The sequence below is a fragment of the Parasteatoda tepidariorum genome, chromosome 4, assembly GCF_982258835.1.
Source record: "Parasteatoda tepidariorum strain Cologne lab strain chromosome 4, Ptep-v5.0, whole genome shotgun sequence".
Classification (NCBI taxonomy): Eukaryota; Metazoa; Arthropoda; class Arachnida; order Araneae; family Theridiidae; genus Parasteatoda; species Parasteatoda tepidariorum.
The window spans coordinates 11,267,586-11,411,764 of record NC_141758.1 but is presented as its reverse complement, the minus strand read 5'-3'; the positions used below and the strand labels follow the sequence as shown (position 1 = coordinate 11,411,764).

Below are 144,179 nucleotides of genomic sequence, written 5' to 3'. Positions count from 1 at the left end.
TGTTGAAATTATAATTTAAATTGATTGTGCAATTATTCAACTAAGAATAAGAGTTAAAAATACCAAGTAAACTTCCATTTAAAAAATGTATCAAAAAAAAGTTTTTTTTTTTTTTTTTTTAATTTTTTTTTCAACTTTCAATGACCTTTGCTTTATGTTTAATTTTACTAGCAATGAGATCTTTTTAAAAACTTGTGAGTCATGATACCATAAGCACTAATAATTTTAGGGTCATAGTTATAAAGAGTTGAGTTTGGTTTATTGGCCTTAAGTTCAAATGGAATATGTTGTTCCAAAACTTTCAAACATAATTGGAGAATATACATATACATGTTTCTAAATCTACCAACCAATTATTCAGAAAAGCGATTTTGTAACTTTTTATTTAATTAGCATAAGGTACGTCTCTCGAGCCATTAAGGTTGCATCCTGAATACAATTAGTTTTGCCATTTTACAAACAAATAAAAAGTTGTATCATTAAAACATGTTTTATTGATTAAAGTTAAATAAATCACTTTTTTTTCGTTATATAGAAAGTAATCATACCTAAAAAAGAAAAAAAAAGTCTTTGTCTTAAGAAAACAAAGTATATTTGGAAAAAACTGTTTTTTTTTTTCTTTCTAAAATTACTAATTTAACTTAATTTTATTTTCACGAAAGGCTAAATTTCAGAAGGGGAAAGGCATATTATTCATTGCCCTTCAATTAAATTTCAGAGGAAAATAAAATTATAGCTTTAAAGTTTTTTTTTTCAAAAAAAAAAAAAGGCTTTTTAAAGATTTACCAATTTAATGTGGCTTCATTCTCATGAATGTCTAAATTTCATAAGGGGCAAAGCATACTATTAGCTCCCTCAAAAATTGAAAAAAGTTCTTTTTTTTCTGAAATTATTTACTTAACTTAAATTTATTTTCACGAATTCGCCCCTTCAACTTAAATTTACAGTAAAATAAAAATTTTGATTTCGAAAATAATTTTAAAGTAGAAAAAGAAATGTTTCTTTTTTTCTAAAGTTATTGATTTAACATGACCTCATTCTCACGAATTCTAAATTTCAAAAAGGGCTAAGCACACTATTCGCTACCTCAATTAAATTTCAGAAGAAAATAATGATTTAAAAAAAAAAAAGTTTCTCTTTTTTTTCTGAAATTACCACCTTAACTTTCTTTTCACGAATGGTAAATTCAGAAGGAGCGAAGCACATTATTCGCCCCCTCAATTTAAATTCACGGTAAAATAGAATTTTTGATTTTGAAAATAACTTTAAAGTAGAGAAACAAATGTTTTTTTTTTTTTTTAAAGTTATCAATTTAACTTGGCATTATTTTCACGAATGGCTAAATTTCTGAAGAGACAAAGCACATCGTTCACTCTTCTATTAAATTTCCGAGGTAAAAAGGTTTTTTACTTCGAAAATCTCTTCAAAGTTGAAAAAAAAAGTTTTTTTTCCCTCCAAGTTTACTAATTTAAACTGACTTAATTTTTGTGAATGTCTAAACTTCAGAAAGGGGCGAAACGCATTATATTTGCCCTTTTATTAAATAATAGAGGAAAATTAAGTTTTCCTTATCAGTAGCTGGCACGCTACTGATAAGGGTCTAGCACGTTGATTAATTCGGAGTCTCAAACGAAACTTAAATTTCTTAATTATAAGCAGAGGTTGAAAATTAACATACGGATGAAGATTTCAATATGGGATAGTACCTATACCAACTAACATTATAATGTATTGAAAGTTTACCACACGCTACTAACATCTGGTTATAATATAAAGAGTTTACTCTCGTTTTATTTTCATTTTGACTATTTAAAGGTCCAGGATCTCCACACGCAACATACTAGACGATTCAGTCAGAGTATACAAACAAGAATGTAGGTTGATGAGATTCCCCTCATTTAACATTTAACCTATTGGTAAAAGGAAGAAAGAACTCTTGGTTTATGAAGGTACCCACATTATGACTGCTGGTTCTTAGAGAATGAACACACAGGTCTGTTAAATCATAATGGTTCTTAAATACAACAGGCGTTCTGGTTCATGGACACATGTCTGTTATCGAAGGTACCCAAAATCAGCCTCTTGGCTCAGAAGGGCACCAAACCATTCACATTTTAAACGATTTACACACCTCCGACCACCATCGAGAGAGAACAAGAACTCGATTGATGAGCACTTCGTTGGAGAATATATTTTAGCAACCAAGTTCTCATTCGGCAGCAATCAGAGGTGTGAGAATCTAAAGCAGTTAAAACGACCCTTCATTCTTTTTCATACGTGTATACTTCAATGACACATCGTAAAGACACGGCCTTTTCAGTAGAACTCTTAAGTCAAGCATAACTGGCTACGCTCTGTTGGCGAATGGGTTGCGACTATGACTAACCTGCGTAGGAACCGAGGGTTCGCGGTATCGGCCCGAGTGAAATTGTTCTAGAGTAAAATGCTCGACTTCGCGTGCAGGTGACCGCTAAGCAAGGAGTCATTCTCTTGCAGAGGGCCAAAATTGTTATGACCTTTCTTCAATCATCCTCAGGATTGTTTTCCAGACCGTCACCAGTAGTCCATTGTGTAGCTGTAAAGCGAGATAAATACCTACCTATCTCAAACAACAAAAATTAACGAAAAGTAGTGAAGAATAGTTTAAAGAAAATAAAGCTTGAAGAAGTAAAAAAATTAATCATAAAAGAAAATGATTAAGGAAATAATTGATATTAAAAACAATAAAAGAAAAAACTTTACTGTGTTTTCTTTTTCCGGCAAATCAACTTTTTAATATAAAATTTAAAAAAATTAGTTTTTAGTCCCTTCAAATAATATAAATGGGCAGAAATGATCATCCTACTGTGTTCCGTAATGATAGATGAGTAAGGAATAAGCAGGGAATTTTCAAAACAACTTTCAAGCAATACGCATGTGCATAACTGGGTTCCATAGTTAGAATGCAGTCTCTAGAAACTTGTCTCCTAAACTGGCTCTTACATCCATCAGTGCGCGTATATTTAACTCTTGGACATTAAGGATAAAACCATTGATGCTTGGCTTTACTTTATTTTACTTATTTCCTCCTCCACTAACTTCAAAAGCCTGCGGAGAAGGGTTTATATATTGGGTACATATAGATGATATCATAATACAACATCAAGAAATAATTTTAATCTAAATTACTTTTTTAACAAAAATAAGTGGTAGTTAAATTTTTTTACTTATATTTCGAGTATTTTGTTGATAGTAGTGCCCCATCAGCTAGAATTCGAGAGCAAATTAAGAGCAGTAGTTAAATTAAATGCCTTCAATACTTGACAAGACAGTCTACTATCTGACTCAAATCTTTATTATGATTGACGAACAACTTACGTCGATAGTAATCCTCCATCAAAGGGAGCGTTATAGTTTTTAAAATCAACCAGTAAAATCATCAAGATATGTAAGCATATGTCGAAGGTTACAGTCAGCGGTTATAACATTAGTGTCTTGTGGTATCCGTTGTATCTCTGGGGCTGTTATAAATATAAATACTTCATTTGTCTGAATATGTAAATATATAATTGATTATCTATTTTTACCCTGCGCAGATTAATCGGCAACAGCCTTTGGCCTAATACCGAGTAACAAGATCAACTATCGACGTAGGCATTTTGTTATAGTATGATTCAATATAACTACTAATTAGCTCTCATTTCAATTCTTAGCAAGCGGAGAACATTCATTGTAATAGAAGTGTTTAATATATTCTGTTAACAAGCTCGGAGTGTGTTTGATTACTATTCCCATAAGTTTCACCGTAGAAAGTAACGCCTACTTGGCAAAAATGGGAAGGGCGGGGCATAATACAGCTTGCAATTTCATACACCCTGCAATAGATTCAGGATTATTTATGCAAAAATTTATACAATTGCTGAAATGCCAATTGCTCCGAAAAATTCAAAATAATTTAAAAAGCGGTAAATAGCTACAAGCTAAAATTTGCAAATAATTGACTAATTTTGTTACCTGTTTAAGTGGTTTTGCATGACTTAACTATACTTAGATAGACTGAGGTTTTATACGGAGCACCTGTCCGCGAAGCGGACACTCCACTCCTTCATCATGATGTAGTACGAGTAGGCGCCTGTAGTACTGACGTTAGCAAGAGATACTAGAGAAGTAGCAGAAGCTTTGGGCGACGCAGGTTTATATTCTGTGTCTAGCTTAATAAATGTGAGATTGTAGATCAAGGTTGATTGAGAACTGTTAAGAGTGGGATAAGTTAGGTAAAATACTAGGGGTGGATACCCTCAAGTCGGCGATCACATGAAGGTCCTTTCACCTCTCTGGGAGTATCCATGGAGTAATAATGGGGGGGGGGGATTATTTATTTATAATGCTTTGAGAGGATGCATATATTCGCTGATATATTCGCTGATAGTATCTGATTTCAGATAATTTCTGATAGCATATTTGGTAGATAGTATGGAGAGCCTGTGATACGTCTCAGTAACCTGTTTTGAGTTGTTTCAAGCTTTTTTAGTTTAGTTTGGTTTATGCATTCCCAGGCGGGCATGCATAAGTTAATATAGGCCTTATACACATTGTGAAAAGCGTTTTTTTTTTAGATTTAGGGGTAGTGGAGAACTTGAGTTTACTTTTGGTCTCAGGCAACTATATGCAGCATGAGCCTTATTGGTAACTTTCTTAACTTGCAGATTCCTATTTAGTTTGTTGTTGAAAGTGAGGCTTTAGTCTGCCTGGTTAACTATAGGGATGATTTTAGCAAAGAGAATAACATTATTATTGACGTTTCTCTTATTCTTTTTCTTTTTCCTACTGATCAGCATTAGTTTCGATTTCTCTACGTTAACCAGGATTTCATTGTCCTCGCACCATTCCTCTATAGTTGGCATAAGGTTGTTCATATTTATTACAGCTTGGTTAGCATATGGCTATGCCCGTGTCATCGGCATAGTATGCAATCATTTGGTTGATTTGATTATTGCAGGTGGGAAAATCATTTGTGTAGATTAAATATAGGATCGGGCCTAAAATACTGCCTTGCGGTTCACCCGCAAGAATATTCTTTTTTGTAGAAAGTTGATTGTTCAGTCTTATTTGAAAAGTCCTAATGCTGAGGTAGGAGTCAATAATTTTAATGATATTGTAGGGTAGATTTTGGTTGATAAGTTTGTTTATTAGAGCTTTATGCCGGACGTAGTCAAACGCTTTTGCCACGTCTACCATAAGCAGGGCTGTGGATTCTTTTTTGAAGATGCCTTCGCTGATAAAATCAATTAAGCGGATCAGCTGCTTTGTGGTAGATAGTTTCTTCCTGAAACCATATTGTTCTTTCGGAAGAAAGGTTAGTAGTGGCTCAAGTCTGGTAAGAATAATTCTTTCTAGAATTTTTCCCAGAGTGAGAAGCAGGCTAATGGGACGAAAATTTTCAGGATGTCTTGAATCTTTGCCTGGTTTCGGAAACAAAATGATGATAGCATTTTTCCAATTTGTGGGGAAATAATTCAAATTGAGGCAAGCGTTGAAGATGCTAATGATATCATTGAGCTTATTTAGTGGTAGTTGTTTAATCTTTCGATTATTAATGTTTTCTTCTCCTGCAGATTTTCTGTTATTTAGTTTTTTAATAATATTGTTTAGTTCATCTTGATTCACATTATCAATAGGATTGTGGCTGTTATTGCTGATAAAGTAATTATCATATATTAAGTTGATCTGCTCATCAGCTTTCCTATTACTGGGGAACGTATTTAAGGAGAATTGTTTCTCTATAGTATCAGCAAATATTTTGATTTTATTATCGTCACTATAAATGTTTCTCTATAGTATCAGCAAATATTTTGATTTTATTATCGTCACTATAAATGTTTCTATTATTAAAAATAATAGGTTTACTTATAACTTTGGAGGTTTTAAGTGACTTGGACATTTACCAGATAGTCTGATCCTTAATGCTTAGGTTCGCACGCAATTTTATCATGCCAGCTATTGTTTCGGTGGTTAACACAAAGCTCTTTAATATCTTTTATAAGTTTATTGAGTTCTCTTTTATCAGCAGGATTTCTATACTTTTGCCATTGTTTCCTTACATAGTTTTTATAGTGAATCTTATCTTTAATGTCTCTTGGTAGCTTTTGATAATTATCAACATCTTTTATAGTAGTAGTAGCATCTTTTAGAGCATTTTGGATTTCTTTTGTTAGTTGATTGATATTATTTTCTGCGTCTAACTCATTATTTGGTAGGGGGAATTCGCTCTGTTTAGTAAGTATATTGTGGAAGAGGTTCCAGTTTACTCTCTTTGCATTAGTGGAGTTTTCCATTTGGTGCGTGCCTAGGACAGCAATGACCGGTATATGGTCACTGGATAATTCAGTAACCGTGTAGCAGCTAAGGTTTATTTGATTGTTTATGATGAAAATATCAAGTAGATCTGGCTGGTGGTGGATGTTGTACGGGAAGTAGGTCGGCTCAGTGGGGGCAACAACAGTGAGGTCTTGTTTCTTAATAATGCTGTGAAGGCTTTTGCCATTTTTGTTATTGACTCTGGCCCCCCAGATAGTATTTTTGGCATTAAGGTCACCGCCAAGTATACAGTTCATGTTATTTGGGAGTATGGAATTAATTTCATCGTCTGTAATGATGTTGCCTGGTTTATTATATAATGAAGTAAACTTGATGAAGTCTTTATTATTTTGATATAGCAAGATTGAGGTTTCTTCATATCCATCTTTTGTAGTATTGCTAAATAAGGTAGTCTTTAGGCTTCTTTTAACGAAGATAGCAGTGCCGCCACCACGGCAAACTCTTCTATCAGTCTTATATGTATTGTAATTAACAATATTAAAATTATTTGCAGCATTTGCGTGGGTCTCTGTAATGAGAGCTATGTCTATATCGTGCTCATGTATAAAGTTAATAAATTCCGAAAATTTTGTAGTAAGATTTGCAGCATTCCAAAGCATTATTTGTATTGGTTTCCATCTATTTTTTGAACTATCCATTATGGGCTAATTGTTTTTCCTCACTTAATTTTTCTACAGCTTCACTAAGGGCCGGTAGTCTGTTTGCGGCTTTGGCAATGGCCACAAGACCGCATAAGTCATTGAAAACTTTTTTAGCTTCGTTAACTATATCTCTTAATTCCTCTGTTTCTGAGTTTTTTAACAGCTTCAGCATAGGACTTATTATGAAATATCCTTCCTGTATTTTTGGGCTCTTGTCTTTTGGCTGTGGGAAATTTAGACCAGTATAACAAAGTGGCGAATTATATAAGCCTTTAAATTATTTAGAAATAGTGGTGGATTTAAACCTAATAAATTGAATTTATTATACCAAGAATCACAGTTAATAAACTACAACACGAAAATATTTATTTGCGGTCCGGAGCAAGTTGGCAACTCTGCAATTGGTAGCGAATTAAACAGTTACAATTGTAGAATAAGGAATTACTCCTACTCTTTACATGTGTCATCATGATAAAGCAACAAAGTTACATTTTTATATGATACATAGACTTTTTCATACATTGGAAAAATTTCTTAAATTGTAGTGGTATTATAACCGTTGTTGAACAACCGACTCAACTTTTTAAGTTTACGACTGCAATTGTTCAACTCCGTAGTCTTGTAATTTCAAACTGAATCCAAAAGTCAAGAGAACTCCTTGATCAAGTATTGCGAGACACATGCCCTCGCGGGTGACTTTGGATGGAACTACCCCTCATTACATGGAAAGAAAAACCACAAAAACCGCCCACAGTTAGCATAACAGTAAGGGGATTCGAATCAACCACTGAGACTATTTTACGCCAGCACTGTGGTCGGTGCAAGCCTGATGCCGAATTATTATCGAACAGCTAGTTCACATCATTGGAAGGCGAAAGCTATATCCCTTAAGCCATCGCGGCCTAATGAAGTAGTATTGTTAGTAATCTCAAAACGGTTATTAAGCGTAGATACATTTTTAAAATTAATTTACTAATTAATAAAGTTAATAAGTTAGTAGATGACATTTAAAGCTTATTTATCATAAAGTGTTGAGTAATTAGGTAGTCCGAAACTGAGTGACCTTGAAAGTGTGAGCCAAGTTAGGCATCGGAGGTGTCCTCTGATATTTAACGCATGTATTTTTTTAATTTATGATCTAATTTGTATCTCTCAAGGTATCTGAACTTTTCAGACACCCTGTATATAAACCAAAAAAAATAAAAAATTATTTCAATCGTTTTATTGCAACTATTAGTTCAAAAAGTAATATAGTTACAGCATTAAAACAAAACAAATAAATGAACACTTTTGACAAAACTTATCTTTTTACACATAAGAAGTTAAATCAAAATAATCATTTCAGAATATCACCTTAAAGAACAAGTCTACTACATTGTCAACACTTAATTATTTACAATTCAATAAAACTTCTAAAAAATTTATGATCACAGTCTTTGAAATATATTTACAAAAGCAAGACAATTATCTGCACTTTATTTACAGAGTTAAATTTAATTTAATTTATGTACAAGCAAGGAGTGTCGAACAAACTAATATATCATATTAAATGGTACAAACAAAAGAGTTTCCTAAATCTAATATAAAACAAATAAACATAAAGACAGATATATTTATTTTTTGTCTTACCGAAAATAAGTTTTAAAAAAATTTTTTTTAAGGTAAACCATCAGTTCCCCTTTGGTGTTCCAAGAGTTAGTACTTTATTTTATAACCAGTGATGAACTTTGAAAGTTTTTATTCTATTTCAATCATACATACACTTCAAAATTTATTTAATTTTTTGGTTGTCCTTATGAAATTACATTAAGTGAAATGTTGGTGGGAAAAAAAAGACATTTTTTAAAGGAAAATATGATATTTTTAATAACAATGTATTAATAAATAATGGAAAATAAACAAGCATTTATACGAAATTCCATCAGTGTTTCATATGGAGCTATACAAAATCAAAATAAATAAATTCTTTAATAAATACATTAGTTTCCGCAATAATCATTCCCAACAACAGTTTCTTAGAGTTTTCATTACGAGGAAAAACACAATTTGATTAATTTTTTTTTATTTATATATACCAGAAACAAAAGACATAAATCCTAGTTTAAGGTTATTAATTATAAAACGATAAAATATCTTCTCTCTTCAAAATTAAACATTTTAGGTATAGTCTTTTTAGATTATAACATTCACGATAACCAATTATTATAAAGTTTGAGTTCTGCCGGAAAAAAAAAAAGTCAATAATATAGTGTTTCAAAGTCAAAAAGAACAGGCAACTGCTAAGTCTAAATATGAATAAATAATTACTCTTTTTGCATTTAATCAAAAAATATCAACAATATTTCAAATTATTTCGAAATTAAATATATTTTTTTATTACCAAGCATTTTAATAGTGCAGTATACTAAATATTACACAAAGGATTTAAAATATCGTTTTGTCAGTAACTATTTTAAAGTACCCTTAATATAATAACTAAAATTTTAATTGAAAGTCATTCTATTTTGCTCTTTTTTTATGAATATTGATAAAGAACCTATAAAGTATGGGTCGTTAAGCTTTCAAAAACATGAATTCATGACATTAAACTTTTAAAAACAAGAGAAATAATATAAAAAAGGGCATTCGGCTTCAATGACCAAGAAACGCGAGGAAAACAATTATTAATAAAGTATGGGTTAAAATTCTTTTGAAAACATGAATTGAAGCTTTTAAAAACATGAGAAATAATCTCGGTATATCTTTAACTCTTGCAAGTCAAAGAGTACGTGGTTAAGCTCTTCCATCCATCAGTGCCCGGATATTTAACTCTGGGATATCAAGGTTATAACCATTGATGTTTATAATGGAGTTTATAATGATGATATTATATTATTATACCACATCACCATTGCTGCTTGGCTTTATTCGCTTTTACCTCCTCCACTGGCTCTTTCATAAGTCTGCGAAGAAGGATTAATAATATATTACAAAATCCATGCCTTGAGTAACAGAAATAATTTTAATATTGATTATTTTTTTTTAAAAAAAATTAATGGTAGTCAAAATGTTTTTTCTATTAATTCAAGTATTTTATTGGAAGTAGTGCCGCATCAGCTAGAATTGAAGAGTAAATTGAGAAAAGTAGTTAAATGGAATACCTTCAATACTTGGCTAGACAGTCTACTATCTACTCAAAGCTTTATTATGATTGACGAACAACTTACGTCGATAGTAATCCTCAGTCAAAGAGAGCAATATATTTTTTAAATTTCGAAAAATCAACAATGTGGTTGTTCAATAGCGGTCTACAGTTAGCGGTTCTAACATTAGTGTCTTGTTTTACTAGAGACTACGTCAATAGTTTATGAGACATTCGTTAGTGGCTTGTTTTAGTCGATCATGTGATTCAAACTTTATTTTCTTACCTCGTAACGCAGGGATTCCCAGACTAGGTTCTGCAGAAGTCTTCCAAATGTTCCGTGAAATTATTTTGCTTTTGAAAATTGTAATCTAAATTTTAATAAGTTTTAAGTTTCACTTTGTTTTAATTCAATTTCGCTACAAAAATATAAAATTAGAAATCAAAGCTAGGGAAACAAAAATGACAGCTAGAAAAAAAAACTAATCATTTTTCCCCCTCAAAATTTACATATGAAGTTTGTGATGCAAGGACATCTATTGCAGTTTTTTATTTAATTTATATTTACATTATTTTAATATTGTCCATTTTAAACAAACCATAGCGGCTTATTTTTATTATTTTATTTATCTGTTGTTGTTTCGAATGCCATTTACCGATATCAGCAAGCCTGCTCTTTGAAACCAAGCAATTTTAATACAGAGGGTGCACTTCTTGTTTTTCCGTGGTGCTATCTATGGCCAAGAACACTTCAGCCACACATACCTCATAACCCGTTTACTATGTGTCCGCATTCATACATTCATTCATCTACAGATCGTAGTTTTGACTGTACAAGAAAACAGTCAATCTCCAATTCAGAACTCTCAGAGATATTGATTTGTTAGGGGAATATGAAGAGCTTCATGACCCGACAGATTCAACATGCACCCGTCACCATTTACTACACGGGGAGTCTCGGATCCCCGGGATTGAATACACGACCTCTTGAACATGGATCTAACGCCTTTCCAACCAGGCTATCCAGACTGGTTGGAAAAGCCTTTATTTATCAATACTTCATTTAAGCCTTCTAGAAAGGTGAACCGGTTTCGAATCCCAGAGATAGCTGGTCCATACGAATTCCGCACCTCTCTTGCACCGATCACAGTGATAACGTAACACATCCTCAGGGGTAGACGGATCATGGGTTAGGGTACCCTAGCCGACAGACTAACCGTGGGAGGTATTCGTCACCATGCAACGCAAATGCTGGTCAGTTCCACCAAAAAATCCTCCACTAAGGCATATTTCTCCCAATATTGGGTGCAGGAGTTCCATTGTCTTCTGGATAGAGTTCAAAATGACAAGCCTACGGAAGTGAACATTAGCAATCGTAAACCCAAAAATTGTGTCTGTTGTTGAAAGACTGTTTAAATGTAAATACTTCATTTGTCTAAATAAGTAAATGTACAAATAATTATCGATTTTAACCATGAGCAGATGAATCGGCAACAGCCTTTGGCCTAATACCGAGTAACAAGATCAAATATCCACGTGGGCATTTTGTTAAAGTTGGATTCAATATAACTACTAACAATCTGTCATTTCAATGCTTCGTAAACGGGGAACATTCATTGCAATTTAAGTGTTTAATATTCAATTTACAAGCCTTGAGTGTGTTTAATTTCTATCCCAATAAGTTTCAGCGTAGAAAGTATCGCATACTTTATATTTAGAATAGCCAACATGGGAAGAGCGGGGCTTAATACAACCTAAAACTTTTATGCTTTTATGCAAAAACTAACAAGGCGTAAATTACGGTGTGTGATACATAAATCACTTGAATGTGAATTCTGTTGCGTGATTAGCCAATTATTTCACGTGAATTGTGATCATTATGTGACAAAAGACAATTTGTGATTTGAAAAGCGCTTAATTTAGAACAACTATGAGTAATTCATAAATTATTTTTCCAATGCCATCCCCAATGTGTGATATGTAAACTACTAATGAGAATTGTGATGCATGATTCTGAAATTATTTAAATACGTATAACGTTATATGATTCAGATGTGACTTTAAAAAATGATGTGTGATTGATAAATCACTTGAATGTGAATCATCATGTGTGATTTATAAAACGCCTTAAAACGAATTCTGGTGAGTAATTTGCAAATCACTTTAAAGCAATATTAGATATGTCATGCCATAATTGCTTTCATTTGAGTCGCAGTTCGTAGAACATTTTATATAAATTCCGATCCGTAAACCAGGAATCACTTTGATGTGAATCATGATGTGTATACATAATCCAAGAAATTTGGAGAACTAACTTTCATTTATTAGCAGTAAAAACTTAATGTAAAAACCTGTTCATGAATGATAAAAATATATATATATATATAATTAATGAACCTTCAAAGAACAAATAGGATAACAATATTAACCTGTGGTAATAATGAAGTAAACGCATTGAACATATTTCTAAATCGATGAAACACTCTATATAATTCGAAAACTATGACTACTAAAACCAAAATTTGCTAAAAATTTCAGCTTTCTAAACATGTATGAGATGAACAATAAACGGGAGTGAAAAATCTGGAGAGAAACATTTTGCATCTTCATTAACCTCTTTTCACTTCAAGCATTGAAAATTGCATACATCAGAATTTTTGCTTCAACTTATTTATTATTTTATTACTGCTTTTTAATAAGAAAGATTAGTGATATCTTAATTCCGAAAAAATCAAGTACTTTTCAAGTACCCTATGGCAGAATTCAAGGACTCTTCAGAGCTCTGATTTTTTTAAACAAAACTCAAGGACTTTCAAGTACCTTGGGAAACCTGTTAATATTTTTCGTATTTAATTGTTAAAAATATTTTTTTTAAATTTCCATGTCGCTTTCTTTTAGAACTATGCAGTTTTCAGTTCCATTTAGTTTCCTAACTTAAAATATTTTAATACGCTTGAAAATTAAGGCAGAAACTAATGTACTTCCTTCTCCTAGGGCTCTCCACACGCTAAGGGGGAAAGCATGCGAAGTGTTGCCCTAGGTAGTGAGTTCTACTCTACGTCACCTGCAACACATTTTGATCGCTAATATGGAACTACAATCATCATAGTTCTATAAGAAAGCATCGTGAAAATGTAAAAAAAAAATATTTTTGACAGTTAAATACAAAAAATATTACGAAAGGGAAAATTTCCTAGTACATTCCAACAGCTGAGTAGAGGGAGGTTAAGAAATGGAGCCGGTCTTCTCCCCAGATGGCGTATTCAAGCATTGCGCTCGTGAATTGAAAAAAAATTACCTTTGTGGAGGACTTTTTGATGGAATTTCCCCGAATTTGCTTCACATGGAGATTAAAACTACCCACAATTATCTTGATGATTATAGGACTCTAACCCATGACCCGCCTACCACTGACGATACACTGACGTTGACACTGTGGTGGATGCGAGTCAGGTGTGGAATTCGTATCAAGTATTTGAACCCTTGTCACCTCAAAGGGGAGGCGAATGCCCTATTTCCTGTGCCACCATGGTTCAAGTGGACATAGTGAAAAAAAAATGTCTCGTTACGAATTAGTGTTTGCAGTTTACGATACACTGACGTTGACACTGTGGTGGATGCGAGTCAGGTGTGGAATTCGTATCAAGTATTTGAACCCTTGTCACCTCAAAGGGGAGGCGAATGCCCTATTTCCTGTGCCACCATGGTTCAAGTGGACATAGTGAAAAAAAATGTCTCGTTACGAATTAGTGTTAGCAGTTTACGATACACTGACGTTGACACTGTGGTGGATGCGAGTCAGGTGTGGAATTCGTATCAAGTATTTGAACCCTTGTCACCTCAAAGGGGAGGCGAATGCCCTATTTCCTGTGCCACCATGGTTCAAGTGGACATAGTGAAACAAAAATGTCTCGTTACGAATTAGTGTTAGCAGTTTACGATACACTGACGTTGACACTGTGGTGGATGCGAGTCAGGTGTGGAATTCGTATCAAGTATTTGAACCCTTGTCACCTCAAAGGGGAGGCGAATGCCCTATTTCCTGTGCCACCATGGTTCAAGTGGACATAGTGAAACAAAAATGTGTCGTTACGAATTAGTGTTAGCAGTTTACGATACACTGACGTTGACACTGTGGTGGATGCGAGTCAGGTGTGGAATTCGTATCAAGTATTTGAACCCTTGTCACCTCAAAGGGGAGGCGAATGCCCTATTTCCTGTGCCACCATGGTTCAAGTGGACGTAGTGGGAAAAACTGTCTCGTTACGAATTAGTGTTAGCAGTTTACGATACACTGACGTTGACACTGTGGTGGATGCGAGTCAGGTGTGGAATTCGTATCAAGTATTTGAACCCTTGTCACCTCAAAGGGGAGGCGAATGCCCTATTTCCTGTGCCACCATGGTTCAAGTGGACGTAGTGGGAAAAAAATGTCTCGTTACGAATTAGTGTTAGCAGTTTACGATACACTGACGTTGACACTGTGGTGGATGCGAGTCAGGTGTGGAATTCGTATCAAGTATTTGAACCCTTGTCACCTCAAAGGGGAGGCGAATGCCCTATTTCCTGTGCCACCATGGTTCAAGTGGACGTAGTGGGAAAAAAATGTCTCGTTACGAATTAGTGTTAGCAGTTTACGATACACTGACGTTGACACTGTGGTGGATGCGAGTCAGGTGTGGAATTCGTATCAAGTATTTGAACCCTTGTCACCTCAAAGGGGAGGCGAATGCCCTATTTCCTGTGCCACCATGGTTCAAGTGGACGTAGTGGGAAAAAAATGTCTCGTTACGAATTAGTGTTAGCAGTTTACTTATGATGCAAACATAAACATTCAAACCGAAACAGCTAAGCTCACGTTGCGTATCATGAAGCCTCTTACCTCTTTGAACGTCAGAAACGTCTATGACAAATGTTAGTTTTTGAAAGAAAAGGAGATGCAATACCTTTACATTTCCTTTTGCAAGAAGGTAAGATATTGCATGTTGAAGTTACTGCATTGTACCAATTTATACAATACAATATCTTCAAGAAAGGAAGTAGCATGTTATCAAAATAAAAATTACTCTTTTTGAAGTGCATTTCTGAAAATAAAGAAGGAATTTTTTTTTCTAAGGAAGAAGATAACTTAGATCATGGTCACTCATATAGTCCTCTAGAAAAATATGGGGTTAAAATTGTAAAAAGGAAATTATGTACGAATTTTTTCGCTTTTTTGCATTCAAACCAGAAATAAATAAAATAACCTTATTCGGGAAGGTACTCACTTTAACTGCAAAAAAAATCATACCTGCCAACTTTCACTCGTTCCGAGAATGGATTTTCAGAGTGGTTGCAAAAGAATAAACGAAAATCAATCTGACTCAAGTATATATTTATATTTTGATCCCGTTGAAATTCACCTGCGCAAAGATTATTATGCTTTTATATATTTATTGTAATTATTTATATGTAGTGGTGGTCAAGCTCATTTATAATTATCATTAGAATTCAAAAAGTTATCTGGAATAACCTGAGTATTGCTACCACTTTAAATATGAAAATAAAATCTGTCGGGAAATCCGGAAGAGTTGGCATGGCAGGTGCGAGATGTTTTCCTCAAGCAAAGCACAGTAGACTTCATTTTTGTTGATTACTCTCAACTCTTTTTCAAGTCACCACAGCTTTTCCGCACCATGGCAATGTGCCATTTTTCTCCCCACTTCAACTTTAGCATTATGCTTATCACCACAAGGTTTCACCTCAACGATCTTTACTTCATGATGAAGGGGTAAAGGGCCATCTTGGCCTCAGGGACCCCGACCAACCAACAAGACCAGACCAGACCAGGCATGGCAGGTATGAAAAATGCATTTTACTAAAATTGTTTTTCCTAACACATTGCTGACCGGTCACAAGTCAACTCGTGTTTTCGTGGCCAAGTGTTTTAAAATAGTCTCGTAGTGACTATTTTAAACAGTAGGTTTAATTTTACTTACTTTTCAAGTTTTACTATTTAATTCAAAGTGTGGCAAAAATACCAATTAATTGAAAGTGTGGTGGCCCACACTTTCAAGGTTCACCCTAGTTTTGCAGTGGAGGTGTCCTTTGATATTTAACACATTTATTTTTAAATTTCTAATCTAATTTGAATCTCTCAAGGTATCTGACCTTTTCAGACACCCTGTATATAAACCACGAAAGAAAATGCGACTAATTTTAATCATTTCTGACTCATTTATATATACCAGAAACAAAACCTAATTTAAGGTTATTAATGATAAAACGATAAAATATTTTCATTCTTCTAAATTAAACATTTTAAGTATAGTCTTTTATAGGTTATAACAATTACAATAACCATTTTCTCTAAAGTTTGGGTTTTGCCGGGGAAAAAAAAGTGAATTATATAAAGTTTCAAAGTAGAAAAGAACAGGCAACTGCTAAGTTAAACAACGTATAAATAATTACTCTTTTTGCATTTAATCAAAAAATGTCAACACTATTTCAAATTATTTCGAAAATAAATATCTTTTTTATTACTAAGTCTTTCAATAGTGCAGTAATCTAAATATTACACAAAGGGTAGAAAATATCGTTTTGTCAGTAACTATTTTAAAGTACCCTTAATAAAATAACTAAAATTTCAATTGAAAGTCATTCTATTTTTCTCTTTATTTATGAATATTGATAAACAACAATATTGTTTGAAACAGAAAGTTTTTGAAATAAAATTTTTGTTGGACAAAAAGTAACGCCTACTTTCGATCCGATGTCTTTAATGGCGAGCTGTTAAATAATTGTCTTATGCTGTTTGTTCATATTTTTATGAAAAATTGCACTAGAAATATACTAAGTTTAATTTTCCTTAACTTCAAAAAAAATTTATAATGTGTAGGTCGTTAAGCTTTTAAAACATAAAATGATGGCATTAAACTTTTAAAAACATGAGAAGTAATATGAAAAGGGCATTCGGCTTCGATGACCAAGCAACGAGAGGAAATCAGACTAGCAAAATTAATAAAGTATGGGTTAAAATACTTTTGAAAACATAAATTTATGACTTGAAACTTTTAAAAACATGAGAAATAATCTAACAGGGAAGGGACGTTTAACGCTCCGGGCAACTCTGACCAAGCAACGAGCGAAATCGTTAAATCTCTTTACATTTAACTCATGGAAATCTTAGGGTATGTGATGCTTGGCTTTATTTACTTTTACTTCCTCCTCCACTGGCTATTTAATCAGTCTGCGGGGAAGGATTTATTATGTATCTACTATGCCGTATTAGTGCCGTCTTAGAGCTATGAAGTAATTTTAATGTCAATTACTTTTTTCTAAAAAAATTATTGGTAGTCAGAATGTTTTCTAATAATTCACGTATTTCATTGATAGTAATGACGCATCAACTAGAGTTCGAGAATAAATTGAGAAAAGTGGTTAAATTAAATACCTTCAATACTTAACAAGACAGTCTACTATCTACTGGAAGGTTTATTATGATTAACGAACAACTTACGCCGATAGTAATCCTCAGTCAAAGGGAGCGTTATACTCTTTGAATTTCGCAAAATCAACAAGATATATAAGAAGCCCATGTCGATGGCTGTTCTAGTGCTCTACCGTTAGAGGTTCCAACATTACTGTCTTGTTAATGGTTCCAACATTACTGTGTCACTAGTTTATGAGACATTCGTTAGTGTCTTGTTCTAGTCGATCGTGTGATTCAAACTTTATTTTCTTACCTCGTAAAGCAGGGATTAAAACTGGGTTTTGCAGAAATCTTCCAAAAGTTCCGTGAAATTATTTACAGTTTGAAAATTGTAACCTAAATTTTAATAAATATCAAGTTTTACTTTGTTTTAATGCATTTTCGCTACAAAAATAAGAATCAAAGCTAGGGAAACAAAGGTGATATCTCGAGAAAAAAAAATTCAACATTTCATTTTCAACGAACCATATTTTTATCATTTTATTTATCTGTTGTTGATTCGAATGCTATTTGCCGATACCAGCAAGTCTGCTTGGTAAAACCTAACAATTTTAAGACAGAGGGTGCGTTTCTTGTTTTTCCGTGGCGCTAACTATGGCCAAGAACAGTCACACATACCTCATAACCCGTTTACTATATGTCCGCATTCATACATCTACAGATTGTAATTTTGACTGTTCAAGAGAACGATCATTCTACAATGCTGAGACATTGATTTGTTAAGGGAATTTATGGCCCCGACAGATTTAACATGCACCATTTACTACATGGGGAATCTTCGGAGGAGGACTCTTTGATGGAATTTCCCCGAATTTGCGTCACATGGAGGTTAAATCTACCCACAATTATCTTGATGGTAAGGGGACTCTAACCCATGATCCGCCTACCACTGACGATAATTTACGTTGGCACTGTGGTGGATGCGAGTCGGGTGCGGAATTCGTATCTGGTATTTGAACCCTTGTCACCTCATTGGGGAGGCGAGTGCCCTATTTCCTGAGCCACCATGGTTCAAGTGAACATAGTGAAGAAAAAAGTCTCGTTACGATTTAGTGATAGCAGTTTACTTATGATGCAAACATAAACATTCAAACGGAAACAGCTAAGCTCACGCTGCGTATCACGAAGCCTCTTCATTTTTTGAACGGCAGAAACGTCTAAGACAGAAATGTTAGTTTTTGCAAAGAAGAGGAAATGCAACACCTTTGCATTTTCCTTTGCAAATGCAATAACTTCAAGAAGGTGAGATATTACATGTTGAAGGTATTGTATCTTATAAATCTTAAGATATTGCATTGAACACCAATTTATACAATACAATACCTTTAAGAAGGGAAGTTATTGCATGTTGAAGATACTGCATTGTACCAATTTATACAATGCAACATCTTCAAGAAGGGAAGATATTGCATCTTGAAGGTATTGCAACCAATTTATACAATGCAATATCTTCAAGATGAGAAGTAGCATGTGTAAATAAATCAATAAATAAAATACTCTTTTTGAAGTTTATTTCTTAAAATAGAGAAGGAATTTTTCTTTTGTTAGGGAAGAAGATAACTTTGATTTGTTTTGCCCTAATAGCTGGAGACTAATCATTTTTGACCAGTTATAAACATACAAGTTATGTTTCTTGAATATCAGCATTTTGAAAATGGCTTGAAAATGGGTCTTAATAGCAAATTTCTTGTAAAATGCCTTACTCGTTATATCAAACTTATACTGCAGCCTAATTTAGAATGAATATAAAAGAAGAAATAAATATCAAATACTTAAAATGAAAAGGAGTCTCTAATATTTAAATTTTTTTTTTGTCTATTACCAAATGTGATCTTCTGCCCACATCCACAAAGACTGGAGGGACCTTGAAAGTTTGGACCAAGTTTGGGAGCGGACGTGTCCTTTGATATCATTGAAAATATTTAACACGCGTATCTTTTAATTTCTGATCTAATTTGTAACTGTCAAGGTATCTGACCTTTTCAGACACCCTGTATATAAACTACAAATAAAAAACTAATTTCAATTGTTTTATTGCAACTATTAGTTCAAAAAGTCATATAGTTACAGCATTAAAACAAAACAAATAAGTGAACACTTTTGTCAAGAGTCTTTTTACACATAAAAAGTTAAATCAAAATAATTATTTCAGAATATCACATTGAAAAACAAGTCTACTGCATAGTCAACACTTAATTATTTACAATTCATTAAAACATCTAAAATTTATGATCACAGTCTTTGAAATATATTTACAAAAGCAAGACAATTATCTACACTTTATTTACACAGCTAAATTTAATTTAATTTATGTGCAAGTAAGGAATGTTGAACAAAATAATATTTCATATACAAAAGGGTACAAACAAAAGAGTTTCCTAAACCTAATATAAAATAAATAATCTTAAAGACAGATATATATTTTTTTGTTTTACAGAAAATAAGTTAAAAAAATTATTTTTAAGGTAAACCAGCAGTTCCCCATTGGTGGTTCAAGAGTTAGTACTTTATAACCAGTGATGAATTTTAAAAGTTTTTATTATACAGTGCAAAACCCATTATCCGGAAAACAGTAAACCGGAAAACCAAAAAACCGGAACGAAATTCGATAAATTTTCCCGCCATTTTCTTTAAAAAATCTTTTTTTCCTCATAAGATTTTAGGATTTTTCTTTCTTTTTTAAAAGATGTTTACCTTATCATTTTGGAAATAATCATTAGTATATTACTTCATCGTTTTTTCCTCTTTTTAAGATTATTTCCAAACATTTTTTTTTTAGTTGGGTTTAACAATAAAAAAACGGCTTTTCGTAGCGATTCAGAATACCGGAAAAATCAGTTATCCGGAATAGCGATGGTCCCGATCATTCCGGATAATCGGTTCCCTACTGTATTTCAATCTGACATATACTTCATAATTTATTTAATTTTTTGGTTGTCATTATGAAATTACATTAAGAGAAATGTCAATAGAAAAAAAAGAAATTTTTTAAAGATAAATATGACATTTCTAATAACAATATATTGAATAAATAATGAAAGAAAAAAAAAGAACAAGCATTTATACGAAATTCCATCAGTATTTCATATGGCGCTTTGCAAATCAAAATAAATAAATTCTTTAATAAATACATTAGTTTCCGTGATAACCATTCCCAATAACAGTTTCTTTGATTTTTAATTTCGATGCAAAACATAATTCGGCTAATTTTAATAATTTTTTCTTATTTGTATATATACCAGAAACAAAAGACATAAAGCCTAATTTAAGGTTATTAATAATAAAACGATAAAATATTTTCATTCTTCTAAATTAAACATTTTAAGTATAGTCTTTTATAGGTTATAAGAATTACAATAACCATTTTCTCTAAAGTTTGGGTTTTGCCGGGAAAAAAAAAGTGAATTATATAAAGTTTCAAAGTAGAAAAGAACAGGCAACTGCTAAGTTAAACAATGTATAAATAATTACTCTTTTTGCATTTAATCAAAAAATGTCAGCAATATTTCAAATTATTTCGAAAATAAATATCTTTTTTATTACTAAGTCTTTCAGTAGTGCAGTATACTAAATATTACAGAAAGGATTGAAAATATCGTTTTGTCAGTAACTATTTTAAAGTACCCTTAATATAATAACTAAAATTTCAATTGAAAATCATTCTATTTTGCTCTTTATCTATTTTGCTTTTAGAATATTGATAAACAACAATATTGTTTGAAACAGAAAGCTTGTTAAATAAAATAAATTTAAAAATTATTACACTTAATTTTATTATTATTACTTAATTTTATTTATTTATTATTATAATTATTATTTTTTGTATTTATTTACCCATGAAATTACTCGCGAATTTTGATCCATTTTTTTCCTTGCGACTAACATGGTATCTTAATAACTATGTAACCCATAATTCAAATTCAGCATGGAGAAATTGAAATTGTTTACTTTCAGTTATTGTTTGACATAAAGTAACGCCTACTTTCTATCCGATGCTTTTAATGCATGGCGAGCAGTTAAATAATTGTCTTATGCTGTTTGTTCATATTTTTATGCAAAATTGCGCTAGAAATATACCTAGTTTAATTTTCCTTAACTTGAAAAAAATTTATAATGTATAGGTTGTTTAGCTTTTAAAACATAAATTGATGGCATTAAACTTTTAAAAACACGAGAAGTAATATGAAAAGGGCATTCGGCTTCGATGACCCAGCAACGAAAGGAAAACAGACCAGCAAAATTAATAAAGTATGGGTTAAAATACTTTTGAAAACATAAATTTATGACTCGAAACTTTTAAAAAAATGAGAAATAATCTAAAAGGGACGTTAACGCTCCGGGCATCGATGACCAAGCAACGAGCGAAATCGTTAAATATCTATACATCTTGGAAATCATAGAGTATGTGAATAACCATTGATGCTTGACTTTTTAATGAGTCTGCGGGGAAGGATTAATATAATCATCAATTCTCCACATATGATTCATCAGCAAATTGGCTCACAGAAATAATTTTAATCTGAATTACTTTTTTTTTAAAAAATTATTGGTAGTCAGAATGTTCTTTTAATAATTCACGTATTTCATTGATAGTAATGCCGCATCAACTAGAATTCGAGAATAAATTGAGAAATGTAGTTAAATTAAATACCTTCAATACTTAACAAGACAGACTACTATCTACTGAAAGGTTTATTATGATTAACGAACGGATTATGCCAATTTGGATGATGTTTCATCTCTTGTCTTTCGAGTGAGTCGTACCTATTTCATTCTCTTACAATTATGTCAGTTTCTACTAAAGTTGATTTGTTTTAAGAGTTTGTGTATGTTGCAAGTTAAGTTTTAAAGGCTGCGCGGCCTAGGTACCCAATTTGTTTTAAATAAAGAAAGAAGAATGATTAACGAACAACTTACGCCGATAGTAATCCTCAGTCAAAGGGATCGTTATATTTTTTAAATTTCGCAAAATCAACAAGATATATAAGAAGCCAATGTCGATGGTTGTTTCAGTGCTCTACAGTCAGCGGTTCCAACATTACTGTCTTGTTTTACGATACACTGTGTCACTAGTTTATGAGACATTCGTTAGAGTCTTGTTTTAGTCGATCGTGTGATTCAAACTTTATTTTCTTAGCTCGTAACGCAGGGATTCCAAAACTGGGTTTTACAGAAATCTTCCAAAAGTTCCGTGAAATTATTTAGATTTTGAAAATTGTAACCTAAATTTTAATAAATATCAAGTTTTACTTTGTTTTGATGCATTTTCGCTGCAAAAATAGGAATCGAGAACAAGGTGACAACGGTGATATCTCGAACGGAACAACGGTGATATCTCGAATGAAAAAATTAAACATTTCATTTTCAACGAACCATAGCGGCTTAGTTTTATCATTTTATTTATCTGTTGTTGTTTCGAATGCCGTTTGCCGATACCAGCAAGCCAGCTTGGTAAAACCAAACAATTTTAAAACAGTGGTGCTATCTATGGCCAAGAACAGATTTAACATGCACCATGGTGCTATCTATGTGTCCGCATTCATTCATCTGCAGATCGTAATTTTGTCTGTTTAAGAGAACGATCATTCTACAATGCAGAGATATTGATTTGTTAAGGGAATATGGAGAAATTTATGGCCCGACAGATTTAACATGCACCATTTAGTACATGGGGAATCTTCGGAGGAGGATGGAATTAACCCGAATTTGCGTCACATGGTGATACCCGAAATTATCTTGATGGTAAGAGGACTCTAACCCATGATCCGCCTACCACTGACGATAATTTACGTTGACACTGTGGTGGATGCGAGTCGGGTGTGGAATTCGTATCTGATATTTGAACCCTTGTCACTTTATTGGGGAAGCGAGTGCCCTATTTCCTGAGCCACCATGGTTCAAGCGAACATAGTGTAAAAAAGTTACTTTACGAATTAGTGATCGTAGTTTACTTTTGATGCAAACATGAACATTCAAACCGAAACAGCTAAGCTCACGTTGCGTATCACAAAGCGTCTTCACTTTTTGAATGGCAGAAATGTCTAAGACAGAAATGTTAGTCTTGCAAAGAAAAAGGAAATGCAATATCTTAACATTTCCTTTTGCAAATGCAATACCTTCAAGAAGGTAAGATATTGCATGTTGAAGGTATTGTATCTTGGAGATATTGCATTGTACCAATTTATACAATGCAATATTTACACATTATGGTAAGAAGTAGCATGTGGTGAAAAAAAAATTCTGAAAATAGTGAAGGAATTTTTCTTTTGTTAGGGAATGAAATAACTTAGATCATGGTCACTCATATAGACCTTTAGAAAAATATGGAGTTAAAGTTGGAAGAAGGAAATCATTTACTAACTTTTTCGCTTTTTTGTATTTAAAACTGAAATAAATAAAATAACCTTATTCGGGAAGGCACTTACTTTAACTGCAAAAAAATTTATTTCCCTAAAATTGTTTTTGTCCCATTAGCAGGAGGTTAATCATTTTTGACCAGTTATAGCATGCAAGTTTTGTTTCTTAATATCGGCAATTTGAAAGTGACTTGGAAATGGGTCATAATAGCAAATTTCTCGTAAAATGCCATACTCGTTATATCAAACTTATACTGCAGCCTAATTTATAAGAAATTTTACTGGAGAAATAAATATCAAATACCTAAAATGAAAAAGGCGTCTCTAATATTTAAATTTTTTTTTGTCTAATACCAAATTTCATCTTCCGCCCACATCCACCAAGACTGGAGTGACCTTGAAAGTGTGAGCAGAGTTTGGGAGTGAAGGTGTCCCTTGATATCCTTTGATATTTAACACATTTATTTTCAATTTTCTAATTAATTTGTATCTCTCAAGGTATCTGACCTTTTCAGACACCCTGTATATAAACCACACACACACAAAAAAAACTCATTTCAACTGTTTTATTGCAACTATTAGTTCAAAAAGTAATATAGTTACAGCATTAAAACAAAACAAATAAATGAACACTTTTGACAAAAGTCTTTTTACACATTAGAAATTGAATAAAAATAATTATTTCAGAATATCACCTTGAAAAACAAGTCTACTACATAGTCAACACTTAATTATTTACAATTCTATAAAACTTCTAAAATTTATGATCACAGTCTTTGAAATATATTTACAAAAGCAAGACAATTATCTACACTTTATTTACACAGCTACATTTAATTTAATTTATGTACAATCAAGGAATGTTGAACAAGCTAATATTTCATATAAAATGGTCCAAACAAAAGAGTTTCCTAAACCAAATATAAAATGATCATAAAGACAGATGATTTTTCTTTAACAGAAAATATGTTAATAATATGTTAATAATGTATAAGGTAAACCATCAGTTCCCAATTGGTGTTCCAAGAGTTAGTACTTCTTTATAACCAGTTATGAATTTTAAAACTTTGGATTATATTTCAATAAAACATATACTTCATAATTTATTTAATCTTATGGTTGTTTTTATGAAATTACATTAAGTAAAATGTCGCTAAAAAAAAAGATATTTTTTAAAGGAAAATAAATAAATTCTTTAATAAATACATAAGTTTCCGCAATAACCATTTTTGGGTTCCGTCAATAAATCGTCAATTATATAGGGTTCCATAGCCAAAAAGAATGGGGAACCGCTAAGATAAACAATGTAAAAATAATTATTCTTTTTGCATTTAATCAAAAAATGTTAACAATATTTCAAAAATTAATATCTTTTTAGTATTACTAAGTCTTTTAATAGTACAGTATACTAAATATTACATAAAGGATTTAAAATATCGTTCTGTCAGTAACTATTTTAAAGTACCTTTAATATAATAACTAAAATTTTAATTGAAAGTCATTTAATTTTGCACTTTATCCATTAATATTGATAAACAGCAACAGAAAGTTTTTGAAATAAAAAAAAAGATAAAAATTATTGTTCACATTAAATTTCAATAAAAATATAATTTATGAAATATTAGTGTTTTAAAAATTCATTAATAATTTATAAAATAATAAATAAGTCTACAGCTGCATTGAAAACACAATCAATACGGATGGAACAATACGAATATCACAAAAAGTTTCAGAATGATGCACAATTCCTAAATACAACGTAATACAAAGTTTTATAGAAAAAGTTATTACTAAATAATAAAAAAAAATTATGTTGACAGTTCCTTCAAGTAATTAAAGAATTAAAAAAAACAACAACAATGCAATTTACATTTTTATACAACAGAAGAGCTACAAAATTTTGAAAAATGGTTCTCAGAAATGCTTTGAATTTAATAATACACATAATATTGATATATATAATATTAAGAAATGAAATGAAGAAGTAATATTGATAAACAACATATACACAGGGATGTGATTGACAAAAACACAAAAAAGAGGAAGTTTATAACTGTAGCATTAAACGCGCAAAAGAAAAAATGATATGAATTCAATAGCCAATCTGATAATGATTACATTATTATCTATTCAAATAAATATAAATAAATGGTAATTATGTTCTTAAATAAAATCTTGATTAAAATAATTTTTTTTTAATAATTTAGAAAACTTTGAGTAATTATGCATAAGCACGATTTTATGTATCACATCATTTTAAAAAACATTTCTTTAATGGTCAAAGGACCTTTACGGACTTTCTTATCAGTTCTTTGTTTTTCCGATGGTCTTTTATTAACATGACTGATCTGTAGACAGCGTTTTGCAGACTTTTGATCATCAGTGTTGATAGGACAAGAAAGTTCATTTCTCACACAATTTTTAGAGGCCTTAGATTAAGAATCGCGATGTTGGATTTTAAAATCGCGTGAAAAAGAATCGCAATGCCGGATTTTAAAATCGCGTGAATAAGGTGATATCGGATTTTAAAATCGCGTGAATAAGGTGATATCGGATTTTAAAATCGCGTGAATAAGGCGATATCGGATTTTAAAATCGCGATGTTGGATTTTAATATTGCGTGAATAAGAATCGCGATGTTCGATTTTAAAATAGGGTGAATAAGAATCGCGATGTTGGATTTTAAAATCGCTTGAATAAGAATCACGATGTTGGATTTTAAAATCGCTTGAATAAGAATCGCGATGTTTGATTTTAAAATCGCGTGAAAAAGAATCGCGATGCCGGATTTTAAAATTGAGTGAATAAGGCGATATCGGATTTTAAAATCGCGATGTTCGATTTTAAAATAGGGTGAATAAGAATCGCGATGTTGGATTTTAAGAGTGCGTGAATAAGAATCGCGATGTTCGATTTTAAAATAGGGTGAATAAGAATCGCGAAGTTGGATTTTAAAATCGCTTGAATAAGAATCGCGATGTTTGATTTTAAAATCGCTTGAATAAGAATCGCGATGTTTGGTTTTAAAATCGCGTGAATAAGAATCACGATATTGAATTTTAAAATCACGTGAATAAGAATCACGATATTGGATTTTAAAAGCACGAAAATACAAATCGCGGTATTGAATTTTTAAATCGCGTAAATAAGAATCACGATGCATAATTTTTAGAGTCCGTGAATACTTACCGCAACGAGTAATGTCTAAAATTCGAATATCGATGTTTGATACTACAACCGCGTGATAACGAATCGCAATATTGAAATTTAAAAATATATATGAATACGAATCGCGACATCGGATTTTAAACTAGCGGGAATATGAATCGCGATATTGGGTTTTAAAAACGTTTAAATACAAATCGCGATATTGGGTTTTAAAAACGCTTAAATACAAATCGCGATATTGAATTTTTAAATTGCGTGAATGGGAATTAATTTTCAACAAAAGAAGAAAAAAATTTTCACCAAAATATCATTTACTGCATAAAAATTTTTTCCGCGCGGAAATTTTTGAAAAAAGAGCGGAAGATTTGGAAAAATCTGAAAAAAGCGGAAATCAGCGGATCCGCGGAAGAATCACATCCCTGATATACAGTATATTCTCGATATCTCGAAAACCTTTCTATGCCAAATAAATGATTTCCCCCTTGGCATTATATATCCACTCATGTCAGCCTGAATTTCTATGTTGGAGTATTCTTCTCAGAACCTTGCCATGCAGAATTTTTTTCAAAATAGAAAATGATTTTTCTTTCGGAAATTTCACAATGAAAGTTTATTGTAAATCAATTATTTTCTATTTAATACATAATTGTTTTCTTTTTACTTTTAAAAGTGAAACTATCATTATTGTATTTAGACATCTATCATTACTTACATATTTAATAATAGTTATTCTTATGTTTTATGACTCTACTTTTTAAAACATATTTAGTTCTGAAGTTGTTATCTCCAAAATTTGCTATCTTGAAATTTTAAGCATCCCTTCAACTTTGAGATATCGAGAGTATACCGTATTATAGGGATGGCCAAATGACTGAAGCCGTTTCTTTAAACATTTTAGAAAAAATTTCCTATACATTCAAAGAAGTATATATCTGAATAGAATAAATATTTTGAATTAACCATATTGCATAACATTTTTTGATGATTATTTATACCAAACAATATTTTTATAATCATGTTTTTACTACCTTTCATTCAATGATATTCAAACTGGATTAATGTAATTGAAATTTTAGGTGTAAAAATTTAACAAAATAAAAATTTAATTTCATATTGTAACATAGGTTATTTATAATCTTAGATTATATTACTGCATTACCATATAAGGATTCATAAATAGATATGGTAAGAATAAGTTTTAAAAAACCTGAGTTAAATATATGTACCATAAGCAATAAATAAAACAAACAACTTAATTTTTGATCTAAAAATAGGATTTTTATGTCTTGAACTTAATGGTGGTACGAGAGCCTAACCTTATTATTAATTAGTTTGTGCAGATGACACTTGAAAATTACAAAATGAGACACAAAAATGTACTTTCGACAAATAAAAGTATATCTTTTTCCCCGATTCTAATTCTTGACCCTTAAAATATGGGAGGTAATGGTAACCTGGAAAAGATGGTTCCAATACTTGAGGTAGGTGAGCACTCGAAAGTTTAAGCTCATGATGTTAATTTTGAGCCACAATGACTCAGTGGTTAAGACACTGAGCTGTCATTGCAAAGTACTGGAATCCAATCCTCAATAGTGGCTTGAAGCCCACACAACTTCAGATTAGTAAGAACCAGATTGTCAGTTGAATAAAGGTGGCCTGCGTATATTATTGACCATGTTGTTATACACATAATCATGGCGCTGGTAGCGAAATTGTGGAGTCTTAGCTTGCTTGAGCCTTCTAGTCTTTAACAGGCTATTGCGAGAATGCTAAACATTGTATTTTTAGCCATAGAGAAGATACTCAAAAAAATCTTAAAAAATAACTCAACTAGAGAGAACTCAAAAAAAAAAAAAATTACTGTAATATCTTATTCATGCTAAGATAATTTTATAAAAAATATTATTTTATAATTAATTATATTTTATTATTAAATTTACAAATTGTCAAAAATATTTTGAATTGTAAGGTATGCGCATTTTTACGCCAACTCTATCCATCTAATTCTAAAATGTAATGAAGGGAATCGGAGGACTAATTCTTTAAAAATTAAAATGTAAAAATATGACGAAATTCACGAAATGTTTAATTAGCACTAAGGGGTCTAAAGTTATGATCAAAATACTGCCGTGCAATTGAAAAAGCAACACAAGTTCTTCACGACTCACTCTGAGAAAAATGGCTTAACAACTATTTCTCTTCCATTGCTAATGCTATGAACGCTAAAATAGAAATTCAAAAAACTACTAAAGCAAAATTTATTTTTGAAAAAAAAAATTTGCAGTATGTAGCTAATTTTACAATAATGCCAAATATATAAAAATCTCAATTTTGAATTTTTTGTCCCTTACGTGGATTTTTCAATTGCACGACAGTATACCGCCTTAACTATTGGTACAATAATTTTGCTATATTTCAACCACTCCTTATTTTAAGGGTAAAAAATATCGAAATCCTTGGGAGAAAAAGTACGTTTATCCAGAAAAAGTCTAATTTAATAAGTTAAATTATCATTTGCACAAACTATTTAGCATGTTTTAGTCATGACCTTTGAACCATAAAGACTGAGCAACATTACTATGTGATAATCCGATCACTGAATCATAAGTTATTAGGGTACTATAAATATTTTTATTTAGTGCATTGTACATAAAACATGTGCAATACAAATTAAAGACTTATTGAATGTATAAATATAACTTATTACATACTTCTCGAAAAAGGATTTCAAGAAAATTTTACATTTATAGATCACCACATTAAAAGTATTTGCATGAAGAAATGTAGCCACCCCTTGTACAACTGTAAATATGTAAATGTATTTTTACAAATAAGAACAAAAGATGAGTTTTTGATTGAAAATAAACTTTGCAAGCACCAGGAGTTACTGTGTGAAGTTAAATGCAATAAATATCAAGTTCATTCTAAAAAAATCAATGAATACTTTCACATCCACTGTCTTGCATTCTATCTTTAAGTTGGTTTAAATCTTCGACGAGATTTAAAGTCAAGTTGCACAGCCTGTCAATAGTTTCTGTGGAGCCAAGATCATCTAGCTGGGAAGTGTCTGGGCCACTGTTTAAAATAAAAAGAACAAAAAGAAATTATAATTTTACTTGAGTTATAAAAGAATATCAGCTTAATAAAAGTATACTTGAATTACAAAAGTTTACCAGCAAGAAAAACATATGCAGAGGTGATTGTGACGCTAAGTGAAAAACCTTGAAAGTTGCCAACTCGAACACGCAATTGAACAGTGTGCAAAAACTCATTAACAAGATACCCAATTTAATTACTATTAATATTTTATATAATTTTTTAAACTAAGATTTATAACTAAATTATCTACTGATTAAGAATGTCACACTTTTATAGTGACTAATTTAGGAAAAAATTTAGTTCTTACAAGAATCGTGATATTGGATTTAAAAAATTGCATGAATTTGAATCATTACATGGGATTTAAGAACGCCAAAATACATATTGCAATATTCGATTTCTGAATCACGTAAATACGAATAGCAACATTGGATTTTAAACTTGCGTGAATATTAATCGCGATATTGGTTCCCCAAACTTGTATAAACAAATTGAGGTATTGGATTTTTAAATAACGTGAATACGAATCGCGATGTAAAATTTTTAAATCGCGTGAATACGATTCACAGTGAGTAACTTTTAAATCAGGTAAATACGAAAATCAATGTTTGATATTAAAATCGCGAGAATAGGAATCGCGATATTATCAGATTCCAGCCTAATTTTAAATATTAAAAATGATAAAAATTTGACAAACCCAAAAAAAAAAAATAAATAAAATTGCAGAAATGCGCGTATGGAAACGTCTCATTAACGCGATTTAGCAAAGGTTTCAAAATTTGAATTTTCATATTTTCTTTAAAATTCTGTGATTTTCCCAGTCTTTTATCCAAAAATCCCTGAATTTCTCAGGTTTTTTCCAGTAAAAAAAATTTCATGATAATGCCAAAAAAAATTTCATGATAGTGATATACAAGGTTTTCTAGCTGGATGGCCACCATGTTCTTAGAGCATTTTGCTAGTGGAATAATGTTTTCTTCAGAAATTAGCGTGGAATTTTCCGAAATTAAATTAGTGAGCTGTGGCGACTTAGGGGGTAGAGTGTTCCCCTCCCAATGAGTTGACCCCAGTACAAATCACAACAGTGGTTAATTGATTCGAACTCTTCTCCTACCTTGCACCAACCACTGTGCTGACGTTAAATATCCTCAGTGGTAGACAGATCACGGGTTTGAATCTCTGTGATATCAGGCAAACTAGGGGAGGTCCATTTAACGCAAATGCGGGTTACTTCCATCAAAAAGGCTATTTTGTCTCATTGCTTGGTCCAGAAGATCCTCAGTCTTCTGGGTTAAGTTCAAAAACACACAGCTACAGAGTTAAATATTTGTACTGGTACACTCAGATTTGGGTGAACTGTTTTATGCCGGTTATATAATGAAATCAAATAACAATAAATATAATTTTTAAAGAATTGAGGGGATGTTTCAGATTTTAAAGTGGGTTTTTCAAAGATATTCACCTGAATCCAAGAGTGCTGTCATCATTGTAATTATTTTTGGGTGCAGATGATGAATTTGAGATTTGTTCCTTTAACCTCATCAGGGCACGCTTCATTTCCTGGTTTTGTGGTGCATACCTCAACGCTTCCAGGATATCCGATAAGGCATTTTCATTGAATCTGAAACAATTAGCAATTAAATGAGTCTGCAAATTTTAAAAAAGAATGCTCCTAAAAAACTAATGAAACCGTAACTGAGATACCACTTAAATTAAGCAGGCAATACATATGCTTACCAGGTTATAAATATGCTAAATTAAAATTAATCCGTAACAAAATTAATGTCATCTATGGATTAGCACGATCATTACAATAATGGAAAAGTTGCTGTTCCCTATTTTAATGACCAATACAAATACTAATGTAGAAAAGTGGTCACAACTTAAGACGTGTTGGTCAACCAGGCATTATATTCAAAGCATAATGAATTATCTCATTTGCATAATGTTTTTATTTCCTGTATTCTGAGATAATGAGTGATTTAAAATAAAAGGTAGGTGACCCATTAGTGAAAAAATTTAAAAACGACCCATTTGAAAAATAAAAAAAATTGTCATCCACTGCTACAGACTGTATGAATACACCTTTACCTATTCAAGGAATGTTATACAGCGTAAGCTTGATATAATAAAATTACTAAATAAAAACAGATGTTATAATGTAAGATAGCTAAAAGCGACTATATAAAATTAGGGAATATATTTACGTATTTCATGTAAATACTGCACTTATTTCGACCACTATTCGACAAAAATATACTACAACTGAAATAGAATTTTGAAACTGATTAGCACACAGTTCCTTTGTCAATAAAGTTGAAGTAATATTTTGTATAGTAAATTAAAGGATAAAAATACATTACAATTTTTCAAATGATATCTTTTAATATTGCACGTAAACTTAAGTCAGTCAATGAGCCGTTTCCAAGATCTTAAAATTTTGTTTTACAATAACCTTGTCATGAAATTATAACATTTTGTTCTTTAGCCTTTAGAATTACATCAGGATTTTTCATTATTGTAAACAAGGTGCTTTTCGGGATCTTGAATAATTCAGGTATTTGAGATTTTGATGTTACTCTAAAATTTTACATTTCCTCTTTAAGCATATAGCTTTACAGTGGCTAGGAGGAACCACTTTCATAAAATAAAATAAACATCAAATAAAAATAAATTCAAGAAGAAAAAGCAAATAATACCACATGCTTTAATTCCAAAATAAAACACCTCTTACAACACTTCAAAGAAATAGAGAATACTATTTTCTGACGAGGAAAATATGATTGGTGAATATATTAAACACTTTGGAATGAAATTTTTAGAGGTTATGACTATTAATAAACTCAAATTTTTAAATGATGGTGTAATACATACTTCAAATTATCAATAATAGTAAGTAATTGATATTTCACAATTCTTTTGATTACATTCTTTTGATCACAATTATTTCACAATTCTTTTGAATGAAAGGTCCTGTCCTTCTTTCTTTGTTCAGATGCTTCATGTTTATGGAGTGGTAACATCAAAAAATATAGTGGTTTTAATAGTTTTCTTGAGACTTTTGGTATGGATTGACTCATTATCAATGGGAAAATGTTAATTTTGAAAGCACAACAATGTCTAACCTCGGTTTCGGAGTGATTTTCAGGAAATTAAATGAAAAAAAAGAGAGAGAAAATTATGTTGCTATAATGTTCAGTTTGGCCTTCTAATGGAAGTAAAAATAACATTGCATCCATGTAACGGCAAACAGGAATTCAGGTAGCAGTCATTATAATTTAAAGGTCGTGTTAATGGTGGGGGGGGGGGTCGCAATAAAGAGCGGAGACTGTATTATTTTTGTGGTCTTGATTATAAACGTAACTAAAATAAAAATATTTACAATGATTCACTAAAAAATAAACAGACAAAAAAAATTTAACATGGGTACCGAAATATTTTCTTCACTCATCTTCAATTTTTTTTTTCAAAAAAGAGCATTTCAATACTTTTTTAATAGGAAATTTGCAGCAAGAATTAGAAAAAAAACTTACCCAAGTGCTTCATGTGCTCTTCCTCTTGCATAGTATCCTTCAAATGATTGGGGTTTCAAAGAAATGGCTTGTTCAGCTGCTTCAACAGCAAGTTTAGGTTCCTTCAAATAAAAATAAAAAATTATGGTGCATCAATCTAAAGCTTTTTATAGATTAACACAATGAATATAAAAACAATAAAATAAGTAGAAATAAAAAAGGTTTACATTTTTTCAAAAATAAATTTACAAGAATACTATTAAAAACTTTTCATTTTAATCAAAAATCAGATGTACTCAGACTTAAATGGTTCAAAATAAACATATCACTTTAGGAAAAAAAATTTCATTAAGTAAATTATTTAAATCCTAATATCTAAGTAGTGACAAGTTTTCCTGTACGAAAAATGCTCTAAAGTGGATTTGATTAAACATTATCTCAAAACTCATAAAATCACTTGAAACTAATATTTTTCCCATTTAGTTTTTATCACATAATACAAAAAAAATCACCTATCAACAGCAGTAAGAAATTTATTGCAACTTTAAAAGATTTCGTTTTATTTTAGAGCAGTTGTTGAACAGCCAACACAATTTTTTAGGTTTACAACTACTAATGTTCAACATCAAAGCCTTGTAATTTTGGTCCTAATTTAGAAGACAAAAGAACTTCTGGATCAAGTATTGGGAGAAATTTCTTTTTGTGCAGGACTTTCTAATGGAACTAACTCGTGTTATATGGAGAGGAAAACCACAAAAACATCTAATGGTCAGCCTGACGGAAAGGAGAATCTAACCCATAATCTGTCTACTACTGAAGATATTTTATGTCAGCACTGCGGTCGGTGCGAGCTGGATGCAGAATTCTTATTGACCAGCCATCGCTAGGATTCGAACCTGGTTCACCTCATTGGAAGGATAACGCTCTATCCCCTGAGTCATCACTGCATAACTTTAAAAGATAAAAAAAATTTCACAGAGTAAAAAAAAAAAGGCTTTGGATGCTCTGAAGGAAGATTGTGTATTTCGCTTATCTACCAACTACCTAAAAAATGAGTCCTTACAGAATGAAACACAAAAGTGATGAAATTAAACAGTAAGACTTATAACAAATTATTTGTCGATTTGAAGCAAATTATACAGACAAATACCTTTACATATCTTAAAGTAATCATTAGTACTACTCATGGTTGTATTGACGACAATGATAGGAGCCGGATAAAAAAAACACTTTCAGAACGCTTTTCCAGGTATGTAAATCACAACGTTTGAACATAAAATTAAAAATACAAATATTCAATGAACAATAAAATCTGTTTTATTATATGGCAGAGAAACTTTAAAAGCTAAGAAAGCAGCAGGAAAGCAAAATAGATGCCTTTCAAACAAGATATTTAAATAAATATTGAAAATTTACTGACCGAACAAAATAAGTAACATGGATACCGTAAATACAGTACCAAGCCAATAACAACAGATGTAAAAAAGAAGAGGATGGAGAAATGAATCAGCATCAAATTGAGAAAACATGCCAAAGAGAACAATGGTATCGTATTAACCAGGTCACCATATGGAAAGAGGAAGAGAAATAGGCCCGAGAACAACATAGGCGAAGTATGACTACCAATGTGGGAAACCAATTTAATTGGCAGTGTTGGAATGCTGCCAGAGAGATCGCACTGACTGTGGCCTCATGAGCTTTACTGGCGTTAAGAGTTACAAGGTAATCATTTATAATGATCTGTTCAATCAAAATAGAAACTATGTGGAGAACAATAATTTAAAAACATTCAAATTGAAAAAAAAAAATTTACAAATTGAGACAAAAATAAGACTATAGCCTACTTTAAATTTTCAAATTAGTATTTAAAAAAGAAATTACATCATGTATACAGACAATATGTAAGAGGCAAACTAAACTTACGTCCATTTTTCTCCTACAACGTGACAAGCCTAAAAGAAGTTGATACTTTATTTTGACAAATCTAGGATCTCTTTCTACCTCACTTTCCATCTGGAACTTCTTCAGGGCGTACTGATACCTGTGGGTGGCATCTTTCAAACGTCCCCTCTGCAAAACAAATGTTACAAAAATTTTTTTATTTAAGGGGCAAAAATCCTTGATTTTTTCCATATTTTTATCGAATATCCCTGATTTTTGAATTTGGTTACATAAATTTTATTATTAATTTTTTAGTTAAGAGTTATTTCAATACATAAAATATATTACAAAATACTTATCGGAATTGTAAATAAAGAATCTTTTAAAAAGAAAAAAAAAAAAGAAAAGAAAGATTTTTGGTAAAAATATTGAAATTTGGTGTAAATCAAATCAACAGAGTCTCAGTGTACTGAAGTGCACAAACAATAACTCTTTTCAGAGATAGATGCACCTTTAGATGATATTTTAGCTTAATACTGATTATAAAATACTACGGAAGAAAATTAATTTAATGCACTTCCAAGGATTTAATTTTATTTCCAAAAGAGAAATAATTTTAATAACGATTTATTATTTTTAAATATAAGTAGATATTAGATTAAGTAGATATTGTTATACTAGCAAACATAGGCAAAAAGTTCCAAAACCTCATAGAAATTCACTAATAAACTGTTTGTAGAAATATTGGAACAAAAAATTATATAGAATATTAGAACAAAAAATTAAATAAAAGGGAAACTCTTTATCTTCCCACGACTCTTATAAGTTTAAGACAAACAAATTGTTTCAACTAGTTTCTTTCATTTAAGTTGACTTACTTTGCACAAGACAGTGGCATCCTCAAGAAGCTTAGAGAAAAGCAAAGCAAGAATTTCTGGATTTCCTTCAGCCATTGTCCATGTTTTGGAGCCTAAAAGTACAAAACACATATTTTGAGATTATAAAGTAGATAAACACTAAATAGCCCACATAGAAAATTAACATTTAAAAGAAGTAAAATAACACTAGCAAAAAAAAGGGAGTTTCTAGTGAACACTAGCGAAACAAAGAAATAATAATAATTAGCAATTTAGTTTTCTTTATCTAGCAGGGAGTGATTAGGACACAAAGTGAAAATAAAATTTCATATACAAAATATCAATACCATTATATGTTTCATATTTAACATTACTTTTTGGACTAGCATTTATTATTAAATTACGCAGTAATGCAGAATATTACATCTTTATAGTAACTAATTTAAGAAAAGCTTACTCCTTAGAAAAATCCTGCGAATATGAATCTCAATATTGGATTTTAAAAACCCAAAAAACCAATCAAGGTGCATGACTTTCAGATTGCGTGAATATGAATCGTAATGGCAGGTTAATTCATATATAAATGCAAAAAATCTATGTCTGATATCACAAAAGCGCAAAAACTAATTGCAATATTGGATTTTAACAATGTATGAATAGGAATCACAATATTGGAATTTTAAATCACGTGGATAGGGATTGCAATATACAATTTTTAAATCTCGTAAATACGAATAGCAACGCACAACTTTTAAATCAGGTAAATACGAAAATTGATGTTTGATATTAAAATCGCTTGAATGAGAATTGCAATGCCAGCAGATTCTGGTACAGTTTCAAACATTCGAAATGGTCAAAATCTGCCAAACAAAAATAATCTAATTAGAGGAAGAATGTAAGTAAACGTATCGTTTAAGGGCTTCACCAAAAGCTTCAAAATTTTGCCAGATTATAAGTTTTTGATTGACGAAATTCTGGAATATTCACCTAAAAACCACATGACCTGCTCTTGGTTTTTAAACAAAGAAGAATGAGTTGAAAACCTGGAATTCCGGTGTTCACAAGAAATAAATCACTCCTGATCTAGCTCTAAATACTAATTATCAATCTTATTAAAATTAATAATATTTCAAACTAGCACAACACTATTTTTAACATTATTATACCATTAGCAACATTATTGATGATAACGGGGAATCACAATCGAAGGTCAAATTAAATTTTGAATAAAGTTATATACATTTAGTTTAGTAAAAGTTTACTTGTTTCAAAATATCAACAGCTTAACAAATCACAAGTAAAGGGCTCAACAATACAGAAATAAGCACATTTATTATTTATCAGCAATATAGAAATGAAATTCTACAAAGGTGGCATTTTTACGTCAAACTGTTCTTTAGTATTGTTTCCAATAAATTACCCTTTAGATTTCCCACAAAATAACAGGCTAGTTACACAGGGAGATTACTTACATAGAACACTCTTTTGAACAACATTACAATTTGGATAATCAATATATTGTCCCAAGCCCCTCTTTTTATGAGGCAACTTTATTTCAAAAAATAAAGCAGTCCAAGATGCTATATGTTCAATAAATAAAATAATTTAAGAAAACAAACTTATCAAGATGAAGTTTTAATAGAAAAAAATCAGCACTTACCAAGTTTTGCCCCTTTATGTAAGAATCTGACAACCGCGGCAGCATTTTTACAACCAACTGCTCTGTCAAGTGGTTTCATTCCAGTTGAATCAACATTTTCCATAGATGCACCTGAATCCAACAATAATTGAACCTAAAAAATGAGAGAGAAAAATGAAGTCAAATTAAATTCATGGCAATAAATATTTAAAAATCTTACATTACTTTGCAACAAGGGCAAATACACTTCAGCTGTTGTGGTTTGGCTATTTATAAAATTTTAAAGAGCCCAATAATCTAACAGAAATGGTCTACCAAATCCAGAAACATAAATTTCTTTGCATATCTGATATTAATTTATTGCCGTGTTATTTTTAATAACTTTAGCACACAACATTGAAGTACTAGCAATATAACGATAAGCCACATTTTACATTAAATTGCACAAAGCTTTTTTAATGAAGAAAACTACGATCTCATATGTAGACAGTAAAATATGATGGTATCGCATCGCCATCCAGTAAAAATTCTCAAAGCTTATGAAGCACACATCAGATACCTATATCAAGGAACATTTTGATGTTAAAATACTACTTTTGTAAAAATTTGGCTTATCACTATCTTGGAACAAGAGCTTCAATTGAAGTATAGTTTGTATTTGAAATATCGAGGAGAGAATACATACTATTTCAGGATCTCCGTTATAAGCAGCAAAATCCAGTGGTGTTCGGCCACTTCTATCAGCAAGGTTCACTGCAAATCCATGTCTTAGTAAACACTGAACAGCTTGATAGTGACCTTTAAGGCAAGCCCAACTCAGTGCAGTCATACCATCACGATCAGTGACTTCAGAAGCTGCGCCTGCAACAATTTAAATTTTCAGTATTAATGATTTTAAGATAAAAAGTTTGCACTTATTTTCAGAAAAAATATTATGAGCTAAAATTTTAGTTTGAATAAAAAGTTTAGTCAAATATTAGTTCCACAATGTATAAAAACACTAAAAGAAAATGCACTAGAACTACAATTTTTGCTCTGAATCAAACTAAATTTTCTTTCTAAAATGTGAGGTTATCAGAAAAACAAGTCTGATTAAGTGGCTGAATATAAGTTTTATTGGGTAAGGAACATATGGCTCTTTACAAAATAAAATTATCACCATTGTAAATTAACACTAGGATTAATAAATTAAAAGTCAATTAGAAATGAAAAAAATGGAAATATTATTTATATTGATAAAAAAAATTATGTCACTTATTTAATAATCAATGAAAAAATACAAGATAATGTTAAAAAAGTAAAAAATAGGAGGCAAAATTATTATTTTTTTTAATAGTAAACAATGCCAGGCTGTAAAATTACAAAAAAGTATTGATACTCTTCATAGCACTTGTTTGATCAATACTTTTTTTATAGTATTTTTTATAGGCAAGGATATAAAATTGTTAAAAGGTATTGATACTTTTCATAGTACTTGTTAGAAATTTAATGACTTTTTTACTTTTATAACGGTTTTCATTGCTTTAAATATTTTTTCACAAAGCAATGCGTTAAAATAATAATGAGATCAATTTAAACAAATAACTTCATTTAAGAGAGTTTCAAACAAAATAATAATTGCTACTTATTATTTTAAAACAAGTTTCCAGTACAGTTTCAAAGAAAATTAAAATGTTGCTAAAATGATTTTTTTAATACCTGCAACATTACTGAGAGCAGTTTAAAATAAAATGTAGCAAAAATATTTTCCCCTTTTTATTACGTTACTGAGGTCAGTTTTTAAAATACAAAATTTTAGCAAAAAAAATTTTTTTTTCTCTATATCATATCAACCTATCACATGATAGCAGCCTTAAAGAAAACTAAAATTCAGCTAAGATAATTTTTATTCCCTCTTACATTATTTAGGTGAGTTAAAAAAATGCAGCCAAAACTTACAGTAGATTATTTATAGCTAAGAAATCACAAATGCGGCCAAAACTTTTACAAGAAATTATTTATAGCTAAAAAATTAAACAATTAGAAACCTTTAGATAACAACAGCTCAAGAACTGGGTGTCCACCAATGGCAGCCATCATTAATGGAGTTCTACCCAATGAATCAGTCTCTTCAATGGATGCTCCATGCATCATGAGTTTTTCGGCCACTTCCCAGTGTCCCTCAGAAGCAGCACATAACAGGGGAGTGTCCTTCTGTTGATTTGTAGAGGAAACTGAGGCCCCGCGCCTCAATAGGACACTACACACTTGCAAATGACCTGAAGAGCTTGCGGCAGTCAGTGCAGAGTGGCCAGTCAGTGCATCCAGGCCACTGATATTTACTTCCGGCATGTCCAAAAGAAACTCACAAACCTAAAGAATATTAAATTTATATTATTCATTAAACTGCTACATGGATTAAAAATTATATACCAAAACAATTTTAAAAATTAATATCCGACTTCATTGTTTGTTGAACAACAAGTCCTCATAAAGGTTTAAAAAGTGCCAATGCACTTTTAGATTGCACCTTTAGAGTACGATTTTTCTACAGTAATTTTAAATCACGGATAATTATACGAAAGTCCTATTTATTTCCTATTACTTCACAATTGCGTGATGTAGCAATGGACAGCATTGCACTTTACCCTTCCAACTTCTCAGATAAGCAGGTATCCATCAATTTCAAGCTAGAAGGGCTTCAAGTTGTCATTGAAGACGGAACTCCAGACTTTCCCAGTGGCAGTTCTGTGCCTTAACCACTGAGCTATTGTGGTTATGCAAGAACTATTGCTTGATTTAATTCTTGAATTAATATTAATTATTAATGCAATTAACTTACTAAAAACTTTGGATAAAGAAGACTGCACACAACTCTTACCCCTTTTTTACCCCTTAAGATTCTAAGGTACTGAAGACTACTCCGACCTTTCCAAGTGACAGCTCAGTACCTTAAGCATTGAGCAATTGTGGTTCTCTTATAATTATTGCTCGAATTAATTTGTAATTAATATTAATTATTTTAATGCAATTAATTTACCAAAAATTTCATCTCATAAATTTTAGAGGATGAAGAGGTAGACACTTTAATAACTATGACATTTTAAAAGCATAATGGATTAAAAAAAATGGTATGAACTACTCATTTGAATAGCCATAGTTACAATATTTAAATGTATTTATTCCTCAAGGACTTAGAAAACATTCTTAAAGTAAAAATTTGATTTGTATAGGTGGAAAACAAGCCCTTAATCATTGCTAATCTCCAAAATGCTATCAGAATTATTAACAGATCTGTACACAATCAGGTTATCATTCATAACAAAATTAATAACTTTATCTCGAGAACTTACATTTGCATGACCATTGAGTGCTGAAGTAACTAGACATGATTGAGCAGCCTCCGAAAAACTTGGTGCGGTTTTATCATCCAATGGCCAATCACTTTGAAATAAATGCATAATGATATCTAGGTGTCCTTTAGTAGCTGCATAAATAACAGGGCATTTTCCATCATGATCAACTTGATTAATCTAAAAATAGTAATAACAATAAATTCAAAAAATATTGATATAAATTATTTCCAAGCCTTATCTTTAAACTTAAGCCAAAATGCTATGCTATCCTATTTACATGAATTAAATATTCTGAGAATAATAAAAAATAGAAAAACGATGGAGAATTTGCACAGCTCGTTGAAAGATAATTCTATAGGAATATTTTTTTTTAAATTTTATGTCTACAAAATAAAAACATGTGCACATCATTTCTTCACTGCAATACCACAAGAATTATTTTCCACAATTTTTATTATGCATGAAGCAAAAGTAAATGTTGGGTCATTTATTCTTTCATTAAATAAAACATCAAATGAGATAAAAGTATACATAGTTACATAAATACGGATTTCTTAAAAGTATCATTAAAAATTATATTACGATAATAAATTTCAAATTTAACTAAAAAATATTCTAAAAAATTAATATAAAGTATAAAACTAAATAAAAAGAGATAAAATAATTTTAAGTTTAATTGAAAAGCTTTTTCAGGGTTCTATAAAAATAAATAAATGAAAAACTTTTAAGTGCCAGAATACAAACTAAATTTTAAATATGCATAACTATTTACAATACAGTCTGGTATCTATGCATTGCATCTGAATTGCCGATTCAAAACAATCAGAATTTTTAAAATATCATCAATCATGCATTGTTTTTCGTGTAGAACAAAATTATTTAAATTCCTCTCCATTCCTTGAACAGTTTTGAATTTAGCAAGCAAGAAAAATTAAGAAAAATAAATAAAATATGACCAAGATAATTTTTAGATGTACAAATATGTAGTTTAAACGCTTCTTCAAACAATAAATATGATAAAAATTTTAGTCTCAGACATTCCTGTTTCAATACACCGGATTGGAAAGGACTAGATCTTAATAAATGTAAACAATAAAAAAACTCAAAAATTCTTTCACATATTGCTGCAGCAGAGGTTTCACAGATAAAAAATTAAAATGCAAAATAATGTCTAAATATGCACATTATATATAATAAGAAAAAGGAAATTTTATTTACTTGGAAATTTTGAACAAATACATACCTTTGCACCATTTGCAGTGAGAAGCCTAACAATATCAATAAATCCTTTACCAGAAGCTAAAGCTAGTGCACCAAGTCCTTTGTTTGAAGTAGCATTTACGTTTGCCCCAAATTCCACCAACTGGGATACCATTTCCAAAAATCCTTGTTCTGCAGCAACAGCAACTATTGGCATGTTGTAAAGCAACTGGATTCTATAGTTAGGATCAGCACCGGCTAATAACAATAATCGACTCACCTGCAATAAATACATTTATTTTTAAATGTGACTTCTTTGAAATATCAATGAGAGGGAAAAATCCAAAGTCATGCAGACTAAGCTCTTCAGTAATTTTTTTCAGCATTTGAAAGTTTAAATTCACAGTTTTTGATTGGACAACCGTTATTATTGATAAAAGTAAAACATTTGCAACTAATTTTATTGCATGGTTTGCGACAGTTGTGATGATGAATGAGGATTAAGTATTTATTTTAAATTCAACTTTTCTGGTTTTTAATTTCAAGGGACTCAGCCTATAACTTTAAAATATTGAAAATTCAATGAACTTAAGGTCGTTTAAATAGTATACGGTTGCCTATTTTTTCGATTTTGGATGACAAATATCTTTGCTTTTATGTAATTAATGTTTAAAGAATTTCTTAATGTCATCCAAATAATGTTTCCTCAATTTAAACTGTTATAGAACAAAATTTTAAAAAATCTAAAAAAAAAACCGTGTACTTTTAAATTATTTTCTCAAACTCATGAATGGCGCTATTATATTACTTTAAGGTTTTGAGGAAAAACTAATAGAAGTTCTAAAAATTATCAAGTGCCATTTCTCTTAATTTAATAAAGCGACTGTTTTATTTTCTACCTTTTTGAAAGGTAGAAATGTGCTGTCTAATAATATTATGTCATCGAAAGTTTGTTAAGTATTAATAGAAGCAAAAAAATATAAATTAAAAAGTTAATCTAAAATCCAAGATGGCGAAAGTAGAGGACTCTTAAGCGAAAATATAAATTTTAAAAATTAAAGTGCTATTTATTCTCATCTAATCGAATAACTCCTTTTTTCTCAAGATTTTATAAAAGGTATTGTGCCGTCGAATCATACTATGTCATCAAAAGTTTGTAAAGTACAAAAAAGTATAAAATTCTCATGTAGGTCAAAGCATTTGTATCAGAAAGAATATTTTGTGCTTACTTTAACATTTGGGCTGTATAAATTTCTAATGGATCCCAAGCCAGACTGTATGCAACTACTGGAAAGCTGTAGCCAGTACGCTTGAAGGTCTCTCGGCAAGCACGTATGCAGAATGTCTTGAGGAGAGTTTTTGTAGATGTGAGCTTTCAACACATGATGACCTAGCTCTAAACAATCATCAGCTGTTTTTGCTGTCGTTGCACGGCTGATTCGAAAAGCAATAGCCGCATGTCCCCCACTGAAATAAAACAAAAAACTTTCATTTCAAATCCTTAGAGTATATTTCCTTTATCAAATTTATTTTATAATTTTAAATAAGTTTTTATTTTCAAAGATAAAATCTTCTTGGACTAAGTGTCACTAAATTCTGAAAACAAATCGAATTTGTATAAGAAATTCTAATATTGTTGCCATGTATTTAAAATTTAGCACTCACTGCTCTAAATTATTGTTTACAATGAATTTTATTATTTTTGCTGAGTACTTAATACGTCAAAATAGCATACTTAAAAACATTGCAATTCAGTAGGAGAAACTGTTCATGGCAAATTCTTTTTCACCTTACTAAAGTAATTTAAAATATGGAAAGAAGTAAATTCTGGCAAGCACTTAAAGATTTAAAATTAAAGAATGTAAATAAATTATGGCAAAATAACTCAGAATTAAACAAGGAAATTATTCTGCCATAATTTGTTTGCATTACTTAAGCATTTAAAAATTCATAGTTTAACTCTAGGTTTATCTGAACTCACTTTGCTCCATAAAATACAGAATTTGCTATTAAAAGTGTCTCCCCTAATATAAGGTTCTCTAAAGGCAATAAGCTGTCATTGTTTAGGTCCACGGTTTAATGTTTGCTCATTCAGCTTTAGACTAGTGGATACCAATTTATCCTAAAAAAAGGCAGCCTGTGAACATTGTCAACCACATTGCCAAAGTCATGCAGATAGTCTCAAAATTGTTGACTTTTAATCCCACAACCATTTCAGCTTATAGCAGACTATTACTGGAGCACTTTAATTTTAAAATTATAAGCTTCGACAGTATAAAAAGCTAACTCTACATGGATACAATTACTACTTGGTATGATTTACTAAGGTTTAATTAGAATTTAAGATTGCTTATAGGAAAGGAATACTAAATATACTAAAAATCCTTCTTTTCAAAAATTTTCTTTAGATGGAACATTTTTATAATTTGAATATAATAAGACTTTGATTACATATTTTGAGCGAATGTTCATCCCTAGCAATATAATTAATAGGAAATTAACATTTAAGGTCATCACAATATTTAATTTGCCGAAAGTAATGCAATTTAACTGATTGATACAATTTGCAATTTAAATGATTATTGATAAAATAGAAGATATTTGTTCATTAAAACATACCACACACAGCACCATAATTTTATTATCAGGCATTAAGCAATTATTTTATGCAAATGAATATTCATCCCAAGCAATATACTTGATAGAAATTTTGTTCATCATAATATGCTATTTACTGATTCATTGATACATAATGCAATCTAACTGATAAATTCTGCAATTTAACTGACTACTGATAAAATGGGGAAAAAATTCTAACTGATACATACCGGACATCACACAGGAACTTGTTGCTTTCGTTCTCTTCCCTCCTGAGTAGCCATTCCCTCATGGATGGATGTACAAACATGATTGTACTGTCCTGTCTTTTCACTATGAATTGATTGGATATGAGTATATCCATGCAGCCCATGAAAGAGTCCCAAGATATACCCTCACTCACGCACTTAGCATTTAAAGTATAAAAAAGCTCTTGAAGAGTTAAAGGATAAAGAGAGGCAAGACAAATTTGAAGAATGGGAATAACCTACAGAAGAAATGAAAGATGTAAGACATTATAATATTTACGACAAATAAAACAATTGTGTGGAAAATCATAAAATCAATAAGGTAGAAACAAATTCACTAATGGCCTTTACCAAAAATAATTTAGCTAAGAAACATATGGAATTTTTTAAGAGCCTGACATCATCAAAAGAAATAAAATTAAAAGAATAAAATAGGAAACTCATATTTTCAGAAATTTATTCTGAAAATATGAGTTTCCTATTTCATTCTTTTAATTTTACTTTTTAATAAAGAAAATTGTAATAAAGAAAAGAATCTAAAGAAGGAAAAAATCTAATAAAGAAAATTGTGTGTTAAAACCTATTAATAGTCAAAAAAGAGGAAAGCCAGAACAATGGTGATTTGACTCTGTGAAATTAAATTTCAAAGTAATCTGGACAAAACACTGACAGTCCATGAACAAAAATAAGTTATTCAATCTTCAACAATAGGCCCACAATGGGCTGTTGTGCCAAAAATGATGACGAAACGAATTTAAGGGGCATAATTGATGCTTTATATTGTTTGTTATTTTACAGCTAATAATAACAGAATCAACAATTTTTAAATCATGTTATAATTGCTCACACTAAATATCTTTAACCACAAATTACATAATCCTTTCATTTAAATAGATCCTATCTTTTAGAGTTTCTTAAAGGAATAAATATGATGACTTCAGAAAAAATTTCTAGATTTCAAAATTAAGTGCAGAAAAAAAAATTTATGCCAAAAGAGGACCTTGGAAAGCCATCAAAACATTAATATATTTATTCTTATTTAATAATAAGTTATTCTTTATTGAAAAAATATCTATGGAGTAGAGTCAAGCTTAGTTTACTTATTCAAACATCTCAGCTACAACAGTTCCCTGCGTAGATATTAGTTTGTTAAAATCACCATCAGCAATTCATTTCAGGTATGATAAGGAAAGGAAGAAAACGCATTTGAGGAACTGTGGTGTTAATATTAAAGAGTTTTTTTAAAATAATATCTTTGCCACAGACTAAATTACTGCGAGAATCTCTTGTATTGCCACAGTTTTTCATACCTTTCAAAAATTTAATTCTGATATTTTAACTTCCAGTTACTTTAATTTGGACACATTGTTTTTGTAAATTTAAAGTAATTGAAGATTAAAAATCAATAGGAAAGCTGTCTAGCAAAGCTATCTCAAAAAGATATTTTTAAAAAAAAGCCCAACAAAGACAGCGTAATTTGGTTAAAAATCACATTTGTTAGGGAAAATTGAGATTCCATTAAACTCAAACATCCTTGATGTTGTCTGTTTTATTCTTGAAAACAGACAGCATAGATGCAACATAAATTCAAAAATGTAACTAAACAAATTTTTTTTCCAAAAACATGTGTAAAATCACACATTTAAAATAATCTACCGAGAATTTAACATAATAAAGGAAAAAAATTTTTTTTTGTTATTATGTACCTTTTCATATGATTTAATTGTAGTAAATTTCAGATTAAAACTTAACATGTAGACTTCACTAAGGCAGACAGGAAGGACACGATAGCTGCTACTCTTGACCACAAGGTGACCCCTTTCAATCAGATCTAATGTCAAACGTATATACAGCATACAACCTTTACTGAGATTGGACAGGTGAGCAGCAAACCTAGATTAAAAAGATTGAAATATTTTATCAATGAAATTAAAGTTCAATTTTAAAAGATGTTTTAACTTTTGGATATAAAATTAATAGAGAGAAAAAAAATTTTACTTCTACTTTAACAATCTCAATGATAAGACAGGACTTTTTTTTCAGGCATATAAAAAAATTTTTTACCAATTACTTTAAGAAAAATAATAAAAATAAGCCAGCTTTTTAAAAATGTTTCCAATAATTAAGAAGTAGAGCATTTTTTTATTAAATATACAGTGAATGTAAAATACACCAAAATTAGAAATTCCACTGCTTTTTTTTAGATGTCTTTAATTAACTTTAAATTTTTAATTAGCACTCTGAATGTTAGTTCTAGCTTTTTTAAAACATGAAAGCTTGTAGTTAACTGGAGCCAAAATATCAATTTTTCTCAGGTTATTTAATAGAAAGAAGAGCATGGCAAGGAAATTTCATTACGATTTCCTACCCAAAAAGCGCTTCGAGTGTTAAAACTAAGAGGAAAGAAAAGTATGGAAATGATACGTGCAAATATGAAAGTAATTGAATTAAATAAATTAATTTTAAATATTTAAATTCATAATCATAAAAAAAAGGTTATAAGTAGATTTTTTTAATAGCTTGGGATAGTGAAAGATATTAGCATACTTTGAGTTAGCTATTCCTTCTACTTTGCTATTGTTTATGGTGATATTGGCACGAATCAAAGGACTGGTGTTAATTCTATGCATCACATAATTGCATAGATCTTTCTGGATATTTTCATTGGTCGGAACTTTATCCAGTGAGATGCAGTGAGTAGGTAATCGTTTGATGAGATCACTAAAACTAGTGCGTATAGTGACAACAACCTAAAAGAAAAAAAAAAATCTTTAAATTATTCAATTTATCACAATATACAAAATAATTAGAAAATAATTAGTTTCACAGTGACTTTTTAATATAATATTTTAAAAAATATAAAATGTTAACAATCTAGATAGAAAAACGTGATTCACACAAAAGTTAAATTTTTCTTAGCTTTTGCTAAGATTAGTAGAGTCAGTGATTTCGTTTACAGGGAAAGCACGTGCACACTTTTTTGAATAAAATTGTTAATATATATATATAACCACATCTTTACGATCAATCCACACCAGGACTCTTTGTTTTTAATACGTAGGACCCAGGTATTTGGAAACCATAGTTTCTGAAAATTAGAACTAAAGAAGGCTTTTACTTATTTTTTTATTTGTTATTACACACAAAATATTTAAAATATTATGTGTAATTTCTTTTCTGCAAAAGATAACTTTTGTTCGCCGTGTACCATTTATTAGTGCTAAATTCTATTTTCATTTAGGTTTGATATTTTACAACTAGAACATGAATTCAAAATAGCAATTCTTAGTGCAATAAGTTCCCATTGTATACATATTACAGGTATGCATTATTAGTTATAGATTCATGATCTACACACCTTTAGCCATGAAGGAATGACCTCAAAATGGTGGGTTAGAAATGAGGCAATAGTATCACCATAATCAGGTCTATGGTATTCTGCTTCATTCAGACCATCCACAATCAATAGACACGTTGCATTGGGAATCCTATTTCGAGATCTCAAACTAGACAATGGTTCGATGATGCCATGAATGAATGCAGAACTTGGGTCACTTATGCAGGAAGACAAGCTTAAAATTTCTTGAAGCCTGCAAAAATAGATAAAATTACAACATACAGAGAAGATAAATAAAATGTTGTGCAGTATGTTTTATCTTTAAATTGACTGTAACAGTAGCCAGATTTTTCAATAAAAAATAAAGAACTTTTTAAGCACTCAAAAAATATTTTCAATCGCTTTCTTAAAAAAAAATATATGAATAGGATATGTGCAGTAATAAAAATGATTTCTTTTGTTTGTTTGAAATTCCTAATTTATAAACATAAAATCAACAAAATGCAAAAACATTTTCAAAGACTTTACATAATCATGACAAAATAACTAATTTCGGATAAACATTGAAGAGAAAATTGTGAAAATCATGCTTTTTTTCTTAATTTATGACGGCAATCGACACGGCAAAGAGAAAACCTCATTTTGAAAAATAGAAAATTAAGCACTTTCTACAAACCCCCAATAAAAAAAGCACCTTTAAAGGGCTTTTAGAAAAAGTAAATCAAAAATAAGCACCTTCAAGCACTTTTTAAAAAAGCTATGCACCTTGTGCAATATTGAGTGAGAAACTTTACATGCAAAATTCTGTTTCATCACCATATGTACTTTCAAATTTGAAGTTTAAAGAAAAGTAAGTTCAAGCAACGCTAGACAGAATCATGCAGTTTCAGATGCTGCAAAATGTTTTCAAAGTTTCAAAATTACAAATAAATTGCAGTCTGATAATTTATTTACTTTTTGATACTTTTTTTAAAAAAAATTAGCATTTTAAAGGTCATAGTTTACTGAAATTACTTTCTCAATACTTGCCATGAAGGGTATTCTCTTAAGTATTCTTTAACATAAAAGAATATACATATAGATGTACAAGGTGATTTTTAAATGGAAAATTTTTTTAAATAATAGTAGCTATTTTCGATTTTAAGTTCCAAATTTTTGTTTAAAAAAGCAGACTAATAATGCAGCATTTGTGTAGAATATTAATTTCTAAAAAGTATCAAAAATAATTTTATTCTGAATGAATAAAGTTTTTTCCTGTTAAATTGTTTTAGGGAGAATTTATTGTATACAAGACTTTCCCCATCAAATTCTAACAGTAAAATTATACAGCTTCTACATACATGTAACAACATTTGTGGACAATTTAATTCCTTACGTTAATAAATAAATTAAATAACTGTCTAATAATCAAAGGGTAAAAAATTTAACCTTTTTACCCTTTTAATTATTAACCCATTTAATTTATTTACATCATATCTACTTTATAACAGGGTTGGTAATAAAATTTGTAGGCAATTTTATTATTCTTTTAAATTAGTAGGAAATTAAATTACCCATTTTATAATTAGATGAATAATGAAAGCTTGAAGGCAATTTAATTATTGCTAAAAATTAAGAGATAATTTAATTATAAAAACCTTACAATTAGAAAATAATTAAATTTTTAAAGCAAATATTTCCTAACTGGCAGAGTTAAAGTTGTTCATCATTCCATACATTATTTATATGTAACAAAAATTACACAATTACAAATAATAACTCCTTTCATTTAAAAAGATACACTTTTTAGAATTTTAAATCTGTGATGTCCGCACCTTATATCTCTAGCCACAAGGTCTCTATAAGCAGTTAACTGAGGTGCCTTGCAGAGTTGTGCAGCTATGCTATGTACGAATTCAGGCACCATACATGTGATGTTGTTGTCAGCCTGACAAAGATGATAAGCAACTAGTCGATTGCCCAAGGAACGTGCACCGCTGTGATGTAAGGTTGATATTGACTGGTAAAGACCAGAGTCACTGCTGCTTGAATTGGACATGTTGTAATCACTGCCATCCAAAGACTGGATATCTGTGAGATACAAATTAAATTACAACACATAAAGTGCATTAAGAACATTCATTTTGATTTCATTTACACAAAAACAGGGAATAAATAACATATTTTAAAGCAATGGGCACCAGTAAAATTTTTTTGTAGAAGTTTTTGCATCCATTTGCTAAAATTTAAAAATTGACAATGTAAAAAATGAGCAAAGCCAGATTTCTCCTTGCATACTTTTTGGAATTAATAATTAATTATTTGATAATTATTGATAATCTTGCATCTGATTTATTTTAATTTCATCACTAATTAAAGTGAAAAACTCAAGCCCATTGGCAGTAACACTAATAGCCATATTTGAAAAAATTTATTCTATCTCGATTGGTTAACATTTGTAAAATCTATTTTGATAAATTTAACTTTTTTCTTAAATAAAAAATCAAGAACACAGTAAATCATTTGTTGAAATGCAAATACAGAGCTTGAAATTAATGCCTGTTCCACTGAAACCACTAAAATTCAACTTCATACCACAATATAATTCACCAGCAATCAGATTCATGTACTTTTTGAATTTCATTTTCCTGTTTTAGCCTGTGTTTTCTTCATAATTATGAACATTACACTTCGCTTTATTGCAATTTTTCATTTAAATTTACTTTATTTAGATTTTTAGAAAATCTAATTGATACATGTAAGTATAATAGACCATATTAATTGATCAGAAATCAATGTAAAGGAATCCTATATTTTTTTGTTCTTACCTTTAATGTCTTGGCCTGTGTTTTCTTCATAATTATGAACATTACACTTCTCTTAAATGCAATTTTTCATTTAAAATTACTATATTTATATTTTTTAAAAATCTAATTGATACATGTAAATAGGCAAGTGTAAATGAGTATGAACTAGCAATATCTCTTGTTTAATGGCTCTCCAGACCAGAGACTAACTTTTTATAATTTCTACTCCAATAAAAATTATAATACATTGTTAAATTAAACTAAACAGCTTATAATTTTTCATGTAAAAAAATCTTGCTAAGAATACATAAATACACATTAAGAAGGCAAAGATACAAAAATAATTCAAATACCATGATAAATAGCCTCTTCTTTTTTCATCCTAAAGGAACTATGTTCAACCAATTGAGATACTATTGCTGTTTTCCCACTGCCAGGACCACCAACAATAGCAATTGCTTTTCTACTTTTCGGATCAGATATTTCCTGCAATTAATAAACACAAATTCAAAGATTATCCTAAACATTTGAAATAAATAAGCATTGCAATAAATAAATGATTAGAGAATTTAACAAAATAATTTCTTAGTATTTTATTAAGCAGCAATTTCAATAGTTTTAAAACCAAACATTGATAATTCAGTAAAGTTCCACAAAATGCTTCTAAAAATATTTAATTTCAGCTTAGAACAATTTTTCCAACTTATAAAATTTCACTTATATTTTATTTATTTAGCTTTAATTTTAAAACAATTTCATAGTTTGTTGGAAAATTATTATCTTACATATCTGTTGTGTGTGCATGTATATACATACACACATACAAGAACACAAAATACTTTCAAATATGCAAAAGCTCAACTTAAAACTCATTTTTAGATTTATACAACCACTTTTTTTACATTTAACTTTTATTTGAAAATAATTCCATGACATGCAGAAAAATTATCCTAAACTTTCTTTTTAGAATAAATCATTCTAACAAATAAATTCTTTTTTAATGGAAATCCATCAGATAACAATTTTAAACTATACACATACAGAAAGAATGCAAATTCATCGATTGAATTCTTGGAAGTTTTAAGAAATTAGTAAAATATTTATTAAAGTACTATTTGAATGCCAAATATGGTGCACGTGCATTATAATGCATGGATTTTTATAAAATTTAACCCACATAAGTTATTAAACAAATTTTCTTTAAAAAGTTGACTTTTTAAAAAAAATTTTACTTTTTTAAAAACATTTTGTTTACTCTCAAACTTTAATATTTCGACTATTCATTATTGATCATAGAAAAACCAATAACTACTATCATTAATGAAATATAAATAACTAAATTAATGTAAAAAGTTGAAATCAAGAGAGAAGTATTTATTGCACATGGAAAAAAGGAAGAAAGAAAAAGTATCTAATATTTATGCACACAAACCTGTTCAATTTCTTTAAAAAGCCACTGTCGACCAATAAATAAAGGATCTTGCTCAGGTTGAGGAACTTCAAAATATAAGGGTTTCAATGTTTTATTTATTATTTTAGAAACATTCTTTCCTAAAAGTAAAGATATTTGTTATTTTCCAATTCAAACAAAATAACACTTTAAAAAAGTACCCATTTGTTGTGGCATTTTTAAATTAATGAAAATTCAAACGTTTAATAGTTTAATTTTAATTAATACCTTTTCTTACACAATTTTTTTTTTTTTTTATTTTGGGAAAAATTTTGTTTGTCTACTAAGAATAAAAAATCTAATTAAAGAATTTTTGATAAAAAAATACACTTATGATCAATATAGCAAATAATAATTAAGTAAATAAGCAAATAATAAGTAATTACATGAAGCTAAATATGTGTATATACTTGTGTTAAATGGAGCTTTGAATTCAAGCACATAACATACTTAGCAATTTAAGAAATACAACTTATTAAAAATAATTTTAAGCTAACACACAGTAAATTCTAAGGGAGAGTCTTTGTCAATTTCCTATCAACAACATTCCCTTATTTCTCCAGTTTAACAAAATTTTACAGCAGATAAAAAGGAGACTTTTTTTTTTAAAATTTCTTATAATTTAAAACATACTTCTGAAAAAGAAAAAAAATTTCTCTGAAATATAAGAGTTTGACAGAAACTGCATACAACTAAACAAAGCTCAAACAACCACAATAATTCCGCTTGCATTTTCTTTTTTAACTATGTAGAAGAGAAATTTTTTTTAGAATATAATAGTAAGCCATCATTTACTACCTAAATGTCAAGATAGAACATTTATCAGGTTAACTGTGCAATAATTTTTAAGGTTTCGACGAAACATGGATAGAAAATTTCAAATTGATCTGTTTTCTGTTTTAATTCCTGACATTTTTTTAAAATCCTGAATCCCTAATACTTTCTATCCCGATCTACATCTTTAAAAACTAACGAAATTAGATCATTTACATGCCATAAATGATAAAAAGTATGAAAAATAAAATAAAATACATAATAAAAATAAACAATGAAATAAAATTCATGAAGTGTTGAGCAATACTTACTACAAGCAGCAGAAAAGTTCAAAGCACTTTCATCACTGTTATGATACGCCTGCCTTCTTGACAAATTACGTTTAGCAATTTGTACAAAGCTATCACTAGTTCCTAAAGAAAATATAAATAAGTTCATTGAGAGATTAAAAACACAATAAAGAAACAAATTAATTGTTTTTAATGCTATGCCATTTCTGGAGAGAAAAGCTTTTAATAATTTCAGATTAGAACTAGTTATCTTAGTTTCAGAAAATGTTGTTTAATACTTTTTGATATTATATGATCTTGGATATTTAATTATTACTTGCATTACAATATTCCATTACAACATTCAGAGAAATGAAAACTCAACTAATTAATTGCCTTTTTCCATTCCAACTTCTGCTTTAAAATCGAATAACTTAAGACTTTGGGAAGACAGACTGGTGATTCGTTCTTGTAAGAAGGTGAATGTGTTTTTTTCTCCAAAATAATATGTATCGAATGTATTTCACCAAAAATGTGTAAAATGTCAAATGTATGCTTCAATGTAGTTTGTCGTTGATTTAGAATGATGTTAAATTATTTAAATATTATGTAATTTTTTCATGAAAAAAGAGTTACAGCTTGATGATGCTACACAGTTTTAGCACTAGGAAAATGGATGTAGTCTATTTGGCCCCTAAGTATAGTTGAAAAGTCAGTGTTCGATTTTATCAAATATTTCCGCTTACGAAATTGAATAAAATACCATAGAATATTGATGATTGAAGATCTAAGATATTTTTATTACAACAATTATGATTACATTTTAAGATGTTGGATGTCTAAATAATCTACACAGAAACCATCTGGGAAGGGCTACACTCGTCCCTTCAGACTTTCTCGGTATACAGCAATGTTAAACTGCATTGAGAGTGTTAAACTATAATTGAGCAAGTCACTTATGCATTGAATTTTGAACTTAAGTTGTATAAACAATCTACCTAAGAAAAGGATTTTAATAACAGAATTTTCAACAAGCTATTTGAGCTTAAAATTGTGAGCAAGAGCTGCCAAATACTCTCGATTAACATAAAGAATTTCAAATATTCCACTTATGTTAGAGCAAAGGAATTTTTAACAAACTACTTCGGTCAAAAGGTATTACAGTTCATTTCACTTTTTTCTTACAAAAACTTGTTACGATTTGGAAACTTATAGTAAAAGCATTCCTGTCATAGAAGTTTCTGTTTTGTATAAAATGTACAGCTACTTAAATCAGTCTACAGATTAAAGCAGTCAACACTAGATATGTATTTAAATTCCAAATAGTTGTTTGAAAGTCAAGAAAAATAGGTAAATATGACACTTTTATTTATTTTTTTAAAATTCATTCAATTGACAACTATATGTCCCCACCTCTCAGCCATGTAGGGAGTGGTAGAAAGAAGGTTTCAGTTTAAGGGTACAGGAGGAAAAAAGGTTCAGGAGTGGTAGAAAGAAGGATACATTTCAGTTTATGATGCAATAAGTTAAGGTCATACATTTGTCTTAAATGTTTTTTTCAAACAAAAACAAGTTCACTGGTTTGAAAATTTCATCTGCTATTATGAACTATTGAAAAAATGGATTTTTACTGTCTTTTAAGATTTTATAGTAACAAATTAAACTTACTGGCAAGAGTATGCCTTTGAAAATTGGTACCAAAAGGACTACTGCATGAACTGTTACCGGTACTTGTGCTGATGAGAGATACTACACTGTCTGAGCTCTGATCTCGACTAGCAGAACGCAAGCCGTTAGTACGAGGCATGTGATCAGGATCTGATGAATCTAAAACATAAGACATTGAAAAGAGTTTAAGTACTTGTGAAATAAAACTATAAATTGTATGGTGCACAAAAAAAAAATGCTGTGAGTGATTTATGATCCAAATATCTGATTTTTCACAAATTACGACTCAATCTTAAGGGTTTGAAAGCCTAATCTTACACTTACTAATCAATTAGAGCAGACGATATTTTAAGTTACAAAATCAAACAGGAAAACTTATTTTCTGGGAACAAACATAAATTTTTTCCCGACGGATTTAGATTTCTGGCGCTCAAAATATGATTAAAAGCCACAGTCTAGGAAATATGGTATCAATAGTTTGGTCAGGAAAGCAGTCAAAGATTTGAATCTCTTAATGTTAATTTTACTTTTTGCTTATTTTGCCAAATCTCAAAAAAAAAAATTTAATGATTTAAATAATTCTCGCTTACAATTTTAAACAATTCATTTATCCAAAGATAATTTTATGCAAATTTTTTTTTTATAATTGTTATTTATTATCATTTTATTTAATAATGGTCGAGAAAATTTTGAAATGTAAGGCATACAAGTTTTACAGCAATTTAAAGAACGTAATTAAGATGGTAAAATACAAAATTTGAACATAATCAGTCAAATAGTTTTTGAGTTTTGTAATTTTAAAAAAGTTGTATATTTAAAATTTGAAAAGAGTCTCTTTAAATTACAGATGCTGCTTTTCTTCACCCTTGTATACTGTACTGTAATTCAAAGAATTTTATGCCCCACAGCATAAGAAGTTGGATCGAAAACACTTCAAAATGGAAGAGAATTTTTAAAAAAAGTGAAAACAGTCTCAAAATTTTTCAGGTATTTGCATTTAAGAAAAAAACTAATATTTAGTAATATGGTTTTTTTATTCATTAAAAAAATGAATAAACCTTTTTACCACAAATTGTACAATAAGCTCAATACATCAGTTTTTGAACTAACCATAGTTGTCAACTAACATAAATGGTAACCATAGTTGCCAACTTTTTGGAAAAGATTTTTTCCAGTAATACACAGTAATTTTTAAAGAATAAGCAGATATATTTAATTTAAGTCAGGATCTAAAAATTCTATTACTTATAAATTCAAAAAGGCAAAATAATTTTACATCATATTTATTAATACAAGAATCAAATTTCAAAGAGTCATACAAGAATACAAAAATAGAATTTCATTCTAAAAAAATTCTTTGAAAAATGGGTAAAAAATATCAAACAATCAAAAGCACATCCATCTATCAAATCCAAAATATCTATCCAGATCCTATCTATCAAATCCAAAATAGATAACAGAACAGAATATTGATAAATATTACAAAAATATATCAAATGAAAAATTTATAAAAATGAAAAAAAAAATATATCAAACACAAAATTGATTAACAAACAATGTATTTTATCATAAATTTTCTACCTGTCAGTGTTGACAGAGGACTTGTATTGGTGGTGTTTGCATCACTACTGGCAAGGGATGAGATACTAGGATAGGACTCAGGACAATAACTGCTGATATTGACCCTTGAACTGGACAATGGTGTACGGTCTCCAAGCAAAAGACCAAGGCGTGTATACAAGTCATGATTTCTAAAGTGCTTCGAGTTGGACTGAACTTCATCATCTAATTAAAGAAAATTAGTTTAAAAAATAAAAGCATCGTTATCACAATAAGTAAATAATTTATTGTGAGGAAAAAATGCAATTCCTCTTATAATTATGAAAAAACTTAACTTTCTTTTCTCAGTTTCTAAACTGTATGGCATATATAAGATTTAATTTTAATTTACAATTACAATAATTTATTATATTTAATAATACATTACCATTTTTATTAAGCAAAAATAAAAGTTATATCCAATAATTTTTATATTCTTAATTACTTAAATGATCAACTTAAGCTGTTAAGACATTTTCTCAAAAATCTGAACTTATGTACAAAAGAAAAACAATAAAAAAAAAATCTTATTTATAACCAAAACTTCTAATTTTAAAATGCAAACATTTCAAAACAATAAAAATAATAATCAAAGCAAATAAATACGCTGCAGTTGAATTATAAATAAATATTAACTCCCGAATAGTTATACATCTAAAAATTTGTTTTTCAGGAAATAAGAAATTTTGTTATATTTTTAGAATTGTATACTAATTAGAATTTTAATAAATAATTTAACTGAAATAGATAATTTTTTCAAATTTTAAGGAGAATTGTTTATATTTTAAGGCCTTAAACCTTCCTCTAACAGTAACCTTGCTCAAAAAGTTTAAATAACAAATTGTGAAAAACTCATATGTAATTTTTAAAAGTTATGTAACATTTGAAATACAATCAATGTGCAGGCATTTCCCCAATAATTAAAACAAAACTGTTCTTACCAGATAAAGCTGTGTGAGAATCTTCCATAAGTGGATTAGGCCATTTCATATGCCTGTAATTTCGAGATGGCCTAGACATACGAGGACTACAGGCAGCTGGTGTCCTTGAGGGCAAACATGGCTTTGCTGCTGTGAAAATATTAAAAGTTAATATATATATGCACAATATATTTGTGAAGCTAGAAAGCCATGAATATGCATACTACCTCGATAATAAACTACCCAGCTTAGCTATGGTGATGTGTTAAAGTGCAGAATCAAGACCTTTCCACAATTTATTTAGGTTGTGTATACATTAATGGTCGCTGTATTGTTACACCTCAAAAGTTTGTTTCTCTCATTACATCAACTAATTAGTGTTGACTGTTTGATTGTATTCACTGATATACAAATAAATAAATAAATAATAATGTGTTCACTTACTTATTTGTAATACTATTTTAAACTGATTGATTATTTTTATTGTATTTTTTAAAGTTATTGATGATTGATTATATAAATTATTGCTCTGACTGTTTGAATATAGTAACTTGTCTTTCCAGACAGCGAAAAATAAATAAAATACATTATGTAAAATGTTAAATCATGCAAATAGAAATGTAGCTGTTGTTTTAGATAAAGACCTTATTCTCACTTTAACTAGTGCCTAATATGTCAAGTGCAGATTATTTAGGTAGTTTTTCCACTTATAGAAAATTCCATACATTTTCATTCAAAACTAAGCATTTCATCTTTAAGTTTTTCAATTTTATTGCTAAATAATTTGCAAACCTACTTTTCAGCTACTTTTTCTTCTCAATATTTTTAAATTACAAAATGCAAGGATCTATTATAATTATGAAATTTAAATTTTAATTAAAAATTTTGAAGGAAAAAAAACACAATAAAAGATTTGTTATTTTTTTACCCTACACAAAAAAATCATATCACAATACATTGCAAAACCATAATAATTAAATGTTGTATTTTATTTACTGCTTTAAAAGTACATTGTTATGGATAATACATATATATATATACACACATATATATCTATCTATAAATATAATTGTATACATATATATAGACACACAGTATACTGTTGATATATCATAGTTGAAGGGACGCTAAAAGATTTTTGAGATAGCTAGTTTTCGAGATAACAACAGAACTAAATATGTTCTAAAAAGTAGAAAAATATATTCTAAAATATTACTCTAAAAAGTAGAGTCATAAAACGTAAGAATAATTACTAATAAATATGCATGTAATGATAGTTGACTATAAGCCTAAATACAACAATGATAATTTTATTTTTAAACGGTAAGGACAAAAATAATTTTGCAATTAATAGAAAATAATTGGTTTATAATAAACTTATGTTGCGATTTCTCCAAAAAAAAAAAAAAAATAATAATAATAATTTTCTGTTTCGAAAAAAATTCAACATACGAAGGTTTTAGAAGAAACTCTTCGACATAGGAATGCAAACTAACATTAGGTGGGTATGTAATGCCGAGGGGAAAAATATTTTTTTGACATTTCTCATTTTCGAGATATCGAGTGTATATTGTAGTAGGGAACCGATTATCCGGAACGATCGGGACCATCGATATTCCGGATAACTGATTTTTCCGGTTTTCTGAATCGCTACAAAAAGCTGTTTTTTTTATAGTTAAACCCAACTAATAAAATAAAAAAATTGGAAGTAATCTTAAAAAGAAGAAAAAACGATGAAATAATACCCTACTGATTATTTCCAAAATGATGGTAAGGTAAACATCTTTCAAATAAGAACGAAAAATCCTAAAATCTTATGAGGGAAAAAAAAAATTTTATAATGGCGGGAAAACTAATCGAATTTCGTTCCGGTTTTTTGGTTTTCCGGTTTTCTGATTTCCGGATAACGGGTTCTGTATTGTATATTGCTACTTTTTCACTCTACTCAATAAAAATGATTTTTAATACACTGCCATACCATAATAATAAAGTGCTGTATTTTAATAATGAAATATTTCAGCTAACTATAAAGAGAAAATGATCACCTTTAGGTGGAAGGGCTCCTACAGGTAGAGGTCTTTCAGGAGATGCCTTATCCCTTACTTGCATGTATGTTGTGAAATGACCATTGGTTTTTAGACGAGGCCTAGGAATACCAACATCTTGGGATAAGTGTTGCTGATACTGGGCTTGAGCTGTAATACAATAGCAAAAATTAAAGGTAAATTGTCAAAAGGTTTATCATTCAGAAATGAATTGAAGAATTTAATGGAAGAACAAGAAAAGTTTGAAAACACTTTAACTTCCTTATTGGGAGAATGAAATAAAGATACATTTTAACAAGTCTTAAAACAGCACAGTTTTCTATGGGGAAAAACATTTTATGTGAACTATTTGATGAAATTCTTTTGCATTTTAAAGTTGATTTTCTTAGATTCGCTCGCCTATTTCTTAACAAGTTTTTTCTCTTTGTTGTTTAACATACAAATTCGACCCATAAATTCAGAGATATAAAAAAAGACGTCATGAAGAGGAAAACTAACAGTGAAATATGGGTTTCGAAACCCTATTGTGAGGGTGAATATCTCGAAAAAACACTTAAGGTTTCGAGGTCCCAGAAAACAACTACAAAATATGCTACATATTTACTAACTATAAAATAATTTTTCAACAGAGTTTTTCGAAGTGGCGCTGACGTCCCGGTACTACCTACAACGACATAAAAACGATTCCCAAACACTGTCGAAGATGTTAGGTGTGCTTTTGATGTCGGCCGAAGCAACAGCAATTTAGGTTAAGCAAACCTCCACTGACCTCTAACTTTCGTTAAATATATGTTCCTACAAGGGTTCTTTTCTTCAAGGGAACCTACAAGGGTTCGTTTCTTACGATTTTCAACCCTTTCAACGTGGTTTGCAAAACCATGTAGTATAGTTAGTTTTCATTCTCTTGATGCTTTTAATCACCCCTCTGAATTTATAGATCGAATTTTGAACACCCTGTATATACAATTAGAAGTATTCGCGATAGTTACTATCGCGAATACTTCTAATTGTCAAGCTCGAATGCACCATCTAAGCTCGAATAAGCTCTCTTTGTTTCATGTCTTGACCTTACGACCCCCTTCCTTCTCCTCCTCTTCTCAGTTGTATAGTTGTGTACTACGATATTTTCCCTTTTTAATATTTTTTTTTAGGCATGACAGAATGAGAAAGAAACACTTCCTCACACACTCCGTAAGTATACGTACTAATACGAGATATAGAATATCAAATTGAGATCACATCCGCGTAATTATGGGCCGCTGGAGTCAGAAAGGCTCTTCTCCTGCATGATACTTTCAGACAATCACTAGATCATAATTTTGAATAATTTAAAATATACGTTTTATCCTCAAAATACATTACAAATATTTCCTCCTAGACGACTGAGGATTAACATCGCTGACCCCTGTGATGGTCAGTGAATGAGAGAGGGAGTAATTACCATGATTAAGGCAGAGTGGGCAGTGGTCTGAGTTGATGCAGGCATAGCAGAGTTCATGTCCACACGTGTCTATGAGTTTCCTGTGTTTTCCCTTGTCAAAAGGAGTGCAACATGTTGGACATAATGTGCCACCATTATCCAGAACCATCTTTCTAACAGTGTCTACATCTAAGTGGAAAAGAAAAATCAAATATTAATTCCTGTTTTCTTTTAACTTTATGAGCAGAGTTTAGAGAGAAAAAATGTGAAATGACAGCAGAAATGCTTTATTTTTTTAATATATATATATATATATATATATATATATATATATATTAGTTATATTAAAGACAAAATTAGTTATATATTAAATATTAAAAACCTCTAATAAAGAAAGAAACACTCTGCAGTGCTTGGGAAAAGTTTGACAAAGTATCCACTGCATGAAGCAAATTTTTATAAAATTTTCTCTCTGCAGCTAGGTAACTGCAAAAGTTTGCTAAAATCCATTGGTTTTACTAATCAATGCAAGACTTACTCCCATAGTTGCAAAGTAGCAGATTTGTCTGAGAAATTTTTTTTTCTTCCTAAACACAACGACTTCTGCAAGTGGCATCTTAGTGAATTTAGAACCAGCTAGCCTAAATATGAATCTCATCAGGATGAAAAATTGGAAAGGAGAAGGAAAAAAAAAAATCCCAAGTATGCGTGACTGAAAATTCAAGAGTATTCTTAAGCGTGGAAGATCTAATCCACGTGGATTGAACTGACAAATTCATGTGAATCAACATCTTGATAAAGTATTGAAAGTAGAAATATTTTCTTTGCAGTTTTGCAACAATTTTACACTTTACAGCGTTATATCATACTTTGTTTTTGTTTTTTTCATCTTAATCAGATGTGCAATATAACTTGAAGCACAAGCAATACACAATCCAAAAAAAAAAAAAAAAATAATTATTGAATTTTAAATTTTGCACATAAGAAAAGGATTCTTACATCTGCTAAATATTTGTAAAATGATCAATAATATTTATTGTTTTTCTTTTCCCATTTCAACTTAGATGAATTTAAATCGATGAAAATTTACATTATTTGTCTGAGACATTAAGGGGGCCTTTTAGAAGATTTCTAATTATTGAGGAGGCCCATGAACAGGAACCAATGACGCTCATGAACTGGAGCTACTGTAGCGCCATGCAGTGTTGACTGCTCACTTTATTCAAACAAATATTTAATTAAACTTTTTTTTTGTCCTCGAATTTTTAAGACTTTTTTATTTTATTTATTTTTTGAAGAAATCAAATTAATGCAACTACTTTTTTGTACTCGAAATTTTACAATCATTTAATTTTTTGTACTCGAAATATTGCAACTGCCTTATTTTTTGTTTACGAACTAACCAACTACCTAATATTTTTTTTTTAAATAATTTTTTTTTTTGCGTACTTCGAATGCTTTATTTTTCAATTCGAATTTAAATATATATATAGTATATATATATATGTTACGGTGAATGATAAAAAAAATGAGTGACTGTTGACTTCCACCGGTGAATGTTGACAATCACACAATCGCTTTGGTAAATGTCCGAACTATACATTAGGTCTAGTTACATGCAACTGCCTGGTATATATTTGCTCTACACTGATGTTTTTATTAAGGTTCAGTGCCACTACCCGGTACTTCGGACACTGATGTTTCTCCTAATCTATCCTCAGTAGATATTAAAATATCGAATAAATATAATAATATCAACGAATAAATTAATATCAAATCGGATATAACAAATATACGGACATTCACCAAAGCGACTGTGATTGTTGACATTCACCGGTGAAAGTCGACATTCTCTTGATTTTGGTCATTCACGGAAGCATATAAATTGTTTTTTACTCAGCTAGGAGAAAGAAGAAAAAAAATCGTTGAAAAACATTTTTTCTAAAATACAAAATGAGAAATTTAAAAAAAAAAAAAAATCATTAATTTAGAAAAAAAATATAAAGATAGAGAGAAAAAAAAGGGGGAATTGAAGAAACTAAGAAGAGATTTTGAGTGAATTAAATGTTGAGCTTTGAAGAAAAAAAAGTATTTGAAACCTATCTACATATGGATTCTTTTTAGAATTCGAAATGTATAAAAAATAATGTACCACAAAATAATTAGAGTGTAGTCACGAATAAATAAACCATCATTCCAAATGCAGCACATTTAAAAAAAAAAGGGGGGGTTGTAAATAACTCGCAGGACAGTTGCGTGCCGAACATCCAGGTGCGTCAAACGAGACACAAGAAGTACCAGGAAGGAAAAAAAAAAGAACTTACACTAATGTATAGTCCAGCAAAGACCATGAATCCCGGCCATGTGGAAGTCCTGCGAGGCAAACTCATCCAATAATGACAGGTTTAGAGACAGAGTATGTAGGTCGGATCATTATTTTTCGAGTTCTGAATCGGTTATTACGAAATGTTCCATCCAAGGATACGGCTATGAGTCATCGAACGAGAAGAAATAAATCACAGATCTAAATAGTTATGAGATCCCCCCTTCAGACCCAGACAAATCGTCTGAAACACCAGAACGGGTAAAGACACAGGTGTGCAAATACACAGGAGTACTGATCTCAATATTTTTTTTCTTCTTCTGTCTATAGTTCAGTTGTAGAACAGAGAACTCATTTGAAGTGAGGTGATTGTTGGTTTTAATCAAGATGTTTTAAGCAAATGTCTGTGCCGCACGCAATCGGACACGCTGTCTCAGAAATGGAATTGATATTTTGATTTTCTTGTTATGGGAATAAAAAGTGGGGAACCACAAATGAGCGAGTTCTTAAGAAAACGCTATATCGCTAACGAAAGTATATGAATCGTTAATTCTTGTTCACATCCATAAGTAATTTAAAGCATAGAAAAAGTGAATTGAGGTAAAATTACGAGTAAGGCATGAAGCCGATTGATGAATTTCCTCATTAGTAAATCCTGAGCAGTGGTCGAAAAAACTACATTATTTTTGTAGCTTACTACAACTACTTTCGAAATGTAGTGATTACTTCACTACTTTAAGGGACCGAACTTAGCAGGAGAAATTAATTTACACCTGTATAATTTACACTGATAGAGAAATTAATTTACATATTATGTTCTAAATGGTTTTGAATAAAAAATTGGTTTACATTAAAACATGAAGAATTCTTTAGAAATATATGTATACATGAGCCAGTTTGTTATTCTAAAACATTTTTTCTTTCTTTTCCGAATTTGTTCATTTGATTTTCAACTTCTTATACCTTCCTCGAAAGCGAATATTTAATTTCAGAAATGCTAGGACATTATCAAATACTTGTAATTTCGTTAAGTGTTTAATGCTCTTTTATTTTCTCTAAGAAATTGAGGGGTTATGGGGTTGGGGAAACTTAGATGGAATCTGTATTCAGATAAAGAAACCCTCACTAGAAAAATTTAAACATTACTAATATTGAAAAAAAAAAAGTTATGTACTTAATTCATAAAATATTATTTACAGGTAGTCTTATTAATTTCGATTCCTCATAGGTTTTAAATGCGGCTAGACCTTGATACCCCCCCCCCCCCAGATAGATTTTTCGTTTTGAACTCAAAAGATTCTTTATTTTATGAATTCTAGATTTCGCTGTTAAATAATTGTTTGGGGTCACTATTATTTATGCTTACTAACTAAAATTTTTGTAAAAATACTAAAATTCAAATCACCCTTTAACAATTTTTATCTAATAACTGATGACTATATGTTGATGTTATGTTGATGTGATTTTCGTCGAAGATTATGAAGTAATGGTAAAATGGTGATTTTATTCAAACTTTCTCAGTCTCGTAACATTAATTTTATCAATGAATTAAAGAGGAAGAAAAAAAAAGGTACACATAACCCTTGGATAATGAATGGATTGTAGTGGCATTTAGAGCAAGGCGGGGGAGAGATAAAATTCCAGGCGTTGATAAGATCGCTTCATCCGGTGAACGTGATAAATACACATGTAATAAGGCGTCAAAGATCTTGTGAGTGTCTTATCTAAGGCGAGACAATAAGATTCCCATTGACATCTAAATATATGTTACTACCTCCGCCATTTCAATGGTTACTTTCATTGCTAAATATTAATTTAACTGGATAGGTAAAAATAGCTGGGATAGGTAAAAATCCAATAGGCTTTATAAATTTGATGATAATTGTTGCATTATGTAATAAATATTTAACACATAGGGAATTTTAGGGATTTTTATGGACAACAAAATAGAAAAACTAATATTTTCCATTAATGATTGCCATTAAATACGCTTGGAATGTATTATGTTTACTCATAATTTTGAATAGTAATTAATAGATATTTAATTCATCATTAGTTAAAAGTTTTTTTAATTAAGTTTTAAGTTGGACCGCGATGGCTCAGGTGATAGAGCGTTCGCTTTCCAATAAGGCGAGCCGGGTTCGAAACCCAGTCTATACGAATTCCACATCTGGCTTGCACCGAACACAGTGCTGACGTGAAATATCCTCAGTGGTAGACGATCATGGGTTAGAGTCCACCTTGCCGCCATGCTAACCGTGGAAGGTTCTCGTAGTCGTCCTTTCCATGTAACGCAAATGCGGGTTAGCTCCATCAAAAAGTCCTCCAAATTTCTCTCGATACTCGATCCAGGAGTTCCTTGTCTTCTGGATTGGGTTCAAAATTACAAGGCTAAGGAGATTAACATTAGTAGTCATAAACCCATAAAATTGGGACGGCTGTTCAACGACGGTTATAAAATTATTTTAAAAAAAATTGAGTATCATATAAGATCGTTGCTTTCACTTGATGTAGATATTTTATCGGTTCGAATTAACTGTTCAACGGCTGTTCAACGACGGTTATAAAATATTAAAAAATATTTATGTTAAAAAGAATGTTCTGAATAAAAATAAACTGAACATTTTAGAACAAAAAGAGTTCACAACTGATTTCTATAAATGAGGCTTGCTTCATTATTTATTAGTAATATTTATTTAGGGTCGATAATTTTCCGATGTTGGCTCTATATAGAATTGTTAGATTAACCTAATATTTTATATCCATTATTCAGCCAATATCAGCCCTATATAGGAATATTATTGTCCAATATTAAAAGTCAAGCTAGGACTAATATTTCATTTTATTTTATTTTATAACCGTCGTTGAACAGCAGACCCGATTTTTTTGGGTTTAAGACTACTAATGTTCAACTGCGTAGCCTTGTAATGTTGAACCTAATCCAGAAGACAACGGAACTCCTGCATCAAGTATCAGGAGTAATTTGTCTTCGTGGAGGACTTTATGATGAAATTAACTCGCATTTGCGTTACATGGAGAGGAAGACCACGATAACCTCACATGGCTGGTCTGACAACAAAAGGACTCTAACCCATGATCCGCCTACCACTGAGGATATTTCACGTCAGCACTGTGGTCGGTGCAAGTCGGATGCGGAATTCGTTTCGACCAGCCGTCGCAGGGGATTCGAACCCGGTTCACCTCATTGGAAGGCGAATGCTCTATCCCCTGAGCCACCGCGGCTCTAGAACCAATATTTTATTTTACGATGCATGTTCCTGTAGGACCTTTATTGAGCTAATTTTGAGTCCAACTAAGTTCCAACTAAAATATTTACTAGGAGTATCACTTCAAGTAAAATGCCAATTAAACAGAAATAAGGAAAGTACAATAAAGGAAAATATAATATGTCCAATGACAATATATAGAACAAATTATGGAGAAAAAAACAAGATATAAACAGGCCATTAATTTTTCCTATTACGCTTTTCAAATCAAAATATAGAAATTCTTTAATAAAGAAATATGTTAACATTATTATCATTTTCAACGTCTATAGCAATTTTTATGTTTTTTTTTTCGAAGTAAAGCATAATGCTGCTTATTTTCAGCTTATGTAGTATATACCACCAGAAACTAATTCATAACTAGGCTAGATATTGGACGAAGACTGCAAATTTATTTTTCGGACATAAAACCTAATTTAAAATAATTAACGATAAAACGATGAAAAACCTTACTTCCTTCTAATTAAATACTTTAAATACTTCATAGGTAATAACGTTTACAATAACCTTAAACTTTATTTACAAAGTTGGGGCTCCACCGAAATAAGGTTGATTATTTTCGCAGCCGAAAAAAAAGGGAAACTGCTGCTATAACAATTCCTCATAAAACTAATAAACAAAAAAGGGAAACTTGAGAAACTAAAAAGACAATATTAATGCTAAAAAACAGGCAATTTAGGCGTAAAAAAATAACAAATAAATAAAAGGAAAGTGAGGTAATAGTCTGAAGATGAATGGAAAGTGACAAAATGAAACGAAAACAGTGCAATTTTCATTTTACGAGGGTTATTTTAACTGCAAACGATATAAAAATGAAACAATAACCAATTTACAAAAATGCCAGCGCACAAGTGGAATAAACCTTCAGGTATTTTTCTCTCACTCGTGATTCAGAGGTCGTCGCTTGGGGGTCAATCATGACTGACCTCTGGTCTCTCACCGCATTAAATGACCTGTTAGGGGCGTCAAAAATTGATTTAGTTCTTACTCTAATTTTGAAATAAATGCGCATACCTTTGCCTTTTTTTTTTATCTTTTTAAATTTAATAGAATTTTCAGTAAATCGCTATATTCGAGTACTACAGGTTTCAAAGTAAAAAATATATGGACAATGGCAATCAAAAACTAGAAAAAAATGTTACCAGCAAGTAATGTAGAGTGGGTATCTCGATTGGTTGTTGAAACATGGTATTTGTTTACGTTTACGAAAGTTCTTTGCACATTTTTTTCAAGTAAACCAAGCCTATCAAGTATCAATTCTAACAAGTGATATTCTATTCTCTTTCACTAAAATTTCAATTCTTTCACAATATCATTCTTACTTAACACAAAGACAGGCACGAAACAATGTAGAACTTAAACTAATGGGATATCTGCAAGTGACGTAATGCGGGTATCTCGATGATGATTGGTTGTAGAAACGTGGCATTTGCTTACGTTAGCAACTGTTTTTTTCTATTTCGAGTAAGCCAAGCGTGTCAAGTATCAATTCTTATAAGAAGTGACACATTCTAAATTCTTTATCAATGATTCTTTCTCAAAGATTTAAATTTTTTCACTATCTATTTACACAGAGACTTTACACAAAGACAGGCCCGAAACACTGTGGACCATAAGCAAACTAATACTGCATCGAAGTTGCCAGGTACACAAAACAAAAGTATGTCACATGAACAATATGATGTTTTAAGAAATAATAAATCTAAATTAACGTAAAAGATAAATAATTATATTATAACAAATTCAATCAAATTGAATTATTTTCATGTTAATTAACGTTCTAAGTGTGGAGATACTTAGTTTGACTTTAACACATCATCTTGTTTATAAACGATCAACTGGCACCGAGGTCATAGGTCACGTGTCTGGGTATCAGTGATCGTCTTCTTCTCGAGTTGCAAGTCCGAAAATAAAAGATCCTAAAATGTTTTATTATACCAACACAGATTTATTTCCAGAAAAATAGCGTAAAATTTAAACGTAATCATTTTGTCGGTTACCATTGCAACTTCATCAACTATTTTAATTTCTAAAATCCTAATTAATTTCCGATTACTCAATAACACTTTAAATCAAGGTCTGATATTTCCTCTCGATATTGACGACTGGATATTTGGGACTGGGTTGCAGGTTTAGTCTTGTAAAATTCCAATTGAATTACCACATTTTTTCCCGACCTAGTTCGAGGGACTTCGGGATATTTATTTATTAATATTATTCTTCAAAAATTTTAATAAAATATAGCATTAATAAAAAGCATAACATCAATAAAAAACATAAATAAACATAATAAAAAATAAAGTTTATTGACTCTTTTATCGTCCCCCAAAACATTTATATTACATCGGTTAATATTTAAAAAATTGTTCATATTTTTTCGCGAAAATAGTGGCGAGTAAAAATTTTAGACTAGTTAGTATATTTAGAACTTTAATTTCATGCCCTGCATTAAATGAATATCAACCTATAGAATAAATTAATTAAAAATAGTATTTAAAACGTTAATTTCTAATAATGCTTTGAAAAACTGCATTTGTAATTTAAAATTAAATATGTTAGTTAACTGAGCGCAGTTTTACAAGGTTACAATAAAATTGATAGTAACTTATTTACTGTTTAATAATTGTAGAAAAATGAAAACGTATATACATCGATTTAAATATGTATATCACAAAATGTTTCTTGATTAGAAAATGAAAAGTAAAAGCAAATACAAAAAAAGAAAAATTTTAGTACGATTATTTGATCGGATATGTGGACGCTCATCTGACTATCGTTTCCGATATATCGTACCGAAAAACGATATCGCCATACCGCCGAAGACATAAAAGCTATATCATCGCAAATGCTAAAACACGCATTCTTTTACAAGGTATATTATTAGATACGTCGTATGACATTCGAGCACGTGCCGTGTAATGAAAAAGTCATGACTTACAGCAAAAAGCTCACAACAGTAAATTAACACGTTGAATGCCACGCTAATTTTACATGGCTTGCCCGTCTGGCCAAACGGTAAATAACTACAAACTAAATTTGCACATATTAAGACAGATGTTGCTAGTATTTTTAAAAGGTTTAGCATGACATTTTTGTAAAAAAGTGGTGCATTATATAAACCTACGAATTGTTTAGAAATAGTGGTGGATAAAAATCTACTTCCTTGAATTTATTAAACCAAGAATCACAATTAATAAACTACCACTTGAAAATATTTATTCGCTGTCCGGAGCAAGTTGGCATCTCTGTGTATATAAATAAAACTATTTTTGTGTGTTCTATGTGGCATTCATTTCTTCAAACCATTTTAGTAACTATAATAATATTAAAAATTTACTCGAATCATGTGTTTCTAATAATCTTGGTTTCGCCAGGTTACCGGTGACCCCCGTGTCATTCAACGTGTTAAAATAACATATTATGAGTTAAAGCACGTTATTTCATTTGGCAACAGAGTTTTCGAAAAACAGCTTTAATGAGTTTTATTTCTTCCATTCTTACGTTTTTAAAAAATTATTCCAAATTTCCATTTTGAAGCAAGGCCATAAAGTAAGTTAATCCTTTATTGTTTAAATTCTCTGCACTGCTGAATTTTTTTAAAAACATTTTTTACTGCCTTTCGTTTTTTTTCTTCCTAGAACTCATCAACTAAATGATCATCAACTCACTTAATGGCATTAAAAAAAAAGAAACCTGGACTGCGTGACAAACAGGTAAAAACTTGTCGCACAACGGCTGAAAGAATCCCACGCAATCCAAGACTGACTACAGCAGACTGCGTGGCAAAGTAATAAGGTGAGATTGGCATTGAATCTAAGTGACCTTTATTTTCTTTTATTTTTTATTTTAATGGGCCACTTCAGTGACTAAAACATGGAGATTGCAGGACATGACATTACGAATTATAATAAAGTAAGAGTAATGGTTGTTTTTCTTTCTGTGTCCGAATAACTCGAGGACAGGAAAACAGAAATGTTCGGGTTGGGCAGGTAGCCATTTTTCTTAGAATCCCGATTAGTGTTAAGAGACACCTGCTTAAATTATTCCACACGAATATCATTTTTTAGAATCATTTAAATTGCTTCCAACTTCGAATGCTATTCATTCATGTTTATTATTATGATTTGTGACATCAATTATTTTATTTTTTTTGGCAACGACGCGCGACATCTTTGAATCTACAACGCGTCGCAATATACGTGATAAATTTTACTTCAAATATTTTTCCTTCTTTTTTTCATTACTGTATATCATATCATTATACTGTATATCACATACCTGGCCATATCATTACACGCATTATAAGATTCTATGCAAAATCTTAATGATCATGTGATACTTATACAGCATTATTGTTTTGACGCGGCTGAAACCGGTTTGTACTTGTTTAGGTTCGTGCATCAATTAGCTAACATTGTAATTCAATATGTTAACTCATTACATGTGTATTTAAATACAAAAGTATTGTGTATAAACTCGTGCAAAACACGTAATAACACTACAAAGCGTCAGATAATTTGGTCTAATTATTATAATATACTAATATAATAACTGATATAATAAATATTCTATATTTATCTAATATATCGTATAGAGCCGCGATGGCTCAGGGGATAGAGCGCTTGCCTTTCAATGAGGCAAACCGAGTTCGAATCCCAGTCGATACGAATTACGTATTCGGCTTGTACCGACCACAGTGCTGACGTAAAATATCCTCAGTGGTAAACGGATCATAGGTTAGAGTCCCCTTGTCGTCAGGCTAACCGTGGGAGGTTCTCGTGGTCTTCCTCTCCATGTGACGCAAATGCGGGTTAGTTCCATTTAAAAAGTCCTACACGAAGGCAAATTTCTCCCAATACTCGATGCAGGAGTTCCCTTGTCTTCTGGATTGAGTTCAAAATTACAATGCTACGGAGTTGAACATTAGTAGTCGGTAGTAGTAGTAGTAACATTAGTAGTAGTTCAACGACGGTTATAAATAATAAAATCCTATCATCGAATTTATATTTTCTAGCGCCAAATTTAACCCATTGATACAGGAACGTAAACAAGTGCAAACCGGTTTCAGTAGTGTAGAAACAATAAAGCTGTATAGTATCACCTGATAATCAAGATTTTACATAGAGCGTCTAATAATTTGGCCAGGGATCTTGATTATACAAAGTAACTTGGACCGGACAGATATGTAAGAGGTAACATCAATTTCAATCTATTTTCATCAATATTCTTATCTATTATCTATTCGTATCAATATCTATTTTCATCAACACAAAAAAGTCAAAATTCAGTTAAGACATGCTACAGTCGGGATAATTGATAAACTCAACTTTGATGGGGATAAAATGTGAATCCGTCCATTGACTACCACTAACCTTAATCAAATTTTAAAAATTAATATGATCGTAAGCATTTTTAACAGACGTCAAGATGGCAGACTTAAATTTTTAATCTTTTTCCTAATACTTCGCTTAAATTATGCGAATTTGTATGAAATACATTTAGAAAATAAATGGAACTAAACATTTTTTCTATTTATAACGCCAAAAGCGTAAAAATAATTTCCAACTAAAGATTTCAACTTATAAAACATTATGTTGCAAGTACAGTAGAAAATTTGTTTCTAATATCAAGACGTAGAAATAATTTCTAACAAAAGTTTGTAACTTAGGCGGCATTTTGCAGTTTTACAGTAGAAAATGTGTGTTCTAATATCAAGACATAGAAATAATTTGTAACGTAAGTTTGTAACTTAGGCGACATTTTGCTGCAAGTACAGTAGAAACTGTGCCTCTAGTACTAAGGCGTAGGAAAAATTTCCAAAAAAAGTTAGTAACTTAGGTGTTATTTTACTGCTTTACAGTAGAAAATGGGCCACGAGTTATTAAGACTCAGAAATAATTTCGAACAAAAGTTAGTAACTTAGGCTTCATTTTGCTGTTTTGCAGTAGAAAATGTGTTTTTAATATCAAGACGTAGAAATAATTTCTAACGTAAGTTTGTAACTTAGGCGACATTTTGCTGCTTTACAGTAGAAAATGGACCACGAGTATTAAGACTCAGAAATAATTCCAAGCATAAGTTTGTAACTTATGTAACATTATGCTGCGTTATAGAAAAATATGCGCCTCTAGTGTAACATTAATATACAACATTATAAAGAGTTATATTTTATTCTATTTTCTTCACACAAAAAAAGAAAATCCATCAAAATAGCAGCCTAGAGTACTTATTTTTTTCGTATCAGTTGGTTTCATCGTTATAATTCCTACTTTACATGCGAGATTATTTTGATTACTTGAATGGCGTGGGACGATTACAGGTAACCTTGCTGCCGGCATCATTCCACACCTCTTTCTCATAAATCAGTTCGGAACGATGACGTAATCATAAATAGAACTTACAAAAAAATTTTCTTAATATTTCTAAAATATGATAAATAAATTTAATAAGGGACATTCATAGCATGGATTTACGTAAACGCCAAAAGTTGTGGTATACATTATTCAAATTTAGTGAAAAATATTATTCTTAAAATTGCTCAAGATTAGCTTCTAAAATTCTAAATAGCTCAGTCGAATAGTTTCGAAGAAATAGATCCAAAAAGCTTACTATTTTTAATGAAAATTGGAATTTTTAAATTGTAATTTTTTGGGGAACTATTCGATTGTTTTTATTTTGTACTTACGAATTTTATTTTATTTATTTGTTTTTATCAGCTAACTCATTTTTGGCGTTAGAACTTTTAATGCTCAACTCTTGAACTTTGTAATTTTGAATTCAACCCAGAAGACAAGAGAACTCTTTTATTAAGCATTGGGGGAACTAGGCCTTCAAGTACTTTATGATGGAACTAACAAGCATTTGTGTAACATGGCGAAGAAAACCACTTTCCCACTGTCCGTGCAACAACAAGGAAGTTATAAAGAATAAATGAAAATAGAGCCCTAAACAGAATCAAATTTAGTTTACGGCCAACAATGTTCAACTCCGTAGCCTTGTAATTTTGAACCTAATAGAGAATACAAGGGAACTCAAGCATAGAGAGAAATTTGATTTCATGGAGGACTTTTTGATGAAATTAACCAACATTTGCGTTACATGGAGAGGAAAACCCCGAAAACCTCCCAACAGTTTATGCCAATACAATTCTGTAATCAACAGTGTTTGATGAGTAATTAAATAGTATACAGTTGTGTGTCTTTAAAATTTCGAGAAGTATCTTTGTTTTTATGTATTTAACTTCAAAAGAATTTTTTTTATCTTCATCCAAATCGGTTGTCATCAATTTAAACTGTAATGAAATTATATTTTAAAAAATCTAAAAACTGACAAAAATGTAGTTTTAAATTAAATACTCAAAAACACAAAATCGCATCACCTTATTGCTTTAAAGTTTTGAGGAAAAATCCATAGAAGTTCTAAAAATTACCAAGCGCTATTTTTCCTAACCTAATAAAGCCAGATCTTTATTTTCCACCTTTTTTTAAAAAACTTATTGATATGTATAACAATATTTTATCATCAAAAGTTTGTTAAGTACAAAACAATATCAAGAAAACACAAATTCAAATTTTAAAAGAAAATCCAATATGGCGAAAGGTAGAGGCTTTTTTATGTTCATTTTTTACCTTTTACCTATTTCGCCATATATAGAGCATTCTTTTTAGAGAATCGAAAAAGTTTAAATTATTTTTTATTTTTCATGTTTTTATTTAAAAATAGTCGAAAAAATTTCAGCAGTAAGATATTAAAAGTTTTACATAATTCTTAAAGAATATTACTTATACAAAATACAAAATTCAGCTCTATCGGATTATTAGTTTCTGAGCTATGGAGTTTTTAAAAAGTCGTATATTATACCATATACAATCTAAAAATAAATAAGTTTAAACTCGTTGATGTTTCTCATAACTGCTCTAAACTTTAAAGAAAGTAAATGTAAAGATAATTGTTATAAATGTTTAATTGTTAGATGTTGTAATGCAATTTTAGTTGCAAATCAGACGAAAATATATTTCAAACTTTTAAATAAAGAGATTCGCCAAAAATTTTCATCATTGCCAAACACAAACAGTAATTATCATTATTTAAAGAAAACGATTACTAACAAGTAAACTTATTCTCGAAATCTCCCTCAACTGATCGTTTTCTAGGAAAATAAACAAATGAAGAGGAGCGAAACTAAAAATGACATCGTCGATAAAAGAATGTAAACAAGAACATAATGAGACAGATAAACTGGTCACTCGACAAAATTTATGACCTCGCGAATCTATACAAAGCTCACGACAATCGTGCAAACAATAATGACGAAAAAAACTGACATAACTTTTCTATCATCCTTTGTTGACATGTGTATGGACATTTACAGCATCCCTACTCAAATCAGGCAATTACGAACTCAAATTGGCTTTATTTCTGTCATCAAATATTTGAGGGTCGAAAATTGTTATGAATTGAATAGTAAAAGACAAGCAAGCGCAGTAAATGTGCCTTTAAAATTAAGATAGATGATTATCTTTATTATTCTTGTGGTTATTAGATTAGATGTCTTTTTTTCTTCTCTTCCCTATAAGGTTTTTTTTTTCTTTTTTAAATTAGATTTTTATTAAGAGCTCAAAATTGCCAACATTTAAGAAAAAATTCGTAAAAAAAATATAATAAGAATTACTATATAGCTGTGGGAAACGTTGTATTCCATTATGAATATTATAAGGTTCTATTATGAAAAAAAAGGTATAGATTTTTTATAATAGAAAATATTTATTAAAAAAAAAAACTTCTTAGTAACAGAACTCTAAATAATCAATATCCAATAACTAATTCATAAAAAAATATTTGAAGGAATAAATAGCGAAGGGAAAACTTGTACTTCATCATAAAGATTATGTGGAATTCTGTTAAAAATGAAAATTAACTTCTCAGTAAAAGAACTGGAAATTGTCAACATTCAAGAATAATTCGTAAAAAAGATTTTTGAGAATAAATATGAGGGAAAACTTCTATTTCATTAGGAATATTGTGAAGTTATTTTATGAAAATAAATATGGAGTTAACTTTACTAATGGAACTTCTGTAAATGAACTCCATAGTAACAAAAATCAAAATCGCCAACATTCCAGAAATAATTCGTCAAAAATATTTTAAGAATAATTATAGAGCTGCGGGGAAACTTAAATCCATTAAAAGTATAATGAAGTTCCATTACGAAAATAAATATGAATATTTGTTTCAAAATGGAATACAAAACAAATGAAATAAAACAAAAATACGACCACCGAAGCCGACGTCTTCAGGGGGTACCGGCCCCGGTAGCCATTAAAAACAAAACCATTTCTATTTGAGGGAGAAGCAAAAGCTTAAAATATCTCCCTCAGTACCCCGATGGTTTTGTATAGAGGTCCAGGAAAAACAAGATACATTCAAAAGAATAAACAAATTACGAAAAGAAAATCAATAAAAATCATCAGAAAATTAAAAACTCACAGTCACAGGTCAAGAATCAACTTCAAAAGCGGAGGAAAAGAAAACACTAAAAACTGAAAAACAACGCCCCCTATAACAATGCGCAGTAAAAGTTTAAAAATGATATGAAAAGGTCAGGAGAAGGAGATACGTAGATAAATTAATAGAATGCTTAACTGGGGCTGCTCAGTTAAGACTAGAATTGCGCCCTGTTAAAAGAAAAAATATAAAAAAAAAAAAACTAAAAACCATCAATCATTTTTTTAATTAAAAAATTAACATTACAAAAATTAAAAGGAAAATCATTTTTACTCAAATTATTTAAAAAATTATCCACAGCTTCTCGAAAACTTTCAACATTATTACAAATTTTCTTGATCCTAACTAATTGCGAAAAAACAAGATTTTTGAATATTTTACTACACAAATTAGTTTTAAAGTTGCAGAAAAAAATAACATTAAAATTAAAGGCTTTTCTTTTATCAAACACACCAATTTTAATAAAATTGTTAACAATATCAATTTTAAAATCTAAATATTCAATATTAAAGCAATTTTCATTAGTTTTTTTCAGGACCAAATCACCAGGATAAATTGTATAAATAAAATTAAAATCGTCACAATTAAACAAAATCAAATCATCAATATATCGGAAAGCATTAAGTACTTTATGTTCAAGAAATTTAGCCTCAAAAAAGTGCAAAAAAATGTTGGCAAAAGCCCCAGAAAAGGAATTACCTTGTGGAATTCCAATAATTTGTTTATAAAAATCTAAACCATTAAAAAGAACATTCTCAAAAAGATTAAACTTGCATAAATCTAACCAGTTAAACCTATCAATTTTTTCATCAAATAAATACTTGTCATAAATACCTTCACAAATCTCAATAATTTTTTCATGTGGTATGCTGGTATACAAATTTTCAAAATCAAAAGTGTTAATGCTGGAAATATCATTACTTTTAATAAAATCCAAAACTTCAACATTACTTTCAATAATAATATTTTTCTCCTTTTTAATTTTAAGCAAAATAATTTTTAAAAAACAAAAAAACCTTTTACTAATATCAGAATTATAACTATTAGTACCACATGCTATAAACCTAAATTTAATTGGATTTTTATGAAATTTAACTATTGGAAATAAATATGGAAATGTAATCCTATTTAATTTAAATTTTAATTTTTTACTAAATGCAATAATTCTTTTTTCAATAACTTTTTTATCTTCTTTTAACTTTAAATAGGTATTATTTGCATTATATTCTCCAATAATCAATTTTTTAAAAAAATATTTACACATAATACAAAAATTATTTGAAGCTTTATCTACAACAGTAACAATGAATTTATCCTTAAGATTTTTAATTTTTCTAGATAAATCATAATCAATAAAAGTACCTTTAGGAAAAGAACTAAAACTGGTATTAAATAAATTAAATCTAACCTAATCTCTTATTAAATTTGGTTCTAAAATTAAATTTGATACTGAACTTGTTAAATTTATAGTTTTGGATTTAATTAAATCAAAAATTGGTGTTAATAAAACTGATTTGCTTTTTAATAATGTTTCTAAAGTCGAAAGGGTTTTTTGTACGATTAATTTTCATGATAAGAATTTTGAAAATGCTAAGTTACCACAGATTATTCATGGTCTTTCTGATTTCTTTCCTTTAGAACAAATTAGAGTTACTGCTGCTTTTAAATATTCTTCTACACTTAGGAAAAAGGTGTGTAATTATAATTTTTTAAGTCGAAATCTTAATTGTATTTCTAAATCTGATTGTTATTGTAATGAGGAGGGTTTTTCAAAATTTATTGATATGATTATGGACATGTTATTACCGGAAATTTGGAAATTGTGGGTGATCAGGATCTAATTAGCTTTTTAAGTAAGGGTTCAAAATTTAGAACCAGAGTTAAGATGAAAAAAGAAGTTTTTATTTTATCCATTAAAAAAGATCTAGATTTTTTTATTGCAAAAATTTCCAGAAAATATCATTGGCCTGTTGAGGGTTTTTCTGAGTGGAAGGCTAAAATTATTGAAAGGGTTAGATTTAATTTATTTAATACCAGTTTTAGTTCTTTTCCTAAAGGTACTTTTATTGATTATGATTTATCTAGAAAAATTAAAAATCTTAAGGATAAATTCATTGTTACTGTTGTAGATAAAGCTTCAAATAATTTTTGTATTATGTGTAAATATTTTTTTAAAAAATTGATTATTGGAGAATATAATGCAAATAATACCTATTTAAAGTTAAAAGAAGATAAAAAAGTTATTGAAAAAAGAATTATTGCATTTAGTAAAAAATTAAAATTTAAATTAAATAGGATTACATTTCCATATTTATTTCCAATAGTTAAATTTCATAAAAATCCAATAAAATTTCTGCTGCTTTTTAGCGCGTTTTTTTCAAAGAAGTTTTTTCCTTTTGATCTTAATTATTTGTGTTTTCTTTCAGTATTTCAAAATGGAACTTATTTTTGATAATTAACTTCTTAGTAACGGAATCTAAAATCGACAATATTCGAGAAGTAATTCGCAAAAAAATATTTTAAGAATAAATATAAAGTTGTAAGAAAACCTTTACTCCAATACGAAGTTATAGAAATAAATTTGGAACTTATTTTCTTGGTATAACTTCTGTTTGAAAATTAGATAAGTCAAAATTTTCAACATTTAAAAGGTATTTGTAAAAATATATTCAACGAATAAATATGAGACAGTGGGAAAACGTGTATTACATTATAAATATTATATAATTCTCAATGAAAATAAATATAAAGCTTATTTTCAGGCTAAAACTAATTTTTTAAAATTAGCTACTCAGTAACATAACTCAAAGTTGCCATCATTAAAGATTCATAAGAAAATATTCGAAAATAGATGTGTATCATAACTTATTAAGGTACATTATCTAAACACTCAATATGGTAGGCGTAAGAATTACTGAAAATTTGGCCAATAACAGAATTCAAATTTGTCACAATTTAAGAGAGTTTCATAATACTGTTCCGAAGATAGATGTTAATCTTAATAAGTAACTTGTTAAAGGTAAGCACTCAATAGTGTAAACATTGAAATTGGTAAACACTCATTAGTCTACACTCAAATTGACTAAACACTCAAATTTGTTGGCGTAAGACCAACTGAAAATAACCTCAGCAACATAATTCAAATTTGCAAACATTTTAAAGTGTTTCAGAAAAGTCTTTCAAGAATAAAGAAATAGCTGAGTGGATTATAAAACTATAAAAAGAACGAATAAAATTATAAAGAGAAAACTCTCAAATTTAGTCGTGCAAAAATTAAACATTAATTTAAAAAGTTAACAGTTTTCAATAATTTTTCTGGCAGATTTTACATTTTAAAGGCAAACTTTTTTCAAATTCTTTAAAATATTATTTAATACTAGGAGGCTCCGCCCCCTGCTCGCTAACGCTGGCCAACCCCCGAGAATTGCTACGCAATCCTATGTGGTTCACGCCGTGAACCATGGCTCGCTGCACTCGCTCGCCAATGAACACAATGTTCTAGCACAAAGATATAATATATTATCATCAAAGACATAGTATTTTATCATCAAAGACATAGTATTTTATCATCAAAGACATAGTATTGTACTTATGTAGAAGAATTCTACCAATGTTCTTATTGGCTTTTAAAAAAGTATATTAGCTATTTAGATTGTACATGGTGAAAAAATCAAAACATTAGCTAAATAAGAAACATATTAGCAAAATAAATTATCAAATATTGCTTCACTAATATTCTGCATTTTAAAGCGTGAAAATTCAATGCATAAATAAACGCGAAATACAAAAAAATTCAATGCATTCAATACAAACACTTAAACGTTTTTTAGACGTTTAGGTAGCTCCCAGTAGAAAAATATCAATTCAACAGCGGCCTTTTGAAGCATTCTCACTTCAATTAATTCCTAATTGAGTTTAAATTAAATAGTGTCATGTTTTTAGTGCATGAATCTGAATTGAACAACCTGATAATGCTCACTCTGGTTATTGTTATCTGGTTGCTCACTACGTGCTCTTGCGCGCCGAATCCAATCAATTAAAAATGAAAACTGTTGCCAGCGCGAGAAAAGAAATATCATCGGTTTTATTGATACATACATATATACGTACAGATTAGCGTTTTATATAATATAGATATTACTACGATGCGCTCTTGAATTTTCAATTCTTTCAAAAACTGAGTTTTTATTAATTGAAAGTCAACTTACCATTGTACCACTTATGGTACTCAGAGCTATCCGTATCTATCATGATATGTGTGATAGTTTCAATAAAGAGTTAGAACTATAGTTCATTATCATCATTGATGTTGTATAACTAAAAGAAAAATATTAACATTTAGTCAAAATAGAATTGCAAGATTAAATTTGTAACATTATTTATTAATTTGTTATTAGGTATTCCTATTTATTTATTTAATAAATATGCTCCTCGTAAAATAATTTCCATGACAAAGTAGTGCAAAAATAATAATTAAAATTAAATGAAACCAAAATTATCAATCTATTTAGGAAAAATTTGAATTCGTCAACGGATCCTTGATTGATTATTATTAGATCGTAGAAATGAACCCTTGGCGAAGTATTTTACAGTAAAAATAGACAAATCACATTTTTTTTCTAAAAATGGGTTTCTCAATTATTTCATTGTAAAAGTCAAACCCTTTAAAAAAAATCTTTTGTCTTGAAAAAGAACCTTCCACAGTATTTTTCATTTTAAAAATGAACCTTTCACAAAATTCTTCCTTTGAAAAACGAAATCAATGACGTCATTAATTTATAAAGTTCAAACTCCAACTTCTTTAAAAGACATGGCCTTTTTATTTTCCCACAAACGAACAAACAAACAAAAAAAAAAAAAAAAAAAAAAAGAAAGAAAGAAGAAGAAAAGGGGGGGGGGTAGATGAACAGGATTTAGATTTTGTTTTGCTCAATATCTTATAAAATCAGAAAATTATGAGTAGATTTTTCACACTTTCACAACAAGTCTGGAACAACCTTGGTCAACCCACAACGACTTTTATAACTATAGATAGAATCGCAATTACCATATGATATAAAACTCACTCAACATAAAATAATTAAATATTGACCGTGTCAATGAAGGCAGAAAATTAAACACAATATATATTTACAAAAAATTTTAATTTCGATACTCAAATTCTTATGAAATCACAATGGCCCCTTGTAATTACTGGTCTTCATTATTTATTTATTGCTTTACAATATCACATAAATGTAGTGAACTAAATGTAATAAGCTAAATGCAGCAAAACAATAAAATAAAATAAAATAAAAAGATAAGCTACATCGAAATTTAAAGTTCCTAAATCTATTATGGAATATTAATCTCATTTTCTTGGTTGCTCAATCAACAAATTAAATAAAGCTATATAGAGACGGAAAGATGAATGATTTTATCATTGGGCTGCCAATTTATTTCAAGTCATTAATCTTCACTCAATTTTGTTCCAATTATTATTTATTATTTTCATTTACTCATTTTAACGCGGTCGATAATCGAATGGTTCTACGCAGAAATTTAATGATGCTTCTGTGAAACAAGAGATCATCATACACTATCGATTTATCGTTTGAGAGATTATGCAAACGGATCTCTTATCTCAAACGATAAAAAAAAAGAAAAAAAGAAGAGTTTATTTATTTGCAGGAGAATCCAAATTAAGACTTTGAAAACACGAAATACAGCAGCGGAAACAGGAAGTTTTAAAATAAGAATCATAAATATACGTGGCTCACACATCTACTTAACACTTATAACATATGAGGCTGCTCATATGTATCGTTATCATATGTAACTTAGAGGGATTTTGGCATTTGATGTGGATAATGCATGTCGTATTATTTTTATTTGAGAAAAATGTCAGCAAAGGTACGACTTCTAGAAAAATGAATTGTAGGCTTAACAAATAAATATACAGGACAAGGCAAACTGCACTTACGTTTGATAAGAATTTGTTTATAAATACACATGAATTTAATGCACATTAATTTAATTTTAATTTAAGTATAAAATTTCCGAAAACTGTCTCAACGTTGATACATTTTACAAAGCTCTCTACAATATTATACATCTTAATGAATTTAATTTTCAATATGTGTACGTATTACAAATTATAATATTTTTAAAATTTATACTATTGTATGGTTACAGATTTAGTTTAAATGATTTTATTTCTATTTAATTTTTCTAAAATATAATATTATTTATTTTTACCTATCATCTTAATTAACTTTTAATAAATGCCCTAATCTGACAGATTATTAATTTGAATTTAGGTGAGCGAATTTGCGTCTATATTAATTTATTATTAGTGCTTTTTCCTAGTGGTATTAAAGAAGATAATTTAGTGTAATATCTAGCAAATTCCTTATCTGCTTGATTTTATTTTAAGCGCTTCTATTATATACCCCGCTGATATCCAAATTAAAAATGTTACCATATGATTGTAATTTAGCATAGAAGGTACAAATTATGAAAAATTCCACGTTTTCTCATCACTTTAAACGACCTCAACGATGCTATCTAGAATAACGAGAGAAAAAATGGTGATGACAGAATTTAAAAAATTCTTATAAATTAAAAAGATATTTTAATTAACTTTCATAAGAAAGAATGCCAAAATGTTCAGACATTTCTAAATGTACTGAACATAATTAAATATTTTAATGGATTTATTTTTTCTGACGTACGTTTATCTTGGTTTAGTTTTATAGTGTATCCTCCAAATTTATTTTGATGATTTTATTTCGTCATTAATTTATATATTTTAGCGTATTCCTCTTGAAATTTAATGAATCTGACAACGCCTTCATTTGAATTTATTGAGTGAATTTATATATTATTGTGTTTCTGGTTTACTTTATATTAAAGGTGGATTCAAATTTTTAAGTGTTTAATTAGTGAATTTATAATAATTTATAACATTCTATAATTTATATAACCAATTCATAATTAACGAATTTTAACTTATACAGGATTAGTGAATTATTATAATTTTATTAATGTATTTAAATTTTACAGTGTGTCTATTCTAATTTATTATAGTGAATATAAATTTTAAAGTGTATCTAATCTACTTTATTGTAAGTAAATTTATAGTGTATCTAGTCTACTTTATTATTATTAAATTTATAGAGTATCTAGTCTACTTTATTGTCAGTAAATTGATAGTGTATCTAGTCTACCATAATCTATCTTGTATTATAATCTTGTTAGTAAATTTATAGTGTTTCTAATCTACTTTATTGTTAGTAAGTTTATAATATATCTAGTCTACTTTATTGTTAGTAAATTTATAGTGTATCTAGTCTACTTTATAATTAGTAAACTTAAAAAAATTTATAGTGTACCCGCTCTATTATAAGTGAATTTAAATATATAAATTGTTTCACATTTTCCACAAGGAATTATTTTAGCGAAATATCTGAAATAATTCTACAATTTATCGATTAAAAGGATCTCGATAATTAATAAGAAAAAGGATATCGAATATGAAAATATTACTATCATTATTGATAGTGATATCGAATACGATAATATCGCGATCATTGTTAACAAAATAAATTTATCGAATACGATAATATCGCTATCATAATCTCGATAACATCAGAAAATAATATTGTGAATAGCATAATTAATGATAATTATCAAGCATTGATTACGAAAATATTGATTATTGTAAAAATGAAAAAGCAGTCACCTACAACCGACAAGTACGACAATTTTTGAATTTTACTTTTAGTAGTTTTATTATACCTAATGCATAACTGGTTTTTTTTCTTCTTTTTTTTTTTATGTTACCGAAATAACAGTGAAAAACCGTAAAAACTGTGAAGTTTCTCCTCTTCTCATTTAAATCAACCGGCAAAAAGTGATCTATAGCAACAGGGGGTAAAAATGCAGGAGGGATTTAAAAAAAATAAATCTAAACGCATTTTTGAGCATATTTAGATTTTTTTTTAACCTCTCTCCCCTGTAATCCTCGTTAAGAAATAAGCGAACCATTCAAATTCATCCTCCTACCTTGCTTAAACCCCAGATTTTCCCTCAACACTCAAAAACCTTTTTATATTTTGAAGAACTCTCCTGAAAAAAGAAAAGAGGGCGCTTTATTTTCAAATGCATTCAGACAGAATTTTTTTTTTCTACTACTGACTTCATTTCACTTACATGCTGGTTTTTCAATAAAACATTTAAATAAGTGTGAGCGAGCCTTGCAAATTTGATAAATGGTGGCATAATCACGATTAAGAGGTTATTTAATTTTAAATATTAACAATTTACAATTTTAAAAATTCATTATAGAGGCATGATGAACCACAATATCCATGTCGCCGATTTAAACTGTATTCGTTATTTTTATTGTCAACTGCATAAAGACGAAATTTTCTCCTACAAGTAATCATTTCATCTGCCTAACTGCCAACATGAAAAGAAAAAAAATCCACAGTAGACTTTACGAAATATAAATTTCATAACTGTTGCATATACTAAATCTTTTACTTATGGCGAATTTTAGGGATTTTTATCGTCACCTAAGTACAAAAAGTTTAATACAGTAGTAACTATAAATGGTCTACATTTTTCATTTTTGATTGACTTAAAATGAACTTTAATTTGATGTTTATTATTATCCTAACTCATAATTTTGAATAGTAATAGACAAGTTATTTATTAATGATAGTTACAAGATTTTTTTAATTAATTTTAAAAAAAGGAGTTCTGAATAAAAATAAACTAACAATTTTGGAAGGAAAAAAAAAATGTTTAAACTGATTACAATAATTGAGGCTCGTTTGATTATGTATAAGTAATATTTATTTAAATATTCAAGAAAGCAATAAATTGTGTAAAAATTCTATTTCAATCGGTTTTCTATTCACTTCTAATTCAATTTTTTAGGAAACGTTAATTCCCGTTTAAGGAATTTTTTTAAAATGTACAAAAACAGCGAAGATTTTTATTAAACCAGTAGACCAGGAAAAACTGACAAAATCTAGTAGTCTTCTGGTACATCCTGTAGTCATCTGGTAAAATCCTGTAGTTTTCTGGTAAATCCAGTAGAGTTAGCAACTATGGCATATGCATGCGTCTTTTTCACTACAACCTCACCATAAATTGGTTTCTTTTTACGGCGGACAGATAGTTAAAAAATCTTAAATATTTGTTAGGTAAAGATTTTGCTTATTGAATTTTTATTTCTTAAAAATGGTACTTGAGAGTACCACCAGTAATCACTATAAAAAAAAAATTTAAAAAGTGAGCAAAAAAAAAAAAACAGCTTCAAAGAGATACATTTGTAACTATAGGTCCGATTAAGGCAGTGTTTCCGAAAGTGTGGTACGCGTACCCCTAGGGGTACGGGGAACAGTTTAGCTGGGGTACGCGTTCTTTCGCGAAATATCTTGTAACAAACGAAAATTTCAAAAAATTTTATTTGAAAGCAAAGTTAGCCATGAAAATTTACGATTACGTATCTTTCTATAGGCTATTTTTTGCAGAGTTAATAATTAGTGGTGTCAACAGCCAGTTGTGATTTTTAACTTTTGTGAAATTTTTTATAGTAAAAAATACATTCATTTTTTATTAGGAGCACACAGCGTTACGAAAAATTTAGAAAGGGTACACAAAAGTCTTAAGTTTGGGAAACACTGGATTAAGGTATTGTATATCTTGTCGACAACTTACATTTTAGTGATATTAATATATTTTTGAATATTCTAAGGTTGGCATACAATGCTTTGCTTCAACTTTATTTGTTCATAAACACGTATTTTAATTTTTGTTACAAAACTAGGTCAAAGTTTTCTTATTTTTAAAGCTATACCTGGTACTAGATAAAATTTTCTATCGGCTCCAGTATGTCTGAACGTGGGGGGAAAAAATAAAATAGAGTACAAATAAGAGAAAGAGGGGACACGCAATATCCTTAAGATTACAATAGATAAAAATGGAACAAAACAAAAACGCGATATTCTATTTTGTCTTATCTGAAATAAAAGTCACATCAATGGCCATTCCGAAAATAATTGACCAATATCACTCATCAGAACTATCCGAATACATGGGACAGGGACAGAAAAGAACACGCATCCGCCGAATAATCTCGCTTTTGTGCCGATGTCACAAAAGCAACCCAAATGACAAAAAGACTCGTGTCAGCGTAAAAACTCTGGAATGTTCCCCCCACTCAAAAAATCGAATGGAATGTTCGAACAATAGCTCCTGCAATCCAGAAACAGAAATTTAGAAAACAGATGTTCTATCGAATCATCTAAAGAAGGGCGTATTGTTTTGTCCAGAATCTTTTTTGTATGGGGAATATAAGATTGATCTAGATTGATACAAGAAAAGGTCTTTTGCCCAAAAGGAGCAATCAAGGGAGATTGCAAAGAAGTGATGAATTGGGGAAGGTTTATTGAATAGATGTTATTATTTTAGCACAAGAATGTACTATTTTTTCAAACTCAGGTAATCAGTTTTCAGGCCAGCAGTACCGTTCTATTATACAAAAATTCCTCTTACGCGTTTTAACGTGTCAAAAACCTCAGAAATCGTAGAGGGAACGCGAAAAATTTTTCAACACTGTTTCTCAAAGCTCTGTCGCCAAGGTAAGTAAAAAAAAAAAGCCATAGTTTAAGTGTCTTAACACTATTAAGCGATGATGATTTTAAAACTACATACATAATCTTGCCGTAAAGAATGATCTGGGCTTTGAAATAGAAAAATAACTGAAATATTTTGAAAATTGTTAAATTTTCTTTAAAAAAAAAATTAAAAAAAACGCCAATTTGGTGACTTTTCCACCTAAATTAACACCAAAGAAGCCTCATTTCCTTCTACGGCGGAGCTACGTTGAACAGCTGTAAAATAGCCTGCATAAAAACAGCCTTAAAAGGACCAGGATCAATCAGGACATATTTTAATTTTTTTTTCTTTTTAGAGTGAGTTTAGGCGAATCTTAAGCCATGAAGTTTCAACTGGTGAAAAAAAATATCAAACTTCAAAACAAATTATGTTAAGAGAACTTGCGCAAATCTTAGCTATCTTCTCGTAATTCATTTTCATTTTAAAAATATCTTTTGAGTATTTAAAACTTCGTGGCTTACACTAGGTTTGTTTGAATTCGCTTTATCTGTACTTTAAATTTTAAATTAGTGATATGGAGGTGAAATAGAATTTGTGACGAAAAATTTCTCCAGAAGTATGCCGTCCTCCTAAGACTCGTCTCTTTAAGACACGTAATTTTCCAGAGCGAAAAAAAATTTATCGATCAGCAAATTTATGTCGGCAAAGTTCTAAATAAGATACATAAACAACTTTTTTATTTCTTAGTTATTAATAGCTGAATTCGAATAATATTGAGTATCATGAGCCGCAATGGCTCAGGGGATAGAGTGGAATATCCTGACGTAAAATATCCTTAGTGATCCTGACGAATCCTGACGTGAAATATCCTTAGAGGTAGACGGATCATGGGTTAGAGTCCCCTTGTCGTCAGGCTAACCGTGGGAGGTTCTTGTAGTCTTCCTCTCCATGTCACGCAAATGCTGGTCAGCTCCATCAAAAAGTCTTCCAAATTTTTCCTAATACTCGATCCAGGAGTTCCCTTGTCTTCTGGATTGGGTTCAAAATTACAAGGCTAAGGAGATTAACATTAGTAGTCATAAACCCATAAAATTGGGACGGCTGTTCAACGACGGTTATAAAATTATTAAAAAAAAAAAATTGTATCATATAACATCGTTGCTTTCACTTGATGTAAATATTTTATCAGTTCGAATTAAAAGCCTTCATAGTTCAAATTACCTTTGCTTGCTTTTAAATTTTTTTTTTTTGTTTGTGTATAAACAGACTGAATAATTAATAATATGAATATTAATTGATGGTTAAAAAAGTAGAGAATTCATATTTTAAATACGGACCTGCAGTCAGTAAAAGGGACCCGGAAACATGGAAGTCCTTGTTCCTAAGGTTCCCTTTTCCTATTTCTCTTTCTAATTTCAACGATTTTAAGAAGTATATATATTGGAAATAACTATACAAACTTAGATGAAATGCATGCTTTTATTGTTAATTCAAACCTCGCTTAAGAACAATGGGAATAACTTTTGTAGGATGTTCAGCTTAAGCTTACAAAATTAAAATAATACTAATAAATATTCTATTTCGAAATCGGACAATTGTTAAACAAGCTAGCTCAAGGCAAGAAAAAAAACCACATCAACTTGTTGTATAACTAACTAAATAAACGTAGAAAAAAAGTCTTCCAATTGTCTACAGTGGACAATGCTGGTTTTAAGTTTCAGCCATTGTGGCATGCATACGCTATGTATCACAACAATGGGTTAATTTTTTATTCCGAATAGATGACTTGTTATCGTCTGAAAGTCACATTTATCGCATGAACTGCGCGAGCATTTATTCTCTTTTTATTAATTGATCAGGAAGTAATACTTCAAGTTCCGCAACAGTGTTAATCGTATGTATTCTTAACGCGATAATTTAAATTGCATACCATATTATGATGAATATGAGCAGTAAATTGTCAGAACTTTCTATGTTAATTATAAAGTGTATTAATACTCCTTTTTACACCAAAATATTTTAATGGTATTTTTCTTATGCAACTTTAAAGAGGAAGAAAATATAAATAAATAGATTTAAACCGCAGCTCGAAGCTCTATAGTTTAGCATGCTGTAGTTCCGCCTATTTTTTTTCTTTTTCTACATCTAAAAATAAAACTTCGATTTAAAATAAATACCTCATTATTAAATTACACATTTCCCATCAAAAAGTTAAACCTTAAAATATGTGTAGGGCTAATAAATAAAACTTATATGTCTTATATATACATTTACGTCTAACTTATTATGTTACACTCATGTTGGTGTACACTGTACAGTGTGGGGGAGGATAAAACAATTTAAAAATATTTGACCTAGGATTTTTTCTGTTCTAATACTCAATCTTGATATCTTAAGCTTAAACACGATAATTATTTACTGCAGATGATATTTTAAATTATGAAATCACTTATGAAGTATATTTTATATTAATAAACATGCGTTTTGGCGGCAGATTTTGATTATTAACGCTCGAAATAAGGGATATAGCTTCAATCACGAAAATATTGTCCCATTATAGTTTCGACAAGAGAGCGGTCGAATCTAGTTGGACACCTTACATATAATACTAAACAATTGATGCAAATTTAACATAACAGGAAAAAAACGAAGAAAAAAATTATTAGGGGAGAGACGGGTAGCCCCGCCCACTTAAGGAGTATTGCTTACATTTCTGTATAATACTGAGTAATAATCAATATTTTTGTATGCTCCTATTGTTTTAGCATCTAATTAAATAATGCAAAAAGAATAAACCAAAAAAAAAATTAACTTAAAAAAATAGAAATTTAAAAAAAACATGTTTTTCAGCACTTTTCAAAATGTGTCGGGTAGCCCCGCCCAGTTACAAAAATTTTGTTTTTTGACTGTTTTTTCAGGTGTAAATGAAAATAACCAATGTATTGACAATAGATAAACCTCGTTTATCATTTTTATCACAAAATTATTTTATTTATTACATATTTATATACTTTTAGTGAAATATATCATTTTATAACAATCATTTAATAACAATGTTTACAATGCATATAACATTCAAATTTAAAGCAATAAAATAATAATCTTCGCAACCGTACATTTATCGACGAAATAAAATTGGGCCATGATACCCGACATTCATGGTGAGCGGGGCTACCCGAAATCCAATTTTTTTGTAAATTTGTAATTATTCGAACAATTTTTCACATATAAACTTCCTTCTTTGTGCAAATTAAACTTAAGACTACATACTTTAATGCTGTATGTATAGAAAAAATTATATTTTTAGTATTACAATGAAGTTTAATCGAAACATTCAACTAATTTTTCTTAATTTCATGACTACTGTATTCAACATATTTTCAAAACTATTGTTTACCATGTTACCAGCTGCATAAATACTTGAAACTTTGAAAATAATCTTTTTCTAATATAACAATTAATGTCCGATGTCTCATTGACTTGAAAAAATATTCTATACATATGAAATAGACAGTGGGTAGGGGTACCCGACACTCCCCTACATTTATTAATATTAAAATCTGATGGTGTTTCTTCTTGATATGATTACGGCCATAGACACCTACAACCTGACTCATAAGTATGACTCAAGCACTCGACGCAAACAAATAAATAGCACCAGAGCAAAACAAGTTGGACACAATCAACAAATGGAAACTTCTGGAACATTTTGCATTCATTTCACTATACATTTGGGTTCTTTTTTTTTCCAGTCATTTAACTTAATCACATCAACATATCCAACAGTAACGTCACCAAAGCGTAAATTCCCGTTATATCCGCAACTGTCACATTATATTCGAAAGTGACTTCATCCATCTAACATCCCCAGTGAGGGGTCGGAAACCTAAGCCCCTATAAAAAAGAAATAAATAAATGAAAAACAAGGGGGAGGGGAAAAGTCCCCTCTGACCCCTTGGGAATCCCACAGGGTCAGGAACTCTAAACTCAGCAGACAGGTTATTTGGCATCTATGCCTTTTCTTCGGGTTTTTTTTGCAAACGATTGATGAGGCGAAAGAACTGAATTGAAAACAAAAGAACTTTTAAAATAAAGAGAAAATTCAGAACTGGGAACCGTAAACATTGGTTGATTTAGTGGAGCGGGAACTGAAGTGAAACACAATGCAATTAGCTCGACTAATGTTGAGAGTTTTGAAAAGAACGGACGTTTTTTTAAGTTGATGTACTGGGCCAGTAATTGGATGCGAAAAAGAACGGCAGGTAATTAGGCTTAACTCAGCTGCTTTCGAATAACTGACTGATGAAGTTCTAAAAGTCGTGCTCTTGTTGTGACGTTCCAATGCCAAGCCAAAATAAAATTATAATGAATCAGGTGTCATTGGATCAAAATGTATTCATAATATAAACAAGGGCAAAAATTTAATTTAATAAAACAAAATAAACATATAGAGATGGTTGAGTTATTACTCATATAAAAATAGAAGTGAAAGTAATAAATATTTTCACGTATTCTGCCCACAAAATTAATTAACTCTTTCGAAGAAAAGACGGGTTACGTTTTTTTGGGAAAGAAATTAAGCAAAGAAAATCCTATGTTGATAAATTAGTTTAAGCTTTTCACACTTAGTGTTGCGTTCGAGATTAGATGGACAACGCAACTTAGATTGGGTCTTCAAAAATCTCTTTTTTTCTTTGAGGGTGCTTTATTTTGTTTTTAATCAGCAAGACTGCACTATTCTTTTGTGTACTACATATCATACATGGTTTTCGCACGCTATGGTAAGTAAATTAGTTTTCTTTTGAAAATTAGTTAAAGCTTAACTGATTTCAACTGACTAACGATTGACTAACGAAATTCTATACTTATTTTGTTGTGCGTTAAAATGCCAAGCCAAATTAAATTTATAAAGAATCAACCATTAGTTCAAGATATATTAATAATAACCAAATAATAAGTGCAAAACTTATTGAGAAACTAAAACACAAACGATTAAGCTATTATTCATATAAAAATAGAAGTGAAAATGAAATAGTTACTATTCACAAAATTAATAAACTTTTTTTTTTTTTTTGAATTGATGGATTTTGTGTAGTTGAACAAAGAAAAAAAGTGCAGAAAAACTTGTACTGCTATATATATCAGCTTAAATCTTACAGACTTAAAATTCTTCAAATTTGAGAATTCAACTGCTTAACATAAAGCCTAATTTTAGGACTGTTGTTAAAATAAAGAAAAATGTCATGTTTCACATTAAATTATTCAAAAATAATTTGTAGTTTTTTTTTTTTCCCTTTCAATCAGCATATACCTGTTAATGAACTTAATTTAAAGCTCAGGGTTCCGCTAAAAGAAGTGCGATCGTTTAGAGTTGCGTAGTTGAAAAAAATTGGGAACCGCTTCCATAGCCAATAGCTGAACCTAACGAACAACGGATATTTTTAGAATTTAATATACAAAAAGACAACGAATTACTTTCTTAAAGACCCAGAAAAAATCACCTCGAACTGTTAAAAAAGGGACAGAAACATAAAAAGTTCTAAATGCTACTATCATAAAAAGTTAGAAATAACTTCACGAAGTTAAATGAAATAATGATATACATTTCAGTATCATCGAGGCTTAGCGCTTTTATGGAAACCTTCCAAGTTTTTTTTTTTTTTTTTTTTTTTTTTCCTTTTTAAAGTTCTTAAAGAAAATATATAATCCTAAATTCCAAGTAAGATTAAGTTTACAAGGCTTCCGACACATTCAAACACATAAATAGAGATAATCTGCCAATTATGGCAGTTTTCTCTATATGTACCATTCCAAACCCACGTAAGTTCTTATAACACCCAGAAGGCCCTCTTTTCACCCCTAAAGGTTCGACAGAAGTTTCTCTTTGTTCTGAAGGGAAGAAAAAAAAACTCGATTATAGTTTCGTTGGAACTTTCTTTTTTATTAAGTCAGCTGTGGACACTTCAAAAGTGACAAAAAAAGTCTAGCTTTCGAATAAAAAGGAAGAGGAGGTGCTAAGAGTAGGCCTTGATGAACGCTGAACAGTTTGCTAACGAACAGCTGTCAGCTATTTCAAATTCTATTCGAAAGAATTCAAAAATAGAAAATGATAGGTATTCTAACTTTCATATGTTCTTCACGATTTCGGTTATAACATTACAAGGTTTGCAAGAATTCTTAGTTCTTCAAAGTAATAAGCATAAATGCTTCTGTTAATAATAGTAGCTTGAAATAGCACCATTTTTATAACAAGTTAAGTTAAAGCTTTTTTTCCAAGCTCTGCCGCCAAGTATTTAAAAAAGCCATAGTTTAAGTAAGTGCCTTCCACTTGAAGCAATGCGTTGATTTTCAACTATATATATAATCTTGCTATAAAGAATTATCTGGGCTTCAGAACAGACAACTTAAATATTTTAAAAGCAATAAAACTTTTTTCAAAAATCGCTAACTAAGCGAAATTTTTCCACCTAGATGAAAATTATCAAAATCATTGCCTTATTCTGAGTCTTTGCAAATTTTTATGAGCCCAGGTAGTTTTTAAATACTATAAAGAAATTAGACCACAAACACTTCTCATTTTCACAAAACTGTGTCTTTTCTCCATATTGGCGTTTGGCGCCATTTTCAAAATAAGAGTAGATAGCAATGGCTTGAGATAGGTAAAACTTGAACTGACTTGACCTAATGAATAAGCGTTGCAAAGCACAGCAGTTATAAAAATACCAAATTATTCGCATCATTTCATATTACGACGGAGCCTTCGAAAAACGGCCTTAACAGCCACTTTTCAAATTTTTACATATACATACAATACATTTTTATGAATGCAAATACATTTTTATGAATGCATATATTCATAATGCAATTCATAAATTTAAATTTAGGAAAGCATTCTTTTCTTGAGAAAACTGCAGTTCCCTCCTAAATTATTTTCAAATAGTATGTTTCATCATGTTTCTATTTTTTATATTTATTCACTTATAGTGAAGAGTAAAACATTTGTAATCACTTTCCCAGTTTAGTTTAGTTATAAATTCTAACTCGTTTATTTCAGATTGAATTAGATATATTATAGTGCTTACAAATCTATCTATTGTTTCCTTCAGAGACATGTTTGCCAATCCAGACGACTCGCCATATTGGGTCCTTTGCGCAAGCGCAGAACGTAGATTTTTGAAAGAGCTACCAGTACGCTTGCGCAGAGGAGTAAATGTGTTGAGAGATTGACATCGACGGTCACATTAAAATTACCTTAAAGATCTCTTCTTATACACGTTCGAACAAAATGCCGTGATAGTCAAACATTACAATTTAATTTACATCAAATTTATTAAAAGCAAATTCAAATGTAAAAGCTGCCATTTTAAATATTTGAGAAAATCTTCAGTCAAAATCGGTTAGAATTTGGTAAAATAGAGAGATAAATGCTAATCATGAAATAATAGTGCCACACAATATTGCAACTTTAATAAGAATAAGAAAAGTATCATGTTGAATTACATTTAATTTTGGCTTTAGCTATTATGATTTTGATTTTATAATAATGCAAGAGCAAAACACTGGTGACGTCATAATTTAAAACGATAGCGAAATGTTACGTAAAAATGTTCAAAACATAAATTTATACTTTCAATTGCTTAATTGTTAAATCTAAGGAGAGACGATGTGATAATTTTAAAATTTACGACAACTCCCAGAGTGTCAATAACATTCCATTTTTCTTTCTTTAATTTTTTTTCTCACGATCTTCCCTTCCATTAAAGTCCTTGGAAGTAATGATGTATGTTTTCTCCGACCATGTTTGATCAGTCGAAGGTTGCTCGGTTTCTTTCTTTGTGCAATTTAGAATTCACTACTCGAATACAAATCACCCCATTAAACTCTGATATCAGATTTTTTTAAAAAAAGAAGTTGTTCGATTTCTATTGTTGAATCGCTGGAGCGGAAGAAATTTATTTACAAGTGTCATTACAAGCTTCCGTTTCTCGTAAGAAAATTTATCTTTGTAATAACCTAAAATCATATCCAAGTAAATTGATCTTAAAACGAAACCTTAGGCAAAGCTTTTATTTTAAGCTATGCAACTATCTTGCCATTAACAATTATCTGGGCTTTGAAACGTACAAATAATTTAAATTATTTAAACGTTATTAAACTTCGCCATAAAAAGTTATATTAAGCTAAGAACATTCTCTGTATAAAAATTGCCAATTTCGTAAAATTCTTCGATCTAAATGAAAATTATCAAAATCTATTAATAATTCTCAAACTTAATTTCTTATGTACTCAGATAGTTGAAGTAATCTTTTAAATATTAAAAAAATTAATGACGAAACTGTCTGTTCTACAAATGGACGTTTTGCGCCATTTTCAGAATTAGTATAGAAAGGGCTAGTTTAACTTAATCTTTAATCTATTATAATTAAATATATTACTATAATTAAGCTTAACTATTGTTTTTCTCATTGTTTATTAAAATTATGTGATCTGAGCGTGGTGGTTCAGAAGATGAGCGTTTGCCTAACAATGATGAGAACCGGGTTCGAATCCCAGCTATGGCAGGTCGATGCGAATTCCTCCCCCGCTGGCACCAAATACAGTGCTGACGTAAAATATCCTCAGTAGTAGACAGATCATGGGTTAGAGTTCTCTTACCGTCAAGATAACTGTGGGAGTTATTCGTTGTTTTCCTTTCCATGTAACGCAAATGCAGATTAGTTCCCACAAAAAGTCCTCCACGAACAAATTTTTCCCAATATTTGAACCAGGAGTTCGCTTGTCTTCTGGATTGGGTTCAAAATTACAAGGCTACGGAGTTGAACATTAATAGTCGTAAATCTAAAATTTGATCGGCTGTTTAATGGTAGTGATAAAATAAAAAAAAAATTATGTGAGCTGTTTTTCTTTATTTTGCGAGAATACATTTAAGTAACAAAGAACACAGCTAAACATTCCTAAATTCAACATTAAAATAAATAAAAAACATTTTTGAAAGAATTAGGAACTAATTTTCAGAGCCCCGTGGTTATTTACAATAACTTCTCTTAAGGTTTATTTATGTTTTCTAAACTACTAAAAACTTTCTTAAAAATTACAAAAAAAAATTATATAAATCATTCTTTTAATTATGTAATTATATGGTGATCATAAAGTGAAAACTTCCGCAAAGTGTGTGTTTATCGTTACAGACGGTTGTTTATTTTTAAACAATTTTTTAATATTTAAAAATCAACATAAATAATAAGAAATGGTTCAATAAAGTTTTAAAGTTTACATTTCTCTCGCATTCAAAACTTTAACTAGTTGGTTACAGTTAAAAGAAAACTAAAATAATTTACAGAACATTTGAAGCTTGTAAAACCTGTTTCGAAAAGTCTTGTTTATAAATTAAGTGAAATTTTCTAAGAATAAAACAAATGAAAGAACAAAAAATAAATAAATAAATAAAAATATAAATTGCACCTGATGGACAAAAATATTCAAACAGAAGAACAATACGAAGCTTTTAATTTCGATAAAATGATTTTAAAAAAGTGACGAAGAACCAGTTATTGTCTTCACGGATCGTCTGCCAAGACATGCCATCTGATTTGACCTTTTTAGATTACGATGAAGAAACATAAGCAATGATATTTACTGACTACAATTATAAGCAAACGATAGATACGCATGGTGGAGTTTTTCCGCATGAGCTAACACAAGATACTGGACGAAGATAAAGAAACTCTACATAAATGCATACAATTTAACTAAAATAATAACTAACGAAATTATAATTTAGGCAATTATTTCGGTGAAAAAAGTGATTGAATTAAAATAAGTATGATCCTTCCTCCACCCCACCCTTCGAAATATATAACAGGAATATCGTTCTAAAAAAGTAATGAATAAGACTGAATAAATGCAGATCAGACTATCGATTTAATTATATACTTTTTGCAATTATTTGGAATTTTTTTATTTTTTATTTAAGTTTCTCTTTAAACATTTTTTAAGATCCGGTAATGGACCAAAAAAATAAAAAATAAATATATAAATAAATAAATGAAGATTAAAAACAAACCGGAACACTTTTGTTATTGACTACTTTTAAAGAGACAGACCTCTTACAGAAACAAACAAAAAAGTAGGTATAATTTGTTCTTTATGTTAAGTATTATAAAGGCAAACTATATCGCAATTTATTAATAAAATATACTGTTTTTAACTTCAAAACTACTTTGTTTAGAACGGAATGTTTTAAGTTTCCAATATAACTTTTACACAACAAAAAAAATTCAGAAATAGTTTTAAATCAATATATTGAAAATTTTTACAGCATACAGTGAGGTTGTATTTAAAAAAATTGCCAATTAGTTTATATTCCCTTACTTTCCTAAAATTGCAAAAAACAAACACCTGTTTCCACAATTTTTAAAATTAAAGGTTAATTTTTATAGTTTCAAAAACGTAAAACTTTTCAAAATAAGTCTGAATTGACCTCTGTTCTTAATTTAATCGATGAAAATAGAGCAAAAATTTAAATTACCTCTTTTAAAACAAACCCGACAGAAAAAATTAAAAATATAAAATTAACACTTTTTAATGCTCGCTTTAGATCAATGGAAAATCAGGTCAAAGGAAATCAATTTCGTTAATTTGCGAAATAATTTCTCGATAGCTGCATTAATTAAAATTAATTAGCATCCTACGTGCCGCACACATTATCAATTTTCGCTGCCTCCTTGTAGTTAGATTTCACTTTTATTTTAATTCATTAAAAAATTAATCAGATTTTATTTTTCAGTTGAATTTTTGAAAATAGGTGTTCAGACGATGTGCGGCAACTGGAAATAAAATTGACTTCAATATTGCGAGGAGGAAAAAAAAAAAAAACTTTTTTCAGAGTGCCCTAGTTCGTGATCATTTTAAATCCACTTCGCAAGTCCTTACAACGTTTTATATTAACAAAATATGTAAAACACCGCCCTTGTTATGTGTTTTTTAGAATCTTTGTCGATATTTTATATGGGCATAGTGGATTTTGATAGTAAGCCACCATCCCTTAAAAACACCGTCTTTTTATTCTGATCCATTTTTAAGAAAAATTTATTGACTGTTAAAATAATAACTACATGCAAAAATTATCTGTCTTTAGAGGTTTAATTCTGATTACTATTACAAATACTTACTTTCTTAGGATTATTCTCAACCTCAACTGGTCAAATTTTTATAAGTTACTCTATTTCTAGGGGTATATTAATAAATTTCTAAAGTGATTTTAAAAATTATTTTTTAAATAAATACCGTTTTTTTCTGGTATAAAAAATACACCTTTAAAAACTTATTATCTAATAATTTTCAGCATAAATAATAGAAAAAATCTTTTAAGCCATTTATCAAAAGAAAATTTTTTAGGTTTACTTTTATTTTTAAAAAATATTATGCACAGAAATTTGCTACGTTTTTGAACTGAATGGTATTGTTAAGTGAATCCACACGACATCTATGTCCTCACTAATGAAATTTCCACTATAAAGAATAATCACCATTTAATTTTCCTTACTACCCTTAGCGTGGTGCAGACGATTGGAGCATAGAAGATCGAACTTCTACTCTGGATCGCAGTTGAACGTTCAATACGCGACAAATATTAAGTTAAATAAGTCATGGTTGAAAATACTTATTTATTAGTGAGAAGGTACCAGCCTAGGTGAGGACCACGTCGTTTGACGGAAATTAAACTTATATGCAGTTCTAACCACCGCTTTTATTAGAGTCCTAAAAATGGACTTGTCTCTGACTAGGTGTGTTGTGTTTTTTACCAAGGGAAAAAAAATTTCTCCCTAAAATAGTTGAAAAATATAAAGAGAGAGGGGGAGGGAGGAAGACGAGAGATCTTAAGAACATCGTTTAAAAAAAGAAGGAAGGAAAAAGAGTACTGAGAAAACATTGCCGTCATCACAAACACATGAAAAAAATGGATTTAACATTTGTTTTTAATTAAAGACAACGTCTGAGCTGGTTTTTTTTTTATATTTTATTCGAAAGGAGTAAGAGGCAATCACAAAAAGCCAACAACACCCGTCATCAGGCCATAGTTAGTTAGTGGCCAGGGTGATCAGTCATCCAACGAACGTTTTTCTTTTTTTTTTCTTCCGTACCTTTCTTTTGTAGACATACATTCATTCACACCTACGCAAAAAGTTTTAAGAAGAAGTGAAATTAAAATAATAGCAAAATGAGTGAGAAACCTACGCGTAACACGCAGCACAGAATACTAACAAGAGGCAACAAGTTGAGAATCGTGAGGCCTTGTTCAGGGGCTAAAATAAAAAGGAATTTCGAGTTTTTTTATCAGCAATGTACTTACCTGATTGCTTTTGATAAAAGGTGTCGGAAGATAAAATAACGGATAATATTCGAGGTCGAGATATTTTTACAGCTGTAAAATTAACCCTTCTCAAACATTGGCTATTGTTTCGCGGAAGTGATATGTGACAACACAGACCAAGTTATTGAACTTAATACCCTGATTAGATGTGGTATATGGTACAATACATAAATTTCATTACAGGGATTTCCTGTTGATTGGTTACGTTGTAATTACAGTATACCCTCGATATCTTAAAAACCTTGTTATGTCAAAAAAATATTTTCCCCCTTGGGCATTACATATCCACCTAATGTTAATTTGAATTTCTATGTCGAAGGGTTCTTTCTCAAAACCTTGCTATGTCGATTTTTTTTTTTTTTCGAAACAGAAAATAATTTTTTTCTCCACAAAAATCACAATTAAGTTCAGTGTAAACCAATTCTTATTCTATTTAATGCATAATAATTTTTGTTTTACATTTAAAAATAAAATTATCACTGTTGTATTCAGACTTACAGTCAACTATCATTACATACATATTTAACAGTAATTATTCATATGTTTCATGGCTCTACTTTATAAAGTATTATTTCAGAATATATTTTTCTACTTTTTAGAACATATTCAATGCCGAACTCATTAGATCGAAATTTTTTGGGGTCTTTGAGACATCGAGAGTATACTGTATATATTTTATTGGAGAGCACGTTTTTTTCTTTCTCCCCCCCCCCTTTTAAACAATATCTCTGTTTAGTTATATAGTCCAATATGTATGGAGCCGTTCAAATATTAAGTGGCATCTAACGGAGAGCGGGATTTGTGGTTTGATGATTTTGCTGACAAGGAGGGAAGGGATATGAACATGCTTGCTAGATTAGCCGCTGTGACTCATGGGATAGAGCGCTGCTTCGCAATGAAGTGATCCAAGTTCGAATCCCAGTCGTGGCTGATTGTTAAGAATTTTGCTTTTAGCTCGCACCGATCACAGTGAAGTAAAATATCCTCAGTGGTAGACGGATCGTGAATTAGAATCCTCCAGCCGTCGGGCTAACTGTGGGAGGTTTTCGTATATATATCCTCTCCATGTACAGAGATGCCAACTGCTCCGGACACTCCAAAAATATATATAAAAAAACGGTAAATAACTTCAAACTAAAATTTGAAAATATTTGACTAATTTTGCTTACTTTGAAAAAGTTCAGAACGACTTGGCTACAACAAATGGCGAATTATATAAGCATTCGAATTATTTAGATATAGTGGTGGGTGAAAATTTAATAAATCGAATTTATTAAACCAAGAATCACAATTAATAAACTACCACTCAAAAATATTTATTCGCTGTCCGGAGCAAGTTGGCATCTCTGCATGTAGCGTAAATGCGAATAGGTTTCATCTAATATATCCCAATGCTTGATCAAGGAGTTCCCCTGTTTTCTGGGTTGAGTTCAAAATTACAAGGCAAGAGAGTTAAACATTGATAGTCGTAAACTCAGAATGGGTTAGCTGTTCAACGCCGATTTTAAAATAAAATAAAATGCTTACTAAAATCCCTTTTAGAAAGTTTGAAACACAAATTGGTAAAAAACGAAGAATTTTAAAGATATGCGTGTTAGCAAAAAAGCACTTCATCAGGGGACACACAGTCTGCCAACATACAGGAGTTTTCTGTAGTCAGTGGTAATACCAAAAACTGACTAATTATTTCAAATTTTGACTTATTATTTTAAATGTTATTTTAAAAGTTATTTTCTTATTATATCCTTTTTCTGAATTCGAGTAAATCAGTTTCATTCTTTAATTAGATTAAAATCTCTTTCATATATTTAAAATTGTCTTAAAAAGCAAAATAAAAAACATTACAAAAAGTTGTTACATGTAAAGAAATTTCCAATTTGGAATAAAAGTAGAATTCGTTGAAAGAAAAACAAGAAAACAAAAATTTCTTCTTTTATTTAAATTTAATTTTAAAATTAGATTACTTAAGTAGGAAGCAAAAGTTAAAGTAAAAACCAGGGAGGGTTGTTTCGACTCAAGTATGTGCGAGAGTTTGTGATTTGCTTACTTTTGCTAGGAAATAGAAGATATCGAAAATTGCCAAAATATGCTAGCTTATTATTTGAACGACCCTTACTTTAAACATTATATTTAATTGCAAAAAATTAGAAAGATGATGATGTCGTAACAGGAAAAAACTTAATATTTATCGTTTTAATCGTAATACAATACCGTATCTGATTCGATAAGCAACTTAATAAGCATGGCGTTCAAATTACATATTTTATAATAAATAAGTAACTGGAAAAAAAATTTTATCTCAATATTTGGATGCGCAGTCTTCAGGATCAAATAAATGGCAAATATTACATAACCTTAATACTTTTAAGTGACCATAATAAATTTATAGATGACAATTGGATAAAAAAAGAATTTACAAGTGTCAAGAATAGTAAGCTAAAATGTCAAGAATGATAACTGAAATTGATAAACTTTGACCTTCTATAATTATAAAACTCGTGGCATGATTTATAGAATAACAATGAATTCATAAGCGACGAGTAAACTTTGACCTTCGATAATTTTAGAACTCGAGGCGAGATTTTCAAAATAATAATGAATTTATTTTAGTCGAGCGAACGAATTTTAAAAAAATTGATTAACTTTGACCTTCTAAGATTTTAGAAGCTGTAGTACGATTTATAAAATAATAACGAATTTATAAGCGTCGTGTGAACTATTAAGAAAAGGGATACATTTTAACTTTCTGAAAAGTTACATTTGACATTTACGAAAAGTTACTTTAACTGAGAATTATTACATTTTGACTTTCTACAATTTTAGAACTTATGGTATGTAAATTAACGATTAATTTATATAAGCATCGAACACACACAAACGAATATTAAGATAATTGATAAAACTTTGTTCTTCTATAATTTTGGAGGTAGTGGCACGATTCTCAACTTTGACATTCGAACTAACCTCTGTCTAACGACAGATTTGTTGAAACTATATACGTGGTAAGTAAATCAATCACGGCTTTTTTTTTTTTTTTTTTTTTTAAAAAAAAGGGGGGGGGACATAAATAAGATATGAAAATAAATATTCTTGTCTAAACTGGTAGAATCGGAGGAAAAAGATTATCTCTTGAAGTGGCTATTCAGGGCTCAAATTAACAGTAGACTATTGGTCGGAGATCACTAAAATATGAATCGGATCACTATGAAGCAATAATCAGTGATCCCTCAGATCAGTGACCAACAATGTTGTCACTCAAAAACAATGATCAACACGGAACTTTTTTGACTAATCAACACGGTTTAGCATCATTTAGAAGAATTTTCAGACTGCTCATTGACTGCAAAATGTACCTTTCCATGAGTATGGTCCACATATTATTCCAATGACCTGTTTATTTTTTCCTAAAAGAAAATGTCTATTTTTCTTTATTTTTTAGTCATTTTTGCAGCTAACAAGATAAATTTAACAGTTAACTTACTATATCCTTTTACAATAATTAATGAATAAACACACAGCTAACTTCCTTTTTTTTTTTTCTTCTTCTTTTTGGTTCCATTCATATCTGTCTTTATTTTTCGCTTCATCATCATTAATTTTTTTTTTTACCTTAGTTCAAAAAATTTCGTTAAAAATTTTTTTTTAAAAAATTACACTAAAAATAAATTTTCAATATGTGGAATAAGTATCATATCATGAAAATTTAACCACATTTGGACGCATTTGAGTACGCAACCAACACATTTAAAAAGGCAGTATTTTTTTAAAACTTCGAAACAAGTTCAATGAAATTAAATGTTAGCGACCTTTTTGCAATCATGAAATGAAGTTATTCATCAAACTGCGAAATACTCGCATCCGGCAAATCAAATCTTAGAAGGGGACATTTTTTTTTTTTTTTTATGCTCACTTGCTGGACATCCTCAATTGTGAATTCAGAACTCTTAACTCGGAAAGACGAAAAGCTTGCTCGACGATAAAGAAATGCTTGACGATGCATGATAACATTAATTTAGCAATAACATAAATACTAACATTGAACATTTTTTTTTCCTCAGAAGAAAAATCTGATTTTTTTTTAGTCTGAATATTTGTGAATACTCAAAAATTGAAACTCCTCAGCAATTTCAAAAATAATCATAAATCTATTTCTTTTACTAACAGTTATGAAAAAAAAATAATAAGCGAGCATATAACGCGATAAAAATATTCTAATATCTTATAAAACCAAAAAATATAGATTTTTTTTCAAAGAAAAATTATATTCATTATTTTTTTTAAAGCATAGTGTTTTATTTAATTTTTGCTTAACTTAATTTATAATTCACAATAACAAGCATTGAATAAATGTTACCTGATTCAAAAACTTCACTCGCAGGGGGTCAGTCCAGACATTTTGTGACAGGTCCGGTTTTCGTGAAATTGTGAAAAAATTACTTACATTCTTTCAACCAGAGCCTGCTTTCATGAATTTGTGCAAATAGGGTCCGGTTATTGCAAAAAACTTTTTCAAGGAGTTTTTAAATTGTAAATAGATACAAGATTATGCTCGGCACTGTAAAATTATAATAAAAAATATTAAATTTTCTAAGGTAAACAGCAATTGCTGCTTCTAAATAAGAGATGCAACATACAAATATTTGGTATTTAGCCTGTACTGCTGAACGCAGAATATTCATTTCGGACGAATAATGGAAGAATCGTCTGACGAAGACAAAACTTAATTCGTTTACATCCATCTTTGTTGTTTTCTGCCCTCGGAAGGGTTAATTCGATTAACAAAACACTAATGAAGATAAACAAATTTGTGAAGAGTCCGATTAAAAGAAAAATCATTTTGTGAAGGGTCCGTTTTTAAGTTCAAGCATTTTGTTAAGGATCCGTTTTTATGAAAAGATATTTTGTGAAGGGTCCGTTAACGGACCCAAATTTCTTCGAAACAGAGCCCTGATTTCAAAATTGTATCAATAGAAAATAATCGTTGACATGCTTCAAACACTCAAAAACAGGTGCCCATTTTCAAGACTTGCCACACATGAATGAGAAAAAACAAAAGTGATTCAAAATATAAAACGAAAAGTTGTAAAAAGTAAAGAATGAAGTTGTAAAAAGTAAAGAATGAAATCAAAAAAATTAATCCGGAAAAACTCTCTGCAAACGTGAAAATGAATGACATCATTGCCGGAATCTTTCAGTGGTTCTTTCATACGTGACAAGTTCAACGGACAAAAGGGGAAAACAAACTGCGCCTGCCTTTCACTTCAGTTGACTGCAGAATTTTTTTATTTTATTTTATTATATCGTCTGCTGTGCTAGTGGGCGCGTCTCTGATCTTTTTTTCCTAGGTTGAATAGTTTCCATTCCAAACCTGGTGACAAACTGACAAATTTGGGGAAACCCGCTGGCTGACTGAAAGGCTACTAAGTTACACGGATATCTCAGTTTGTGGGTGTTAAACCAATTTCACTCTTGCATCATTTATGTCGTTACGAATGAATAATTTTCTTCAGTGATAATCAACCAATAGAGAGGTGATAGTTTGGGCAATCTAGTTTCTGCATTCTTCTAAATACTGCTCTTATTCTTTTAAGAATACGTCAGTAAATGATGTAATTGGGTACTTGCACTTCAAGAAGACCACATATACCCACACATATGACCTATGACGTCAACGTCAGCTGATCGTTTGTAAGCGAAATGGTGCGTTTAAGTTTAACTTAGTTTCTCCACATAAGTTAAAATATTAATTAAAGTAAAGTTAATTAAATAAAGCGCTGTATCGCACATCGAATTTATTGCAATATAATTCTTTCTCGTCTGCGTTTTTTACTTAACTCAGATTTATTATTAGCTTATGCATTTTATTGTAACCGTGATATATTTTTATTTTGTGTACATGGCAACTTCGATGCAGAATTAGTTTGTTTATGTTCTACATGGCTGCGTGCCTGTCTTTATATTAAGTTAGAAATATAAAATGAGAGAATTGAAATCTTTGTGAAAGAATCTTAATGAAAGAATATAGTACGCATCACTTTAAGTGAATTGATACTTGACGGGTTTGACTTACTCGAAATAGAATGGAACGAACAGTTGCTAACGTAAACACATGCCACGTTTCAACAACCAATCAGGGTTGAGATACCTACACTACGTCACTTGCTGGTATCCCATTGTAAAAAAATAAACAATTTCAATTATTTATAAGTACATGCGATATACGCTCGTAAAATCTGTGGAATCGAAAGTCCTGTGGTTGGTCGCTGGGCAGTACCATGAATACAAGGATCTGGAGAAAATTTCCTTTTTTTTTCCAGATCTACGTCTAAATTGAGGAGGTGGACCATCCACGAGGATGTTTCCCATTCCTCCGCCAATAGCCAATTGTGCAGATCTAGTGCCATATTTACTTCTTAAGACATCTAAAAGATGAGTATTCTTAAGTTCAATTTGTTACCCTGCAATTTGTTCAATCCCTTCCGAGTTCAATCTGAATAAAATAAAAAATTAACATAAAAAAAAAACACTTTCTCAACTGATGTTTGCACGATATCAAATGCGATATTTGCTAAATGCAATAATAATGTCCGTTCACTTCATTGTAGTTTGTAAGACATCAAACGCACTTCAACCCGTACTTAAGTCGATTAGCAACGTTTTGAGACAGCTATTCCAGAAATTAGTGAATTGTAATTTTTGGGTACTATAGGGGCCAAATGTTCCAAAATGTCGCCAACACAAACACGAACATTGGTCCCTATAACCGAGAAGCAAAAATTTTAAATATCGTGATATATTGTCAAAATATCGATATTTAATGAGATATCATGATAGTTTTCCAAGTCAATTAAAATTATTACTCACAATATTATATTCAGTAATTATCATTATAATATCGGAGATATTATTTTATTAATATGTTATTGATAATGAATATTATATTCGATAATTATAGCTATCAATAGTGATCTCTATATCATCGCATTCGACGTTAATTGTTATGGCCAATGATCACGTTATTGGCGTTTTGATACACCTATGTGCATTATCGGTAACTAGTGACCTGAGTCATGGTTCCCACTCGATGTCAGAAAAAAATCTCAGACTTTTCCAGGTATATCAGGTAAATTTCTATAGAAATCCATACTATATCATATCTACCATACTATACCATGCAATTTTTCATCGAAAAACTTTGAGATTTTTTTTATTTATTATGTCAAATATTAGATTTTATGAGAGAAAAAAACATACAATAAAATGAGAATAAAAACATGGAAAAGTTTCACGAAAACTGGAATTTTATAAAATAATTGCAACAGATCTTAGAACTATTTAACTCTAATTTCTGATTACTGTTAAGAACAGTTCTAGGACTGGTTATTTTACAGGTATGATAATGGGAATTTTCCAGGTTTTTTGTTAAAAAAAATTCCAATTTTCCCTGATTATTCCCTGCTTTTCAGAGTTAAAATAAAATTCCCTGACAATTCCACGTTTTCCCCCTTCTCCCTGATCCGTAGCTTCATGGTCCCTATAAAGTCCTACCGAAAAGTACCTAATCTTATTAACAAAACACTTTGATTTTTAATTCATGAACGACGCTGTAATCACTGGAAACTAAATTGTAAAAATAACCACGATTTTTTTAGTCTCTGTTAAAAATAAAAGAATATTTAACAAATATAAAAACAAATGATGAAAAAAAAGTTCTTTTAAACTATAAATTATACACTATCCTCAAAATAATATTTCTGAGAATCGCGAAAAATAAAGCAGAATCGATCACAAATTTTCTACTTCCAAAAATATTATTTTTAGAAAAACCAACACAATATTATCTCCAAACCACACGTTGCAAGGAAAGAAAAAAACAGTTAACTTGTGGATATTTTTTTTTCTTCTTCTGTTAGGTACAGATAGTTTTTACCCATTTACCTTTTTTCAGGACCAGCTTTCCACAACATCAAAGAATAAAAAATAAAATAAAATAAAAAACGAAAATTGTAAGAAACATTTACTCCGGCGTTTTCCACCCCCAGATATTTGTGCTCGAGATTCTGTTTTAAGATAAATTGAGTTAAAGAAAGAAAAAAAATGAACTTCCAACCTGAAGTGTAAGTATTGTATTTAAGGTAAGTTTTTTTTTTTTTCCGAAACTTTTTGTCGTGTTTTTATTTGCAACCAAAACTGAACTAACTTTCCCTTCGCTACACGCAGACTATAAAAAAAGAAGAAGAAAAGAAAAAATCCAGAAATGGGGGAGGGGTTACGGATGATGAACGACGTGTAACATCATACCAAATTTACGCCAAACAGGTAGAATAATTTTCGGGTAGAATTCGATTCGAATATTCAATTGGAGGAGAAAGGTGTGTACATTACGATAATAAAATCGGAAGGAAAAAATAAAAACATTGTTATGCCAATTTCAACGCTAATAATTTGTTGATTTTATACTTTTGAAATTTAATGAGCATAAATATGTAGCTAAACAGCAATCAAAAAACTGAGAAAACTGAAATTACATAAATCAGTCTCAATGATAACCCCAATTATTTGTTCATTTTATACTCTTTAAATGAACGAGCACTTATATGAATAAGTGACCATACAGTAATAAAAAATACTGGATAAGTTACTGGAATAAATAAGTTCAGAGGGTATATTTTTCGATTAAAATTCATTATTAGTGTTCATGTACGAAATCAAACGTTATTTATAACGGAAACTACATTTATAAACGCAAAACATGATTTACAGATACTATAAAACGCATTGAAAAAGTATACTACGTTTTCAAATATTGTATAAATGAATAAAAAGTTAATTCCAATCGCCACATCTCCAAAAAAAAAAAAAAAATTATGTGGAAAAGAGCCGTTTAAATATTTTTTGTCAATTTTGGTCTCCCCAACCGACAACCCCCTTGTGTGTAAAATTCCGTGCTTACGTAAGAAATTCGCAACACATTACCTTGAACCGAGATGGCTATGGGGATAGAGCCTTCGCCTTTCAATGAGGGGAACCGGGTTCGATCCCGGCGAAGGCTGGTCGATACGAATTCCGCATCCGGCATCACGTGCTGACGTGAAATATCCTCAGTGATAGACGGAGTTCCCTTGCCGTCAGGCTAACCGTGTGAGGTTCTCGTGGTCCTTCTCTCCATGTAACGCAAAAGCGGGGGTTATCTCCATCAAAAAGTCCTCCAAGAAGGCACATTTTTCCCAATACTTGATCCAAGAGTTCGCTTGTCTTCTGGATTAGGTTCAAAATTATATGGCTACGGAGTTGAATATTGGTAGTCGTAAATCCAAAATTTGATCGGCTGTTCAACGGCAGTGATAAAATAAAAATTTTTAAAAAATTTTTTTATCCGTTTTTCTTTATTTAGCGAGAATACATTTAAATAACGAAGAACAAAGTTTCCTAAATTCAACGTTAAAATAAATATAAAAAAATTTTTGAAAAAAATGGGAACTAATTTTCAGAGCACTGTGGTTATTTACAATAACTTCTCTTAAGGTTAATTTATGTTTTCTAAACTACTAAAAACTTTCTTAAAAATTACAATTAAATAAATATAAATAATTATTTTAATTATACTCTACTATCTTTAATATTAAACCGAAATGCGCCTTTTCACGACCGCTAGCCGAATTACTCAAATTCGTCTAAACTGGTCATAGCTACAATGGACCGCAGTGCCGTTCTATATCTAGGACGATCTGCAACTTGCTGAACTCGAAGCGTATTCATAATCTTCTTTGTAAAGTTTAATGGAACATACTACAGCCAGGGGTCTGTCCAGACACTTTGTGAAAGGTCCGTTTTTGTAAAATTGTGAAAAAATTACTCGTAATTTGCGATTATAAAATAAACGTTAAGTTACATTCTTTTAACCAGGGTCCGCTTTTGTGAATTTGTGCAAATAGGGTCCGTTATTGCAAAAAAACTTTCTCAAGTTTTTAAATTGTAAAGACATACAAGATTATGCTCAACACTGTAAATATATAATTAAAAAAATTAAATTTTAAAAAATAAACAGCAATGTCAGCTGCTAAATTAGCGATGCAACATATAAATATTTGGTATTTAACCCATACTGCTGAACGCAGAATAATTCATTTCGGACGAATAAAGGAAAAAGCGTCTGCCGAAGACAAAATTTAGTGGGTTTACATCTGTCTTTCTCCACCCCCCCCCCTTCCTGGGAAAGGTTTATTCGATTAAGAAAACAATAATGAAGATAAACAAATTTGTGAAGGGTCCGATTAAAAGATAAATTATTTTGTGAAGGGTCCGTTTTTAAGTTAAAATATTTTGTTAAGGGTCCGTTTTTAAGTTAAAATATTTTGTGAAGGGTCCGTTTTTATGAAAAGATATTTTGTGAAGGGTCCGTTAACGGACCCACATTTCTTCTAAACAGACCCCTGACTGCAATATTTTTTAATCATGCTATCCTTTTCACGGACATTTTAATTGAATAATTTAATACAAATTATCTAAATATTAAATAAGTACTGAATGGATCTAAATATAATTACAAGTTCTAAACTGGCCATTGCTGCATTGGACCGCAGTGCCGTTCCATATCTGCAAATTGCTGATATCGAAGCGTATTGATAATCTTCTTTGAAAAGTTCAATGGGAAATACTACTACAATATTTTTTAAATCATGCTATCCTTTCACGAACATTTTAATTGAATAATTTCATACAAATTATCTAAATATTAAACAAATACTGAATAGATATAAATATAATTACAAGTTCTAAACTGGCCATTGTGCATTGGACCACAGTGCCGTTCTATATCTAGGACAATCTGCAAATTGCTGATATCGAAGCGTATTTGCAATCTTCTTTGAAAAGTTTAATAGGAAATACTACTGCAATATTTTTTAAATCGTGCAATCTTTTTTATGGACATTTTAAATGAATAATTTCATACAAATTATCTAATGCTGAATGGACATAAATATAATTACAAGTTTCAAAAAGAAGTCTTCACTCTCGGAACTCCATTCGGGAACCACAGCTCTTACCATGGGACAACAAAGAGCTAATACTAACTGTAGCATCAACAAATGGTCATTTTTTTTTTAACAATAACGAAATGGAAGAAGAAAAAAAAAGCTTATGAGTTAATAACTTAATCTACATAACACCAAACACGATAATCATAAATTATTGACAACTTTCATAAAAAAAAATTAAAAAAAATAAGGCAATCAAATGAAGGGCATAATCAAAACAATGATTTTCGAACACGCAATTCCAAGAAGTGAAATCATTTTTACAGTTGTAGACGATCACCATAGCAACCATATTCATCGACATAACAATGATATGAGAAGGTACAGACGACACACAACTGCAGAAACATTCACACCCATTTTTCACAGCCACCTGTCGCCAAAATCATCGATTGATACACCTCGATTTCAAGGGTGCTATAGAAAAATAAAGTAAAAAAAAAGTAAAAATCATATCCTGCACTTTCTTAGAGAAAAGTTCACACCGTCAGACGCATACAAACAAGCCAATTCTTCGCCAAAAAAGGTTGATAGGGAAACCTTCAAAAACGGGGCAAAAGTAAAAAGGTCAGACCTCTCCGTGACCTTCGAAAGGTTACTTCGAGTTAATAATAAAGAGACTTTCCTCTCTTCAGGTAAGTGATGATGGAATGACGCGTTCGTAAAAGGGTGTTTTTTTCTTGCTACAGTTACCATTATTTCTTCCAATCTGGTCAAGATTCGACACGATAAGTGGTGTAGTGTGTTAGTTGTTTAGCAGGAATAAAAAAAAAAGCTGAATAAATGAGGTTTATATGAGGTAAATTCTTAAAAAAATTATAACTTTTATGGTCTGTTTTGATAATAAAAATCGCAAACAAGTATATAATAACTCGATGCAGGTTAACGAACTCGACTTTAACAACTTTGCTAAAAAGCATTATAAGAATAAAAGAAAAAGATAACGATTTGGAGGAGGAATTTTTAAAAGAAATAGTTCAGATTAATTGAAGCAATAAAATTTAGTTTCATAATTGGAATAGTTTAATTTTGTCCTACTTTTATTTCCCAGTTTAAATTCTATCATTTAGTTGGAGTTTTTAAAATAGATAATCATATAAAACACATTCTAATTCAAGAATACTACAAAACAGTAAAATTTTTAAGGCTTTTTTTTTTTTTTTTTTCTGAACTATTAAAGGCTTTTTTTTTTCCTAAGCTTCTAAGTCATCAAAACAGTTAATTGAAATTTACTTTTCAAAAATTCCACAGGATTACATAACTAAAAATAAAAAGTCGAATTTATTAAAAAAAAATAGTTTTAATTCTAGTTCTACAAGATTATATATCTGTATAATTCCTTAAATAATAATATATTTTCGTGTCAATTTTTAAAAAAATATATTCCAATTCTATAGGAACATGTATTAAAATTATTCAAAAATTCCAGAGGATTTCATAACTAAAAATAAAAAGTCGAATTTATTTTTAAAAAAAATACTTTTAATTCTACTTCTACAAGATTATATATCTGTATAATTCCTTAAATAATAATAATTTATCTTCGCGTCGATTTTTTAAAAAATATACTCCGATTCTATAAGAATATATATTAAAATTACTCAAAAATTCCAGAGGATTTCATAACTAAAAATGGAAAGACGAATTTATTTTTTTAAAAAAAACTTTTAGTTTTAGTTCTACAAGATTATATAACTGTATCATTCCTTAAATAATAATATATTTTCGAGTCTAATTTTTTTTAAAAATATACTCCAATTCTATCGGAATATATATTAAAATTATTCAACATATAACATTCAATGTATTCCAATTCTTCTTCACAGTTCTATAAATAAACAAAAATAAATTCGGAATTCATTTTTTAGAAAAATATACTCTAAATTCTAACGGATACCGGTAACTGTATAGTTCTAAGAAGAAAATAAATTTTTAAAATTAAACCTGAGGTATACAATACTGCTGAGATGACTTTCAAAATCATTATGATAATAAACAATTTATAAATAAGCTTCCTAGAAAGAATTGCAGATAATGATATTTTTTTTAATAATGATTAATTTTAAATGAAATATATTGAACGTTCATATAAGGTGAATTTTTCCCCATTTATTTTTAAATCAGCTTGCGTTTCTCTAATTGGTAAACTTGCCTTATTTCGAAATTTGTTCATCGTTGTAAATCGGCTAATGTTATCAAAATCATTGTATCCCAAAATGACCACAGTAAGCGGAGACTTCCATAGAAATAAACTTTGGAATTTAATTCCATTGTTTTTTTAATTTCTTAGAGGCATAGACTATCATAAAGAGTTTTTATTTAAAAAATATGTATAATTATTATTTATTTTGAAACGTCTCTTTCAATGCTTTTGGGCAATATAGGTATTTCAGTCTTTCTACCGTTAAGCAATAATTGTACCTATTTAATATCAGATTTAGAAATTTTGACACATTTTGTTTTGTTGGATATTTTGACCCAATCGTACTTACCACTGGGCCACTATATCCCAATCGTACTTACCGATGGGACTATACACAACAATCGTACTTATCAGTGGTACAATATATCCCATAAATAAAAATATTATAAGACAAAATTTTAATTTTTGTTTTGATTATTTTATAATGGTAAATTCTGGTAAGAATAAATAACTCGATGCACTTATATTATTTTCATTATTTATTCCCATGCAATATATAGGTATTTTTACATTCAAGAGTCAAGACGATTGAGAGGAGATTTCCACTAAGACGGGAAAAGTGGAAAGCTTTAAACTCATTGTATACTTATCATTATATGTCAGCATCAACATAAATTGCTTTTCATTTTTAAATTTTAATGCTGCAAAAGTTGGGTCGAAATGCTTAACGGACACAAATTGCCTATAAATGGTACAAAAAAAAGCAGCGCTGTAGGATGTCGCCCAAATTAAGCCGTATCGGTGTAACCTCTTTAAAGAGGTTATGCTTATGGGCAGACAACATCAAACTGTCATGACAATGATGACCTGCCACACAAGCTGCTATGCTGTCGACGCCCAGTTTGCACACACTAAAGAAAGATGCTTTGGAACTAATGGAGTTCCCTGTATCGCTTTTCGTTTATTTAAAGAGATGATCTAACGGGACAAAACTCCTCCCCTTATCACAGGTAATGAATATGGAATACGAGTTCAGTGGATCGAGTTTTTTTTTTCCTTCTCTTTTTTACGAACGAGAGATAGTAATGTAATGCGGACGAGGTGTTCATTAATTGCAGTTTTTATAAATGTATTCGAAAGATGCGTTTATAACATTAGTGCGAATAACTACATGAACAACACGAATAAGTACTAGACCCAGAACAAGACGAATAATTACTAGAACTAGTTTTAAACTAATGCAGCTCTCTGGTTTCTGGTGTTCGAATACAGTATCTATTTACTGTATTCGAAATATGAGTTTATATCATTAATGCGAATGAACACACGAATAAGTACTAGTACTGAACTAGTATTAGAACTAGACGAATAAGTATTAGAACTAGCTTTAAACTAATATAGCTCTCTGGTTTCTGGTGTTTGAATACAGCATCTATTTACTGTATTCGAAATATGAGTTTATATCATTAATGCGAATGAACACACGAATAAGTACTAGTACTGAATTAGTATTAGAACTAGCTTTAAACTAATGGAGTTCTCTGGTTTCTGGAGTTCAAATACAGTATCTATTTACTGTATTCGAAATATGAGTTTATATCATTAATGCGAATGAACACACGAAAAAGAACTAGTACTGAACTAGTATTAGAACTAGACGAATAAGTATTAGAACTAGCTTTAAAATAATGCAGCTCTCTGGGTCACTTTTCGTTTATTAAAAGATACGATCTAACAGGACAAAACTCCTCTCTTGTCACGAGTAATGAATATGGAATAAGAGTTCAGTGAACGAGTTTTTTTATTTTCTTCTTTACTTACCCGAGATAGTGATATAATATGGTCGAAGTATCAATTATTAAAAAATTTTATTAGCTGTGTTTGAAATATGCGTTTATATCATTAATGCAAATAACCACACGTACTAGAATTGCGGGATACATCACTCTATACATTTCAAATATCACAATTCAGAATAACGGCATTTTTAAATATATTCTCACGATATATCCATGAGGTTCTGGATTCCATTTTTGCGAAGAAAGAAATTTGTGAAGATTCTGTATATAGGTTCATGTAGTTTGTTAAAAGGATGCTACACCAAGGGAGAAACTTTTCATAGGCAATGTCTGCTTTTCTTACATTAATAATTTAAAGTTCAGAGAAAAGAAAGTTCATGTATTGCTAGAGTAAACCACGAAGTTTCAAATGCTGAAGAAGAAAAAAAAATCTTTCAAAATATCAAAACTTAACAAATTACAGAAGGATATGGAGAAATTATCCAACTTGCGAGGTTTATCCCCCCTGGTTTATTCTCGGTTTGACTAAATTTAGCTTTCGCTAAACTTTAAATATGTTAGTGGAAGAGAACTAGCCATGAAAGGTATCTACCACGATTTAACCAATGGTTTAACTTAAAAACGGACCCTGACGCTACACTGTGTATACCACGGTATAGCATCAGGATCTGTTTTTAAATTAAACTATTGGCTACATTGTGTTAGATACCGTGGTAGATTTTGGGTAGAGATCGATTTGCAATAAAATAAATTGTAAAGGGTCTGTTTATAGGACCCAGATTTCAGCTTGACCCCGGAAGTATAAATTTTAATTTTCAAACGAGTTTAAAAAAAGAACAAAAAATTGCTCCAGCCTTCAATTTCAATCGCACACATACAAATTGCATTAGTACTAAGCTCTTTTTTTTCTTTAATGTTCTCAAATTCTTGTAGAAAATTCTCTATTACAAAAGAAAACTTATTTCCGTTGCTATTTCAAAATAAGTACTACGAAAATGTTCTCCTTTACTATGGAAAAACAGTACGAAAAGTTATCTTTATTACTATAGAGAAATACGCTGAATTATCCACATCGCTATTAAAAATTGTTCCGCAACTACGGAAAGACTGTTTCAGTTTGGAGAATCTTATGATCTACAAAGGAATTTTCTTGCTTTCTACGTTAACTTATTGTAAAAATCATCTTTATTACAAAAGAAAACTTATTTCCGTTGCTATTTCAAAATAGTACGAAAATGTCCGTTACTGTGGAAAAACACAACGAAAAATTATCCGTATTACTTACAGAAAGACACAAAATTATCGACATCGCTGTGTAAAAATTGTTCCGAAACTGAGGAAAGCCGACTTCAGTTTGGGAAATCTTATGAAGGGAATTTTCCTGCTTTCTAACTTTAACTTATTTGTAGAATATGGCAATTAATAGCCAAGTATCGAATTGTTTTCGATAGCAATTAAATAAAATTAATATAATAACAATAAAAATAAAGCACGCTTTATCATTATCTCTACAACAGCGCTACTAAAGACCTGCACTCAATTCACAAATAAAAAAAAAACTACTACAAACAAGCGAAGATGATAAAGGAAAATGATTTCAAATTAACAATTCGTCGAAAACAGGAAATTCTAATGCAACTTTTTAATCTTAAAACACTATCACAGTAACCCACAAACGGGTCATCCAAGCACAACAAATGCGTTCATAAAATCAAACAATAACAATAATCGAACTTGTAAAACACAAAAGCCCTAGCAAATATAAAATGAAAAAAGAACCTTTACAAAACCGGCCATCTTTGAATAACAAAAGCACGAAATAAATGATTTATATCTGAGCTCGCATTTAGTTCACTTTCCAGTTACTTCTTTCGAAAAATACAGGCCATGACCAAGCTCTTAAATACTTTAATCAGGCGCTCAAATAGGTCACCGATAGCAGGCAGATAAAGAAAATTGAATATGGAAAGATCTCTTAAGAGAACAGTTCATTAAATTTTGATTAAAGGGATTGCAATATCAAAAGCAACGTCACGGTGTGTATTGTATTTAAAACGTAAACAGCAATTACGGAATTTCTATTAGCTGTATAATAATATGGTATACGAAAAACAGTAGAGATATTCTTTTAATGGATGCCATACTTATATGAAGTAAACAAACAATATATTGAATTTAAGGGAATCGTTAAATTTTAATGGAACATGCTCGGTTTCCGCCGATTATTTACTTACACGAAATTTCATCGTAATTATACATTTTAAATATTGTTTAAACCTAAATAGAAAAGCTGCAAATGTTTGTTTTTAGTATTAACCCTATTTAATGCATAGTTTTGAGTTATTTTGATAGAACTTGGTTGAAAAATTACTTGGCTATATATTACATGGTCTTGGAATATGTTAGAAAGTATTTGGTGTCGAAGCCAGAGTCAATCTAAAATTTTTAGAAGAGAAAGAGATGATACATCAGAAATTTTCGATGAGAGAGATAAAACATCAGGAAGATGATACATTAATTTTAGATGAAAGAGATGATACATCGGGAACTTTGACGTCGAAAGATGACGTATCAGAAATTTTAGACGAAAGAGATATGATGCTTCTTGTATCCATTCGAGTTAGGGTATATGCTTATGGTAAACTTGGAAACTGAGTACCATTACATAATTAGTACTAGTAACTAGTATATAATCTGTTGTGGTATTTGATTTCGAAACCACAACCAATTTTAAAGTTGAGAGATGATATATCAATAATTTTAAAGCTGAAAGATGATACATCAGAAATTTCAAGGTTGAAACATGACACATCAGAAATTTTAGAGGAGAGAGATGATTTTGCCCCCATTCATTTGAAATTGGGTAGAAGTTTTTTGTGAATTTGGAGAAACTGAGGGTCTGTAACTAGTACATAACTTGTTACGAGGTATTTGATATCGAAACCAGCACCGATACAAAAATTTAAAAGGGGGAAGAAATGATACATCAGAAATTTTCGATGCGGGAGATGATGCATCAGCAATTTTGAAGTTGACAGATGATATATCCGGAATTTTAAAGTTGAAAATGAATGATACATCAGGAATTTTTAAAGTTGAAAGATGACACATCAGAAATTTTAGGAGAGAGATTATGTATTCTGCATCCATTCATTTCAAATTGGGTAAAAGTTTTTTGTGAATTTGGAGAAACTAAGGGTCTGTAACCGATGCTGTAACTAATACATAATTTGTTTCGAGGTATTTGATTTCGAAACCAGCACCGATTCAAAAAATTTCGATGCGGGAGATGATGCATCAACAATTTTAAGGTTGGGAGATGATACATCCGGAATTTTAAAGTTGAAAGATGATACATCAAGAATTTTTAAAGCTGAAAGATGATACATCAGAAATTTTAGAGTAGATAGATGATGTATTTTGCATCCATTCATTTTAAATCCGGTAGAAGTTTTTTGTGAAATTGGAAGAAATTGAGTTTTTATAACAATTAACCCCTACAATAAGGTTTCAATTAGAGGGGTAAATCTGTCTATTATTCCTTTTCCCTCGAAAATTGACTCTCAATTCTGTGTTAAAGGAAATTTTTGTCAAATTATTTAAGTCTCAGGAATTTTTTTTTAACAAATTATTCTTCATCACTTGGCAGAAAATTTAACAAGATCTTTTGATTTTTTTTGCATCAAATTTTTCTGAATATTTGTAACAAACTTTAAATAAAAAAATAACTAAATAAATAAAAATCTCTCCTAAACGCTGTAGTGTCCCCATCACTACAAAATATTGCACTTAGACGATGTCAGTGGTGAATGGATTAAATAAAATGCGCCAAATACAAAGGGTTAGCACTGATTGTAACGCCAATTTTTTTTAATATATTCCTCCAGAAAAACGCAAATAAATAAGCAAATAAAAAAGTATATATTTTTTTCTTTAAAAGTGCTACACTATTAAAGAGAATCGGAATTCCAAAAAATCTGTAGCACCAGATGTTCCATTGGAAAAAGAATTGTACTAATAATAAATAAAATAAAAAATAATCAAACGATCGCTCATTTTGTAAATTGCTGGCGTGTCACCAACACAATCGAATAGCTAGATGGCGGAATGCATGTTACAATAGATTAACTAGAATAAAACACGCCCCACCAAAACCGCCCATCCAATTATAGGCCATTTATTAAATGGCAATACGATTAGAGTTGTTGATAAATTGTGACTTTACATGGGTAAATTATATTTCTCGAAATCATTGACATTCCCGGTAAAATTTTTATTAATAAAATTATTGTTAATATATTGTGATTTTTCTAAGGTATGGCAGGGTTGATACCATTCGATATCATTAGCATTCCCAAATAAAATTCTATGATAAAAAATATTCAAGAAAATAAGTACTTGTTCCTTAAAACTTGGAAAGTTTTTTATGCTTATTATAAGAGATGCTCCGCTCTCTCCGACCCCTGTGGTTGATTCTTAGTCACCCTATTTTTCCTCCTTACGAGTCGATATTTTCAAAAATAAATTACAAATAAATTACAAAATGTATAATTATTAAAATTTCATGCAAGACAATTTTGTTAATATGTTAATCGTAAGTAATGAACGTTTAATTGGTTTGAAAAAAATAATAAACTGTACTTAAAAGGGAAAAAATATATTAGACTTGTATGACATAAGAGGTAATTTCACTAACTAACAATATAAAACGCAAACTTATTCCATATAACAGAAGAAATTAGAAACAGTTTTTTTTTTCTTTCTTTTTTTTTAAAATCTCAAATAACTCAACAAATTATCGAATATAATTTTTTTCTTTTAATTTCATCGTAATCCCTGCACAGTATAGTTCCCGAGAAATTGAATTTTAAAAAAGTCATATTTTTAAAATTCGATTTCACAATAACTATTTTAGTGACTTCCTCCAAATTTAGTATTTTGTAATTTAAAATAACATTCTTTAAAGTGATATAAAAATTTATGTAATATAACACACAATTCAAAAAATTTTCGGCCATTATTAAAAAAAAATGAATTAAAATTGAAACTCTCTTTTTTTTAAAAAAAAAAAAAAAAAAAAAAATTCGAAAGCAACGTAATTTACTTTTGAGTATAAACAATCAGTTAGAATGTTTACTACGAAAAAAAAAAATCATTTTGAAGCAAAAAGCAAGATTATATATTTCATACAGATAAGAAATTCTTTTATCGTTTTGAGGACATATTGTGCAATTATTTAAAGTGTACTTACTTAATCAATTAATAACATACATAATCATTAAGCGGGAGTTAAATTCTAGATAATTAAACCATTTTTCTCTCATATTTCATCCCACGCTAATTCCAAAAAAAAAAAATCATCTTCATTTAATAAATATTAATCATATTCTAAGCACTAAATCAGATAGAACGAAACGCGAAAAAATATGTTCATTTTGGGCCATTTATTACCAATAAAGCTAAAAGCTCAACCATCACAATAAGTCAAGGATAAGAATGTGGGCGTGCACGGCCAATAACATCCATAGAGTATCTATCTTAGGATATCCTCTGAGCCCCGAGAACCGTGAGTTATGAGGACGGGTGAGCTGATTTAATTACCAATGCTGCGCATCTCCGCGTAAAAGAACACCAGGAAGAAAAAGCACAAAAAAAGATATGTTCCATTCAGGAGGAAAAATTCCATGATTCATTCGGAACTGCCCCCTTGAAGTCAAGTGATGTTCTAGAGAAGAAGTGGTTTAGTTAGATAGGAGAGGCTGTTTCGAATGATATGAAAAAAAAGTTCGTGATGAGGTCTTTTTTTTATTTTATTCGTCGGACCGAGACCTCTTGACATTCTGAGTAAAGTTTAGTTGTTCGAAGAGTGTGTGACGGATAGGAATTGCGTCCATTAGCGCCGGAGAGTTGAACAAACAGTCAATTTTTGGCCGAATTCTTGGTATTCTTTTTTTCTTTCGGGGGGAGAGGGGAGGGGAGTATCTGTTTATGACATAAAAAAATTATGCTACGTAAACGTAAGCTTTAAAAGCTATCTTTTTATGCATCATATGATTTAGAATTAAAAACATCCAGAAAAAAAAGCTTTGGAAACTGTTGTTATTTCTTTTTAAAATACAGTAGGGAATCGATTATCCGGAACGATCGGGACCATCGCTATTCCGGATAACTGATTATTCCGGTTTTCTGAATCGCTACAAAAAGTCGTTTTTTTTATTGTTAAACTAAAAAAAACTGCCAACTAAAAAAAATATATATATATATTTGGAAATAATCTTAAAAAGAAGAAAAAACGATGAAGTAATACGCTAATAATGAAATCTTATGAGGAAAAAAAATTTTTTTTTATTAAATGATGGGAAAATTTATCGAATTTCGTTCCGGTTTTCTGATTTCCGGATAAAAGGTTCTGTACTGTAGTAGGAAGCTCCGCTCGGTCATTGATTCTCATTTCTCAGTGTTTATTTCTTCTTAAATGTCAATATTTCCCCAAAAAACACAGAATATTTTGCTTTCAAAAATATACAATTATGTTAGCTTTATGTAAAAATATTTTGTTAACGGTTGAACGATGGGATACGTACGAGTGACGTAGTGTTTGCTTCTCGATCCTGATCTCCATCCTGATTTTGAATAATTCTTAATTTAAAAGTTTTCAGAAATAAGTGTCATTATATCTATAAGTGTCATAAATCATTCGGTAACCTATTAAGATGCTTTCGTAAACTTTTATTAAAAAGAAAAAAGAGCGAAATCTCAATTAGTGTTCCAATCTTATTTATTTCGGAGAAACTAAACATTTGTGCGTGTTAACAATCAAGGGTCTGTTTAGAAGAAATTTGGGCCCGTTAACGGACTCTTCACAAAATATCTTTTCATAAAAACGAACCCTTAACAAACTATCTTTTCATAAAAGCGGACTCTTCACAAAATATTTTAACTTAAAAACGGACCCTTCACAAAATAATTTATCTTTTAATCGGACCCTTCGCAAAATTGTTTATCTTTATTGTTTTGTTAATGGAAAAAACCCTTCACAGGGGGCGGAAAAAGAGAAAGACAGATGTAAACGAACTAAGCTTTGTCATCAGTAGACGCTTCTTCCTTTATTCGGCTTTATAGGCTAAATACCAAATATTTGTATGTTGCATAGCTAATTTAGTAGCTGCAATTGCTGCTTATATTTTAAAATTTAATTTTTTTAATTATAATTTTACCGTGTTGAGCATAATCTTGTATCTATTTACAATTTAAAAACTCCTTGAAAAAGTTTTTTTACAATAACGGACCCTATTTGCACAAATTCACAAAAGCGGACCCTGGTTGAAAGAATGTGACTTAACGTTTATTTTATATTCACAAATTACGAGAAATTTTTCCACAATTTTACAAAAACGGACCATTTACAAAATGTCTGGACAGACCCCTGACAATATAAATACCCATATTTGGATCTGAAATTATTCAATTATGATATTTCAAAACTTAAGTACAATATTTACTATATTATATACGTTTTTTTTTTTTTTTTTTTTGTAGGATATTTTAAAGTTAAACAGAATATTCACCTTTTCAATTTAAATCAATTGGGTGCTTGCACTTAAAAAAATCACAAATACCCACACATGTGATCCATGACGTCAGATAAGCAAAATGGCGTATTAAAATTGAGCTAAGTTTCTTTACATAAATTAGAATGTTAATTAACTTTAAGTAAATTAAATACAGCGCCGTATCACAGCATTGAATTTGCTGAAATATAATTCTTTCCTGCCTAAGTCTTTTACTTAACTTGGATTTTTTATTTGCTTATATATTTTATTGTAAACGTGATATATTTTTGTTTTGTGTACCTGGCAACTTCGATGCTTAATTAGTTTGCTAATGTTCTACATGGCTACGTGCCTGTGTTTGCGTTAGGTAAGAAATATTGAAAGAATTGAAATATTTGTGCAAGAATCATAGTAAAAGAATATAGAATGTGCCCATTAAGATAAATGATACTTAAAGGGCTTGGCTTACTCGAAATAGAATGGAAAGAGCAGTTGTTGTCGTAAACTATAATATGCTACGTTTTAGCACCCAATCAGGATTGAGAAACCCGTCATTGTAAAATTTAAAATAAAAAAAAAATCAGCGTTCATTACGTTTACGGATATGAAAATCAAAACAAAAAAAAAACTATTAAAAGTAACATTCACATATTTGCAAACCGAATTCATCGAAAATGTTAAAGAACAAAACAGAACCCTTCAGTAAAGTTAGAATATTAAACAAATATTTATAGACATCTCCATCACCAGTTGCACTTCAGCTGTGAAGATGAAAGCGGCTAATTTGTTTTAAATTCATAAAGCCATAAAAGAATAGGTTTTTCTATCTGGAAAGATGCACTAAATCCACTTGAAAAACCGTTTCAGAGCAATCAGTTTACTTAAGCAATCCATCAACAGCACACTGCTACGTATCAAACAGACACGTTGGCTGATAGCCAACATCAACGAAATTGCTCTAATAATAAGAAGAAAAAAAATGCTAGAAAACTACAGGAAGATGTTAACAGACTTCCAAATATTATTCCAAAAAAGTTCTACTTTTAAAAAAGCTATTAAGGAAAAGTTTAAAAATAGTCACAACCTTAAAATTAAAAAAAAAAAATTGCTGATTAGCTTCGACAAAGCATTTCAAATGAATAAAATAATTCACTAATTATGTTATCAAATAAATAAGGAGACTATGTTGACGTGAATTCTCCGCAGGCTAAAATGGAGGAAATAGTACAGATTCCTTTTTTATCTATATATGATCCGTAATTTTTTAAAAAAAGGGTAATAAAAAAAAGCGTTCATGCTTGGCGAAATTTTATAGCGCCATTTTAATTCGCAAAGTTATCAAACTAATATACAAGTAGTAAGCATAACAGGTTAGTTCAGTATCTATTAATATTCTCTTTGAGAATTGATTTGTTTAAGGATGCTTATATTTTATTTTGAAATTTTATTTTTCCAAATAAGATCATCAAGTGTTCACTTTGAAAAAAGCTTACAGATTCTTCATTATCAGGGGTCTGTCCAGACATTTTGTGAAAGGTCCGTTTTTGTAAAATTGTGAAAAAATTACTCGTAATTTGTGAATATAAAATAAGCGTTAAGTTACATTCTTTCAACCAGGGTCCGCTTTTGTGAATTTGTGCAAACAGGGTCCGTTATGCCAAAAAAAAAACTTTTTCAAGGAATTTTTAAATTGTAAAGACATACACGATTATGCTCAACACTGTAAAATTATAATTAAAAAAAATTAAATTTTAAAAAATAGACAGTAATTGCAGCTACTAAATTAGCGATGCAACCTACAAATATTTGGTATTTAGCCTATACTGCTGAACGCAGAATATTCATTTCGGACGAATAAAGGAAGCGTCTGCCGAAGACAAGATTTAGTTCGTTTACATCTGTCTTTCTCCCCCCCCCCCCATTCCTGGGAAGGGCTTATTCGATTAACAAAACAATAATGAAGATAAACAAATTTGTGAAGGGTCCGATTAAATGATAATTTTTTTTTTTTTTTTTTTTTTTTTTTGAAGGGTCCGTTTTTAAGAAAAATATTTTGTGAAGGGTCCGTTTTTATGAAAAGATATTTTGTGAAGGGTCCGTTAACGGACTCAAATTTCTTCTAAACAGACCCCTGATTATTATAACCTAGTAAATCTTTAATTGAATTAAGGATGAATTTTATTAATTAAATTCCATTTTTAAATGCAATATGTAATTGTTAAAGGGTGCTCTAATCTTTATGCTGGATTGGATTGCATGTAAATATATCCATGAATGTAAATATATTTAATTGGTAAATATTTATTAAGGTACCAGATAAAATTTTCCCTTCACATCGGATGCACGCAAAGTACATCTCTAGTACATTCATATTCGGAGGAGAGGGGGTTTGTTATTTGCTTGCTTATTTAACTCTGACAATAGGTTAGGAAGGGTATGATCAATGCTGACGTTAGACATTAAGGCTTTCTTACTTCAAAATTTAAAAAAAAAATAATAATAACAATAACAACTGTCACAAAAAGAGCTACTCGTGAAAAATTTCAAATTCGCAATAAAAGTAGAAAGTGGGGGAGGGGAAATCAGAAAAAAATTCTTAGAAGAGTTTAAGAGTAGTGAATACAGGAGATTCCAACATAATATTCCACTAAAATTTTCACAAAATGAATTAAAACGTAAATTGTTGCTTATGCAGAGTTACAAATTTCATTCGAATTTAATCTTGAAATCATATTACTAGAATAAAAAAAACAAAGTAAAGCAAAAACCAGGCGGTTGTGTTTTGCTCATTTTTGTTGACAAGAATACACACTAAAGTTACCAAAAAAGACAATTATGCAATATTTGAATGGCTCCTTAGTATGCATTGCGAAAAAATTGTTTGGGTACTTATTTTGTAGACTAACGTAAAGTCAAGAAAAAATTTTAGATTCCTCAGCAAGCACCTATGGAGTTATTAAACATGGAATATGTCAAGCTCTTATGTCCCTTTTAAATTTAAGATTGGAGAAAATAACCCTATAAAAAATTACATAAGCATAAGGAGGCGCTATTCGCAAATTAGTAAAATGATAGTTATATTTCTTGAGGTATAAATAGCTACACATTTAATCATTTTTTTCTGACACGAACTATTTAAACTGAAACAGGAAATTGAGAAATCTGAATAAATCATAGCTTGCGACATTAGCGAACTGAAATAAATTTAACCGAGAATAAAAACAAGCTATTTAATGCAGTTTATGAACGCAACCGCGACGAGGAAGTTCTTCACGGTGCACACTTCATAAATTCGAAGAATTAACCATATTTGAAGAGTTAACTCACACAAGTCATAACCATACATGATGTCATTGCCACTTTAGGGCAAAGATTGGCGACCCCGTTGAGTTAACAGCTGTGACGATAAAAAGAATAATTGCAGGGCTCTAAACCTTGAATCTTATTTACAACTTTCGACATGATTTTTATTAGATATATTTAGATAGATGCCAATCAAGTTTGGTGAAATACTGCGGAAAATGAATAAATTTAGCATAACAAACACTCGTTTGCTTTCAAAAACTACGATTACGATTTAATCTCATGGTCTGCTTCTTATTTAAAAATCGGTTTTTATTTTTTAAATCTCAGTTTTTAGAGAAAAAAAATTAAACTAGTTTAACCAATGTAACGCACTCCCCGCAACAGTCAGTCGTCGGTCAAAGGGGTAATGGAATTTAAGGCTTCAAAATTTCGAGACCAACGGCACAACAGTGGCCATGTGCATGCCTTTTCTTTTTTTATTAACTTCCCGAAAAGGTGGTGGTACCCATTGATTTGATTCGTTTACCACTGAGGATATTTCACGTCAGCATTGTGGTCGGTGCAAGCCAGATGCGGAATTCGTATCGACTGGGATTCGAATCCGGTTCGCCTCATTGGAATGCGAACGCTGTATCCCCTGAGCAGCTCAGTTTAACGAACGTACTTTTTAAAACGAGAATAAAACTTTACAACAGTTTCCCTCCAAAAAATAAAATCCGTTATTTTTTAGGGGAATTATTATATTAATTGGAAATTTAAATAACTGAAAAGGGGCAGCCCAAGAATTACGAAAGTACATAATGAAGGAGGGGTTAGTGATCTGCAAATCTTTGCTCACAAGAGAGAAAGGGGTAGACACAACGCTTACATAACGCACTAAAATTCCTTTATTTTCTTTTTAAAAAAAATAAAAACACGGGAAAATAAATAAATGCAAAATAAATGCATGAAGAAAAATTTCTATAAGTCACACTCGTAAAATTCAAATTTAATTTGAGAAAATAAGGCAAATAAAAACTTCAAGGAGCTATGAAAAATCTATAAAATAAATTCTTCCTATATAATTTCGTAACGCAAATTATGCTTTCAAACAAAAATTTTTTTTATTTAAATTTAACAATAAATTCCATAACTAAAAACAAGGAGTGTTCCAATTTTCTTACGTAAACATGGGAGGGGTTTAAAATTTTCGAATTCGATTTTTTGCTGACAAGAGGAGAGTTCGAAACAGCTAAAAACATTTGAAGGGTCTCCAACAATCAAAAAAATCGTTTGGTGAATGATATTTTATTAAAAAACGAGAAAAAGATTTGAATGTTATTTCATTCATAAAAAACTATAATCCATTAGGCATAAAAAAAAATCATTTGTCTAAATGAATAAGCGGAAATTAATCTTTATTTTTCTTACGCAATTAAAATACCACTGTTTATGTCATACAAATACATTTTATGACACTCGAAAATTTTTTTAAATTAATTTTAAAACACGGACGTTTATCTTAGTTTTTAGCTAAGCAGAAAACAACCAATGGAATACTCTATAATTAAATATAATTCCATATTGTACACCGACAATCCAAACAAACTAAAATGTCTCTTTCTTTTTGAAAATCACCTGTTCTTTTAGCAACGGTAAAAGGCACAAGGACACGAGGAAATCTTCAAAAAAACGTTAAATAAACACTACTGAGTTTATGGAATTTATAACGAGCTGTATAACAATACAACGATTATCAGGTGGGAGTATCTATTGCGCATGCCTGGATCCAAGGTCAGTTATCCAGACGACGGCGAGATCGGAGTAGAATGAATGAATCATCATATTGTGCCAATCAATGAACTGCTGAAATAAATGAATGAATTTGAAACCTGTGTTATCAATTACCACGACAATCAAATTGTGTTCGATTGACGCCGAATCTGGATAAATACATTTACGGTTGCAATCAAATATTGCGAAATTGAATTGCTTACACATCAAATTTTGTTTTTATATTAAATGTGTAAACCTAAACTTTTTCTAACTAATTTGATTAATTTTCATATGGAATTTGAACGTCTGTAATAGATGTTATTTGCCATATCTTTTCTTTTCTTTGATATTATAAATTTCCATATAAAAATGTTATGAATTATAATTAGATTTCAAATTTTTTCCATGCAAACGATTTCTTCCAGCAAACGATTCTAACTTTGGTACTTATGTTTCTCTGGCTTAATTTAATTCTTAATTTTATTTTCGAATAATATCTGATAACACACAGGCACCCCAGGATTTTTTTTCTTCTTTTTCTTTTGTATATAAATTGTAATATGACGTAAAGTTTCTTAAAATTTAAAAAAGACTTTAAATCCAGGTGTTTTTAATAGAAAAGTAAATTCAAATTTTTAATAAAATTCATAGTCTAGTAATTGTTTGAAATTTATATTCTAGTATTTAATAGTCTAGGTGTAAGGGAAAAATTAAAGAGATCCGATACCGGGTGAAATAAATCTAACAATTAACTCTATATTCAACATATTAACTCTAGTTTCTGCAATAGTAAATGTAGAACAAAAACGAACTTTCTAAATTTCAATTATCAGAGAATAACGACCGTAATCATTGGCGATAAATAGCAACCATAATTTAGAAAATTTCGATAGCTTTCTATACAAAAACAGTTCAACATAAGGGCGAATGAAAAGCAAAGGTTAAAGCAATAAACCTAAAGGGCAAGACAGAAAGCGTTTATTTAAAGTGACTATATCTTAAAATATAGAGGCAAAAGTCGTGTTTCCCGAAACAGGTAAGAAGAGGGCACTTTTACTCGAGATTTAAATTACTTCCTCAAGTGGAGGGAAATAGAAAAGATAAGTTAATGCAGTCCTTTAATTTCTCACCTGGTCTGGCTACATCAAGTACTTGAAATTCAGCAGGGCGAGTTTCTTTTTTTTATTTTTTTTTAAAGAAAATAGAATAAAAATCATCTTTAGAACTCACTTGAAAATCTTATTTTGAGGGAAAAGTGCCTCTGCTATTCACGTAACTCAAAAGATATCATGACAGAGCCGACAAAGGAAAGGTTACAGAGGAGTTGTCTTATTTAGTTTTTGGGTGAAAAAAGAAAAAAAAAGCAATTCGAGCTTTTTTTAAACATGCTCTTGAGGGGAGGGGGAGGGGTGCATGGTCATTTTAATAGAGAACATAATAAAGATAAAAAAAATTATAAAAAGTATAAAAAAAGTTGACAGTAGAATAAGACATTCTACAGTATTTTATTAACCCATGTAGGGCCAATGCCCCCACGAACTCCTTTAAAAAAAGATTAAAGACCTTTAAACTTAATTATTTCATTCGGGGAAAAAAGAGAAAATCGTGTTCATAAATAGTAATAATATAAATTTCTGTATTTTGAATTTAAATTATGTGACTGCGATATTTTAAAACTGAAATGGCAACACTAAAAAACATTAGTGTAACCATAAGCACTCGACCACTTTTTCCTTAAATGGTAATTTGCACATAACTATAAAAGGTTGCAATTTCACAGCAATAGCCTGAAATGGGTTAAAGACCTGAAATTATTGCTCCAATCGAATGCTCCCTAGAAACTGACAACAAATCTCACACAATTCCGAAGATTTGTTAAATAATAATGTTGTCCAAAGATTGTTATTAAAAAAAAAAAAAAAAAAAAAAAAACAAGAAAGATGTAGTTTGCAAAAAATAAAATCTTAGAAAAAATTTAGGCTTATCAGAAATTTAATGTATGCCCCTTCATATAAAAATTAATTGCATATACAGAGCATACGCTAGGTATTTCAAATTATTAGCAAGTATTAGCCAAGTATCAAAAGTCTTCGCCAAATGCAAACCTCAACTATTTTTCATATTAATTTTTTCCCCATAGATAACTATTTTAGGGTAGTTTGTTTCAGGCTTATATTATTCGGACCCAATTCTAATTAGTTATGCAGCACATCAACTGAAAATTTCTGTAATCGAATAAAAAATATTGATTTGTATAAAAAAAATTCATGGAAAAAATCATTTTCCAATACATTCGCCAAAACACAATTTTATCGCATTCGGCGAAGTGGCAAATGCTTAGTACAAACCCGTATAACTTCGATAGCATTACCAAAAATTTATTTATTGTTTAGAACTAATTAAAAAATAATGCTTTACTCATTAAATTGTTTGTCAACGAATTTTTATAAAATAAAATAAAAATATTCGGTACGGTACATTTTTTATATATTTACAATTTTTCACAAATTTACAAAAAAGTTCGAACAATTAAAGGTTCAGAATTGGGTCGATTGTTCAACACCGGTTATAAAATAAAATAAAACAGCTTCAGGTATTTTAATAAGCTCCTTGGATAGAAAGGGGGGGGCAGACAATGGTTATTTGTATAGAAAGACACGATATCAATTAAGCATTGAAACTATAGCACTTAAAAAAACACATTTACCTCCTTTTAATGAAATCTAAACGAAGAATAACAGTTTTGTTTTGCTAAACATTCCAAACAAGTTTAATTTCTATTTTTCTTATAAAATACGGCTATGAGAGAGAGAAAAAAATTATTACGACTTCGAAATGCTACAAACGCTCGATTGAACAGAATTACTACACTATTATCTCTCTTTTTTGTGGAAATCGAGCAATCAAAAGCACATTTATTCACGCAATGGTATTTTTGTTTCTGCCCAATGGTCTTTAACCACACAACGGCGCATTCTAATTTTCAGGGAGACGGAAACAGCTGTAGATACAACATAAATGATTCTTTAGTTGAGAGATTTTGTGGTCAGATTTCCTGCAAGAATGCGGAACAGTGTAGGGGAGAAAAAAAAAGAATAAAAAAATTATAATCCGTAAAATTACCTGTACGAAAAAAAAAATAACTTTCAGTCACCTACGAACTCAACACAACCAAATAGTACCATCATCTTCAAAGATTTGGTACTGAATATTCTTCAAGATGTATTTAACTTTCTTAAGGCAAAGTCAATAATGCAAATGGTGCAACAGTGCATGGAGCACGGCTCATCTAGCTATTTAGAATGCGATAAACTGAGCCTGATATAAAATCTGTCCAATGTCTAAAGTGCATGCGAAGAAATACTGTAAATATTTTATAATGTCGAAAAATACATTAAAAAAACACAGATTATTAGAAAGATTGATGTGTGACAAGGAAAAAATACAGTTGTTGTACAATATTTCGAGTAAGCCGGTTTCAAACAGGTTACAGGTCTCTTACTGAACGAACCTAAGTTCGAATCCTTTTACCGTCAGGCTGACCTAGAAAGTTCTCGATGTAACACAAACATAAGCTAGTTTCACCAAAAAAGTTCATTATGAGATGCATTTTATCCTATGATATTTGTATATCCCGGCCCTTGTATGATCCAAGGGCCGAGACAGCCTGGTTGGTAGGTCACTGGGCCCATGTGTAAGAGGTCATGTTTTCGATCCCAGCCGGCCGAAGACTCCCTGTGTAGTAAATGGTGACTGATGCACGCTAAATCTGCGGAGTCACAAATTCCTCCATGTTCCCATAGCAAATCATACCTCTATGGGTATTGATCCAGGAATTTCCCAGTCTTCTTGATAGGATTCAAAATTACAAGGCTACGGAGTTAAAACATTAGTAGTCGAAAACCCAAAATTGGGTCGGTTGTTCCATGGCGGTTATAAAATAAAATAAAATGTTTGATCCAGAGCCACGATGACCCAGGGGAGAGAGCGCTCAGGTTCGAATCTCAGCGATGGCTGGTGATACGAATCAGCTCGGTGCTCGCATCGACCATTATGCTGATGTAAAACATCCTCTGCGATTGACAGATCATGGGTTAAAATTCATTTGTCATCGGGCTAACCGTAGAAAATTTTCGTTTTTTTCATGTAGCGCACATGCGGATTAGTTCCTTCGAAAAGTCCTACACAAAGGATAGTTCGCCTCAACGATCCAGAAGTTCCTTGCCTTCTAGGTTGAAGAACATAGATAGTTTCAAATCCGATATTGTACAACGTTGGTTATAAAATATTTCAGGAAAACCTTGATTTTATTAGGTCAATACTCAACAACGACCAGTAAGGAAGGGTTCAATCGAAGAAGCGAAAGTGTGGCCTTACTCTGAAGGCACACAAAGGAACAAAAGAACACAGTATGGATTTCCCAAGAAGAGTTGGGGCACATACCTCAAAAAGGCGGTACTCCAGGCTCCCTATAGCTTATTGTTCCCTCCTTCAAAAATTCCAATTTTTCATTCAACCTGAGCTGCATCTTGACAAGTATGCTTAACGGTAATTTATAATGGGTTTATAGGAAATTGATGACACTGGAACTTGATATTTCATTATAAAACGACAAAATTAAATTGATTAATAGGATTCGATGTTCGAGTTTTTGATTAAATTAGAACTAGTCCTTATTGTCTTTTTATCATCCTGCATTTAAAACTCTTAAAAAGTTATGCACGAGGCATTTCAGATTTGATTTGTTTTTCTATACAGATGATAATGATGGAGAGATGATAATGGCTCAGAATAACTTGTTGGAAAGAGAAAAGATAATATTTTCTTAATAATAATTCTTTTTAAGATAATAATTCTTTTTTATTATTATTTCTTGTTCATATCAATTGGCTGTTATTTTTAAAATTAAAGTTTTTAGCATTATTTAAGGAGTTGAAAAGATATTGTAGATTAGTTGCCCATAAAAAAATTTAAAAAAAATAAATAAAAAAAACCCCTACTAACTCTTGATAATTAATGATTAAAAAAAAGTTAAGCCTTAGGTGACCTTGGTAGTTAAGGCTGTTTTTCGAAGTCACCGTCGTAATATGAATGCTTTTTTGCGAATAATATGCTATTTACATAACTGTTAGGTCAAGTTTAGCCTATTTTCGAAGAACAGCGTTAAGAAAGAAAAAAAAACTTATTTTAAACAGTTACGGAAATTCTCAAAGATCGTAATTTGTGATTACTCAACCGTAAGACCACAATCTTGACTATGAAATCGTAGTAATTATGTATAAATCATAATAGTTAGCACCTCTGAAGCTGAGCTGAAACTATATTTTAATATTTAAAATAGCAAAATTTACGCTCCGATAACTCAAAATAAATCTAACTAAAAATTATTTTAGCCATCATTTTACATTCATATCTAAAAGCAACAATGCACAGTGTCTCAGTTAAGAACTAATAATAATATTGGTGCACAAAGCACATTAATAAAACCTTAAAAGCACCTATCTGGTTTCTTCTAAAAAAGATTATTTTAGGAGATTAAAAAGGAAAGAAAAAAAAAACTTTAAGAAAAAGAGAAGCTTATTTTTCGATTGTTTTCAACCCTTTCCTCAGGTTTTTGACAATAAAAAAAAAATTTTAAAAAAGATTTTGCAAATTTTTACTTTTACTAGTATAATTATTTTTCAAAATGTGAAAATGTTGACTGCTATGCATAAATAATTAAATTATTTACGTAAGTTAAGTATTATTATGACCTTAACTTAAAATTTGTATTATAACCCGCCTCCTGGGTTGAATGAAAACCCAAAAGCAATTAACACGCTCTCTCTAATTGTTAACATGTTCTCTCTAATACTTGCTCTTCAGCAAATGAAGCTACTAAAAATGAAGATCAAGGTAGAAGAACGGTTTAAGTGCATGAAAGCTGAATCTGAGGGGAAAAAAATGAATTTTGCGAGCGGGTAGTAACAGTTAATTACGCGTTATTAATTTTTCAAACCTTAGTAATCCTCAAAATGCAACTGATAGCGATCCAATCGTCAATTTTGTGAAAAATGGACATTCAACATTTCGTTACCCGATATTTAAATTGGATTCAACAATTTTATCGATTAGCATGAAGAAAGTGCGCAAAATTCTGTTAATAATAAAAGAAATTGGAACTGATGGAGCTATTAGATTCGTTCGTAATAAATGTTATTGTTAAAATCGAACCTCAAAATTATTTTTTTTAATGGGCCCTTCACAAAATATTTCTTTTGAAAATTGGTGTCGATAACGTCTTTAATTCATTATATTAAACCCACAACCCTTTCAAAGGTATGTTGTTTTATTATTTTTTTTTATTTCATAACAGGACTCTAGAAAGAAGAAGAAAGCGATCCCACGGAAATTTTAAATTCTTTTATTATGAGTAGATTTTTCGAAACTTCACAACAAATAGAACCTTTTACAAAAAATCTGGGATATTTTTTACGATTTCAAAAAGAAAAAAATAAACAATGACCATTCAGAAGAAGTCTGGAAAGACCCTTGCACTTAAATATTTACTTAAAAGTTTAATATACACATAAGCCCTCATAACGTTTAATAATTCTCTGCATAGGAGAAAAGACGAATAGATCTCCGCGACGAATTCATTTATAGTTTGTATATTTAATTTAGCCTCATTATAAATGTAATCGATAACTTCAGTTTTCCACATTTTTAACAATAAAATATATGTATTTTCCGATAATATATATATATACATGAAATTTAAAAAAAAATGAACAAAATTAAAAATATAATCTTTAACATAATAATTTCGATAACAAAAATGGGGGGGAAACAGTTCGACAAATATAATAAAGGATAAACTTATTCATTAAAAAGAAATGCACATACTAAATATAAATTACAATAATCCATCAAATATAAAATTTCCTAAAAATGTACTTACATGTAATCTACTTATTCGATTTTTATACGGTAAAAAAAGTTCCGAACGAACAATTTAAAAAATAATAATAACCATTTCGAGATTAAGGTATTCTTAAACAAGATGTAAACAACACCGTTAACAAATAATCTAAAATTTAAAACAAATAATCATAATTAAAGTTATAATAATAACAACAAGAATGCTGATGCAATCAAAATGATTATACCGCACAAAAGTTAAAAACATTATTCTTTTAAAAAACAAAAAGCATGATATATTATATTTTGTGCTAATCAAAAGTTATGGAACATAACGGCATCACACCACAACAAAGATCAGTCATAAAACTCACCTGTTAAAACATCCACAACAAGTGCACGATGCTATCCGAACGATATTATTCCAAGCCGGTACTTGTAAAAAGAATGTGTTCACAAACAAAAATGATCACACCACCTTAAACACAAAATGTAACAAGATTTCACAAAATATCCATCGGATTATGGCCGGATACAAAACCACATAACCAAAAAAAAACTTATTATTAATTCCAAAATAAAGCGAATACCTTTAAAACGATATCACAACTTTCACACAACCACTCTACTTCGAAGAAGTTTTCGTCTGCAAGATAAAACCTGAGTGAAAATTCATTGTGACAGGAATCTTTCCTTGCGCATATTATAGCTAGCTAAATTCGTCCTTTGCGCATAATGGGTGGAGCATATGGAACGGAAGTGTCATTTTTGGAGAAGCTGGGGGAATTTTTTGTGCCGGAAAGAAGTTTTTGACTTTTACTTTTTCATACTATTTTTTTTTTATCTCTTTTACTTGGTTTATCAAGCCAGTAAATATTATTTTACTTTTTTACAATATTGTTTTAATGAAGTGAAGTCTATAAAGAAGATATCCAGTGGTTATTTATTTGGCAACGAATTTACTCACAAATTCAGTGTGTCTGATAAAATATATGTATAGAATGTTTATCGACTCTTCAAATAGAGTATAATCTGTTGTCCTTTCGACGCGATTTGTTTTCTCAATTTCATTTATCTGTTTGTTTTGTTTGTTCTACAAGATTATGCACTTTCTACTGCAGAAAAGTTTTGTTTATTTTAAAGCAGTGCATGGCAATGACGCTATATAAATATACGTATCATTGTTAAATTACGTAATACAACATTAAGATGTTGTTAGGAATGTGTACACGTTGCTCGTTAATGATACGTATTTTCATCATCTCATAGAATTTAATAATCTCATCGAATTGTTATGTTATTTATTATTATCGTTCTTTTTTAATAGCTTAGTGCAGAGCTGCCAATGCTCCGGACTCGACAAAATATTTTAAAAAACGAAATGTTCTGATTTGACTGAAATGTTCAGATTTACGGTTAATTTTGTAAACTTCTTAAAAGGCTCAGCTCAGCTTAACTTGTAACATAAGCCTTTGAAATATTTAGAAGTGGTTTTAAGAAGAAAAAAAATCCTATAAGTAGAATTTACTAAGCCGCCGAAAATCATTACATTGGAAGATTACCACTTGAAAATAACTATCCGGGGCAAGTTTGCATCTCTGCATAATGACTTAGAAGCATTTTAAAATCTAATTTCATGTTAGTTATAATCTATAGTGAAGCCTGTTAAATACGGAAGAAATATCTCAACCTTTTCGGAACGGGCGACTCATAAATATATTCCTATGGAATCAGCAACACTATGGAAAAAAATAAAAAGCGGTAGATTAACTTTGGGCATCGCTAATTTGACAGCCTTATTTTCGCTTTCACTTTAAATCTAATATATGCAAAAGTATGTTTGTTAAAAGTGTAGCTGTATAATTTTTACTTTGAACTAAGTCTTTGTGAGTTAAATAAAGAAAATTATTATTACACCTCCTATAAATAAACTGCTATTAAAATAGTTTGGCTACCAGTTTTATCTTTTTTAACCTGATTGCCGCCACACTGAGAATGCATATATGACTCGCCCGTCTCGAAGAGGTTAACGAAAAAAACCGAAAATTAGAAGAGTTAAGTGACTAGACGGACTGGGTGTGGGGGGGGGGTAAATAATTATTTTATTTTGTTTGTTTCCTTTATGAACTATTGTTGTGAAAACGCAGTAGTGATAAAAAAATACCTATTTGCATATATTCTATAGATTAATTTGAAATCGTTTAGTATTAGCTATCACATTATTTTTGAAGCATGATTGTCACCATTAGTAGCACTTACTCGCATTTACGTTACATGGAGAGGAAAACCTCCCTCGGTAAGGGGATTCTCCGTCCGCCACTGAGGATATTTTATGTCAGTACTGTGGTCGTAGCAAGCTGGAAGCCGTATTCGTATCTGGGATTTGAACCTGAGTCACATCATCGGGTGGCGAACGCTCTATCCCTTGAGCTACCGTGGCTCTAAATTACAATATCCCTTGAACCACTGTGGCTGTGGTCGGAGCGAGACGGGAGCAAAATTCATATTGACCGGATAACGCATATCGACCAGATAACATTAACTTAAATTTTTGATTTTCGTTTTAACGATATTTTTTTCTTCATAAAAACACTTTTTTGATATATTGGGTAGCTTACAGTTCGCCAAAAATACTTAAGCGGTTATAAATTTACTATCAAAGAAAAAAGGGATATTTTTGATATAACAGCCACTCAAATTCTAATAGTTATCACTTTGAAGGTGTCAGAGATTATCTCCCTGATTACTATTCATAACCTCGCTGAGCAGCGGACCCAATTCTTTATGGCTTACGACTATTAATGTTCAACTCAACAGTCTTGTAATTTTGAACCCAATCCAGAAGACAAGGGAACTCCTGGATCAAGTATCTGGAGGAATTTACCTGTTGAGGAGGACTTTTTGAATGGAACTAACCAGCATTTGTTTGACATGGAGAGGAAAACCACGTAAACCTAGCTTAACGGCAAGGGGACTCTAACCCATGTTCCGTCTACCACTGAGGATATTTCATATCAGCACTGTGATCGGTGCAAGCCGGATGCGGAATTCGTATCGACCAGCCATTGCTGGGATTCGAACCCGGTTCACCATCGCTCTATCCCCTGAACCATCACGGCTCCTACGTAATTATTATGGTAAATAAAGACATTTTAAAATATATATTTTGCCATTCCCTCATTGCTTTGGCGGACTATTTGGGGGCATGTTGATTATCCTTCGCCAACACAATACTTTTTACAAAAGGAATTTTCCCGATACACTCGTAATATTTTCCATATAAACGGAATACACAGAATAAATGAAAACTCTGACGAAAATAAATACTTAAAATGCAATATTCTATTCCTGCTTTCAAAATTGCTAAAATATCCACCATTCTGCTATATTGTCCACGCTCCACGAAATATTATATATAGTTCAACTTTCCAGTTCTTGAACTATAAAAAAAAAATTCCACCGAATAAAAATGTTCCTAACTTTCACAGTCACCCAACCACATCATTTCATTCAAACCCTCCATTAGTATCACCGACAGTTCCACATGGCTTCCATTTCGAACAAAAACGTTCTATTGTTATGCACCTGAAAGCTTCTCGTTACTTACTTGCTGGAGGTGTCCCTCGGAATTACAAAAAAATTATATTCTAATGCTGAAGGGCGCGTGATATTAAAAAACCCCACCTCCTCCCAACCTCCCCTTCATTATTAATTCCAAACAACAGTCATCTGAAAAATCGTTTGCATCGTACAGTGTAGGTTCTTGAATAATAGAATGATGTGAAAAAGAGGCAATATTTAGAATCATTTCTTTTACTTCACGGTATCGTGAGTGTTGTATTTAGGAAGCATCACGCCCCTTATTGAAATTAGTGAAACATTGAACACGACGCACGGATCTTTTTTTTTAGATTCTTTTGTTTCGAAACGAATAATATGTATTCATGTATTTAAAAGTCACCCCTTTTTGTTTGTTGAAATTTTTGTTGGCGAGGTCAATAAACGTTTAAATTATTCCCTAATTTACATAACTATGCAATTAAAATGTTCGGCGATATAGAAAACTCATATTGACTCGTCGAACTTTTAAAATAGCATTTTTTTTATTAGTTTGAAATCTTAAAAATGCTGGGGGAAATATATATTCAGGATGAAATAGACATTTATATTTCTCCCGCGAGAAGTATTTTTGTATAAACACGTATTTTTTTTTAATAATAAAAAATTTTTTATTGCTTCTTTCACGATTTATGCCAAAACTTTACGGTTTTTCCTAACTCTGACATTTACGAACTCACATATTATGGCGGACATTAACAGTCGTCAGTCAATTAAAGATTTATCTCTATGTCACCAGGGGGGGGGGGGATATTTAAGGGTATTTGTCTGCATTGCTCCTATTATCTTAACCCCATTTAAATAAGGTTTGGCTATTTTAATATTACACCAATGTGATGAATGAGTTAGGTCCCCTGACGGGGGCGAAACTTAGATAACAACCTCACATAGGCATAGGTACATATATTTATAGAATGACTATTTTTTTCAAAGATACATTTCAAATAAGAAATAATTAGGTCAACAGTATTTATGTTTTCGGAAACAGGGTTCTAAAGGGGGGGGGACAAATTAAATTAATGAAATGTCTGTGGATACATACTTGGCAACTTCTTACGATTTATCAGAACTTTTTTGAGAAGTAGTGAATTTAATAACTTAACATTTTATTTATTGATTTAATAAATTAAATTTGGTGCATACATTGTATTTAGTGAAATATTGACTAATTACCAAAAATGATCAATTACCAAAAGTGATTTTTCCACCACTATAGTGGTGGAAAAATCACCTAAAATTTTTTTATGTTTCATGAAAGAACGAAAAAAAAAAAGGCAGAAAACCATTAAAATGTATACTTTTAATTAGAAAATTATTGAAATTCTCACAGAATTAATTAGAAACTAAGATCTGATCATTATAGAAAATATCACAAGACGAATTTTATGTGAGCTGAAAAAAATCTTAAGAAATCTTTGTTCAAACTTAATTCACCCTAAAGATATTCAAAATGTCTTCAAAAATTCTAAGATACTTTGGAGATAGAATTAAATCTTAAGAAATTCTTCAGATTTCTGAAGAATTTCTTAAGAAAATGATATTTTCTTAAGAAAATCTTAAGATTATTTTTAGTAGGGTGGTGTCAAAAAAAGATCTGTTGATACTATCAGTTCAGATAAAACAAGTAGAATACAGAACTGATCAACATCTATTCATACAAGTACCATACTGTTGTCAGCAGACATCAGTTGAAGTGTGAAATACAGACAAGTATATACCAATAGAGTACCTACTGATCAATATCTATTGATACCTATACACTGCTGATATCAGTTGAAATATCAATAGAAACAAATGCAGACCAATAAAATTCTCTTGATCAATATCTATTGATACCAGTATACTACTGATATCAGTTGAAATGTCAATAGGAGCAAGTACAGACCAATAGAATACCCTACTGTTCAACATCTATTGATACCAATGCACTACTGATATCAGTTGAGATATCAATCGAAACAAGTACAGCCCAATAAAAATCTATTGATATCAATAAATGTTTTTATTGATTTCGATTGATCATTTTTTGTAGGGTACATATCAAAAATTCAAAGTATCATATGAAATGCAGCTTTATCGCAGTTGTGATTCTTTTAAAGAGTTGGCGTAATTATCCTTATTCTAGAAGGTTTTTCTATTTCATTCGCTACCAGTTTATTAAAACTTTTGCAGGAAGCGGAGCAGTTAGCATTCCTGCAATAACCCATTAAAGGCTAGTCATAAAAAGTGATCTGCACATGAAAAAAGTTGTATTATCTTCATATTTCTTGTGGAAGTATATATATATATTTCTGTTTCATACCACTTAAACTTTGACTTCAGATACAAATTTAAATATTTATACTATTATTACATTATGGTAGACAGACTTGCTTAGTTTTTTCATCCTCATATCAAATCATAATTAACTGATAGATGGATCTGATTTTTGTTGATATTTATATTATTAATACATCATGGTGGACAGGCTTATCTTGTTTCTTCATCCTGATATTACATTATAACTAATTAATGGACGAGTCTGATTTGTCATAGTAGGCAAAAGAAACTCTTTTGAGGCATTAAAAGTCCAAGATTAACGTGAATATTGCTACTGCTGAGAAGAACCTTATTAGTAGGCTGCTATAGAAGCTGTTTAAAAAGAAAGAAATATTTTTTGTGACTACCACCCTCATAATCCCCTCTTTGGTATCCTTAGGAGCTGAATCCAAAAGTAACACAATTTGAAATTTTACAGTATTTTTATTTTTGTACAACTCTTCTTACGTCTAGAATTAGTCACGAGATTTCAATAAACGTCCTTATTAGTCGTCATCAAAGGTAAAAGAGAGAGGGCGTACAGATGACGTCAAATCGTGGGATTTGACCATGATGCAATACTTTCTGAGCTTTAAAAGGGGTGTGACTCTCAACTGATCACCTCCAGGCACTCTTTTGTTTTTTTTTAACGGTAAACAACTTTCTCCTCAAATTGGCTTTCAATAATGAAAAAGAAAGCCTACTTCCACACAAGAAGTTTAATTAATTTTTTTTCCGAATTGAGAAAGATCGCATTTTAATTAATTATTTTTACGGATACGCGATTCGATTAATATACTTATTGTCATTCTTTATTTTCTTCTTTTCAAACCTCAAGTCTTCGTTTTCTAAAGGTTTCTATTAAAAAAGAAGCAGGATCTAGTTTGCCAAGTTTGATGGTTGCAAGTTATCGCTTCCAGTTATCACGGAAGATTTTATTTTATTTAAATTAAAGTTTTAAAAGTGAAGTAAAGTGAAATAAAGTATCAGCCTGTTGTGAGCCAAGGGGATGGTGGGGATGAAGGCTCCGTAATTTTGTGACGAACAGAATGATGGCAATGTGGCATTGCTTGCAATACTGCCTTTATGGTACGCCTTTCAGAACACTTTCAGACATCAGTATCACGTGGTTTCGAGAACTATGGTTACGAAGGTAAGTCACTTCGTATTGGGGTGTGGGGTGAATAGTTTTGCCTTGATTTGGCACGAATGGACGTGGTAACCTTTGCTTTGCGGTCAATCGACTCTTTCATACCTCCAAATGCACCCTCATTAGAAATGTAGACACTTCTTGTTAAAATAGCACCAGACTTTATGTCTGGAGGAGTTCTCGTTACAGCGGATCAGTACTTTCCTCACAAGCTGGTGCCCATCGATCAAAATGTGGACTTCAAGCCGCCCATGGGAATCGAACATCAGTCCTTTACAATGACAATCCTTGAGTCAGAGCTGTACATTTATCGTGGTAGAAATAATTATGTTAAGATATTTCATTCTTAATTGTAAATTTGATAAGATAATATTTTAACTATCTTTACCTACAGAGAGAGCAAAATATTAGTTTTTATAGGAACTATAAAAGGGTTATTATTTCTTCCTTCGTATATTCAAATACCCAACGCATGAAAAGATAATTAACATTATAGATAAATAAAGAGTAATTGCTTGTAATTTTCCCACTATAATTAAAATAATTTATAGTTAGATAAAAATAAATTATCTTAGAATTGTAAAACATGAAAAAAAACTCAAGGAGATATAAATTTTAGAACGCGATGATGTGGAAAGTTTCACGGAAGTTGCAATAAATCTTTGAAATTTTTATTAATGTATTCCATACAAAGAACATAATTGTTAGTAACAATGTCTTTTTGAACACTGTAATGTTCGTTTTTGTTAAACAGAAGTGACCTTGTGTATGCTAGTTAATCTTCTTTTAGATGCAGTTGCAAATACTGCACATCACTAAATACATTTAAATACTGTTTTTTTTGCATAATTCGAAGGTTTTAACGTTTATTTTTCAGGAAATTTGAATGAAAAACCAATTATTATTATTTTTTTACAATGCACTAATATAGTCTATAAAACGAGAAAACGATGGAAGATTGTAGAACTTTTACATTTATTATTATTTTATTTTTTACTTGCAAGTAACTCGCGCTTCATCATGTGTATCTTTCAACTAACTATTTTTCAGTGTTTGTATCGCACTGACAATTAAAAAGATAATAACTATTTTAGATTCATAAGTTGTTAATTAAATTTGGAAAATTATAAAAATTTACGTAAAAAATAATAATTTATGATATGTATATAAAAACATCATTATGTAATTTATTATTACTTTTTTTTTAAACTTAAAATTTTGAAATGAGCTATTCAAGGCACGTGCCCGGGTATCGTAAATAAATTGCACTTCATCATGTGTATCTTTCAACTAACTATTTTTCTATATTTGTATCGCACTGGCAATTAAATGAATAATAATTATTTTAGATTTCCAAGTTGTTAATTGGATAAAGAAAATTATAAAATTTACATAAAAAAATAATGATTTATAATATGTATATAAAAATATTATGTCATTTTTATCTCGTTTTTTTTTTTTTTTTTTTTTTTTTAGAAAAAAAATTAAAATAGCTATAGACCTGCAGCTCATATATTCTTCGAAGTTATTTTCGGGAGCTCAACATTCGAAAAAATCAACCCCAAAGTGTAAATAATTTTGCATATCTCTTAACACATTCAGTCATGCTAAATTCTGTCGTCTTACTTTTAGTTCTTAAATTATAGCCACCTTTATATTTTTTTGAAATTTTAATAAGAGATTATATGTAAGCAAATAATAAAGATCTTGTTAAAATTGCATCGAAAAATATTCAATTTACGAGCACGTGTAATTTAATATATGATTTGAAATAAGTGTTTTTGACCTTATAATACGTTACAAATTAAGAACATTTTTGAAACTTTTCCCCTTAAAGTAATAAAATTTAAGCACATTAAAAAAAATCAAGCAAAAACTGCATCAAAACTATTTAATTCACAACCACGCTTAATTTTAATATGATTTGTAATAAGCGTTTTCGACCTTATAACAAAATATGAAAATTTTTCTCATAATTTTTTGAAACTTTTCCTCTTAAAGTAATTGCATTTAAGTAAGTAAAAAAAAATCGGAGTAAAAACTGCATCGAAAACTATTCAATTCACAAGCACGCGTAATTTAATAAATGATTTGAAGTAAGCGCTTTTGAAATTCAAATACATTACTCTATTTTATATTTATACTCTATTTTTATACTCTATGTTATATTTTGCCGACCAGATGCGCCGAGTGGTTAGCGTGCCTGACTGCGGAGCCGACGGTTGCGGGTTCGAATCCCACTCAGAGCATGGATGTTTCTTTCTCTTTCTGTGTTCTATGTCCTTTCTCCTTTGTGTGAATATGACCCGCCTTATAAACGGGTTTGTGGTTGTGTGACGTGGGCGACGCTGCTCCACCGCCGTGGCTTTGAACAGCCGACCCAATTTTTGGGTTTGTGACTACTAATGTTTAACTCAGTAGGCTAGTAATTTTGAACCCAATCCAGAAGACAAGGAAACTCCTGGATCAGTCGAAGAATATATAATGTGAGTCAGTCCCCCAAGTAGTATTGTTTTGTTATGTGAACATGTGATATTTGAACACGGCGGATTTTGCGACTAGACAGATTTAACGTGCATCAGTCACCAATTACTACACGGGAGTCTTCGACCAGCGGGGATCAAACCTACGAACTTTTGGACATGGGCCCGGCGCACTACCGACCAGACTATTCTGGATCTATTCCGATTTTTTTTTATATTTATAACCATCGACTCTAACCCATGATCCGTCTACCACTGAGGATATTTCACGTCAGCACTGTGATCG

General features: G+C 30.2%; 1 protein-coding gene and 1 long non-coding RNA gene across 8 annotated transcripts in view; one reads left to right on the top strand and one right to left on the bottom strand.

The window, feature by feature from the left end:
- Positions 1-29,962: 29,962 nt before the first annotated feature.
- rols (zinc-RING finger and ankyrin repeat domain-containing protein rolling pebbles) lies at positions 29,963-135,044 on the bottom strand. 7 transcript variants are annotated; one of them, XM_087160663.1, is made up of 27 exons: positions 134,935-135,044; positions 134,719-134,822; positions 81,074-81,182; positions 61,773-61,940; positions 60,332-60,481; positions 58,308-58,436; positions 57,349-57,552; positions 55,768-55,926; positions 54,142-54,243; positions 53,039-53,157; positions 51,960-52,092; positions 50,635-50,890; positions 48,842-49,073; positions 48,031-48,233; positions 47,190-47,376; positions 45,466-45,722; positions 43,867-44,104; positions 42,681-42,917; positions 41,435-41,614; positions 40,130-40,454; positions 38,788-38,963; positions 38,124-38,256; positions 36,485-36,576; positions 35,649-35,795; positions 33,747-33,847; positions 31,676-31,834; positions 29,963-30,189 (listed from the first exon to the last, which is right to left on the bottom strand). In XM_087160663.1, exons 3-27 carry the CDS (start codon positions 81,114-81,116, stop codon positions 30,048-30,050), a joined length of 4,272 nt encoding a protein of 1,423 aa, XP_087016789.1. In that variant the 5' UTR covers positions 81,117-81,182; positions 134,719-134,822; positions 134,935-135,044; the 3' UTR covers positions 29,963-30,047. The 7 variants fall into 7 exon arrangements, with proteins under 7 accessions (XP_087016789.1, XP_087016791.1, XP_087016792.1 ...); XM_087160665.1 differs by having other exon boundaries at positions 58,308-58,433; XM_087160666.1 differs by lacking the exon at positions 81,074-81,182.
- A 5,949-nt stretch (positions 135,045-140,993) lies between these two features.
- The window catches only part of LOC147810682 (uncharacterized), a 10,129-nt gene continuing 6,943 nt past the window's right edge, over positions 140,994-144,179 (top strand). Inside the window, exon 1 of the long non-coding RNA XR_015432850.1 lies at positions 140,994-141,413. This is a non-coding gene — a long non-coding RNA (uncharacterized LOC147810682). The remainder of the gene's footprint in view (positions 141,414-144,179) is intronic.

Bases quoted from the DNA above. Each gene is read 5' to 3' on its own strand.
- rols (XM_087160663.1), bottom strand. From the start codon at position 81,116: ATGATAGATACGGATAGCTCTGAGTACCATAAGTGGTACAATG. The intron at 47,377-48,030 runs GTATGCTAATAT...TTTTTAATCTAG, and splicing joins GAAGGAATAGCTAACTCAAA to GTTTGCTGCTCACCTGTCCA. The intron at 35,796-36,484 runs GTAAGTCAACTT...TTTGTTTTGCAG, and splicing joins ATGCCACTGTCTTGTGCAAA to AGGGGACGTTTGAAAGATGC.